At 42.4% G+C, this 144179-nt stretch overlaps 3 protein-coding genes across 3 annotated transcripts; all 3 read left to right on the forward strand.

The window, feature by feature from the left end:
* The first annotated feature begins 13498 nt into the window (after positions 1-13498).
* Positions 13499-20832, forward strand: LOC124123087 (60S ribosomal protein L27). The gene is made up of 4 exons (XM_046486347.2): positions 13499-13648; positions 14507-14676; positions 17461-17571; positions 20748-20832. Exons 1-4 carry the CDS (start codon positions 13568-13570, stop codon positions 20794-20796), a joined length of 411 nt encoding a protein of 136 aa, XP_046342303.1. The 5' UTR covers positions 13499-13567; the 3' UTR covers positions 20797-20832.
* A 17804-nt stretch (positions 20833-38636) lies between these two features.
* LOC124123093 lies at positions 38637-99659 on the forward strand. Its single transcript, XM_046486360.2, has 11 exons — positions 38637-38827; positions 73028-73077; positions 78071-78160; positions 79888-79935; positions 82324-82386; positions 83650-83727; positions 84171-84236; positions 84595-84896; positions 87679-87783; positions 91331-91581; positions 98811-99659. Exons 1-11 carry the CDS (start codon positions 38787-38789, stop codon positions 99094-99096), a joined length of 1380 nt encoding a protein of 459 aa, XP_046342316.2. The 5' UTR covers positions 38637-38786; the 3' UTR covers positions 99097-99659.
* LOC125376828 lies at positions 78622-79850 on the forward strand. Its single transcript, XM_048388929.1, has 2 exons — positions 78622-79259; positions 79350-79850. Exons 1-2 carry the CDS (start codon positions 78931-78933, stop codon positions 79840-79842), a joined length of 822 nt encoding a protein of 273 aa, XP_048244886.1. The 5' UTR covers positions 78622-78930; the 3' UTR covers positions 79843-79850.
* Positions 99660-144179: the final 44520 nt, after the last annotated feature.

Consider the following 144179-nt stretch of genomic DNA (forward strand, 5'->3'; position numbering starts at 1 on the left):
ATAAGAAACAATTAACTTCTCGTTGTCGTGTTTTATCGTACAATAAAACACTAGAGGGAGGATAAACTACTTGCGGCTGCCCTTATTGTTTATCATTGTACGATAAAAAACACCTACTCACCTCGCATATTTTTTAAACAATGCCCAGGTCGGTGTTGCAAAACCAATACGTTGGCGTTTACCATTATCAATCTCAACCATGACTGAAACATGAATTCAAAGTTTATATATTCCTAAGTATACCTAGTCCACCTGTTGATATAAGGTTACATGCATTGAATATACATTGCCATGTTACTGTAGTGCCCCACTTGCGGAAGGCGACACAATTCGCCGTCGTCTTATCCGAGTCTCGTACCCATATTCCTGTTCATTTATGACCCCACAATATATACCTATGCTCCTCTTACCTCCCAAACCTGCAAAAAACATTTTACAAAAAAGAAAAAGTGTATTATGCAGCTACTAGTCAGCTTCTGTTTTTATTTTACATGCTAAATATGCGAATACATTTTAGAAGAGTCTCTCTTAACCCCGTAAGTTGCCAATACATATACTTTATTATGTAACAGTGTTGTAATGAATTAGGGTGAGACTGTAATAAAACGATGTCTGTCTACATTATAGACTCCGGGGTAGAATAGGTCTTCAGCAACCGTTGCTTACCGTAAAACACGACTATGCTTGTCGTAAGAGGAGACTAACGGGATCGCGTGGTCAAGCTCGCTGACTTGGTTGATGCATGTCATCGTGTCCCAATTGCGTGAATCGATGCTCATGATGTCAATCACTGGATTGTCTAGACCAGACTCGATTATTAACAGACCGCCGCCATAGAGCTTGAATATTGCTGAGTGCGACGTTAAACAACTAACCAACAAAACAAAACATTAGAGACATCTCTTTTCCTCCCGCAGCTGACAAGTCGCTTACGATATAACGTTTTTGTTTATCTTGTTAGTATCTTGAAATTTCTAGAAATAAAAATGGCCCGAAAGGTTTCCGTAGTTTGCAAAAGCACATATGTATACATAATTATATTCTTCATGCATGTGTTACACCGTTCCCAATATATAACTAATCTATATACACATTGAACAGTGTGCCAATTCGCCAGCACATTCATGATAATAGGTGCTGAATATTGGTATGATAATCGCCCACTACAGACACGTATAGAGCCCTATATACACTCGACACACAAACACCACCTCGTCGCTCATAGTAAATTGACAACGTCCGTTTTAATAATGTTTGGATGCAGCATACACGTGTAGTCATATCTCCACAGCTGCTGTAGGCTGCTATTCCCGACACTCAATATTTGTTCAGATGTTGACTTGATATTCCGACCTGTTTCATATTGAAGAAGTCTACAGGTATCATTTTCACAGTGCATAAATATGTTTAATTGGAGAGAACACTCGAACTGAAAAAGCCTGGACTTAATTAAGGAAAGAACAGTGCGTTGTTAAAAAAAATAGGTTATGGACAGAGTTGTCGGTTTTCCTTTCCCTCTAAAATGTTGAATATCCCAGTTTTTTTAAGTCTAACTTACAAAGGTTAAACTTGATTAAGATTCCAAACAAAATACCTTTCTTCTGTCTGTCTGTGTTTGACTCACGCTTGACACCTAGTTGGTTTGTTTGTTTGTTGTTTAACGCCCCACTCAGCAATATTCCATCTCTTTGACGGCGATCTGTAAATAATCGAATCTGGACCAGACAATCCAGTGATTAATATGATGAGCATCGATCCACGCAATTGAGGACCGATGACATGTATTAACCAAGTCAGCGAGCTTGACCACCCGATCCCGTTAGTCGCCTTTTACGACAAGTATAGTCGCCTTTTACAGCAAGCATGGGTTGCTGGAGACCTATTCTACCTCGGATCTTCACGGGTCTGACACTTAGTAGTTGGGTTGGGTTTAACGCCGCTTTTAACAGTATTCCAGTTATATCGTGGCGTGTCAGCTTAATGTGGGAGGGAAGCCCGAAGTGATGCAGGTCTCAGACGTTTACCACTTCGGTGAAACCCACGAGCACGGGTATGGTGCTGACAAACCTAGAAACATAATCGGGGCGAACCGGGATTCGAACCCACAATCATAGGTTCCTGGCGTGCCCAAGGGACGCAACTCTGCACAGCGGCGCCTTAGACGACTGGGACACCCGTGCCCCCCTGACACTTAGTACAACGTATTGATGTAGTAATGGAAACACGTGATAGAGGGATTTTACATTGCTTTTATCAGTTGAGAACGCGAAACGAACTGAACACGACTGCCTGTCGCTGGATGTTGGTGCAAAGTCATATAGTATGAGAGATACGTAGGCAACAGATTTAAGGCAACTTAAGTTCAGGCGTAGGGTTGCTGAAGACCTATTCTACCCCGGATCTTCACGGGTCTGCTCCGACACTATCGACAGTTACGCATCATTAAATCAATCAAATTAATCACTTTATTAACCCGTACACCGAATATGGCCCCTGGCATGACCAACCAATAATTAATACAGTTCGTTTGTCAAATAAACTGAAGATATTATCAATAGAATATCTTTACTAAAATGTGAGTTATTAAACCAGTATATTGCCAGTTATTTTTAAACGATCCTCAAGCAGTTGAATGCATGGTGTTTCTTTCCCTACCAATAATTGAACAGTATAATAACATGATCCACAAGTAGCATCGATCAACAAACAGCCTCATCTTTGGTTGTCCAGGGTGTAATATATCTATTTATCATATACTTCAGTGTGAAAGACTGAGTTTTCTGAAGTTGAGAAAAGTGAAATTTTCATTGCTGTGAACAATACACTTGATATTTCACTGTAGTGATGATAACACTTTGATGGAACTATTGTCATACAAGAGTTACTTCCCCGCAAAGTGTCTCCATTTATCGTAAGTGTCTGGCCCGGAAACATACTGTTGACTTCCTTTTCACGTTAGTTCCACATTGAAAAGGCAAAATAATGACAGATGGTCTTTTATTGAGTTTATATCGTTTCTTGCCGTTTATAATCCTGTTGAAAATGTTTCGTCATAAGCTGTAAATTTCTCATTTTACTCGTCAATCGAGACTGGTCGTTTCGCAAAACGCCATTTTTGTTACTTGAACAGCTTCCAAAGGCGGTCTCGTTGCTTTCAAGAATGTTTTTTTTTTAAAGTTGATTTTGTATATCATCATATAATCCAAACATATGATAAAGAATTTTCGGTGACCTTTAATATTTTCTTTCACATTTGTCTTTATTTTTTAAGATTTTGCAAATTCGGAACTACTTTTTAAGTCGCAAATACAAGGAGTGGTGAAACGTCCCTGCATGTCAGGTAGGGAGAAGTTACGTATTAAGGTTTAACATTTGTTATGAAAAAAAATAAATTTCAGGTAAACAACTACTCAAAAAATATATATTAAATAGGATATTCTATGTGTTTCGTGAAATATCCTGTTTCTCTCATCTGGTGACGTGAAAATGTCGCCTTTCCACCCGTCACTCGATGAGAGAAACAGGATATTTCACTGGACACATGAAATAGCCTCTATTTATTACTTGCCCGTGAAGAGATCAACCGTTTAATAACAATAACCGGTGAAGATTCCGGGGTAGAATAGGTCTTCAGCAACCCATACTTGCCGTAAAAAGGCGACTATGCTTGTCGTAAGAGACGACTAACGGGATCGGGTGGTCAGGCTCGCTAACTTCGTTGATACAGTTGCCCCTCTAGATTTTTCAAAGAAAACAGTTTTATTTGAATCAAGTTGGGGACAAGTGATACTTGATACAAAAAAGTTAACTACGGCCTTGGATCCCCATTGCGTGGATCGATGCTCATGGTATCAATCACTGGGTTGTCTGGTCCACACTCAATTATTTACAGACACACACACACACACACATATCCCTGAATCCCACGCAGCAGGTAGGAATTCAAGATCAAACATAGTTCTGCTTCATAAATTATAAAGATTATGTAACACAGTAAACCCTACATTAAGGTACATACGTATATATTGTGGGCGAACTCTATCAAACAATACTCTTCAGTTAGAAAATTTATGGGTCGAAATTTGTGGATACGGTAGAATATTGCTATCGATAAATTTTCTCTGGAATAGCCCGCAGCCGGCATGGAATCATAACCGCTTGCTGTATTTTCCATTACTTGAATTGGACCATGGTTAGAATCTGAACAGAGATGCTTCGATTGTGGCGAACACCTGTCGACTTAGCGACAAATTGTCTTTACGCTCTATTAAGTGACACGCGATCACGTGATACACAGCCAACAAATGGTCGAACGGTCGAAATATTGAACGTGGATATATATTAATTTAGATGGTTGTGATTCTGGTGGTAACATGTGCCAAGTGGCGGCGTGTTGCAGTACAACATAAACAGGGTCACTCAGTGGAAACAGCATTGCGTAGAAAGAACGGGAGGGGACATCGATTTATCGACTAATATTAACGGCCGCGAGATTGCGATATTTCAGAGATGACACACGACGAGAAAGCGATAACACGATACGAGGAAGCGATAACACGATACGAGAAGGCGATATTGTTTCGCGATGAACTGTCCCTTTCTCGTCTCGTGGTATCGATTTATCGCTTAGATGTCGCAGTCCCTCGGCTGAAATAGAAGTCCTCAAAAGAATGTCCTCTCTCGTCCACCACACTAAAGCGGGAAGGTAGTTTGTTTGTTTGTTAGTTGATTAACGCCGCACTCAACAATATTCCAGCTTTATGACGGCGGTCTGTGAATAATCGAGTCTTGACCAGACAATCCAGTGATTGACAACATGAGCATCGATCCACGCAATTGGGATCGATGACATGCATCAACCAAGTCAGCGAGCCTGACCACCCGATCCCGTTAGTCGCCTTTTACGACAAGCATAGTCGCCTTTTACGGCAAGCATGGGTTGCTGAAGACCTATTCTACCCCGGATCTTCGGGAAGGTAAATTGTCCGATTTTCTTAATTCAGATTGTTTTTTTTCATATCGTAAGTTTACCGAGAGCATTTACGTTGTCCATTTTACATACCATTTGATCTTATGAAAATAGACATGAATTTTCTTGAGTAACCAACAAAATTGTTGATTTAAGTTTAAATTTGGATTATTTTGTTTGAGGTCTTCGAAACCAAATGGGACTTTTCGTTTGAGACTACATGTTTTGCAATCTCGCGACAACGCATTTTATTAAATGTTGGTTCTGATTGAACACAATCACCTGTCAATTGAGGCGACTTCGGTCAAATGGCATAGGCAGATTCCAACATTAAAACGAACCAAGGAAACTGGAGATAACCAAGAAAAATCATATTTGATTTTAAACATGACCGCTTCACCAGCCATGTTGAAAGTTCACGTTATAGATAGTTTGTAATTTGTAAATTATGCTAAAGGCATACACGAGAAAGAGACTTTTTACGATAGTTTCGGAATGATTAATCCTGGTCCTTATAAAAAAAGGGAAAATAACAAATGTAACTGATGCATATTGCTCTCATGTGCCTGGGTGTGATTCTTGACTCTTGTTTCATCGTGGAAGAACATGCCAATTATCTCTTTGAGACATGCTATTCCCATCTCAGAAACATTTACTCAATTCGTCATCCAACCAAACACGCTGCCGCTCCTCAAGCACGATCTCTGATATTGTGGGTGGTGGGGTAGCCTAGTGGTTAAAGCGTTGGCTCGTCACGCCGAAGACCCGGGTTCGATTCCCGACATGGGTACAATGTGTGAAGCCCATTTCTGGTGTCCCCCGCCGTGATATTGCTGGAATATTGCTAAAAGCGGCGTAAAACCATACTCACTCACTCACTCTGATATTGTGGATGCTGGACTACTGCAACAATCTAATTACAGGGATTTCATGTCAACATCTGCAAAGGCTGCAAAAGATCCAAAACACTGAGCAAGAATCATTTCTCGGACTAATTTAAGATCACATGTTAAACCAGTTTTGAAGTCCCTGCATTGGTTACACGTGCGAGAGGCCATACCCCAAAGATCTCACTCTGCACGATATCCCATCAAGAACGCTTCGGTCAAATCCATAATTGATACTGCAGGTTCCGAATTCAAAGTTATAGACCTTCCGCTCCTGATCTTTCAGTGTTTCTGGTGCTACTCTCTCTCTCCCTCTCACACTGTAATCAGCGCCAACTCTTCAGCCCTTCAAGTCTGGGCTTAAAGATGAGTGAGTGAGTGAGTGAGTTGGATTTAATGCCGCTTTTAACAAACCTAGAAACATAATCGGGGCGAACCGGGATTCGAACCCACAATCATCGGTTTCTGGCGTGCCCAAGGGACGCAACTCTGCACAGCGAATCGCGTCGCCTTAGACGACTGGGCCCCCCTTAAAGATGAAGTAAAACCAACATAACAACTTTGCAGACTTGAATACTTTAGGGCATACATAATCACAAATGCTCCACCAAAATTAGTTTTGAAAAACGAAATATAGCGTACAACAGAAGACAAAGAACGACTGGCGAAATCGTCTCCAAAGCGGAAAATTCCGCCACTGATGGGATTCCCCTAACTGGGGTTAAAACGGGTTCCCGGTGTTTGACACGCTGCGCAATTACAACGATCGGGTCGGCACCCAGTCTGTAGAGTGGTTTATTGTGGGTCTTCCAACTTGTCCAGCACCTATTATTAGGGGTACAAAACAGTTGGTAAGACAACATGAGGGGATCTCACATAACGACACAACTAATTGGTGAACTATATTCACAATACTGCACTAAGTGAAAAGTTAATATATGTCAAAGAAGAAGTTTCGACTTCTCCCAGGAAGCGCTACCTAGTCAAACCCACCCAGAACATTTCGGAGAATGTGAAGACTCCCCAACACTGAAGCCTTCTGCATTACCCAGATTGTCAGAAGGGCTGTATTCCGGGTAGCAAACCCGGTTACTCTCCCGATGTCAGTCAACAGGTAACTTATAAGCATTATTGTAGCAATGACAATAAATTATATCAGACAATCGAAGAAACAGGCTGTGCCACGTGTTTTTAGTCGATACATTGTATTTCATTTGTGCAGTCGACACTTTCAATCAAATTCATTGTGTTTTTATTATACAACTGGAGTGAGTGAGTGAGTGAGTATGGTTTTACGCCGCTTTTAGCAATATTCCAGCCATATCACGGCGGGGGACACCAGAAATGGGCTTCACACATTGTACCCATGTCGGGAATCGAACCCGGGTCTTCGGCGTGACGAGCGAACGCTTTAACCACTAGGCTACCCGACCGCCCCTATACAACTGGAAAATGCATGTTCGATTTCATTCAGGTGAACAGCAGTTAATGCATTCTTTTACGAACGCTTCAGACGTTTCCATTCATGCCACGGTTACAAACTCTATGCTTCCAGCTAAGAAGTGCTTCATCACTCGACAGTTACACAAAGGTTGCACCACGTGAAGCTGACCTCTTACGTATTGGGGAAAGATTGTGCTTCATCGTGGCTAGCACTGGGTTGATCCTTGACCCTATACCCCCATACCCACTCCACCAACGTCTCATACCAATAGATAAAACCCACTCCACCAACGTCTCATACCAATAGATAAAACCCACTCTACCAACGTCTCATACCAATAGATAAAACCCACCCTACCAACGTCTCATACCAATAGATAACACCCACCTTTCCAACGTCTCATACCAATACATAAAACCCACCTTACCAACGTCTCATACCAATAGATACAATATACTCTACCAACGTCTCGTAACAATAGATAAAACCCACCCTACCAACGTCTCATACCAATAGATACAACCCACTCTACCAACGTCTCATACCAATACATAAAACCCACCTTACCAACGTCTCATACCAATACATAAAACCCACCTTTCCAACGTCTCATACCAATACATAAAACCCACCTTACCAACGTCTCATACCAATAGATACAATATACTCTACAAACGTCTCGTAACAATAGATACAACTCACCCTATCAACGTCTCATACCAATAGATACAACTCACCCTACCAACGTCCCATACCAACAGATAAAACTTACCCTACCAACGTCTCATACCAATAGATACAACTTACCCTACCAACGTCTCATACCAATAGATACAAGTCACCCTACCAACGCCCCATACCAATAGATACGACTCACCCTACCAACGTCCCATACCAATAGATAAAACTCACCCTACCAACGTCTCATACCAAAAGATTTTACTCACCCTACTAACGTCCCATACCAATAGATACAACTAACCCGACCAACGTCTCATGCCAATAGATACAACCAACCTTACCAACGTCTCATACCAATAGATACAACTCACCCTACCAACGTCTCATACCAATAGATACGACTCGCTCTACCAACGTCCCATACCAATAAATACAACTTACCCTATCAACGTCTCATACCAATAGATACAACTCACCCTACCAACGTCCCATACCAATAGATACGTCTCACCCTACCAACGTCCCATACCAATAGATACAACTCACCTTACCACCATCTCATACCAATAGATACAACTCATCATACCAACGTCCCATACCAATAGATACAACTAACCCTACCAACGTCCCATACCAATAGATACAACTTACCCTACGATCATCTCATACCAATAGATACAACTCACCCTGCCAACGTCCCATACCAATAGATACTACTCACCCTACCAACGTCCCCGACCAATAGATACAACCCACCTTGCCAACGTCTCATACCAATAGATACAACTTACCCTACCAACGTCTCATACCAATAGATACAACTTACCCTACCAACGTCTCATACCAATAGATACGACTCACCCTACCAACGTCCCATACCAATAGGTACAACCCACTCTACCAACGTTTCATACCAATAGATACAACTCACCCTGCCAACGTCCCATACCAATAGATACAACCCACCTTACCAACGGCTCATACCAATAGATAACACCCACCTTTCCAACGTCTCATACCAATACATAAAACCCACCTTACCAAAGTCTCATACCAATAGATACAATATACTCTACCAACGTCTCATACCAATAGATACAACTCACCCTACCAACGTCCAATACCAATAGATACAACTCATCCTGCCAACGTCCCATACCAATAGATAAAACTCACCTTACCAACGTCCCATACCAATAGATACAACCCACTCTACCAACGTTTCATACCAATAGATACAACTCACCCTGCCAACGTCCCATACCAATAGATACAACTCGACCTACCAACGTCTCATACCAATAGATACAACTCACCTTACCAACGTCCCATACCAATAGGTACGACTCACCCTACCAACTTCTCATACCAATAGATAAAACTTACCCTACCAACGTCTCATACCAATAGATACAACTCACCCTATCAACGTCCCATACCAATAGATACAACCCAACCCACCAACGTCTCATACCAATAGATACAACTTACCCTACCAACGTCTCATACCAATAGATACAACTTACCCTAACAATGTCTCATACCAAGAGATACAACTCACCCTACCAACGCCCCATACCAATATTTACGACTCACCCTACCAACGCCTCATACCAATAGATACAACTCACCCTACCAACGTCTCATACCAATAGATACAATTCACCCTACCAACGTCCCATACCAATAGATAAAACTCACCCTACCAACGTCTCATACCAATAGATACTACTCACCCTACCAACGTCCTATACAAATAGATACAACTAACCCGAACAACGTCCCATACCAATAGATACAACTCACCTTACTACCATCTCATACCAATAGATACAACTCACCCTACCAACGTCCCATACCAATAGATACAACTCACCCTACCACCATATCATACCAATAGATACAACTCACCCTACCAACTTCCATACCAATAGATACAACTTACCCTACCACCATCTCATACCAATAGATACAACTCACCCTACCAACGTCCCATACCAATAGATACAACTCACCCTACCACCATATCATACCAATAGATACAACTCACCCTACCAACTTCCATACCAATAGATACAACTTACCCTACCACCATCCCATACCAATAGATACAACTCACCCTACCAACTTCCATACCAATAGATACAACTTACCCTACCACCATCTCATACCAATAGATACTACTCACCCTACCAACGTCCCATACCAATAGATACAACTTACCCTACCAACGTCTCATACCAATAGCTACAACTAACCCGAGGAACGTCCCATACCAATAGATACAACTCACCTTACTACCATCTCATACCAATAGATACAACTCACCCTACCAACGTCCCATACCAATAGATACAACTCACCCTACCAACGTCCCATACCAATAGATACAACTCACCCTACCACCATATCATACCAATAGATACAACTCACCCTACCAACTTCCATACCAATAGATACAACTTACCCTACCACCATCTCATACCAATAGATACTACTCATCCTACCAACGTCCCATACCAATAGATACAACCCACCTTGCCAACGTCTCATACCAATAGATACAACTTACCCTACCAACGTCTCATACCAATAGATACGACTCGCCCTACCAACGTCCCATACCAATAAATACGACTCACCTTACCACCATCTCATACATGTGGATTACCCGGTGCTACTCATGACCCACCCGACCCGAGTACCCGAGTTACCCATCCCAGCCCTATTTGCATAACTTTGATTCGAAATGCTTAATAAACGTATATTAGCGTTAGAAACGAACAGTCCACTAGTCCTTACAATGATAACATATAGCAAAAACCTTAAAAAGCGTAAATGTCTACTTGTCCTTATGATACTTTAACTATTGGGCAGTTAGGCAAGGACTATAGGACTACTGCCAATTACTAACGCTGCGTATTGTTTGAAACAACATAACGTGTATTTCGGGAACATATTCACATAACCTTTCTTATACTATATATACTTCAAGTAGTACACACGGTTTGCTTCTCTTTATTAAGAAGTGGGTCTAAAATATAGTGATGACAAGATAATTGTGATACTTTTTGGAAATCTGTATATCATTAACCGTCGTCTTGGTTATTCATCCGCTGTAAGTCTGGTATATAACAAACTAAATGTCAACCAGTTGTGTGGAAAGCAATATTCCCTAATTCCGACTTCCGCTTAGCCTCTTTTCCGTTTACGTCCCATCGCAGGCAAGTTTTCTGCAAATGCCGAGCACAAATCGGTTTCAATCTGCAATACAATTCATTGATAAATGACTTTTAATGAATGACATCTTTTTCTGAGACACCTATGTTTAGTTTATGTCCAATATTTTACACTCCCATAAGCGTTTAAATGCAACATAGTGAAATGAAATAGACTCTATAGACATAAGTCAACGTGACAGGATTTCTACATGTTGTAGATCTTAGTATCTATTGTATATGTTTTGACTTTTAGTTGTGGATTCGCCACATCGCGTTAAAAAGTATAAATATTTGGGAGTTTGTGGAAACAGTTATGACGAGTATGTCTGTATGAAACAGTTTGTATGAATGAACTATTGGGTCTGTGATAATGTCCGTCCCATGTTGATCATTTGGTGTTGATGTGGTAACATTTACTTGGAAACTCAAGTTGAAGAGATTTCGTTGATTCCTTGAGAATATGCAACGGTAAATAATGCTTGTTTTAATTTGTGGAGATCTATGCTGCTTTTTCAACTTCAGCGTAAAATGTAGGTTCCTGCTTCGTCAGATTAACATATTTGGTAATTTTCTATAATCAAGGGAACGAAGTAAGATATTTGGTAATCAAAAGACAAGATGACAATGAGTATTACTGTCTGTTCATTTTAATATTTGTTCTTTCCACGAAGTGGGTATATAAATTATCAGCTGCAGTACAGTTCTGTCTTCCATTTTGATCTTTGTCAGTAATATTGTTGAATTAGAACAGTTGGTTTATTGTTAAACGCCGCACCAAGCAATATTCCAGCTATATGCTGGCACTCTGGACAAGACAATCCAGTGAATGACATCAAGAGCGTCGATCTACGCAATTGTGGGATTAGAACCAGACACGAAATCCTCGTCCTATACTGGCTTGTGACAAGTTATCACCGAGAACCAATTATTGCCCCACCCCCTGTTGTAGCTAGCATGAGATGGCATCTTGTTTTACTTTTTCTCATTTTCATTAGAAGAGAGAAATGTTTATCCGGAAACGATAAACACCACTGACACCAGTCAGGAAATATTAAAAAGAAAACACTATGTAGGCACATTACTCAAATACAACTTTAGAAAAGACACATCGGCAGTGTCACCTGAATTCCTCGTGAAATCAAAAATCCAACAACACAAAGATGCAAATTAAATAATTATTTACAAGTGATTGCAATAATTTAAAAACCCGACAAACAGTCTGGGAGGTGATCCATAAATTACCTGCCCACTTTCAGACATTATAAATATTAAAAAATTGCAAAAGGTAAGAGACAGATTGTGTCTTGATTCAGTTAAAATAATGTAAACAATCACTTGAGAATCTTGGATGAGTTATCATAAAACTGAATACATAAATACCGTATTGGACGTAATAAGCGCCCCGCTCTAATAAGCGACCATGGCGATATTTGCTAATATATTGGCTAGTGAACAATCCCAATAAGCATGATAAGCACCCCTACCGATTGATCAATGTACACAAGACTTAATTATTCGTGTATAATACGTGTGTTATATGCATATTTAATTGTGGAAAATTAGATTCTGGAAAAATATATCTGTCGTATATAAACATTTCAGGCTGTCAGCATTAACCACAAAATTTACGATCTTTTAACCCTGTTTTTCACCAAAATGATATTCTAATAAGAGCCCCCTATTTCTGATTTTGAAAGTGCCCTGGGCGCTTATGTAGAATACAGTAGTTTTAATATTATCTGCCAGACAGGTGGAGGAAACATTAATGCAGCCCGACAGAATAGTTACCACCCCTGGCAAGCAGTTATTTCAGGCACTGTTGCTTACCATCTGTCAAAAACACATTCTTTAAACCTTATTTGGGTATTTTTTCAAAATTGCATAACCTGTAATTTTTTTATCGCAAAATCCATAGTATTAAATGTTGGGAATATTGGTTTACTGTTAGCAGATGACATTGTGATAAGAACATTTGTCATTAATTTTAATGAATGAAATATTTGAGTGCCATACCAGAGATAATAAAAAATGTGATTTGTATGAGTGAAGCGGTGCACATGATCACATGGCACATGCTGTTTAAACCATGGTGATAACTGGTACAGTAAGTCAAAAGGAAAGTTCCATTTCTCACTGTTTGAAAGAAAGAAATGTGCTCAAACTTTTTTCACGGACAGAAATATGCATATTTGCTCATAGCTTCACAGAATTCAAAGTTATTGGTACATTTAACTTTATTCCTGGAATATTTCAGAAAATCTGCTTTGACACTGTGTGAAAAACTGTTCCTTTGCCCTGTTTTGAATGTTTGTTTCGTCCATTTGGTAGATGATCGTATATTTATGATATATTTGTCCTTGCAGCCATGGGCAAGTTCATGAAATCAGGCAAAGTTGTCCTTATTCTTGGGGGCAGATTTGCTGGACGTAAAGCAGTCATAGTAAAGGTAAGTACTGAAATCATTGGAAGTTTTTAGTGTAGATTAACAATAAAATTCCCATCCCAGCAGGCAACATCGACAGTATTTGTCAAAGATCAAGCATTTTTTCCCCACTGTGTTTTGAGTGGGGCACGGTCAAATAAAAGGCCAAAATGTTGCAAAATTTTGGAATGTAAGGTGGACTGAAAATATGATTGTTTTATTCATAGACTCTTTTTTGCATCATGCACTATTTTTTATAAGTGGTTTAGGAAAACTCTCGTCACCTATGAACCAAATAATCACTCTACCTTGAGGACGGTATAAGAATCTACTTCGAAATGTTGCATTGCAATAAAACAGAAGTTTTCCATGAAGTTCATTTTCTTATTGACTCATCAACATCAGGGATTTATCTTACGAACTAAGTGCCCTTGGCAGGCAAATCGTGAAAAATCGTGACATTGTTTTTATGTTCTTATTTTCGTAAATTCTGAGGAATTCAGAAATTATTCATGCAGATTGGGAGCTTTTTTCTGTTTTTTGAACTTCTACTAAATCTAAACAGAAACAATGTAATACAGTTACAATCATTGTTTGTAGAATAGATCTTCAGCAACCCATGCATGCCGTGACAGGCGACTATGCTTGGCGTAAGAGGCGACGAACGGGGTCAGGTGGCCAGGCTCGCTGACTTGGTTGTTGCATGTCATCGATCCTAATTGCGTGGATCGATGCTCATGATATCAATCACTCGATTATTTACAGACCACTGTCATATAGCTGTAATATTGCTGAGTGTGGCGTTAAACAACAAACCAACAATCATTGTTTAACACTAAATTACACTGCCCTAGTTTGAAGGAAACATGTTTGTCTGCTCAGAACTATGATGAAGGAACACAGGACAAGCCCTACAGCCACGCCCTGGTGGCCGGTGTAGACCGTTACCCTCGCAAAGTCACCAAGTCTATGGGCAAGAAGAAACTAAAGCAGAGGTCCAAGATAAAGTCCTTCATCAAGGTCTACAACTATAATCACCTTATGCCAACCAGGTGAACAGCCTTAGAAAACCTTGGTTCCAGAGTTGCCAGTCCTGCTTGATCGAGAGAGAAATGTTTGCTGTGTTTATATTTTCTGTCAGTTCTTTGGGTTAGAAGTGATAGAACTGAATTATTTAGGACTGGTTCAGAATTATGAAATACTGCTTGTCAATGAGGACTACCATCATTGGGTTTTTACTTGTCCTCAGTGACACGTGAAGATCCGGGGTACAATAGATCTTCAGCAACCCACACTTGCCGTAAAAGGTGACTATGCTTGTCGTAGAAGGCGACTATGCTTGTTGTAGAAGGCGACTAACGGGATCGGGTTGTCAGGCTCGCTGACTTGGTTGAATCACGTCATTGATCCTAATTGCATGGATCGATGCTCATGACATCAATCACTGGATTGTCTGGTCCAGACTCGATTATTTACAGACCGCAGTCATTTTAGCGTTGTACTTGTCCTCAGTACAGTTAAGTAGTCTTTCGCTTTCAAAAGCTGGGTAATTTAGCTACAGAATTCACTTACTGGTTGTGTCCATGATATTCTTTCTTCCAATATCGGTACCTGTGGCATTACTTTGAGAACTGCCTGTGTGGTGTAGTCGATAGAGCGTCTATTTGGAGAGTTGATGGTCCCTGGTTCGAACCCCAGGTCGTCATACCACTAGACGAGAATAGATGGAAGCAGTTGTTGCCCTATTTCACCTCACCTGAGTCATGATACGATAGGGAGCACGGGTGGCCCAGTCGTCTAAGGCACCGAGATTCGCTCTGCAGAGTTTGTCCCTTGGCCACACCAGAAACCTATGATTGTGGGTTCGAATCCCAGGTTCGCCCGATTATTTTTCTAGGTTTGTCAGCACCATGCCTGTGCTCGTAGGTTTCACCGAAGTGGTAAACGTCGGAGACCTGCATCACTTCGGGCTTTCCTCCCACATTAAGCTGACACGCCGTGATATAACTGGAATATTGTTAAAAGGGGCGTTAAACCCAACTCACTCACTCACTCATGATACGATAGCCCATTTCTGGTGTCCCCCCACCTCGATACCGCTGTCATATAGCTGGAATATTGCTGAGTGTGGCGTTAAACAACAAACCAACCAACTAAAAGCGGCATTAAACCATACTCGCTCATGATACGATATGTATCATGGTCGACCTGTGGGAATTCTGGGTAAGAGTATAGGTTGTAAAAAGTAACTAAACAGATCGGTTGGTCAGGCATGATGACTTGGCTGATTGTGAGTTATCGTATCCTAAAGGCGTAAATTGATGCTCATGTCAATCACAAGATTTTATGGTCCAGACTGGATTATTTACAGACCACTCCCATAGAGCGGTAATATTGACCTGTAAACAAATGTACAAACATAAGGTACTTAATTTGTGCCGTTTTTGCGTGAATTGGCATTGTGAGGCTACATTGCTATGCAATATCAGTGATAGACAACTGGCCACATGTCTGTTAGTTCAGAGGGACTAGCCTTCTCAAATCTAGTTATGTTAAATAAACCACTAGTCTGAAATGAGATGCGGGCTAGTTAGACATCAATATTAAATCACAGTTGTACGTACAATTTGTTCAGTATTAGGGTCACCTTCCCAAATTACATAGTCGGGGACAAGATATATTCAAGGAAAGACAGCTTCAGGTTTCAGGTGTGACACAAATATATGTCCTGGTTTTTATTCCACATTTCTGAAGTAGCTGCTTCATGTGTAATACACATTTTTCTTCTGTCATACAATTTACAAACAAATCACAGTTGTACACAGATCACAGTTGTACACAGATCACAGTTGTACATTGCTGACATTAGTAGATCTTGCTTCCATATGCAATCTCTTTAGAATCAGGTCAGGTCTGTATTAGGACATCCCAATACAGGTCACGCCACAATGACCTTTTGTGAACTTTGACCAACCAACAAAATGACGAAGAAATGAAATGAAAAACAAAAGTCGACATCAGCCAATCCGAAATTGTCTTTCTCAAGCTTGGGGCGGTTGGATAGCCTAGTGGTTAAAGCGTTCGCTCGTCACGCGGAAGACCCGGGTTCGATCCCCGACATGGGTACAATGTGTGAAGCCCATTTCTGGTGTCCCCCCATCATGATATTGCTGGAATATTGCTAAAAGCGGCGTAAAATCATACTCACTCACTCACTCACTCACTTTCTCAAGCTTTGTCATTAATTTTAAACTGGGGACTTCCATTCCATGACTTGGCTTTGCAAAATTCTCTTCCTTTCAAACAGTTCGCCCACGATTATGTTTCTAGGTTTGTCAGCACCATACCCGTGCTTGTGGGTTTCACCGAAGTGGTAAACGTCTAAGACCTGCATCACTTTGGGCTTTCCTCCCACATTAAACTGACAAGCCGTGATATAACTGTAATACTGTTAAAAGCGGCATTAAACCCAACTCACTCACTCTTCAGTTCAAATGTTTATCCCATTGAAGCGAGAAACCGACGATAATTTCCACAGAATCGGTCGTAAATCCCTAAACTGTTTGGAAAAACTCTGTGTTAATGTTTTAGAGGTTGCATGATCCAAAACAAATATCCAACTGTCACTCTCCTGATATACAGCGCTCTGATTGGTCATTGTGAGGTGGTTCTGCCTTGACTCATAATGGGATGTCCTCCGATCTTTGATTAGCGCAAGCGAGAACTACTGAGATCTGAATTATGGCGATACTGCTTCTATATGTTTGCATGACACCATTATTCAAAGAGATGTGTGTATCGTTAACTTGATTAAAATTTACTCCATTATATTTCAGGTATTCCGTTGATGTGAACCTGGAAAAGTCACTTGTAAATAAGGATGCTTTCAGGGACCCAGGACTCAAAAGGAAAGCAAGACGAGAGGTGAAAGCAAAATTTGAAGAAAGGTGAGACCAGTAAATGTTTAAGACATATAAACTTCCAAACATCAATACCGATCTTCACACTTCTGCTCATCTTCCCGATGGGGGCACGGGTGGCCCAGTCGTCTAAGGTGCTGTGATTTGCTGTGCAGAGTTGCGACCCTTGGGCACGTCGGAAACCTATGATTGTGGGTTCAAATCCTGGTTCGCCCCATTATGTTTTTAGGTTTGTCAGCACCATACCCGTGCTCGTGGGTTTCACCTAAGTGGTTAATGTCCGAGACCTGCATCACTTCGGGCTTTACTCCCTCATTAAGCTGACACCCCGCAATATCACTGGAATACTGTTAAAAGCAGAGTTAAACCCAACTCACTCACTCATCTTCCCGAGGCAAGAGCGTCCACTAGCTTTTTTATCAGGCTTGTTTCCACCCTTGCCACATCAAGCCTATTTTCCTTTGCTAAATATGATTGGACTATCATACATATAGATGGTCCAATCAGAGAACGTTTCACAAAATCAACATCCACGACTGGTACACATTTGTAAGAAAGTGATTTACCGCTGCCTGTCTTTGTTGGCACATCTTTTTCATTGAAAAACAATTGCCTGTGTTTTTGTGTCAGTTATGAAATCACAAATGATTTTGTTATCTGATCGACTAGGTCGTGGCCTATGGCAGTCGCCGTATTTGTGAAGCCATACGAGATAACAGCTATCTGATAGGATATCGCATTTTCATTACAAGGGGCACAACTTGTAATCTACGCGAGGTGGCACCTTGGTCGAGTTAAGAAAAGTGGCCTTGGTTCCGCAAGAGTAGAAACTAGGCTTTGATATAGGCTAGTAGACATGCTTGCCTCGGGAAGATGACTTCCATTTGAGCCTAATATGAACCTGAACATAGTCATGTGGCATCAAGTTTTTAATTACCCGAGATTCTGGGCAGAAAGAAGGCCAAGGAGTTGAGAAGGGAAGTAACTCTAGCTAGCTTTAAAGCCCTCTGCTTATCAGCTCACCTGTTTGAAACAACTGGACCAATGAAGTTGAAACTTCACAGGGTTGGTCCTACAGGTTTTGACACCTGAATATGTTCAAATTTGTGGCCATTGTGCTGTCATTTTTGTTTGAAAATAACAGATATGTTGTGCATTTGTAGTTAAGTTGGTAGGGCTCAACATTATGTTCAGTATTTTTGCAATATTTCAAACATTGATCATGATTTGAGTTTTGCTCAAGGCTGAAACTTCTTATGGCAGTAACTCATTTGTGTACAAAAATACAGTGAGGTTCAGGTCCTCGTTTGGTTTTATACAGGCTTTAACACATATGTACATTTTCTTGACATTGGTTTTAAGTTCTCTCAAAATGCATATTTGGCTTTGTTAACTTTGTCCCTGATGTTCAGACTGAGGGACTCAAAATTTTTGGACAAAGTTAGATGTTAGTTTGTAGCCCTCACTGTTAATACTGAAGCTATTTGAATATCAGTACTGACCGCGCCTTTTGTTATGTGGCTATAGTTGTTGACATTTTATCCAGGTGAGCTACAATGCCTTGGCTCTGTGTTTTCATCTTTCATGCTCTGACATCTGATAATGCATATGTAGATTGGCAGTGGGCACAGGTAGCGGGGCAGCGAAAGGTGCCGTGGTTCATTGTGCCCGTTGTGCATGCTGAAACATGCCGTGGTTCATTGTGCCCGTTGGGCATGCTGAAACATGCCGTGGTTCATTGTGCCCGTTGGGCATGCTGAAACATGCCGTGGTTCATTGTGCCCGTTGGGCATGCTGAAACATGCCGCGATTCATCACTTCGGGCTTTCATAAAACATCAAGCTGACATGCCATGATGTAATTGAGCCACTTTTCAAAGCGGCATTCTACCCGATTCACTCTAATATGGCACAGTCAACTGTGATTTGGTTTTGCACCTATCTTAGACCAGAAAACTTCTGCCCACCAGCTCCTGCTGAAATTGAGTATGGCTATGAGAACCACTTTAACAAATTTGGGACCAGTGAAGATCTGGGGTAGAATAGGTCTTCAGCATCCCATTCTTGCCGTAGAAAGCGATTATGCTTGTAAGAGGCGACTAACGGGATCGGGTGGTCAGGCTCGCTGACTTGGTTGATGCATGTCATCATATCCCAATTGTGTGGATCGATGCTCATGATATCAATCACTGGATTGTCTGGTCCAGACTATATTATTGACAGACTGCCATCACATAGCTGTAATATTGCTGAGTGCCTTGTTAAACAACAAACAAATAAATAAATAAATTTGGATGTCGACAGCATAGACAAAAAATAGGTATTCTCTGGATCTGCTGAAACAAACTGCCCTGACCTTTGGACATGTACATACATTGCTTTAATGGTTGACATGAGTTTGTTCCCTGTTACAACTGATAAGGATCTTTATATTCCAAGAAAACAACTTTCTTAACCATGTTAATATTGGCCCACGTTCCAAGGTGTACTGATTAGTTGTGTTTTTTATCGTTTTGTGTATGGATGCATTATGTAGGACTTGTGGTTAAGGTAACACAAACAGATGATTGGAGGATATCTAACTTTGAGAGCAGAAGGTCGGTGGTTCAATCCCTGGCCCTGTCATTTTAAAAGATGGTACCCAGTTCTTACTGGGATTCTGCCTGGCGCTGGCAGTAAGGGGATAAATCAAGGACTGGTCGGCTTGGGGTCGGTATAGTCTTCCTGTGGGAAGCTGTGCACCTGATACTGCTTAGTCTGAACACTGTCTGGCTTATTTGCACATTTTGACTGTTCATGACTGACTCATGATCAAAATACTACCAAATGAAGTAAAAAATGACTTGACAACCAAAACCAAAATATGGGACCACTCACCACTGTTAACCAATATTTTGTTTTTTAGCCTGCTATAAGTAATATCAAGCAGGCAGCTTTCCACAAAGTGTTGCTGTGAGTGGGGTTCCATGTTAAACTGCAGCATTGTATCTCTGGGCGAGCACTGTGAAGTGGAGTTAGTACGGACTAGTACAAGCAGCCATGCACATGTGCATGCATGTCACAATATGATATAAGTGCAATAATCTAGAATGCAAAGTTAAACTCCATTTAACCTCAGCTTGCGCCACACTTGTCAGTAGCTGATATTCTAGAAGAGTAAGCAATGTTTTGACTATTTGTTTTATTGTTCTCTCTGTGTTTCAGATACAAGACAGGCAAGAACAGATGGTTTTTCCAAAAGCTGAGGTTCTAATTGTACACTGGGGGAAAATAAAGTAAAAAAAATACATCATATGTGTTCTTGTTTTGTAGTTGTCCCCCGCCGCGCGAAATATAGTATTCACGACCGTCCGTACGTCCCACCTGTTTGTTGCCGCGATATCTCAAGAACTAAACACTGGATTGTCTTCATATTTGGAACTATGGTGTATATACAGACTCCGCAGACACCAGTCGGTTTTGGTGACCTTGACCCCATTTTCAAGGTCACAGCAGGTAAATCTGCTTTTGGAGTTTGAAAACAGAGTTGCCGCGATATCTCAAGAACTAAACACTGGATTGTTTTCATATTTGGAACTATGGTGTATATACAGACTCCGCAGACACCAGTCGGTTTTGGTGACCTTGACCCCATTTTCAAGGTCACAGCAGGTAAATCTGCTTTTGGAGTTGGAAAACGGTGTTGCCGCGATATCTCAAGAGCTAATTGCAGGATTGTCCTAATATTTGGAACTATGGTGTATATACAGACACCGCAGACACCAGTCGGTTTTGGTGACCTTGACCCTATTTTCAAGGTCACAGCAGGCAAATCTGCTTTTGGAGTTGGAAAATGGTGTTGCCACGATATCTCAAGAACTAATCATATCTCAAGAACTAATCGCTGGATTGTCTTCATATTTGGTATTTTGGTGTATATACAGGCGGGGGACATTTCGTCACTTCTGTGACAAATACTTGTTTCATTTGCATTACAATACCTATGCAGCCCTCATTATTTGTACCAAGATTATTCACAATGGCTGACTTGGTTGATGCATGTCATCGATCCAAATGGCGTGGATCGATGCTCATGATAACAATCAAAGGATTGTCTGATCCAGATTCGATTATTTACAGACTGCCATCATATAGCATGAATATTGCTGAGTGAGGCGTAAAACAACAAACCAACCAACCAAACCAACACATCAACCAGCATGGGTATTCCAGGCTAGAGCTGGTCCTCAGCAATGTATCCTGGTCGTATGAGGTGAACTACTTGACATGGTGGTCAGGCTCTTGGACTCATTCATCAAGGAGTACTTGAGATGTTGATCCATACATATCTCCTCAAAAGAAGTTCACGAACACCCAATCGGTCATTGGATTAAAGTACTCATGGAAATGAAAAAAACTGTTTCTCAATTTAAAAATCGACACAAAGTGTTACGTAGCTGTAAATACGAAATAACAAAACAACACGAAAAGTACTAGTCTGGATTTGCTAGTTTGATCTCGGTGAACAATACACAATGTACTTTACAGGAGGTAATTTGTGGGCACTTCCAACATTCAAAAATAAAACCAAGTCCAAATTGACATAGCAGAAACAGACAAGGCATTATGCACCTGTTCTCACCTGTTGTCAAGGTGTCATAGGTCACCTTGATCTTCTTACACCTGGTTATGCCCTGTTTCACAATAGTCTGTTTTATTCACATTTATACACACTTTTACGTGTAAAAAGGCATAAAAACATTTGATACGCTGTATTTGTGCCAAGGCCCAATTAGTACTAATTTAGTTTGAATACTTACATATTTTATATATTAAGTGCATTTATTTAAGATCTGAGGTCGAAAAAACAGGTTTTTTTCATTTCCGTGAGTACTTTAGTATATCAATCACTGGCTTGTGTGTTCGGATTAGTTGCAGGCCACAGTCCACCCGTGAAGATCCGGGGTAGAATAGGTGCTTGCTGTAAAAGGCAACGATGCTTCGAAGAGGCGACTAAGGCTGGTGTTCAGGCTCGCTGACTTGGTTGATGCATGTCATCGATACCAGTTGCGTGGAACGATGCTGATGATATCAATCACTTGGTTGTCTGGTCCAGACTGGATTATTTACAGACCGCTCTTACCGCTGGAATATTGCTGGGTGCTGCGTAAAACAACAAACAAAGGAACCAAAGAGGCCGCTCTCATACAGCTGTTATGTAGGTGAGGGCAGGATTAACCAGCACTTGGGTCTGGCTCTGAGGCTGTCCAGCTATCTCTGCTGCTTACAGCCCACCAGTCTGTCGGCAGCGTTAGAAATTGGCACTAGTCCTGTAGTCCTTACCAAACTGCCCAATAGTAAATGTATCCTTAGGACTAGTAGAAATTGGCCCATTTTAAGGGTTTTGCTATATGTTATCATGATAAGGACTAGTGGACAAAAACTGTTAGTTTCTAACCCTGGTCTGGATGAAGGTATCCAAGGAAGAAGAATACAATTAGTTTATTACCCCCCCCCCCCCCCCCCCCCCGGCCATTAGTCATAGCAGACATTTAACATGCTTTAAGACAGTCATAAAACTGAGACATGATTATCCGATAATACAAGGATGAGGTTTAAATATACAGCGTTGAGTCATACCACGCAAAAAAAAGTTAAAGAACAGCTATTTTTTTTCATATGACTACAGTTAATCTGTTTTGTTGGTAGTCATGCTGAAGACCATTCTCCACATGGGCATGATGTGTGAAGCCCATTTCCTCCCTCAGTAGAAATGCTTGAATATTGCTAAAAGCGGTGTGAAACCATACTCACTCCAATTAGGGTGTTCTTCTACTTGTATTGAGTAGTATAATAATATAGGCACTTTCCGACACTCCCAGTTGCTCTCCCATAAATACCTATACTCTCAACACCTTAACAGTGTTATATTTGGCACTACTACTGTAGTCCTTGCCAAAGTGCCCAATAGTTAAGGTATCATAAGGACTAGTAGAAAATTGCCATTTTTAAGGGTTTTGCTATAATATGTTCTCATTTTCAGGACAAGTGGACTGAAATGTTAGTTTCTACCGCTGTTTGGGATGACACTTTCTCAGTAAAGTACAGCTGGTTGAGTCCCGACCGTGATTCGAACCCACACTGCCAGTGTGAGGCACCTAATCACCTGCACACAGTCAGCGATCTATCCCACTCAGCCACCGAAGCTTCCACAAAATGAAAATCCGACAACTTAGTCCAGATCACGTACTTTGTGTACCCCTCTGACAAGTGTAAAGTGGCATGGCTCCCATGGCCGAAATCTATGAACACACAAGGTCATTTAGAAAGTGGTCAAATGTCACAGATGTTATATTTGGGATAACACTTTCTCGGTAAAGTACAGACCACTTTCATTTGACCACTTTCTAAATGGCATTGTACCAGTGAAGATCCGGGGAAGAATAGGTCTTCAGCAACCTATGCTTACCGTAAAAGACGACTATGCTTGTAAGAGGCGACTGAAGGGATCGGTTGGTCAGGCTCGCTGGCTTGGTTGATGCATGTCATCGATCCCAATTGCGTCGATCGATGCTCATGATGTCAATCGCTGGATTGCCTGATCCAGACTCGAATATTTACAGACGATCGTCATATAGCTGGAATATTGTTGAGTGCGGCGTTAAACAAAAAAACAACAACTTCCAACTGGGAATGAGATGTAGTTATACTCCAGTTCCTAAATATGTGGCCATAGGCGGTAGATGACACAATGTAGTTTCTATCAAATGCAGAATTACATGTCAGAGCATCTTTGACTTGTGTTCGTACTGTATTGCATGTTATCTGGGCCTGAAGACCTTACATAATAAAGAAGCTGACATCCATAAATTCTCTTCATTATGTAAATTACAGTAAACTACGTTTATAACAAACACTCTTATAACGAACTGATGGCCACTGGTGGCCCAATCGTTTAACGCACCGCGATTCGATGTGCAGAGTTGCGTGCCTTGGGTATGCCAGAAACCTATGATTGCGGGTTCGAATCCCGGTTCGCCCCGATTATGTTTCTAGGTTTGTCAGCACCATACCCGTGCTCGTGGGTTTGACCACATTGGTAAACGTCGAGACCTGCATCACTTCGGGCTTTCCTCCCAAATTAAGCTGACACGCCGTGATATAACTGGAACACTGTTAAAAGCGGCGTTAAACACAACTCACTCACTCACTCACTCACTATAACGAACTGTTTTTTTAGTCCCAGCCATTTGCTGTATATATGCTGCATATATATAATACTCAACAACAAAAGTTCCTGTGACACCAATATTTTAGTGTCAAGTCACAAAAACGCAACTGCTACAGAAAAGCATGCATTCCATGCAAAAGTTGACTTTTATGCAAGCCCCATGCATTTCACTACTCAAGAATGGGTAAAAAATGTGTGTTAACGGGATTCCATATGCATTGTTTAGCATCGTGCTGACAACAACCACTCAGAAAAACAACAAAATTACGCAATTATTCAACATTGCGAATGCCACGCCTGTTCGAAAATGAGCGTCTGCGAGCCATTGGAATGCTTGAAGCAGGATCGAGTCAACGTGATGTTGCAAGACAATTTGACGTCTACAGAAACACCATTTGGTGTTTATGGCAACGTTGGCAACAGACGAATGCAGTCAGAGACCATCCTCGGAGTGGCAGGTCACGCGTAACCAATAATCGACAAGACAACTGCATTCGAACAACACACCTACGAAATTGATTCCAGCCAGCAACAGTGACTGCAAGAAGCATCCCTGGCCTTCGACGAATATCTTAAGTTTACAAACCGTACGTCGCCGCCTCAGCTGTGCAGGGATTGTCGCCAGAAGACCCACAAGACGTCCCATTTTGACAGGAAACCACCGTCAAGCACGTCTACAGTGGTGCAGACAGCGTCTACGCTGGACGGCCGTGCAGTGGGGACAAGTTCTATTCACTGACGAGTCTCGTTTTCACCTCAGCCACAGCGATGGACGGATTCGAGTGTACCGGCGTCGAGGTTAACGTTACGTCAATCATTGTGTCATGGAAGAAGATTGGTTCGGGGGCGGCGGCGTTATGGTATGGGGTGGGATTACAACAAGACAGAGGACCAGTTTGATAGTGGTAGAGGGAAATCTCAATGGACAGCGCTACCGCGACGAGATCATCGGCCCTGTTGTTCTACCGTTTTTGCGTCGTCATGGCCCAGGCATTACCTTTCAACATGACAACGCCCGGCCTCATATTGCTCGACTTGTTCAGGGTTCTCTTTAACAAAACAACGTGAATGTCGCTTCCCCGATCTCTCACCAATCGAGCACATGTGGGATGAGATGGATCGGCGCCTTCGACGTCAGCCACGTGTTCCACAGACACTCCAGGAACTTCGAAACATGCTCCTTCAGATATAGACATATATCCCGCAGGACTTTGTGCGACGCCTGGTCCATTCCATGAGACGAAGATGTGTTGCTTGCATCGCAACCAGAGGTGGACACACACGCTATTGATTTGTAAATTGACATTTTGGCATGTTCATGTTTTTTTAAATTATGAAATCACGCATTTTCTGAAGTCAGTATGGCAAATTAAACCATTTGAAGACTTTGAGTCTTTTATCTGTTGCAAACCGAAACTGTTTCAGATTTGGTAAAAAAACATAACTTTGCATTAAATCTTATTCAATGTCACGGGCGGTCGGGTAGCCTAGTGGTTAAAGCGTTCGCTCGTCACGCCGAATACCCGGGTTCGATTCCCGACATGGGTACAATGTGTGAAGCCCATTTCTGGTGTCCCCCGCCGTGATATTGCTGGAATATTGCTAAAAGCGGCGTAAAACCATACTCACTCACTATTCAAAGTCACAGGAAATTTTGTTGTTCAGTATATGTTTATAACGAATTACGGTTGTAACGAACTAAAATTAGTGGCCCCTTTGAGTAGTTTACTGTACATTGTATACCATTGATTTATATTGTATACACTTACTTATATGAATACAAGCTTCAAAAAGAAAGAAAGAAACAAGTTAACAGTGCAGTGAGCCAACATGTCCAATGCACCAGAAGGCCAGCAGTTGTTTTGCTAACTTCAGGTATGGTTGTTAATGTTAAACCCGTGAAGATCCGGGGTAGAATAGGTCTCCAGCAACCCATGCTTGCCGTAAAAGGCGACTATGCTTGTCGTAAGAGGCGACTAACTGGATCGGGTGGCCAGGATCGCTGTCTTGGTTGATGCATGTCATCGATCCCAATAGCGTGGATCGATGCTCATGATATCAATCACTGGATTGTCAGGTCCCAACTCAATTATGTACAGATCGCCGTCATATAGCTGGAATATTGCTGAGTGCGGCGTTAAACAACAAACTAACTAACCAATGTAATGTTACACCAAATCTCCATTCCGTCCAGCAAGAAGAAGTTGTGCTCGTTGTGATACCAGAATTATTTCTATCCGTTTTAATCTCCGTCAACAAACGTGTGTTTTGAAAAATGATTTTAATATTTGTCAAGCTAACAGAAATGCAAAAACAACATGACTATCATGTCTGGCAGAGCCCAAGACACAAATGTACTGAAGACAATCTATTTTAACAATTTATTCTGGTCTGCTGATAATGACATTTACTTGCGTTTCAAGTAAATACAACACTACTAGTGGCTATGCTCAAGATAATGTTTCTTTTAGTGTGTGAACGCGACATTTCACATGACGATGATTTATGATGTTTTAATAGTTTCTCATAAGTTTCAAACACTCGGCATTGTACACAACCAACTGGTAAATATTGTTGTTTGTTGCTGTACCTGTAATGTGGTGAGGTGAAATGGGGTTTAACGTCGCGTCCAAGATTTTTGCACTTATATAGCGACGTGCATGCACGTGTGTGTGTGTGTGTGTGTGGCTGCTTGTACTAGTCAGGACTGATGCCGATTTATAGTGCTAGAACACTGAAATACCATGCGCAGTTTAACATGAATACCCCACTCTGACACCGTATACTGACTCCGAGCCGACCCGTCCTTGTATTAGCCCCTAAATGCCGAGCGCCAGACAGGGTTACAACAAGTACCATCTTTAAACGTTTTTGGTATGACGCGGCCGGGGATCGAACCCCGGATCTTCCGCTCTAAGGGCGGACGCTCTACCACTAGACCACGGAGGCGGTTATCTGTAATATGTATCACTTTAATACTATATATCTAACCATTAGTTAGATGAGAACAGAGGCATCGTTACAGCACAGGTTCCGCCCCGACATACGCACGCACACACACACGCACGCACGCACGCACGCACGCACGCACGGGACTGCAGTGATATTTCATGTCAGAAAGTACTTTGCGGAAGAAAGAAAGAAATAATGGCCCTATTTCAACAATAGCTTAGCATTAGCCGTGGCAGTGGCATGACCTAGCAGCTCCAACAGGAGCCCATAACTCGAGCTTTTTGAGGCAAGAAAACCATACCGTATTTACTTTCCTTTGACAAGAAATTGTATCTCGGTGTATACGTTCTGGCTTACTGAGGTAGGACGATGTCGTGACAGATAGTGGGTCAATTGTACACTTTGCATTGGCATAGTTGTAGGTAATGACATGTATTTTCAGATATGGGAGACCTGTGAAGATCCGTGGTAGAATAGGTCTTCAACAACCCATGCTTGCCGCAAAAGGCGACTATGCTTGTCGTAAGAGGCGACTAACGGAATCGGGTGGCCAGGATCGCTGACTTGGTTGATGCATTTCATCGATCCCAATTGCGTGGATCGTTGCTGATGAGGTCAATCACTGGATTGTCCGGTCCCGATTCGATTATGTACAGACCGCTGTCATTTTGCTGGAATATTGCTGAGTGCGGCGTTAAACAACAAACAAACAAAACAGGACAATGATTTTAAACATTTTGAATCAAAGTCCCATCGCCATGTCTGGCAGCATTTGAGTCTTGTGCCACTTTCTTCATCTGATCATGGATGTAGGTAATGGCAACTTCTGACCCTTTGCTACATAGAACATGTTTGCCGCAAGTACTTATAATTTGTTGATCCCCACATTCTAATGAAACAACTAGTCTTGTTCCGCTTGTTCTCGTCAGTTCCCAGAAATGCTTCCTATGTGTGAAGAAATTTGCTGTTTGGTTGAGGGGGGCACGGGTGGCCCAGTCGTCTAAGGCGCCGCGATTCGCTTTGCAAAGTTGCGTCCCTTGGGCACGCCAGAAACCTATGATTGTGGGTTCGAATCCCGCTTCGCCCCAATTATGTTTCTAGGTTTGTCAGCACCATACCCGTGCTCGTGGGTTTCACCGAACTGATAAACGGCTGAGACCAGCATCACTTCGGGCTTTCTTCCCTCATTAAGCTGACACACCGTGATATAACTGGAATACTGTTAAAAGCGGCGTAAAACCCAACTCACTCACTCACTGTTTGGTTGAACTCTGACTCTGACTTCCTCGTTTACTTCATGCTGTTGTTTTGAGGCTGTACTCACTCCAACCAATCGATACACCCTGAAGATGTTTTTTGTGCAAGGTGAGGTGAGGGGTTTAACGTCGCGTCCAAGAATATTGCACTTATATATGGTGTGGCTGCTTGTACTTGTCCGGACTGATGTCGATTTATAGTGCTAGCCCACTCAGATACCATGCCGCTGTTTAACATGAATACCCCACTCAGACATAGAGCCGACCAGTCCTCGTTTTAGCCGCTTAATGCCGAGGGCCAGACAGGGTAACAACAAGTACCATCTTTTAACGTCTTTTGGTATGACGCGGCCGGGGATCGAACCCCGGACCTTCCGCTCTCCGGGCGGACGCTCTACCACTAGACCACGGAGGCGGTCTACTTTTTACAGTAATTTGTTATCTCAAAGCCTGCAAATTCAACTGTATCCTGAGCCAAGCTTCTCAGGGTTCTCAGAAAAAGTAAAACCTCATGCCAGGTCTTACTAGGAAAAAATAAAACCTCATACCAGGTATACTTTGAAAAAGTAAAACCTCATGCCAGGTCTTGCTAGGAAAAAGTAAAACCTCATACCAGGTATACTTTGAAAAAGTAAAACCTTAGGCCAGGTCTTACTAGGAAAAAGTAAATAGAGGTTATCACGCGAGTGTGTTTGGGGGTGGTAAATATCCTGCATTAGGAATAAACATTGTATTTAGCGAGCCTTGGCGAGCTAAATACATAGTGTTTATTCCTAATACAGGATATTTACCATCCCCAAACACACAAGCGTGATAACCTCTTTATCATATAATGTCATTCTTTAATTCTGTGCTTCAAAATCGCTTTCCCTCTCTCACATACATAACCGAAACATTGCGAGTTTTTTCTGGAATGCGCGCATTAATATTTATTACGTCACAGGGTAAGTGATGTGTTAGTCGGACAGTGACAGTAGCCAATATAGTCCCAACTGGAATCTGTTTCTTATACAGTGGCGAAGCAACATATACGCAAAACAACAATTGTTTTTAATTGCCTTTCGCGGCAATCCATCTGTCTGTCTGCTAGAGTAACTGCCCTTTGTCAAAGGGAAGCTACTCTAACCCTAGTCTATGAGACGTCACGGCCACGTTGACAGTCGGTCTGTCCTGTCATAACGTTAAGAAGTGTAGTCAGCTGTACACACAGCGACAAAACGAAACAAGGTAACAATTCAAACATATTTCGGACAAATCCAACTATTTTAATTTGTGGAGAAGGTTTCAAGCCGCAGAGGTCTACAAGCACAGATATGGCTACTGATCCCGCTTGGCTAGGCCTAGTGCCCTCGCAAAATTGTTTCGAAATTTATATCTCTTAAGTTGCCCAAACTCATAAAATGCCTTAGCTACGTCACAGTTAGAGACTGATTTTCAGTATATTAGACTGTTCTTTTGATAATGATAGCAATTATCCCTGTAGTTTATCCACATTCCTGATGGTTAGTTCGATCGCCGAATGACGAGGGCGACGCCATGTTTGTTTATAAACAGTGAAAGTAGTCCCTACTTGACCTTTGATATTTGCATCTCTATCCGCATATGACCCCAACGGATATCGTTTTTATCCGTTGGCTTTATCCTGCTGAGAAACCTACCCATTATATGATAAAACTTCATACCAAGTATACTTTGAAAAAGTAAAACCTCATGCCAGGTCTTGCTAGGAAAAAGTAAAACCTCATACCAGGTATACTTTGAAAAAGTAAAACCTCAGGCCAGGTCTTACTAGGAAAAAGTAAAACCTCATACCAGGTATACTTTGAAAAAGTAAAACCTCCCAAGAGGTTTTTTCGTAATGGAGAAAACACGACTAACATTCCCTACCAAAACCGAGGAGGAGTGTTTTATCCGGCTTAGAAACCGTTAAACATTTAGAATTACTGTAAATTTAGTTGTCTCCCATTTGGGGCACTATAACGGGGATTTACTACCTCGCTATTGCCAGGATAAGCGTATAGAAGGAACCCGAACCGTGCACGTGCGATACATGCGGTAAGAACACGTGGTTGTCTTTCTCAGTTGAGTTCGAGATGTCGAGCGGGGAGGAGTGAGTGAGTGAGTGAGTTAGGTTTAACGCCGCTTTTAACAGTATTCCCGTCATATCGCGGCGTGTCAGCTTAATGTGGGAGGAAAGCCCGAAGTGATGCAGGTCTCAGACGTTTACCACTTCGGTGAAACCCACGAGCACGGGTATGGTGCTGACAAACCTAGATGTGGGAGGAAAGCCCGAAGTGATGCAGGTCTCAGACGTTTACCACTTCGGTGAAACCCACGAGCACGGGTATGGTGCTGACAAACCTAGAAACATAATCGGGGCGAACCGGGATTCGAACCCACAATCATAGGTTTCTGGCGTGTCCAAGGGACGCAACTCTGCACAGCGAATCGCGGCGCCTTAGACGCCTGGGCCACCCGTGACCCCCGAGCGGGGAGGAAGGCGGAGACCTATTTCTGGAAGAAACGAGAAGCAGATTTGCGAACAAACTGGTAAGTTTAGTTCAATGTATAGGACAGTCCTTTACCAATATTTTATGATTATCACTGTTTCGAATATTATCTGTGAATAAAATGAAACGCCCTTAATAAGCGTATAGAAATGGTTAATTTTTACCATAAAAATGTATTTTGATGTAGCCATATTTTCTAAAGTGACTTTATGCTTTATAGATGTTTAGAACATACGGTTGTGTACTTTGTTGTAATTAACTATAACAAATATTTTTGGGGCACCGGATTAGTGCTGTCCGCATCTACAAACGCACCAGCGACGATCTCAAGTCCAAGGCTTCAGACATTATTGGAAGGAAATTCCTAAAAAGACGGAGACAGTGTCTTGTGCGCCACCAACTTCAGTGACTGAGACAACCACCTCCGCAACTGAGACGGCTGCTTCTGCGGGTACTTCGGCAGGTACCTCTGTAGACTCAACGACTGAGGCAAGTCTGGAAGGTCTATCCCAAAAAGGGTCTCTCTACTTTACATTTAACTTTCATTAAAGGATGTTACTGGCTGTTGTTTTCTGTTGTCTTTGTGTAGAAGTCCGGGTATGTGCCTTTAATGAGACCCTGTGATGAAAAATCAGTGTGTATCGGGAATGTATTTTTTTCAGAGGCGAGACCTGGTTGGGAGGTCTTACCTTTTTACAAAGACCCTGGGATGAGGTTTTACTGAATTTACCAAAACCTCATCCCAGGGTTTTGGTGAAAATGTAAAACCTCTTCCCACGTTTTAGCATTGGCAGAAAACACATCTTTTCATAATGGCGATACCCACATAGGTTTCTAAGAGATAGGAAGATACGTACAGCACAACACGCAAAAGTGGCAGAAGGTTCATGACCTCGAAGAAGCTATTGTTTTGTAGAACAATTAAGACCATCGCGTGTGCATGAACATCGCGGGTAAGACGACAGATAAGGCTTTGCCCAACAATAGCATGGCTGAGAGCAAACACTCAATAAAACACCCATAAAAGTGTCTGCTATCCACATCAGGCAAGCCCGACGAAAGCACATTCATTATCAAGAGGTTTTGTTTGTTTATTTGTTATTCAACGACGCACTCGGCAATATTCCAGCTGTATGACGGCGGTCTGATAATAATCGAGTCTGGACCAGATTTTCCAGCGTTTGACATCATGAGCATCGATCCACGCAATTGGGACACGATGCCATGCATCAATAAAGTCATCGAGCCTGATCACCAAATCCCGTTAGTCGCCTCTTACGACAAGCACGGGTTTTAACGGTCATGTTAGTTCAGTGACAGTGTGGATGAAACGGATGGAAGTTCTGTGGTATGGTTGTGCTCGTGTTGGGGAGGTGTCACAACCAATGAATTGGTGGTGGTGTGGTTGTGATGGTGTAGTGGTGGTGGTGGTGGTGTGGTTGTGATTTTGTAGTGGTGATGGTGTAGTGGTGATGGTGGTGGTGTGGTTGTGATGGTGTAGTGGTGATGGTAGTGTGGTTGTGGTGGTGTAGTGGTGATGGTGTGGTTGTGATGGTGGTGTGGTTGTGGTGTGGTGGTGGTGGTGTGGTTGTGATGGTGTAGTGGTGATGGTAGTGTGGTTGTGGTGTGGTGGTGGTGGTGTGGTTGTGATGGTGTAGTGGTGATGGTGGTGGTATGGTTGTGGTGTAGTGGTGATGGTGGTGGTATGGTTGTGGTGTAGTGAAGGTGGTGGTGTGGTTGTGATGGTGTAGTGGTGGTGTTGGTGTGGTGGTGAAGGTGGTTGTGGCGTGTTTGTGATGGTGGTGTGGTGATGGTGGTGGTATGGTTGTCGTGTGGTGGTGGTGGAGGTGTGGTTGTGATGGTGTAGTGGTGATGGTGGTGGTATGGTTGTGGTGTAGTGGTGGTGGTGTGGTTGTGGTGGTGTAGTGGTGATGGTGGTGGTGTGGTGGTGGTGTGGTTGTGATGGTGTAGTGGTGGTGGTGGTGTGGTGGTGATGGTGGTTGTGGCGTGTTTGTGATGGTGGTGTGGTGATGGTGGTGGTATGGTTGTCGTGTGGTGGTGGTGGTGGTGTGGTTGTGATGGTGTAGTGGTGATGGTGGTGGTATGGTTGTGGTGTAGTGGTGGTGGTGTGGTTGTGGTGGTGTAGTGGTGATGGTGGTGGCGTGGTTGTGATTCTGTAGTGGTGATGGTGTAGTGGTGTGGTTGTGGTGGTGTAGTGGTGGCGGCGTGGTTGTGATGGTGTAGTGGTGATGGTGGTGGTATGGTTGTGGAGTAGTGGTGGTTGTGTAGTTGTGGTGGTGTAGTGGTGATGGTGGTGGTGTGGTTGTGATGGTGTAGTGGTGATGGTGGTGGTATGGTTGTGGTGTAGTGGTGGTGGTGTGGTTGTGGTGGTGTAGTGGTGATGGTGGTGGTGTGGTTGTGATTCTGTAGTGGTGATGGTGTAGTGGTGTGGTTGTGGTGGTGTAGTGGTGGCGGCGTGGTTGTGATGGTGTAGTGGTGATTGTGGTGGTGTGGTTGTGATGGTGTAGTTGTGATGGTGGTGGTGTGGTGGTGTAGTGGTGTGGTTGTGGTGGTGTAGTGGTGGTGGTGTGGTTGTGGTGGTGTAGTTGTGATGGTGGTGGTATGGTTGTGGTGTAGTGGTGGTTGTGGTGTGGTTGTGATGGTGTAGTGGTGATGGTGGTGGTGTGGTTGTGATGGTGTAGTGGTGATGGTGGTGGTGTGGTGGTGTAGTGGTGGTGGTGTGGTTGTGATGGTGTAGTGGTGGTGAGGGTGTGGTGGTGGTGTGGTGTTGTGGTGGTGTGGTTGTGATGGTGTAGTGGTGGTGGTGGTGTGGCGGTGGTGTGGTTGTGATGGTGGTGGTGGTGTGGTTGTGATGGTGTAGTGGTGTTGGTGGTGTGGTTGTGATGGTGTAGTGGTGTTGTTGGTGTGGTGGTGATGGTGGTTGTGGTGTGGTCGTGATGGTGGTGTGGTGATGGTGGTAGTATGGTTGTGGTGTAGTGGTGGTGGTGTGGTTGTGGTGGTGTAGTGGTGATGGTGGTGGTATGGTTGTGATGGTGTAGTGGTGATGGTGGTGGTGTGGTTGTGATGGTGTAGTGGTGGTGGTGGTGGTGTGGTTGTGGTTGTGATGGTGGTGTGGTTGTGGTTGTGGTGGTGGTGTGGTTGTGGTGGTGATGGTGGTGGTGTGGTTGTGGTGGTGTAGTGGTGGTATGGTTTTGGTGTAGTGGTGGTGTAGTGGTGTTGGTGGTGTGGTGATGGTGGTGTGGTGATGGTGGTAGTATGGTTGTGGTGTAGTGGTGGTGGTGTGGTTGTGGTGGTGTAGTGGTGATGGTGGTGGTATGGTTGTGATGGTGTAGTGGTGATGGTGGTGGTGTGGTTGTGATGGTGTAGTGGTGGTATGGTTTTGGTGTAGTGGTGGTGGTGGTGTGGTTGTGGTTGTGGTGGTGGTGTGGTTGTGGTTGTGGTGGTGGTATGGTTGTGATGGTGGTGTGGTGATGGTGGTGGTATGGGTGTGATGGTGTAGTGGTGATGGTGGTGTGGTTGTGATGGTGGTGGTGTGGTTGTGGTGTAGTGGTGGTGGTGGTGTGGTTGTGATGGTGTAGTGGTGATGGTGGTGGTATGGTTGTGGCGTAGTGGTGGTGGTGGTGTGGTTGTGATGGTGTAGTGGTGATGGTGGTGGTGTGGTTTTGATGGTGTAGTGGTGATGGTGGTGGTGTGGTTGTAGTGGTGTAGTGGTGGTGGTGTGGTTGTGATGGTGTAGTGGTGTTGGTGGTGGTGTGGTTGTGATGGTGGTTGTGGTGTGGTTGTGATGGTGTAGTGGTGGTGAGGGTGTGGTGGTGGTGTGGTGTGGTGGTGGTGTGGTTGTGATGGTGTAGTGGTGGTGGTGGTGTGGCGGTGGTGTGGTTGTGATGGTGTAGTGGTGGTGGTGGTGTGGTTGTGATGGTGTAGTGGTGTTGGTGGTGTGGTTGTGATGGTGTAGTGGTGTTGTTGGTGTGGTGGTGATGGTGGTTGTGGTGTGGTCGTGATGGTGGTGTGGTGATGGTGGTAGTATGGTTGTGGTGTAGTGGTGGTGGTGTGGTTGTGGTGGTGTAGTGGTGATGGTGGTGGTATGGTTGTGATGGTGTAGTGGTGATGGTGGTGGTGTGGTTGTGATGGTGTAGTGGTGGTGGTGGTGGTGTGGTTGTGGTTGTGATGGTGGTGTGGTTGTGGTTGTGGTGGTGGTGTGGTTGTGGTGGTGATGGTGGTGGTGTGGTTGTGGTGGTGTAGTGGTGGTATGGTTTTGGTGTAGTGGTGGTGTAGTGGTGTTGGTGGTGTGGTGATGGTGGTGTGGTGATGGTGGTAGTATGGTTGTGGTGTAGTGGTGGTGGTGTGGTTGTGGTGGTGTAGTGGTGATGGTGGTGGTATGGTTGTGATGGTGTAGTGGTGATGGTGGTGGTGTGGTTGTGATGGTGTAGTGGTGGTGGTGGTGTGGTTGTGGTTGTGATGGTGGTGTGGTTGTGGTTGTGGTGGTGATGGTGGTGGTGTGGTTGTGGTGGTGTAGTGGTGGTATGGTTTTGGTGTAGTGGTGGTGGTGGTGTGGTTGTGGTTGTGGTGGTGGTGTGGTTGTGGTTGTGGTGGTGGTATGGTTGTGATGGTGGTGTGGTGATGGTGGTGGTATGGTTGTGATGGTGTAGTGGTGATGGTGGTGTGGTTGTGATGGTGGTGGTGTGGTTGTGGTGTAGTGGTGGTGGTGGTGTGGTTGTGATGGTGTAGTGGTGATGGTGGTGGTATGGTTGTGGCGTAGTGGTGGTGGTGGTGTGGTTGTGATGGTGTAGTGGTGATGGTGGTGGTGTGGTTTTGATGGTGTAGTGGTGATGGTGGTGGTGTGGTTGTAGTGGTGTAGTGGTGGTGGTGTGGTTGTGATGGTGTAGTGGTGTTGGTGGTGGTGTGGTTGTGATGGTGGTTGTGGTGTGGTTGTGATGGTGTAGTGGTGGTGAGGGTGTGGTGGTGGTGTGGTGTGGTGGTGGTGTGGTTGTGATGGTGTAGTGGTGGTGGTGGTGTGGCGGTGGTGTGGTTGTGATGGTGTAGTGGTGGTGGTGGTGTGGTTGTGATGGTGTAGTGGTGTTGGTGGTGTGGTTGTGATGGTGTAGTGGTGTTGTTGGTGTGGTGGTGATGGTGGTTGTGGTGTGGTCGTGATGGTGGTGTGGTGATGGTGGTAGTATGGTTGTGGTGTAGTGGTGGTGGTGTGGTTGTGGTGGTGTAGTGGTGATGGTGGTGGTATGGTTGTGATGGTGTAGTGGTGATGGTGGTGGTGTGGTTGTGATGGTGTAGTGGTGGTGGTGGTGGTGTGGTTGTGGTTGTGATGGTGGTGTGGTTGTGGTTGTGGTGGTGGTGTGGTTGTGGTGGTGATGGTGGTGGTGTGGTTGTGGTGGTGTAGTGGTGGTATGGTTTTGGTGTAGTGGTGGTGTAGTGGTGTTGGTGGTGTGGTGATGGTGGTGTGGTGATGGTGGTAGTATGGTTGTGGTGTAGTGGTGGTGGTGTGGTTGTGGTGGTGTAGTGGTGATGGTGGTGGTATGGTTGTGATGGTGTAGTGGTGATGGTGGTGGTGTGGTTGTGATGGTGTAGTGGTGGTGGTGGTGTGGTTGTGGTTGTGATGGTGGTGTGGTTGTGGTTGTGGTGGTGATGGTGGTGGTGTGGTTGTGGTGGTGTAGTGGTGGTATGGTTTTGGTGTAGTGGTGGTGGTGGTGTGGTTGTGGTTGTGGTGGTGGTGTGGTTGTGGTTGTGGTGGTGGTATGGTTGTGATGGTGGTGTGGTGATGGTGGTGGTATGGTTGTGATGGTGTAGTGGTGATGGTGGTGTGGTTGTGATGGTGGTGGTGTGGTTGTGGTGTAGTGGTGGTGGTGGTGTGGTTGTGATGGTGTAGTGGTGATGGTGGTGGTATGGTTGTGGCGTAGTGGTGGTGGTGGTGTGGTTGTGATGGTGTAGTGGTGATGGTGGTGGTGTGGTTTTGATGGTGTAGTGGTGATGGTGGTGGTGTGGTTGTAGTGGTGTAGTGGTGGTGGTGTGGTTGTGATGGTGTAGTGGTGTTGGTGGTGGTGTGGTTGTGATGGTGGTTGTGGTGTGGTTGTGATGGTGTGGTGGTGATGGTGGTGGTGTGGTTATGATGGTGTAGTGGTTGTTGTGTGGTGGTGTAGTGGTGATGGTGGTGGTATGGTTGTGGTGTAGTGGTGGTGGTGGTGTGGTTGTGATGGTGTAGTGGTGATGGTGGTGGTGTGGTTGTGATGGTGTAGTGGTGATGGTGGTGGTGTGGTTGTGGTGGTGTAGTGGTGGTGGTGGTGGTGGTGTGGTTGTGATGGTGGTCGTGGTGTGGTTGTGATGATGGTGTGGTGATGATTGTGACGTGGTTGTGATGGTATAGTGGTGGTGGTGTGGTTGTGGTGGTGTAGTGGTGGTGGTGTGGTTGTGATAGTGGTGTTGTGATGGTGTAGTGGTGGTGGTGTGGTTGTGATGGTGGTGTGGTTGTGGTGGTGTAGTGGTGGTGGTGGTGGTGTGGTTGTGATGGTGGTGTTGTGATGATGTAGTGGTGGTGGTGTGGTTGTGATGGTGTATTGGTGGTGGTGGTGGTGTGGTTGTGATGGTGGTGTTGTGGTGGTGTAGTGGCGGTGGTGTGGTTGTGATGGTGGTGTTGTGATGGTGTAGTGGTGGTGGTGTGGTTGTGATGGTGTAGTGGTGGTTGTGTGGTTGTGGTGGTGTAGTGGTGGTGGTGTGGTTGTGATGGTGTAGTGGTGGTGATGTGGTTGTGATTGTGTAGTAGTAGTGGTGTGGTTGTGATGTTGGTGTTGTGATGGTGTAGCGGTGGTGGTGTGGTTGTGGTGGTTAGTGGTGGTGGTGTGGTTGTGATGGTGTAGTGGTGGTGGCATTGGCGTGGTTGTGATGGTGTAGTGGTGGTGGTGTGGTTGTGATGTAGTGGTATTGGAGTGGTTGTGATGGTGTAGTGGTGGTGGTGTGGTTGTGATGGTGTAGTGGTGTAGTGGCTGCTTGGTGGTGAATTAATGATGATTGATTTGTCCTTATAAGAAGTATTTATTTCTATGTAGTGACTACACCGAGTCTGAAACTGACTCGCCTGTCGTACGGTTTAGAACTACACAAACATGTTTTGTCACACTGTCGTCTGCAGCAAATCATCACGTGACGTCTCCGGCCATGCACCCGGACGTTGTAACACTAGTAGAGCGAGCAGATCTCGAGACAGAGACATAGCGACAAAGGCGTTTCAACAATTGGGACAGTTTTGTGGAGGGCCTTGTTTCAAGATCCTCATATCACTGAACTGGTTATGGACAAATCCCAGGCGTACCCCCACAAGATAACACCCAGGTAGGTAGATGTACAAGTCTCGTGCAACACGTTTTTTTAAATATACCCAGGAAGGTTGTTATTTGAGTTCACAAGGTCTCGACTATCACATTACCATGGTGGTTGATTTGAAGAGAAGCAGGATTCATCTGACACCGACTGATGTAATATATTAACACCCATTCGCTCATTCAATAACTCTTTGGGTGTGACGACAAACAACTTTCTGTTGTGTACATTTAAAAAAAATAAATTATCATAATGATTTGCTTAAATTCAAACACATATTTGATGAAGCCGATATATTTCATAGAACAAGATTGCGTTTTCAAAGTATGTCGCTGTATATGGGCATTTCAGAAAAAAGTATCAATGTAAATATTAAGAGTGAGTGAGTGAGTGAGGTTTTACGCCGCTTTTAGCAATATTCCAGCAATATCACGGCGGGGGACACCAGAAATGGGCTTCACACATTGTACCGCCCCGTAAATATTAAGAAGAGTGAATGAGTGGGTTGAGTGAGTGGGTGGGCGAGCGAGTGATTGAATTTCACGTCGCAAATATTCCAGCTATATGAAGACAGACTAATCGAATCTTGACCGGGAAGACCGTTGACAGTAAACAGGATACACGTTGGTTGGTTGGACTTAGTTAACTATGCCCTCATTACGATGGCGCAGGGTGAAAACCAGAGCATGCTGGAACATTTTGTTCAGTTTTTAAATTATATTTTTTTGAATATTATAATAATTGCTTTCCAAAGTAACGTGGGTAATTTTTATGTCATAAATGACAGTAAATGTTGATTCAAATTATTGAGCTACTGTCGAAATTTTAGTAAGAACTTTTAAAATTTATTTTGAATTATAAGATATGTTAAATAAATTAAGTAAAATAAAAATAAAATAAAATAAAATAAGTGATTAATATTTGGTATATTTTCTGGATTATCAGAGTTTGGCAGGATTCGGACAATTCGACTCTTAATCATTTACATGATTATTTTCACCAACACCCACTTGCAAAATGTACGGATCTTGCAAATTTTGTTGTTGTTGTGTATATTTACCTGTTCAAAGAACAACAGTAAAAGCTGCCGAGATGATGTCACTGGACACTCTAGATGATATTGGCGATGCAATCTGTGTATTAGGCGGTGATTTAATTGCCAGGACAGGTAGAAATGTAATTGTGTAGATGTTATTTTCGAGTACCTTGAGGGTCATGCAATGGATTTCTGGATTTCCTTCTGGTCAAGTTTGATTTACTGTGTTATTCTGCATTTGTTACGGTTGACAACTTTGGTTTGATCAATGAAAGTTCATGTTTACATGGACACACACACACACACACACACACACACACACACACACACACACACACATTCTGAATACCCTTGTGGACCTTCTAGTATAAGAAATATATCTTTTTGTAGACCTTTCAATGTCAAGTGTTTTTATGCTACTAACGTTTAAATGTATCTAATTTTACCGTTTCAAAAGGTGTTGAAACATGTTACTGTGTCCAACGTATTTTAATCTCCACACGCTGCGCTTGTTACAATAACATTCATATATTATCATCATCAATTATAGCTTTTACGTCGACTTAACAGTCTTGTATTTCGTCCACCCACACACACACACACACACACACACACACACACACACGTTCATGCATGCGCGTCGCTTTATAAGTGCATTAATCTTGGACGCGACGTTAAACTCCATTTCACTTCACCTCATGTTAAAATCTTCATGTTATGAATGGGAGTGTACAGGGGATTTTACTTTGATCAGTAGTACATGAGCAAGAGTAATTGATTATGTGATTAGTACTAAAGTACTCACGGAAATTGAAAAAAACTGTTTTTTCGACCTCAGATCTTATATTAATGCAGTTAATATACAAAATATGTAAATATTCAAACAACTAAATTAGTACTAATTGGGCCGTGGCACAAATACAGCGTATCAAATGTTTTTATGCCTTTTTACACGTAAAAGTGTGTAAAAATGTGAGTAAAACAGACTATTGTGAAACAGGGCATAACCAGGTGTAAGTAGATCAAGGTGACCTATGACACCTTGACGACAGGTGAGAACAGGTGCATAATGCCAAGAGTCTGTTTCTGCTATGTCAATTTGGACTTGGTTTTATTTTTGAATGTTGAAAGTGCCGACAAATTACCTCCTGTAAAGTACATTTTGTATTGTTCACTGAGACCAAACTAGCAAATCCAGACTAGTACTTTTCGAGTTGTTTTGTTATTTCGTATTTACAGCTACGTAACACTTTGTGTCGATTTTTAAATTGCGAAAAACAGTTTTTTTTCATTTCCATGAGTACTTTAGTGATGTTTGAACAATGCAAATGACGAAATTTGAGGAAAATTACACCAGGTAAAGAAAACAAGTACTGCTTTGACTTGAAAAGTGAGTTGTTAAAAATAGCTCGGTGTGCAGGTCAACATAACTTCAGGCGATAGAAAGATACAAACTCGCTAGCATGCTGTATTACAACCATAAATAAAGACAAATCAATGTGTAGTAAAAAAGCAACTATTTCTTGAAAAAATAAAGGAATTTAAGAAAATACTATTCACCAAGAAGTTTTGAAAAACATGAATAAATACAGAAATGTAACTGATATAGATAGTTTCAATATTTGAAAAAAATGTTTTCAGTTGTACTGAATCAAGAGAAAGTTTTGAGTTGATTTAAACAGAAGATGAGTGCACTCTTGCCGCAGATATGCTTGATTTACCAATATAAAGAGAAGATATATCGCCAGCTATCCGTGACCTGAAAACAATAACGTTCAGAACACAGCCTTGTCGCACGCCAGAATTGCAAAGAGAAATCACTGAGTATATACCATTATTCCTAACACAAGATTTTAATCTTGATAGACATTACATAATTTTTTTCCATTTTGTTATTCACCCAGTGGGAACGAAATAAAAGATATAATTTACATGCATACTCAATCAAATGTTTTGGGGATTTTCCATGTTTTCCTCAAGCTAAAAGGTAGTTATGCCTGTGTAATTATTCACATAATTTGTGATGGCGTGGTGTATAGGAATAATTAAACCAAAATCTTTTGGAAAATATGACGTTTCGAGAAATGAATCGAATAAAGCCTCCAACTAAGGATGTAGAACGTGCTTCTGATTTTGGTATGCATTTGTTGGCTATTTCATGTATTGTGTTGAATGTGTCGTTGTTTGTGTTTTGGATGATTGTTATATCTATGTTATTGTAGAGTTTTGTAAACAGATGCCAGGCTGGTTTTTTAAAGTTCTAATTTGGTTGGGAGCATTTTTTCTTGGTGGTTTGTTCAACATCAGTCCGGGAGGTATTGATGGGGCTGGTTAGATTGATTAGACACTGATTTGTTGCCGCCGCTCGAGGATAATCGATGATGTGATGTCAATGATCAGGAACATGAATTAATATAGTAGCGCCATACCTTTATATGTAGACCTTCAGAATCAGACAGACTGACAGACAGATTTATTCAGTATAAAGGCCAGAGGCCCATCATACAGTCATTTCGTATAATTTGGGGTCGCATGCTTATTTTTGTTTACATTTTGTGGATACTTAAGAACACAGTTGTTCAAGTTATGTGACAGGTTCAACTTTTCTTCATTGATGTACGTTATAAAGATACAGGCTAACATTATACAATACTTCATTCTTTGTAGATGTCAATAGATTTACAAGATGATAGGTAGGTTGATAATTATCATTTACATGTGGCAGATGGTTGCTAGTCTCTTAATTCCTTCTGCAAGTAAACATACCATGAAATTCATCTTCAATATATAACTGACTATGATTATGTTTACACAATTGTCAAAGTCACTGTGCATATTCAATATGTGTGTATTTACCAGTTTCTACAGCTAAGCCAAAGTTACTACATCTACATCTACATGGTGATGGTGGTGGTGGTGGTGTGGTTGTGGTGGTGTAGTGGTTTTACTACAAGTTTTGCCAAAGCAGACCTTAAAGCTCTGCTCGCTAACGTCGAACCCATTCGACAGAGGTGTCCATCCCCGTGCATCTGATGTCGAACCCATTCGACAGGCGAATAGCATAACAACACCCCAAAATAAAACTCGCCATATCTATTTACCAAGAAGGCTTTGCGTAACATTTGAATTACGTATGACATGCATAAATGCTCAGCTTGCTCAATATCAAAACGTTCAGTCATTTATTTACCTTAAAAAGAAAATATCGCGAGTTAAAAATGTTTCGGCCAAACTTCTCGGCACACAACTACCAGAAACGGCCATTGTTGACTTTTGGCACTTCACGTTGAGCGGCATGCAGTCCGATATTTTCTTTATAATTTCATCATTTTTCCTATTCGATCATAATTTTTTGTTTGCTGACGAAAGGAAAACACTCATGTTCCTTTATTTCTAAAAAATAGCAACTTTCGGTGTAACTAATTGTAAACAAAAACAATCTGAATCGTAACATCATCGATTGGATGGAACTTGTACGATCATGGCAACGGCGGTAGACAAACAACTCCACATGCATAGTTATCCCGTTAGACTATTACAATCATTTTGTTACATCTAACTTAATTTTCTAGAATTATTGACACGTATGTATAAATCTTTGTAAAAAGAATTTCATTTTTAAAGAGTTTGCAAATGATTTCGTTTGATAAACTTTCCGACACATTGACAACCAAACAAACGTTAGAGATACGTTTGGGCGTGGCCTAACTCGCGATTTGTTGAGTTGAACAAGTTGAAGTCAACAAACACTGCGAAAAATGACAAATATTGGATGATACGCAAAATCTGAACTGATATACATTCTAGGTAAACCATTCAATAGCAAAATAATGCATTTTATGAGAAATAATCAAAATACTTGCAATTTTAGCTATCATTTCTGAAACCGGAAGCACGTACCGCATGTGACATATGGAAGCAAAATATGCAAAAGTTGGTAAGCTATCATAAAGAAATTCCGAAATAGATTCAAATTCAAAAGAAAATACATAATTTACTATTTTTCGTTAACTATTTACTATTTATTGATCTGGAGAGCAGTCTTCACTCCTATTTGTTTCATATTTCTTCGTGATTGTCGCCATCAAATGTGCAAGTCTAAATCCGAAACCGTAATGGATTTCACGCTCGATGATTTTAATTTTAAAAATATTTTCTAAAAACGAAAGCAACGGAGAGCGATACAACGTATTGATATGCCATAATAATAACATAATATTGTTATTGGTCTAACATTACAAAAAGAACAATTTAAATATTAAAGATGTTGTTGAAAACTTTCTGAGAACCTCCCGTCCTCTGAACCGATAAAATTTTGGTACACGAGGTAGGCTAGTGTAAATATATATAGATTCTAGGCTCCTATATATGTGATTTTGTACCCAAAACAAATTAAATTGTACCCAAAATACTTTGTGAATTTGTACCTAAGAAAATAAGACAATAGATCTATAATTATATTTATGTTTTCATGTAGATGAACAGAACACATGATAAAATATTTCATCAAGTTCCAAATATGATTATGACTGTGATCCTTGAAATTGATTGTTTAGTGTTGAGAGAAAATTGACGTCTTGTCACTGAAGGAGAGGCCAGTTAAGTTGGTTAAACCTAAGTTAGAATGAATTGTTTTGATAGGAAAGTGATATTATGTTAAGTTTAAGACACCAAATTAATGTATATCTTTGAAATAATTCTAGGTAGATCTACAAAATCACATACCCATTTGGGTAACAAATTACTAGAAATTTTGGGTACAAAAGTCACCACTGTACATTTCAACTGATTTTCGTGAATCAATGGGATAAAATATTTCGTCTGAATGATTCCTTTTCTCATTTTTTAAGACAAGAATTTTTTTTACATAACAAAACAGGCAGATCTACATGGATCACGTTTAGTCCTAAAAATGTGAAAAATATGGACACCTCAGAAATGAGGGCTTATAAGTATAATTCTACCTAACTAGTCACATGGTTTGACTTAGATCTAGGTCTATCTAAGAAAAATCTTATTTTAATTTTTTTTATGACACTGACATTTCTGGCACTTAGACAAAGAGTATTCAAGGAAAGACAGATATGTTTTTGAATGAAAATATGACTTTCCTTTATAATTCTTTTTTCATGATGACAGGGGAACTTTTATACACAACAGCTGAGGAAGTTGTGATACTGTGATTGCATACAAAACAGGTTGGAAGCAGTACCTGTATGTATAAAATAGACCACATAAGGTGAACAAAAGTAATGGATTGGCTGACTGGAAAAAATACATCTGGCAAGGGTAAACATGTACACAGGCATGTTTCTTTTCATTCCAACCAGAAGACTGAGATAGTATTTTCTAAGACACTTATGGCAAACTTACCAGCTCATGTGCCACCATGGTTCTTGTGATTAAACAAACAAAATGTCATGTACTGTTACAAGTACTGTTAATGTAATTAAATTAAATTAATTCCTATTAAATTATATTTCAGAATTGTTTCATTTGGAAACAAACCACATAATGCACAAGATTAATGTCCATATGAGTTAAGTATGTATATGTTAAGGATCGGATTTATTCATTATTCATGGAATACTAAAATTAAAATGATTACATCAGAGAGTTACTTATTCACATAGTTGATTTTCAGAGTGCAAGATAATAATTGATGAATAAATATGTTTAAACTAAAGATAATAATTGAAGTTTGATCAGTTACACTGTGCTGATGCAAAGACTAATATTTACTGTCCCCACACACCATCATTGTGGGAAAAATAACTATTTAATATAACTTAAAATTTTAAAACCTGTAAACAGCTGTAAATAATTAAACAATTACAAATCTATCATCAATACGCAATCATGGTGGTCTTCATATTTTTGGAATAAATTTAGAAATCCTTCGTGTAACTGTTCTAGAATCATGCTAGAATCTATGAATGTATTCCCGAAAGGAAAACTATCCTAAATGTAATGTGGAACTAACACCGAAAATATGTACGTAGCATATTATTGCTTATATATACCCTATCATATTCAGCAACGCGGGGTTGTTATTTTGAAACACGTTTTGTCAAGCCCATTTTCGCGCACCTGTTGTTGAGGGTGATCTTGCTGATCGACGAAATCCATAGACGTATTACGTGGGTTACACTTGTTGTAGTTAAACTTATCAGCGTGTACATCGCAGAAATATGAATCATGTCCCATTTATATTCACAACATTGAATGGTGATTCTTAAATATCAACAGAAGTTCAAATAAAAGATACCGAAACTTGCATGTGGCATGTTGATTTATCGTCTACCGTTTCCGGGTCACGGGAGCATGCAAGGTCAAACGGATGAACTAATACGCGAATTATATCGTCAAAGTCACATTTTTATTTCATGTTAGTGGTGATTACTGATACTGTGTATCGACTTATATTTTTGCTGTATGTGATAGGCGAAATATTTCAAAAATTACTGTAATCGTTTTGTTTCGAAAGCTTATCAGCAGACTACCCCTGTCTGTGACATCACATCCGGTGACCTTTGCACTTATTGAAATAGTGCTGTCAGAATTCACGATATTTATTTTCATTTTTCTCTCGTCATATTTATTGGAATATGACGAATAAAACATTCTTCGATAGAGAAGATCGTCAACTTTCGCCAAGTTATATTTATAAAGGCAATGTAAACTTTGTTGATATTAAAATAGCAATAAGTAATGCGGAGTTCGGGCGAAGCGCGCCATGTTTGATTTTAGGACGTCTGCTAGCATCATGACACGGGTTGTTTATTTTTGTATATCGTAAATATTCAACCAAAACGCTTGAAATTAGTATTAGTGAATATTTATAAGTCATTAATTGTTTCCTGCAAATTTAATAACATGACACGTCAGTTTAACCCGAATATTCGTATTTCTGCAACCGACATGATGACCTCGAAAATTAAGTTATTTTTCTGTTTAACGTTTAGATAATAAATTCACTGGGGTGTCCCACTTCTGTTGCATTAGATCTCTGATGTAACATCTATTTACAAGTTTATAATCACTGTATGGTATTAGAAGTGGTGTCAACGATTTGGTGAGTGATGCTTTAGCAGCAGCAGCAGCAGCAGCAGCGGCAGCAGCAACATAACATGGCTTGGTAGTCAAGATAGGACAATGTCGTATTGGCTGGATGCAAGATCATTACACTATTATGTTTCCTGTAAACAAAAGGCTGATGGCTATCAAATCGTGTGTCCATAGCTGCAAATAAATAAAATGTTCTTTAGGCTTCTGCAATTCAACTGTGTTATAGGGTTTAAACTGTTTATGGTGGTTCTCCTGGGGCTTGACAGGGAGACAGATCTTCTCCCATGGTCTGTTTGTGATGGAGTGACCTCCATCGCCAAAGGTTCAAATTGGTTTTGAACCTTTACAGGTGCGGACTGAGAAGAAGGCATCTCGAAGTGTTGGAGGGCCCTGGCCGTGTTTTTTCCTTTTCCTTTTTTCTTTCTTCGTTAAATGGAAGTTTCTTTGAAGGGTTGATGATTCTGGTTCTAATGTTTCATTTGAAGGCTGTGGTGATTGTAGAGCCTCCGTCTGTGAGGCTGGTGTTGTTTTTATTATATCAACTGGAGATGTTTGAGCTGATATATCTACTAGCATCTGCTGATCACTAACTCAAGAGATGGTTGTTTGGCATCCTGTAGATGTTGTGGCAACTTTGACAATAGGAGTGGAAGTTACTGCTGCTGAGTAGGATTGAGTAGAAGCATTTTGGGATTGAGACTGAACTATTGTTTCAGCATCATGAAAAGAGACATTGTTAGAGTGTTTTATTTAGAGTATTTTTGACCGAAGGACAAAGTCTTGACAAAGTTTGGATGAGGCCAAGTGGTCCCCATCGCAATTTGCACAATTAATTGCATCTGTGCACGCGGTACTCTCATGTGAGCCACTGCAGCGGACACAAACTGTACTGAGGGTGCAAGTTTTGGCACCGTGTCAAAATTTGACATTTGTAACATCGGAGTGGGTTTGGTACATAAACCTCCACTTGATACCTGATATTAAAATACCCAGCTATGACAGATTGAATTTGAATTTTTGAAAGTGAAAACGTAAAGCGATATATGTTTGTCTTCATACTATTATGAATTTGCTTTCCTGTGAAACGTTTGACAGCTGTAGCACCTTGTGTTTTCAATTCTGTAACAATCTCATCTTCACTCATGTCAGACAGACAACGGGCTCTGTCTCTTACGATGCCTCGACATGAGTTCGGCGTTCACTGTGCTGAGACAGAAACCTCCACATTTGCAAATTGATGAGCTGGCATCAAAGTGTTTTCGTTTTTGGGAAGCAGAGTGTTTTATAGTCATAATGAAAGGAAGTTGTTCTGCACTTCTGCTCCCCACCATCGAGTGTCAACAAGTACGGTGTTTATCTGCATTTGATGTCCAGGTGTGTTCGACTTCATCAAATATAACATGAATAGATAGGTTTGTCTTCCAAATTTACTCCCGGGCTGGTTCGGCCAATAAAAATCATTTAGAGACATTACCAGATTGACCCATAAGCCACCGGCTCGAGGCAATATATTACATCAATATTAAGTGTTTTCAAAAACCAAGACCAAGCATACATCGTGCTCTGTCTCTTTAAAAGAAAAGCGCTCTTCAGTTAGATGACAGTGAACAATAACTTCTATTGTATACAGTGCACTTTACCTGCAGTGTCATGAAAACAACTTAATGGGTAATGCATACGACATAAGTTTCATTGCTATATCTTTGGATTTAACAGCTATGTTTTGTCATTCTATGATTGTGGGTCTTAACAACTGTTGCTTGACTAACCGACCTGAACAAATCCTGTATAAGCTGTCTGACATCTGGGACGTCTGGCAAAAATAATGTTCAGTATTTTAGCATAAGTCAAGGCTATTTGAATTTATCAATATATTCGTGACAAACTCGTGTTATTCCGGGACTCGTGCAATAGTGACCCGTGCCTCTCTCGTGGCCATTTTTGCGACTGTGTTCCGTCTAAGCGCAAACGGGCATCGCTAAATGAATTCCCGTATATTTTCCACAGATATCAAATATATTCCAAGATGCAATTGAAAAATTATTCCTGGTTGATTCTTTGACTGAAGTACTTGAAGTCATACACGTATTCTGATTGACTTGTCGTATTTTCGCACATGACAGTTATCGATAGGGTTGACGAGTCTTCTTGCAGGTTACGGAAAGGGGCGAGTGGTGACGAATGTATATCAACAGTCTTTCAAATGAATTTAGCTTCCAAATAATGTATAAGCTGAACAAAGCATTCTAGTGATAATTGACATAACAGGGACTTCCTGTCCCGCAATGGTGCGTGTGAAATGGTGCGTGTGCAATGGTGCGTGTGCAATGGAGCGTGTGCAATGGAGCGTGTGCAATGGAGCGTGTTCAATGGTGCGTGTGCAATGGAGCGTGTTCAATGGTGCGTGTGCAATGGAGCGTGTGCAATGGAGCGTGTGCAATGGAGCGTGTGCAATGGTGCGTGTGCAATGGTGCGTGTGCAATGGAGCGTGTTCAATAGTGCGTGTGCAATGGAGCGTGTGCAATGGAGCGTGTGCAATGGAGCGTGTTCAATGAGCGTGTTCAATGGTGCGTGTGCAATGGTGCGTGTGCAATGAGCGTGTGCAATGGTGCGTGTGCAATGAGCGTGTGCAATGGTGCGTGTGCAATGGAGCGTGTTCAATGGAGCGTGTTCAATGGAGCGTGTGCAATGGAGCGTGTGGAATGGTGCGTGTGCAAAAGAGCGTGTGCGATGGAGCGTGTGCAATGGAGCGTGTGCAATGGAGCGTGTGCAATGGGGCGTGTGGATGTATGCTGGGACATCCCCAAAATCGAGCCCGTACACAAAACATGTGAAAAAGAGGGAGTTAATACCGTTGAGTTTGGGCATGTTGCAAGGTATATGCACATAACGTACTATAGGAAGTTAGGAGAAGTATTCTGAAGTTTCAAGAAATAAATTTCGATCACAAGGACAAGCAAACAAACAAGACAAAGCAACCCCTAGTGCGCGTGCACCCAGTTTCATGTTAATGGCGTTACACACCTTTTTAGGCTTACAAAATGACGACCAGTTCCATACAATTGTATCCAGCCCCTTACTGATCTTTGACGCTTCCAAAGCCTGCCACAGCATTTAAACTTCAAGACGGGAAGTTAAAAAAGAGGGAGTTAATATTTTATATAAATAATGTATATACCTATAACTTAAGTGAACTTATATTGTTTTAGTGTCTCCCATAAATCGCTAAGCGATTGGTTGTAAATTTTTGTTACTAGTGTGACGTTAATACATATGTCTGTCTGTCTGTCACGGCGACATAGTTGATATCATACTATCGTAGCTCTACGAGAGCACGTGCTGGTCTGTGACGTTGATCACGTGACAAAAGGACTGGCATACTGTAACATCTCACCAAGAAACAGTCCAATTGGGTAAGAGTGAGTGAGTGAGCGAGTATGGTTTTACGCCGCTTTTAGCAATATTCCAGCAATATCACGGCGGGGGACACCAGAAATGGGCTTCACACATTGTACCCACAATAGGGTAAGAATGGTCGTAAAACATCATTTTTTACAAAATCATGAAGATTCTTAGTTCTTGCATAAATAAAATGTTTCGCCCTCGCGATCTAACGCGATCTAAAAATCGACTTTATTACTCTTCGAATGTTACGTCTAGTACATACAAACAGGACCGTTTATCCTATACATGTATAAGTAATGTAACATTCAGTGGATCTTCCAGATTGCTGACTTACTGTTGGTAATATCTTATCAAATAAGAGGATAGTTAGTAACAAAAATATACGATATACAACGAATATTTGCACAACAATCACAAAATCGTTCAACACTGACACGCTTCAAACCCCGCGCACCCCCTTTTTATTTCGAAAAAAATCTTTATTTCTGTATAAATTACCACCAAAGACAATAAATAGATCTTAGTTGTGATAGTCTAGCTATTCCCCTAGCCGCAGTTGTTACTGCTATGTATAAAAGAAGAAAATTTCAACTCGCATTGTAAATAGTGCACTTCTGATCCACAAGTAATTGTTATTCTTCCTTATAGGATTTAACCACATGTTTATACAAATCTAAATATATTTAGTTTGTATGGTATTCTTCCTTAAAGGATTCCTCAACAGTTACAAAGATATTAATAATGGGCCATTTTCAAATAAGTACTTAAAATAAAATAGTTCTGTTACCACACGTTCGTATATATTTTGCATTTGTATCTCACTAAACGATACTAGTATAATCTCTTTACATAGAACTGAGATATTTTTTATCTCTCGTCCCCATGCAAATAAAATATTATCTTATCTTTATTAACTTGTCCCTTTCTGGTAGAGTTGTTCAGGTTGTTTATTGACCTGTCCGTCACTTGAGGTTTTACCAACAGATTTATTAACCCGACCCATGGCGCAAACCAGGCGCGGGGTAGCGGACAAGTTCTTTAAAATAAATCAACACACACGTTACAATATTTATTCTGAGATGCCATAAACCATGCCATTTACAGTTCAGCTGAAGTTGAATGTGACACAAATGTTCCGCGAAGCGTCTTCTTTGGTTTTCTCTCGTAAGTCGTGATCAGAGACAATTTCACTGGAAACGGCTGGTGGCGGTGCTGCAGATGACGGAATAGCAGTAGCAGTAGCAACTGACGGCGGCGCAGTAGCATCATCTGGAGATGGTCTCGTGGCAGTGGCATCATCTGGAGATGGTGTTGCGTCGTTCATGGGTACGTTTAATAACAGTTGAAACAAGTCGGGTCTGGTACACAAAGTCAATTCACAAGGCTCAAAAATCTGGTTCACTCGGATCAGGATCAACACATGTGCTCCACATGGTGGCTGACACCTTGGATCTAACAAAAGTGGAATTTCAGAAGAATTGGATATAGACTGGGTTAATACTAAAACAATGAACAGTATTAATTAATTGAAGCCCAGGTAAAAGATCTCCAAACACATAAACAGCTATCACTGTATAACAGCCGCCCCAAATTTGGGAACTAAATTTTAAACTAAATAAAGATCATGTCAATGTTTCACAATAAATCAAAGTTCATGATTTCTTCAACCTGAAAGAAACACATTTGAAACAAAACATGGAATCAATGGCTATCAAAATGTCATTAATTGTCAACTGGTTCAGGCACATTGTCTTATTCAGTCATATTTTGGCAATTTGATCAATTTTGACACTGGTCGGAGAATCTCATTGTCACTGGTCTTCACTTTTGCTGATCGTACTCTACCGTCGGACCCTGCATAGGTCTCTATTACTTGTCCAATCTTCCACTCACTGCGAGTGTGAAGAGGGTCAATGATTAGCACAACATCGTCAGTTTGTAAATTGCGCCGTTCGTCCGTCCATTTCACACGTGGCTGGAGATTTGGCAAGTACTCCTTGATGAATTTCCTCCAGAAGTGATCAGCTAGTACTTGACTTTGACGAAATCGTTTCTTTGTTAATCTGTCTTCATTCAGGTAGACAACCTGAGGAAGTGCTGGGTCTGATCTCCCAATCAGCAAGGTGTATGGAGTTACAGGATCGGTATCGGAGATGTCAGATGAGGTGTAACCCAGAGGTTTGGAGTTCAGAATAGATTCTACCTCTGTCATGACAGTTCTCAGGACAGATTCACTGACGGATTCAGTTCCAAGTATACTGCGTAGGCCATACTTGATTGATCTAATTTCACGTTCCCACAATCCACCAAAGTGAGGGGCAAATGGCGGATTGAATTGGAATCGGATATGGTTCTTGGCGAGTTTTTCTTTCAGTTCAGAGTTCATAGCTTCAAAAGCTTTGCACAATTCATTTTCACCACCTTTGAAGTTTGTGCCACAGTCTGACAACAGTTCAAAGGGACAACCCCTCCTGGAGATGAATCTGCGAAGGGCCATTAGGAATGCGTCTGTGTCCAGACTGTCAAGTATATCAGTGTGGACGGCTCGGGTTGTCATGCATTTAAAGATGATTCCATACCTTTTCTCTCTGCGTCTGCCAATCTTTATATACATAGGCCCAAAGCAATCTATTCCTGTCGAATAGAAGGGTGGTTTAAACAGTCTTAGCCCAGCCTCTGGTAGGTCGGCCATCAAAGGAATCTCTGGATTTGCTCTCCATTTCTGACAATCATGGCATTGTCTCTGATGTTTTTTAACAGCTTCACGTCCTCGAAGAATCCAGAATTTTCTTCTGATTTCACCGTGTAGTCTTTCAGCACCATAGTGGTGGAGGTCAGAGTCATATTTCTTTATGAGGAGCTTTGTAACATTATGATTTGGATCTAGAACAATGGGATGTTTTACATCGATTGACAGTTCATCACATCTTCTCAGTCTACCACCAACACGTATGACGTGATGGTCTTTATCATACTCTGGACTGAGTTGCGAGAGCCTGCTGTTAGATGCTATTCTCAGACCTTTGGATAATGCTTTCATTTCATCTGGAAAGCATTCTTCCTGAGCTTGGCGATACAATTGTAGTTCAGCTTTCTCAACATCAGTAACATTGATGGAGGCCGCCCCATCGTGATCCTCGATAGTATTGATTGTGGCATCAAGGAGTTTTTCCCATGATCGATGTAGAGATGTATCAGCTTTGGGTTGAACTGTGATGTGACTGCAGAAGGCTTTCTTTAGTTCAACACTACAGGGATCAGTTTCAGGTTTTGGTTTTGCATCACTGAGAGGCCATTCAGTATCTGAAAGGTTTAGAAATGCTGGGCCATTTCTCCATCTTGTCTCTGCACACAAGTCCTGCAGTGTCTTTCCTCTGGTGATATCATCAGCCGGGTTTTCCTCTGACGGGATATATCTCCAGTCATGATATTCAGTAAGTGTTTGAATTTCTGCTACTCGAGTTCCCACAAACACTTTGTAGCGACATGATTGGGATGTCAACCATGCTAGGACAGTTGTTGAGTCACTCCACATGATCACTTTGTGAATGTCAATGGTCATTTCACTGGTGAGTGTGCTGGCAAGCTGGGCTCCTGTTAGAGCAGCTAACAGTTCAAGGCGGGGCATTGAGAGGGCTTTCTTAGGAGCTACTCTGCTTCGTGCCGCAACAAAGGAGACATGAGATGATCCATCATTGGTCTCTGACTTGAGGTATGCGACAGAACCATATACTTTTTCTGATGCATCACAGAAAATATGTAACTGTCTCTGATTGACTGGTTCAGGTGGATCAATGCATCTTGGAAGTGAGACTTGGTTCATAAGTTTCAGTTCAGTTGAAGGCCAAGAGTTCCTTCGTGTGGTTCAGTGTTGCCTTGCATGAGCCACAATTCACAAGTTTCAGATCTGGCTTCACTGGGCAAGTCCTTAACAACGTCAGGATCATTGCTTATCCACTGTCGGATATTGAATCCACCAGACTTCATAACATGACGTAGTCTACTGATGAATTCCCTGGCCTTATCAACTGTAGGGAATCCAGACAAGCAGTTGTCAACATAGAAGGAATCTTGAACTGCTTGTTGCACATCAGGATATTCCTCTTTGTTTTCTGTGCCCAGTCTCTGAATTGCATATGTAGCACAACATGGTGAACAAGTTGTACCGAATGGTAATACTTGCCATTCATATATTGAGACATCCCTCTCTGTATCCATTTCCCTCCAAATGAATCGAAGCAGGTTTCTGTCTTCAGGCAACAGTCGGATCTGATGAAACATAGCTTTGATGTCTCCTGACACAGCTATGACATGTTGGCGAAATCTCAAAAACACCCCGAGTAAGGAGGCACCTAGTATCGGTCCTGGAAGTAACTGCTTATTCAGTGAAAGTTTCTGATATTCGTATGAGCAATTGAATACCAGTCTGTGTTTACCATGTTGTGCGATAATGTGATGTGGGATAAACCAGGACTCTGGTGTTGAAGATGCTTCTTCTTCACTTATCACTTTGACATATCCCTTGACAACAAGTTCTTGGATTTTCTCATTGTGTATGGATGCTATGTCAGGATGCTTGCTGAGTCTTCTCTCAGTTCTTCTCATGTTCTCTAAACACAGACTCTTTACCTGTTTTGAGTACAGTCTTGTCAGGTATTCTGAGAAGAGGAGTTGCGAAGTGGATTTCACTATCTACTGTCACTTTGACGGTTTTGTCCTCAAGGGTTTTGAAGGCAAAATGGTCTAGCTTGGATCGAGTCACCTGTTTTGTGGTGTATGGCAAGATGTCGATCTTCCATAGCCTCTCAACATCATCAGTGATCTGGAGTTGAGGTTCGTGTAAAGTTCGAGTCAGGAAGCAGTGTTGCTTTCTGTTAGGTTCAAAGGCACATGGTCCCTGCAGTGACCACCCTAGTCGTGTGTAGATGGCCACTGGAGTTCCTTGAGGTCCAGCTCTGACTGGTTGCAAGGGCAATATCAAGTCAGCATTATCTGATCCTATCAAGATTAGAGGCTTGGCATCACTGATGGCTGGTAGAGGCAGGTTCTTTAGGTGAGGATACATTTCCTGAATGTCTTTGACAGGATATGTATAGTTGGACAGGTTCATTTGTTCAGAGGTGAACACATTTTTGATTTCATGCTTTGTATCTGGATCAAAGGGGGATGAAATAGAGAGGTTCACTCTATGACCATCACAAGGAAAAGGTTCAGATTGGATCGTTGTCAACAATATGGAGTCAGGTTTTATTGACAGTTCAAGGTCATTCACCGCAGATGACAAGATCATGCTTCGCATTGACCCATCATCCAGCAAGGCAAAAGTTTCAATGTCACATTTGCCATGTAATGTTACAGGAACAATTTTCAACATCACATTGTTGGGATTGTCTAGATAGAATGAAGTTGTCTTCTTCACAGTAATATTGTTCAGTTCATTGATAGCATGAAGTATGGTTAGATGTTGACCTTTGCACTCTCGGCATGGTTTCTTAAGGTTGCAGTCTTGCTCTTTATGATTTCTGCCACAACGGATGCACCTGTTTTTGTCCTTTATCCATTGAAGTACATCCCTTGTTTCCAGCTTGTGGAAACTTTCACATGCATTCACGTGATGGTCCTTGCTGTTACAATAGGCACAGTAAGATTGGTAAGACGTACTCGGAGTTTTGGACCCGGTAGGTGTGTTGAGCATAGCTGTAGCTTGTTTTGTTTTTGAATCTGACTTAGTGGTGTTTGTCTTGTCGGCAACTGCATGAGCTGCAATCCTTCTTGCCCTTGACTTGACATTCAACCACTGTGAAAAGGATACAAGATCATAGTTTTTGGTATTACTGATCACTCCTTTATTCAAACAGTACTCGACAAAGTTGTCACGTAAGGAGCCTGGCAACTTCTTAAGAAGTGTGTCAACATGTGAGGCAGTTTTCAGCTCATAGCAGTCATTACCATCTACAGATGTCAACAATCCGACAAGGGACTGAATTGATAAGGCGAAGTTGTCAAAAGCTTCGTAATCACCAGGTTTGATAGTGGGGAGAGTCAATATGCGATTGATCTCGCCTCTAGCTAGGTTATGATCTTGCCCATAATTCTCCTTCAATGCTTCAACAGCCTTGGTGTAAGGTGTGGGATGACGGAGAAAACTTGTAGCGAGGGTGAGTGGTTTACCTCCTAAACGGTCTAGGAGCACTCCATATTTATACCTTTCACTGAGCTGTGGGTGAATATCAAGGAGACTTTCAAGTGCCATCTGCAAAACAGCAAAGTCTTTCTCTTTACCACTGATAAACATGGGTAATCTTGGTTTTGGCACCCCATATGCTGATAGAAGAAGTTCATAATTTGGTGCATTAGCAATTGGCTGTTGTTGGGGATAGTAACTACAGGCTTGTGGCATGACATTTGGTTGAGGTATTATTTGTGGAATCCTTGGCATTGGATTAATACCACTGGTGTATGTTGGATATGTATGAAATGTAGACATCCCTGTCTGATATGGAGGCACAACTGGGTCATATTGTGAAAACACTGGCTTGTAGGGTGAGACATTTGGAAAGTCTAGACTAGACATGTGACCAGGATATGTGACATTTGACACATGTTGGGGTTTTACTGGTTTATGTTCATATTTCTGTTTCATGATAACCTGAGGTTTCTTTGGAATGGCACCACTTGAATTGTGAGTTGATATTACCTCCGACTTTACAGAGATTGGCTCTGCAAATGTGAACACAGATGTGGTTGGCTCAGTTGTCTTGGTACTAGGACAGGAGGCTGTCCCTGAGGTTTCAGATGTTGAGACTCTTGTCATGGTAACAGGCATAGTTGACACTTTGGAAGCTGTAACATTTGAGTTCAAGTTCAATGAAGTAATGTCAGGTAATGAAAATTCAACATTCTGAGAAGAAATTGGCACACCAAATTGTAAGTTGAATTCCTTCGCATTGGCATCGAGACTTGATACCACACCAGCTGGAACACTGGCACTGATACTGTCAGTGATATTTGTAGCACCAGTGACCTTTGACACTTCAGACACAAATGCATCAACATTTAATTTATCATCAATGTCAGTTTCAGTTTCAGTCTTAATTGGTAAAACAATGTCTTTATCATTTTCAGAAACCATACCATGAATAACAGATGCCATTTCTAATTCAGCTTCTACTTGCCTCATTTGACGATGTCTCTGCAGTGATGATTGAATTCTCTGCTTTTCTCTCAAGCATTCATCAAGCTTATCTTTCATTTTATCATGAAGAATTTCTTCTTCGTGTTGTTTTTTCAGTTCACGTAATTTCTGTGCTGCTTTAATTTTCTGTAACTCAGCTTGTTATTTTTCTGACAAATTTGAGGAAGCGGTAGATGAAAAATCAGAAAAACATGAGCGGGAAGGAATTACAGAAGTCACTGACCTGACATCATCCTGAATATGTTCACTTGGATCAGGTACACTATGCAGATAGTCCTGCAAATGTTGAGGAATTCGACGCTGTCTCTTACTTCGTCGAGTGTCACTCATTTTCAACTATTATCCGGCTCGCGGGACCATTTGTTGCGTGGTTCATGGGTACGTTTAATAACAGTTGAAACAAGTCGGGTCTGGTACACAAAGTCAATTCACAAGGCTCAAAAATCTGGTTCACTCGGATCAGGATCAACACATGTGCTCCACATGGTGGCTGACACCTTGGATCTAACAAAAGTGGAATTTCAGAAGAATTGGATATAGACTGGGTTAATACTAAAACAATGAACAGTATTAATTAATTGAAGCCCAGGTAAAATATCTCCAAACACATAAACAGCTATCACTGTATAACAGATGGTCTTGTGGCAGTAGCATCATCTGGAGATGGTCTTGTGGCAGTAGCATCATCTGGAGATGGTCTCGTGGCTGTGGCAGTGGCAGTAACAGACTTTTTCTGCTTTCCCCCCACCTTGGATGATGTCCGACACCATCAGTTTCTGATCTTCCGAGTCCGTTTATAAGTGCGCACAGTTTCGCTTCCTGAAGCACAGCTCTTAGATACGTCCTGCTTGTACAGTAGGTATCTGCGTCCGAGGGTATCGTCGGACCACGGCCCAGTGATCTGTGGATTGTTGAACAGTCTGAGGTCCCTGTGTTCCTTCCCACCTCTTAGTGAGTGAGTGAGTTTGGTTTTACGCCGCTTTTAGCAATATTCCAGCAATATGACGGCGGGGGACACCAGAAATGGGCTTCACACATTGTACCCATGTCGGGATTCGACCCCTGGTCTTCGGCGTGACGAGCGAACGTTTTAACCCTTAGGCTACCCGACCGCCCCCCACCTCTTAGGGAAAAAGTGTAAACCTGTATAAAAGAATGTTCAAAGAATAATATGTGCGATTCACTGACTATACTTTCCATTTTTTGTATATGTTTATGACGAAAGAACGTCGCTGGTGTTGCAGAAAATGCTTTCTTCAGCGAACACCCGAGTGCGTGGGCCGAACGTCGCACTCAATAGTAGTTCAGTCATATGGCGACGGCCCGATTTATTTCGAAGAGGTGAGGTGAAATTGGGTTTAACGTCGCGTCCAAGATTATTGCACTTATATAGCGACGTGCATGCACGTGTATGTGTGTGTGTGGCTGCTTGTACTAGTCCGGACTGATGCCGATTTATAGTGCTAGCTCACTGAGATACCATGCCGCAGTTTAACATGAATACCCCACTCAGACACAGCATACTGACTCCGAGCCGACCAGTCCTTGTTTTAGCCCCTTAATGCCGAGCGCCAGACAGGGTAACAACATGTATCATCTTTTAACGTCTTTTTGTATGACGCGGCCCGGGATCGAACCCTGGACCTTCCGCTCTCCGGGCGGACGCTCTACCACAAGACCACGGAGGCGGTTTATTTCGAAAACCTACATCACTGAATATATAAACGATGTAGGAAGACCTGGCTGGCGAATGAGTTTGCATGCAACAAGGAGCTTAGCGCTCTAATTTTAAATTTTAAATTCATTAAAACATTAGCATAATAGTATAATTTTAGTAGTACTCTTTATGTTGCATATTGCTAGGGAAACAAAGAATTTGTTTTTAGATTACCTGTGAGATACCTCATGGTATCAAGAAGTTTTCGTGGGGAATCGTCCCCAAGAAATCCGCCCTCCCAGAGTAGAGCTTCCTCTTCTTCGGTAATGATTTCAGCTGACTGTCTCGACGAAGCTCCGAGTACTGCTGCCGATCGCTCTTTCATTACGGCATCCAAGGCATTCCTGGAGTCACTGAGCGCTGGATCATTAAAGATGTTGACAAAGAATCCGTTAGACTTTAACACAGACTGGAAAGCAGCGAATAATCCACATATGGTATTGGACGGATAATCTGTGCCATCTTGCTTTCTTGTTTCGAAAGCAAAATACTTAAGCGCAATGTTCAAATTTTTGGGACTCATTTCTAAAATATTTTCTTCAAAACATTCTTTCGGAACCAACAGATTTTCGGCAAAGGGTCTTTCAACACCCGCATGCAAAGCAAACAGAAAAACCACAGACACACAACGACCCTCAGCCAAACACTCTACAGCCCCCAAGGCAACAACACTTCCCCACAAACAAGCACAACAAAAAACTCAAACACTGAGGAAACCACAGCTACACCCAACACGCAATCACAAACTCAACCCCCCACACCACAAACACCTCCACAAGCCTCCCCAATGGAAACTCAAACAATAAAAACCAACCTAAACGACGAAGACGAGTATTCTTTCTCAGCCCCTATAACAAACAAAAACTTCAGGCGTAAAAATCCTCAATTAACTAAAGTACTCACGGAAATGAAAAAAAACCTGTTTTTCTCAATTTAAAAATCGACACAAAGTGTTACGTAGCTGTAAATACGAAATAACAAAACAACTCGAAAAGTACTAGTCTGGATTTGCTAGTTTGATCTCAGTGTACAATACAAAATGTACTTTACAGGAGGTAATTTGTCGGCACTTTCAACATTCAAAAATATAACTAAGTCCAAATTGACATAGCAGAAACAGAATAGGCATTATGCACCTGTTCTCACCTGTCGTCAAGGTGTCATAGGTCACTTTGATCTACTTACACCTGGTTATGCCCTGTTTCACAATAGTCTGTTTTATTCACATTTTTACACACTTTTACGTGTAAAAAGGCATAAAAACATTTGATACGCTGTATTTGTGCCACGGCCAAATTAATACTAATTTAGTTGTTTGAATATTTACATATTTTGTATATTAACTGCATTTATTTAAGATCTGAGGTCGAAAAAACAGTTTTTTTTCATTTCCGTGAGTACTTTAGCACTAAAACTCTTAATAACCTCACACTACTCCTAGCCTACATGCATAAGCAAAACTCACCAAATGCTAGCACTAAAGCTTTTCACTCAGTAGCGCAAAAACTAAAACTCACAACTCTCTCCTTTGAGTTATTTCTCTCCCAACTTAGGGAAGCTACCAATTAAACACAACCTTAGACTCAAAACAAACTAATAACCTCTTATCCCCCCAAAATGGAAGGACTAAATATATTTCAGTGGAACGCCAACGGATTAGCCTCCCACGGCCAGGAATTAAAAGCTAAATTCAAACGAGACAAAGGTCCACACATAGTCTGTATACAGGAAACTAAATTCTCTGCTAGATCTAAATTCACCCTACCAAACTATAACTCAATAAGAACTGACCGAGCCAAAACAAACCCAGGTAGAGCCGGAGGCGGCCTAATCATATACGTCAGGGAAGACTTAAGCCCCAAAGAACTAAAAATAAACACACCAAACCTAGAAGCAAACGGTATCCAAATAACAAATAATAACCAAAAAATTAATATCATAAATATATACCACTGGGTAGAAAAACAAGTCAAACCTGAGGATTTAAACACCCTCCTCCAAATAGGCAATAAATCTATAATCTTCCTAGGAGACTTGAATGCCACCCACCCTACCTGGGGTATAGAAGATAAAATAGATAAACACCGAAAACTCATCTCAGAATGGACAGAACAAAATGACCTAATACTACTAAATAACAACCAACCTACTAGATACGACAAAATACACCACAAAATGTCGGCTATCGACTTAACAATATGCACCCCAGATTTAGCATTCAATGGGAAGTACACGGGGTACCGCTAGGTAGTGACCACTTCCCCATAAATATAACTATAGGAGACGTAAACATCCCAACACCAACCAAAACCAGGAACCTAAATTCCACTACAACAAAGCAGGAAATTTGCAACCAGGCTAACCTAGCTGACCTAGAAAGTAACGACCCCGAAATCTACTGTAAAAACCTCACTGACTATATAATAAACGCAACTAAAAACTCCATTCCTTTCAAAACAACCAACATAGGCAAACCCTCGGTTCCTTGGTGGAACGAGGAGATAGAACAAACTAGACGTAAACGCAAATCCGCATTCAATAAAGCCAAACGTGACTTCAAACACCTAAAGATAGCACATGAACTAAATCACAAAGTACAAAGCTTAGTTAAAACAGCTAAAACTAGAGACTGGAAAAAAGTTTGCGAAGAAATTAACCATCATATAGACGCCAGAACAGTTTGGCGCAAAATCCTTGCCATTAGGGGCATTAAACGTCATAAAAAAACCTCCAAACATAAACAATTCAACAAACCCCACTGGAAAAAGCTAATAACCTAGCAAATCACTTCTCGGCCGTCAGTAGCAATAGCAACTTCAACCAAAAATTCCAGGAACAACTAAAATCAGAAACCAAATTTACCAAAGAGCCAAAAGATAACAACCTAGAAATTAATCTCCATTTCACAATGGAAGAACTACTCCACGTCCTACAAAATAGGAAAAAGGGCACAGCCCCAGGCTTAAATCTTACTTCATACCAGATAATTAAACAACTACCACCCAAACTACTCCAAACTCTTCTAAAACTCTATAACCTCATATATCTAAACGGACAGGTCCCATCACCTTGGAAACAAGCCCTGGTCATACCAATCCCAAAACCCAATAAACCAGCTGACCAGGCTAATTCATACAGACCAATCTCCCTAACTTCTAACTTATGCAAAGTAATGGAATCAATGGCAAAAAACAGGTTACAACACTACTTAGAACAAAACAACATAATAAATCCAGACCAAAGCGGTTTCACTCCTGGACGCTCAACCTTAGATAACCTCGCCCGACTAGAGCAGGACATTAAAACAGGCCAACTTAACAAACAATATACTACAGGCATCTTTCTAGACTTCTCCAAAGCATTCGACATGGTTTGGCATAACGGGCTAATACAAAAACTACAAAAATTAGGTCTTAAAGGTCAAATAATTAACTACATCCAAAGTTTCCTAACAAACCGCAAAATCACCGTGTGCATAGACCAAACGCTATCGGACCAATGTCCCCTAGAAAATGGCACTCCCCAGGGCAGCATCCTAAGCCCAACGCTCTTCAATATTATGATTAACGATCTATTCGAGGGACTATCCCCCAAAGTAAACACATCAAAATTCGCGATTGATGGAGCCCTCTGGATCCGCACTAAAAGCATTAAAATGGCCCAAAACCTACTACAAAAATCTCTAAATAAAATACAAAAATGGGCTGACAAATGGGGCTTCTCCCTCAACTCAGAAAAAACCACAGGAATAGTATTTAAACACAAAAATATGCAACCCGCCTCCCTAAACCTCCAACTAAACAACAAACCAATCAAATTCCAAAAACAAACAAAATTCTTAGGATTAATCTTCGATGAACATCTCACCTGGGATGCTCACATTAAAAACCTAGTAACCAGATGCAGCAAAGACCTAAACACGTTAAGATGCCTAACCGGCTCCAACTGGGGGGCCTCTAAAAACACCCTCCTCTCACTCTATATATCACTAATTAGATCCAAACTAGACTATGGCAGTGCCATTTACGACACCTTAAACAACTCTCTCATTAAAAAACTAGACTCAATCCAGTATCAGGCCCTAAAACTAATCACACGAACTCAACATGGCACCTCCTCCACCTCACTCCAGGCCTTAACAGGAGAAATGCCACTTAAACTATGTAGGGAACAACTTACCCTAAACTTCTGGGCCGCGTCCCAATCAAACCCTCTTATCGAAAACTTAATAAAAAACAATATTAGCCCTAGAAACCAAGCCCTAGCCCGGAAACATCCACTACTTACTCCAATTTCTCAAAGAATAACCAATTACCAAAATGAACACAAAATAAATAATCTTAAACAAAACAATAAATCATCCAATATCTTCACTCCAAAACTTAAAATACCAAAAATAGACACAACACTAGCCGATACACTAAATAAACAGACCTATCCTAACATCGCTAAACCACCACACTAGCATACATACATGAAAATTGGCCAAATTGGTGTCACATATACACAGACGGATCCTCAGATCCGATCTCAAAACACACAGGTTTCGGAGTCCACATCGCACAACCAACCAAAAAACACAATCTTACCGACTCCCAAACAACCAATCCATATTCACGGCCGAACTAATGGGCATTGCCTCATCACTACACAATCAGCAATCTAAAAAACACCAAAAAATCCTCATTCTAACCGACTCCCTCGGGGGACTACAAGCCCTCAAAAATAAAAACACTAAAAACCACCCCAAACTAATAAATCAAATACTCAATAGCTCAAACAACTTAACTAAGGCAGGTAAACAAATAGAGTTCATTTGGATCCCCGCCCACGTAGGAATCTTTGGACATGAAAAGGCAGATAAAGCAGCAAAATTATCCCTTAAAGCTCTGCACGCTAACGTCGAACCCATTCGACAGAGGTGTCCATCCCCGTGCATCTGATGTCGAACCCATTCGACAGGCGAATAGCATAACAACACCCAAAATAAAACTCGCCATATCTATTTACCAAGAAGGCTTTGCGTAACATTTAAATTACGTATGACATGCATAAATCCTCAGCTTGCTCAATATCAAAACGTTCAGTCATTTATTTACCTCAAAAAGAAAATATCGCGAGTTAAAAATGTTTCGGCCAAACTTCTCGGCACACAACTACCAGAAACGGCCATTGTTGACTTTTGGCACTTCACGTTGAGCGGCATGCAGTCCGATATTTTCTTTATAATTTCATCATTTTTCCTATTCGATCATAATTTTTTGTTTGCTGACGAAAGGAAAACACTCATGTTCCTTAATTTCTAAAAATTAGCAACTTTCGGTGTAACTAATTGTAAACAAAAACAATCTGAATCGTAACATCATCGATTGGATGAAACTTGTACTATCATGGCAACGGCGGTAAACAAACAACTCCACATGCATAGTTATCCCGTTAGACTATTACAATCATTTTGTTACATCTAACTTAATTTTCTAGAATTATTGACACGTATGTATAAATCTTTGTAAAAAGAATTTCATTTTTAAAGAGTTTGGAAATGATTTCGTTTGATAAACTTTCCGACACATTGACAAGCCGACAAACAGCTGACAAACGTCAGTGATACGTTTGGGCGTGGCCTAACTCGCGATTTGTTGAGTTGAACAAAGTCAACAAACACTGCGAAGAATGACAAATATTGGATGATACGCAAAATCTGAACTGATATACATTCTAGGTAAACCATTCAATAGCAAAATAATGCATTTTATGAGAAATAATCAAAATACTTGCAATTTTAGCTATCATTTCTGAAACCGGAAGCACGTACCGCATGTGACACATGGAAGCAAAATATGCAAAAGTTGGTAAGGTATCATAAAGAAATTCCGAAATAGATTCAAATTCAAAAGAAAATACATAATTTACTATTTTTCGTCAACTCTTTACTATTTATTGATCTGGAGAGCAGTCTTTACTCCTATTTGTTTCATATTTCTTCGTGATTGTCGCCATCAAATGTGCAAGTCTAAATCCGAAACCGTAATGGATTTCACGCTCGATGATTTTAATTTTAAAATATTTTCTAAAAACGAACGCAACGGAGAGCGATACAACGTATTGATATGCCATAATAATAACATAATATTGTTATAGGTCTAACATTACAAAAAGAAAAATTAAATATTAAAGATGTTGTTGAAAACTTTCTGAGAACCTCCCGTCCTCTGAACCGATAAAATTTTGGTACACAACGAGGTAGGCTAGTGTAAATATATATAGATTCTAGGCTCCTATATATGTGATTTTGTACCCAAAACAAATTAAATTGTACCCAAAATACTTTGTGAATTTGTACCTAAGAAAATAAGAAAATAGATCTATAATTATATTTATGTTTTCATGTAGATGAACAGAACACACAATAAAATATTTCATCAAGTTCCAAATATGATTATGACTGTGATCCTTGAAATTGATTGTTTAGTGTTGAGAGAAAATTGACGTCTTGTCACTGAAGGAGAGGCCAGTTAAGTTGGTTAAACCTAAGTTAGAATGAATTGTTTTGATAGGAAAGTGATATGTTAAGTTTAAGACACCAAATTAATGTATATCTTTGAAATAATTCTAGGTAGATCTACAAAATCACATACCCATTTGGGTAACAAATTACTAGAAATTTTGGGTACAAAAGTCACCACTGTACATTTCAACTGATTTTCGTGAATCAATGGGATAAAAAAAATTCTTCTGAATGATTCCTTTTCTCATTTTTTAAGACAAGAATTTGTTTTACATAACAAAACAGGCAGATCTACACGGATCACGTTTAGTCCTAAAAATGTTTAAAATATGGACACCTCAGAAATGAGGGCTCATAAGGTTATAATTCTACCTAACTTGTCACATGGTTTGACTTAGATATAGGTCTACCTAAGAAAAGTCCTTATGAAAATCTGTTTTTAATTTTTTTTATGACACTGACATTTCTGGCACTTAGACAAAGAGTATTCAAGGAAAGACAGATATGTTTTTGAATGAAAATATGACTTTCCTTTATAATTCTTTTTGATTGCATACAAAGAAAAAACAGGTTGGAAGCAGTACCTGTATGTATAAAATAGACCACATAAGGTGAACAAAAGTAATGGATTGGCTGACTGGAAAAAATACATCTGGCAAGGGTAAACATGTACACAGGCATGTTTCTTTTCATTCCAACCAGAAGACTGAGATAGCATTTTCTAAGAAACCTGTGGCAAACTTACCAGCTCATGTGCCACCATGGTTTTTGTGATTAAACAAACAAAAATGTCATGTACTGTTACAAGTACTGTTACTGTAATTAAATTAAATTAATTCCTATCAAATTTTATTTCAGAATTGTTTTATTTGGAAACAAACCACATAATGCACAAGATTAATGTCCATATGAGTTTAGTATGTATATGTTAAGGATCTGATTTATTCATTATTCATGGAATACTAAAATTAAAATGATGACATCAGAGAGTTACTTATTCACATAGTTGATTTTCAGAGTGCAAGATAATAATTGTTGAATAAATATGTTTAAACTAAAGATAATAATTGAAGTTTGATCAGTTACACTGTGCTGATGCAAAGACTAATATTTACTGTCCCCACACACCATCATTGTGGGAAAAATAACTATTAAATATAACTTAAAATTTTAAAACCTGTAAACAGCTGTAAATAATTAAACAATTACAAATCTATCATCAATACGCCATCATGGTGGTCTTCATATTTTTGGAATAAATTTAGAAATCCTTCGTGTAACTGTTCTAAAATCATGCTATAATCTATGAATGTATTCCCGAAAGGAAAGCTATCCTAAATGTAATATGGAACTAACACCGACAATATGTACGTAGCATTTTATTGCTTATATATACCCTATCATATTCAGCAACGCGGGGATGTTATTTTGAAACACGTTTTGTCAAGCCCATTTTCGCGCACCTGTTGAAGAGGGTGATCTTGCTGATCGACGATATCCATAGACGTATACCGTAGGGTACACTTGTTGTAGTGAAACTTATCAGCGTGTACATCGCAGAAATATGAATTATGTCCCATTTATATTCACAACATTGAATGGTGATTCTTAAATATCAACAGAAGTTCAAATAAAAGATACCGAGAAACTTGCATGTGGCATGTTGATTTATCGTCTACCGTTTCCGGGTCACGGGAGCATGCAAGGTCAAACGGATTAACTAATACGCGAATTATATCGTCAAAGTCACATTTTTATTTCATGTTAGTGGCGATTACTGATACTGTGTATCGACTTATATTTTTGCTGTATGTGATAGGCGAACTATTTCAAAATTTACTGTAATTGTTTTGTTTCGAAAGCTTATCAGCAGACTACCCCTGTCTGTGACATCACATCCGGTGACCTATGCACTTATTGAAATAGTGCTGTCAGAATTCACGATCTTTATTTTCATTTTTCTCTCGTCATATTTATTGGAATATGACGAATAAAACATTCTTCGATTGAGAAGATCGTCAACTTTCGCCAAGTTATATTTTTAAAGGCAATGTAAACTTTGTTGATATTAAAATAGCAATAAGTTATGCGGAGGTCGAGCGAAGCGCGCCATGTTTGATTTTAGGACGTCTGCTAGCATCATGACACGGGTTGTTTATTTTTGTATATCGTAAATATTCAACCAAAACGCTTGAAATTAGGATTAGTGAATATTTATAAGTCATTAATTGTTTCCTGCAATTTTTATAACATGACACGTCAGATTAACCCGAATATTCGTATTTCTGCAACCGACATGATGACCTCGAAAATTAAGTTATTTTTATGTTTAACGTTTAGATAATAAATTCACTGAAATGGTTCCTAATTTACCATCGCGCTGTTATTTGCTGATAAAAAAACCCCGAATTTTTACTCAATTAAAATTAAGATATCGGAGATATGATTATTGAAATCAATTTGCACAAATGTTACGATATTAAAAGGTTCCTAGCATGAAATGCAAACCACCTTCAATAACGCAATTCAGGTAAGTTCAAGAAAATTTACAAATTTTGTGTTCGCTTTGGTCTTAACATTGGTATGATTGAAAACATCGGGATATGTTTTTATAGTACTGTGTAGTTTTCTATCAGGAATAAATGTGCCAAATATTTCTTCAATTGGCCCTTGTTTAATGAGGCACCGACTGTTTGAAATCACCCACCCTCTTTAGAGCGCCTTATGCTAAAATTAATCCAGCAGGCAGGGGTAAGAAGTGTGAAAATAATTCAGCAGGCTAAAGGTTAAACTCCCAGAAATAAGCTTAAACTTACCCAGCTCAAAATCAGAAATCAAAAGTGTCACTAAACAAAAAATCAACAAAAAATGGCAAAATATATACCAAAACTCAAATAGCCAAATCAGGAAAATACTCAAAATTAAAAACCCCTAAATAAACCAAAAATACTACACCCATCCAAAAAAATCGACAGAATAAACACTAAACTACAAACAGGCCACACCAAACTAAATAATCACCGTAAAATAGCTAATCTACACACAACAGGAAACTGCCCACATTGCAAACAACAAGAAACACCAGAACACGTACTCATTCACTGCTAACACTACCTAACACACCGAACAACACTACAGACCACACTAAATCTTAAAACGGGACTTACACTAGAATCAATCCTAAATCCACAAAATAAATTAGAAAAATTCAAAGCCTTAGGCATATACCTAATTAAAACAGGACTAATTAGTCGCATTTAAACCCAAAATAAAATATTAAAACCAAAACTACCTTATCTAACAACCACCAAACACACACAGCTCCCTTAGTTCGTCCCCCACCCACTCTTGGCATTCTTTCCAAATCTCAAAATTTCAAAATTACTATATAAGCAACCCCTAAAAGCCCCCTCTTGGGTTGCACACACCACTTTCACCCTTTTCGGAATACACTAAATGGTCCGGCCAGTCCCGTGTGCGAAATACGCTACAGTCGGAAAGCGCACGTTAAATCTCCTACATCAGTCAGTCAGTATCTCCCTGCTTTTTAACTTGATTATGTTCAAAAATGAGTTATTATATACTCTCAACAGTCTTAATATTGGTGTAACTGTAGACAATTTTAATATTGCAGCATTAGCATATGCGGATGATTTAGCGTTGCTAGCTGAGCATGTAGCTGATCCCAGTTTACTGTTAGATGTTTTACATACTTGGTGTTGCTCAAATAAGATAGAGATCAATTATGAAAAGTCTAAAATTGTCCATTTTAGAAACCCGTCTGTCATACAGACGAAGCATGTTTTTAATGTCGGAAATATGATTTTAGATATGGCTGCTAAGTATAATTATCTTGGTGTACTGTTTACAGATCACTTAGATTTTACTGCAATGGCACGTGCAGCAGCGAAGTCTGCTAATAGGGCTTTGGGCCTGATGATTTCCAAAGTTAAGACAATAGGCGGTATGCATTTCCAAACCTATTCCAAATTGTATGATAGTATGGTGTGATCAGTTCTTGACTACAGGGTGGCTATCTGGGGTAATTATGACGTGTCAGCAACAAATGCTGTACACCATAGAGCCAGTAAATTTTATTTGAAACTCGGCAAATACGCCTCTAACGTCGCTATAAATGGGGACATGGGATGGATACCGCCTGTTGTCAGACAGTGGAAAGGTATAGCCATACAATAGTGTCGCCTTAAGAATATGCTTAGGAGGTTGTACAAACATGTGTTTAAGTGGGCTGACAGATACGCTGTAAATGGTTGTAAAAACTGGATGGTAGAGTAAGAAAGATGTTTAGTCATATGGATTTAGGACACCTGTTAAACCCAACAGGTTGTATAGATACATTTTCTGTTTGTACACAGGTGGAACAATGGTGTATGAATGAATATGTTACCCGTTGGAGTGATATGTTAAGAAAGGAAGAGGGGCGAAATGGGCTTAATAAATTGAGAATGTACCGATGTTACAAGCAAGTACATGGGACAGAATACTATGTTTCAAATAAGAAACTATAGATCGGCACTAGCCAAGTTTAGGTGTGGCGTGGCTCTTATTCGAGTGGAAACCGGTCGGTACGAAGGTGTACCTGTCCATAAATGAAAATGTTTTCACTGTTATGACAGCGTAGAAGACGAGGTCCATGTTTTGTTTCACTGCGTATTATATGACGACATCAGGGCAACTCTTTTTAATGAATGTATTGCTAAATCTTATGTTTATTTTAGATATACCTGATATCGACAGATTTTGTTTAATTTTCAGTGATGCCAGTGTGTATTTTTAACTTGCCAAAGTCTGCTTTTTAATTCTTAATCGTAGAAAGCATCTTTCATATGGATAACGGTTTACTATATCATCTTTATAGCATTTATGTATGAATTTTATGATAATTTGTCTCTCATAATTCTATTGAATGGTTCTGTGCATTCTATCAATGTCTATTTGTACAAATCTGTTTTATGTATGTACAGAAGTGAGACACTAATAAACTATTGTCTGTCTGTCTGTTATACGCCGGGTACACGCGTGTACACCAAGTGACCCACGCGTGCTCAATGGGTGCTCAACCCGTTGAGCACCCGTGTCACATGCGTGTTACACGCGTTCTCAAGGCGTGTTAGGGGAATGAACTTCTGGGCAGTAGTGTATGCTCCGCGTCTTCCTAGCTTCCGGGATCGGGTGGTCAAGCTCGCTGACTTGGTTGATGCATGTAATCGATCCCAATTGGATGGATCGATGATCATGATGTCAATCACTGGATTGTCTGGTTCAGACTCGATTATTTACAAACCACCGTCATATAGCTGGGATATTGCTGAGTGCGGCGTCAAACAACAAACAAATAAGATGCTGGTGTTATTGGCTTGTAACTGGTAATTGTATTCTACGTGGTTATTATTATTATTTATAGAATGAAGCAGAAACAAACAATGTTTATAATTGGGCGATTCTCAGGTTATAATATATTGACAACTCTAGGTTTTGTTCAAGACATGAAAACAATCATATATAAATGGTTAAAACCTCGAACACTGGAAACGCCCTCGGCCTTTTCTTTTTACATTTTGAACTTACCCGTGAAGATCCGGGGTAGAATAGGTCTTCAGCAACCCATGCTTGCCGAAAAGGCGACTATGCTTGTCGTAAGAGACGGGTGGTCGGGCTCACTAACTTGGTTGATGCATGTCATTGTATCCCAATTGCGTAGATCGATGTTCATGATATCAATCTCTGGATTGTCTGGTCCATACTCGATCATTCACAGACCGCCGTCTTATAGATGAAATATTGCAGAGTGCGGCGTTAAAAAACAAACAAACAAAGCATTTTCAACCCAAACCTAGGAGTTTTATCCATATCCTTTATCTACCAGGTCAGGTGAGGTGAAATGGGGTTTAACGTGTAACAGCGGTACCACGTCAATGACAACGAATACGTGTGTGCGTGCGTGCGTGCGTGCGTGCGTGCGTGCGTGCGTGCGTGCGTGCGTGCGTGCGTGCGTGCGTGTGTGTGTGTGTGTGTGTGTGTGTGAGAGAGAGAGAGAGAGAGAGAGAGAGAGAGAGAGAGAGAGAGAGAGAGAGAGAGAGAGAGAGAGAGAGAGAGAGAGAGAGAATTTATTCAGGCTTTACCATCGGAGATATAGAGATCCCAAATGAATATGGCTTAACCGTTGATAAGGATGAAAGGTTGATAATACCCTGAATCATAATATGGCCGGTTTTATAGTGCTGGTCCACTGAGTTTAACATGTGTACTGACTCCAAGCCGACCTGTCCTTGTTTTATCCCCTTAATGCCTTTCTGCTCTTCTGTAGTCCTTTTGAAGACCCTGACAGTTTCTGAGGCCTGGAATGTACACGATTTAATCGTAGACATTTATACGGTTTGAATAATAGCCCGAGCACTAAAATATGAAAAAATATATATAGATAAGTGATATCTCACGACATTTTTGCTTTCATGGTATTTTAATGGCAAAATTTATGTACTTGCAGTTACATAACGCACTTTTCATTTCAATTTCTAGTCGGGCGGTCGGGTAGCCTAGTGGTTAAAGCGTTCGCTCGTCACGCCGAAGACCCGGGTTCGATTCCCGACATGGGTACAATGTGTGAAACCCATTTATGGTGTCCCCCGCCGTGATATTGCTGGAATATTGCTAAAAGCGGCGTAAAACCATACTAACTAACTCACTCACTCACTCACTCACTCACTCACTCAAACCATGCGCTTTTACCCGCGTTTCACGACAATCGGCTGAACCGGTTACAGATTGGAGACAATCGGTTGAACCGGTTACAGATTGGAGACAATAGGCTGAACTGGTTACATGCTGAAGTCATATTTCTTCAAAAAAACTTAACGCTTCGAATTTGTCAGCGGTGATTTGTAATAGGGAGAAAAAACTTCTTGGTTTTAGTTGAGTTAATTTTAACAATCAGAAATCCGAATTACTATCGTGAAGCCGAAAACAGATCGGCCCCGTGTGTGCTATAAATGCTTTTCGTATTACGTCATCTCGTTGTTATGCGACTCTGCGGTTCGTGATAGTGATGTTTATGTACACAAATTGTACATGTGTATCCAATAGAGGCACATAATGTATGATTTTCATAGTGTTATAATGCACATTGATATCAAACTCAGTTGAGCGTAAATCGTAAGACCAATTAGAGTTGGTCGTGATATATAATGATCTGCTTTTTATCTGAAGATGGCAGAATGTTGTCGACGAAATGTTAGCTCATGTGATTTAAATCTCACCTGCAGGAAACTCCCAATGGGGCCGCGAGGTACACGCTTGAAACGACTTGGCAGAGGTAAGTATGCAGAACCACCTTCCACGGAGCCTCACGGGCTGTCGGGTAGCCTATGGGTTCAAGCGTTCGCTCGTCACGCAAAAGACCCGGGTTCGATTCCCGACATGGGTACAATGTGTGAAGCCCATTTCTGGTGTCCCCCGCCGTGGTATTGCTGGAATATTGCTAAAAGCGGCGTAAAACCATACTCACTCACTCACGCACTCCACGGACCCTCCACCTTTGCAGAATGTTATGTAACTAGTTATAGCTGATCGCCATTCATATTTAGTTAAAACAGTCATACATATCCCACCGTTCATCACACACTAATCTGAAACGCCAAGACCAAACCATCCACATCCAACAGACACAAACCACCCTCCTCCCACAGACACACACGCTAAGACCACACCAACCACCTCCCACAGACACACATGACAAGACCAAACCATCCACATCCCACAGACACGCACCATCCACCTCCAAAAGACACATACGCCAAGACCGCACCAACCACCTCCCGCGGACAGACACGTCAAGACCACCCACCCACCTCCAACAGACACACACCCCAAGACCACACCACCCACCTCCCACAAACACACACGCAAAGACCACACCATCCACCTCCCGCAGACACATACGCCGAGACCACACCACCCACCTCCCACAGACACACATGTCAAGACCACCCACCCACCTCCAACAGACACACATCAAGACCACACCACCCACCTCCCACAAACACACGCCAAGACCACACCATCCACCATACACAGACACACACGCTAAGACCCCAACACCAACCTCCCACAAACACACACGTAAAGACCACACCATCCACATCCCACAGAACCGCACCATCCACCTCCCGCAGACACATACGCCGAGACCACATCACCCACCTCCTACAGACACACACGCAAAGAGCACTAAAACCCAACCCCCCACAGACACACACAACCCACCTTGCACATTACACACGCCAAGACCACACCATCCACCTTCCACAGACACACATGCCAAGACCATACCACCCCCCCCCCCCCCACAAACACATTCTAAAGACCACACAACCCACCTCCCTCAAACATCCCCCGAGACCACCCACCTCCCACATACACACACAACCCAACTTCCACAGACACACACACAAAGACCACTACATCCACCTCCCACAAACATACGCCGAGACCACACCACCCACCTCCCACAGACAAACACAACCCAACTTCCACAGACACACATGCCAAGACCACACCACCCACCTCCCACAGACAAACACAACCCAACTTCCACAGACACACACGCCAAGACCACACCATCCATCTCCCACAGACACACATAACCCACCTTCCACAGACACACACAAAGACCACACCACCCACCTCCCACAAACATACGCCGAGACCACACCACCCACCTCACAAGGACAAGACAACACCAGATACCTCCCATAGACGCACATGTTAAGACCACATCACCCACCTCCCACAAACACACGCCGAGACCACACCACCCACCCCACAAGGACAAAAAGACAATACCAGATACCTCCAACATACGCACATGTTAAGACCACATCACCCAACTCCCACAGACACACACGCAAAGACCACATCACCACCCCCCCACAGCCACACACAAGACGCCAAGACCACACCACCAACCTCCCACAAACACACGCCGAGACCACACCACCCACCTCCCACAAACACATGCCAAGACCACACCATCCAACTCCCACAAACACATGCCAAGACCACACCATCCACCTCCAACAGACACACATAACCCACCTTCCACAGACACACATGCCAAGACCACACCACCCACCTCCCACAAACACATGCCGAGACCACACCACCCACCTCCCATAAACACACACCACCCACCTCCAACAAACACATGCCAAGACCACACCACCCACCTCCCACAAACACACGCCAAGACCACACCACCCACCTCCCACAAACACATGCCAAGACCACACCACCCACCTCCCACAAACACATGCCGAGACCACACCACCCACCTCCCACAAACACACGCCGAGACCACACCACCCACCTCCCACAAACACATGCCAAGACCACACCACCCACCTCCCACAAACACATGCCGAGACAACACCACCCACCTCCCACAAACACACGCCGAGACCACACCACCCACCTCCCACAAACACATGCCAAGACCACACCACCCACCTCCCACAAACACATGCCAAGACCACACCACCCACCTCCCACAAACACATGCCAAGACCACTTCATCCACCTCCCATAGAAACACACGCCAAGACAACACCACCTACCTCCCACAAACACACGCCGAGACCACACCATCCACCTCCCACAAACACACGTCGAGACCACACCACCCACCCCACAAGGACAAAAAGACAACACCACATTCCTCCCACAGACGCACATGTTAAGACCACATCACCAACCTCCCACAGCCACACACAACACGCCAAGACCACACCACCGACCTCCCACAAACACACGCCGAGACCACACCACCCACCTTCCACAGACACACATGCCAAGACCACACCACCCACCTCCCACAAACACATGCCGAGACAACACCACCCACCTCCCACAAACACACGCCGAGACCACACCACCCACCTCCCACAAACACATGCCAAGACCACACCACCCACCTCCCACAAACACATGCCAAGACCACACCACCCACCTCCCACAAACACACGCAAGGACCACACCACCCACCTTACAAGGACAACAAGACAACACCAGATACCTCCCACAGACGCACATGTTAAGACCACTTCATCCACCTCCCATAGAAACACACGCCAAGACAACACCACCTACCTCCCACAAACACACGCCGAGACCACACCATCCACCTCCCACAAACACACGTCGAGACCACACCACCCACCCCACAAGGACAAAAAGACAACACCACATTCCTCCCACAGACGCACATGTTAAGACCACATCACCAACCTCCCACAGCCACACACAACACGCCAAGACCACACCACCGACCTCCCACAAACACACGCCGAGACCACACCACCCACCTTCCACAGACACACATGCCAAGACCACACCATCCAACTCCCACAAACACATGCCAAGACCACACCATCCACCTCCAACAGACACACATAACCCACCTTCCACAGACACACATGCCAAGACCACACCACCCACCTCCCACAAACACACGCCGAGACCACACCACCCACCTCCCACACACAACACGCCAAGACCACACCACCCACCTCCCACAAACACATGCCGAGACCACACCATCCACCTCCCACAAACATATGCCAAGACCACACCATCTACCTCCCACAGACACACACAACCCACATTCCACAGACACACACAAAGACTACACTACCCACCTCCCACAAACAAACGCCGAGACCACACCATCCACCTCCCACAAACACACGTCGAGACCACACCACCCACCCCACAAGGACAAAAAGACAACACCACATTCCTCCCACAGATGCACATGTTAAGATCACATCACCAAACTCCCACAGACACACACGCAAAGACCACATCACCAACCTCCCACAGCCACACACAACACGCCAAGACCACACCACCGACCTCCCACAAACACATGCCGAGACCACACCACCCACCTTCAACAGACACACATGCCTAGACCACACCACCTACCTCCCAGAAACACACGCCGAGACCACACCACCAACCTCCCACAAACACACATAACCCAACTTCCACATCACACACGCCGAGACCACAACACCACCTTCCACAGACACACATGCCAAGACAACACCACCTTCCTCCCAGAAACACACGCCGAGACCACACCACCCACCTCCCACAAACACACGCCGAGACCACACCAACCACCCCACAAGGACAAAAAGACAACACCACATTCCTCCCACAGACGCACATGTTAAGACCACATCACCAACCTCCCACAGCCACACACAACACGCCAAGACCACACCACCCATCTCCCACAAACACATGCCAAGACCACACCACCCGCCTCCCACGGAAACACACGCTAAGATCACACCACCCACGTCCCACAAACACACACATCAAGACCACACCACCCACCTCCAACAAACACACAGGCAAAGACCACACCACCCACCTCAGACACATACAGTCAGGCCAATGCCACTTCACGTCACATCAAAACACCATAGCTGAGATGATAGTAGAACATAGTAGATATAAACAATCCAGTAACACTTGAAACACGGGGTACGTGAAGGTCAAAGGCCATTGCTTCCTCAAAAATAAAAATATGTAAAAAAAATATATTATATGTTGAACCGCATACAACATACTTGTCAACATTGCATGCCAAATTTCATACAAATACATGCCTGTGATAAAGTAATGAGCAAATGTGACACCTTTTAAATATGGCCAAGTTAAAAGCCGGATCGGAATTGTGAGCCAGTTTTAGCGACACCATACCTGGGATCATTAATGCTTAGGTGAGCTAAATGGTAAAACAAAAATGGCCCGATTTATACATTTGGGTGAAAAGCTAATAATTATAGTTAATTGTGACAGTAACGTATTTGCCGTACCCTTAAAACCCAGCAGATGTCGCAGAGTTTCACAGGATATTCTATATTCAGGACACAACAAAATCCGAAATCATATATTACATATATAATGTCAGCATGAAGTCCTCGCCCTTTGTTTCAGATATATATATAGGTATGTTTAACAATCTAAAGTAACTTTTAAATTTAGCAATTGTAATAATATCTTGAAAATCGACAAAACATTTCATGCAATTATTCCGTAGTGTATTTCTGGGCCTCGCTCACACAGTAATATACCGCCTATCGTGTTAATGGTAATGTTTCGGCGTTTCGACGTTTGCAGCACTTTGTGAAGTTGGTACCAGGGATGCTTATTTTTTACATCGCACTTCAAATCGACAACAGATACATGTATGTGGAAAACATGTCTTAATATTTTGTTAACGTTGTATTTTTAAGGTTTAAATCCAGCGATAACGCTTTTCCTGTTGTTCGCATTCCTTCTGACATTATGGAACTCGAGGCCATGTCCGTGGTGGGGCAACCAAGGTAAGATGTCTATGTTAAAGTATGACAGCTACGATCGTCTTAGTGCTAAGATGTCTATGTTAAAGTATGACAGCTACGATCGTCTTAGTGCTAAGATGTCTATGTTAAAGTATGACAGATACGATGGCCTTAGTGCTAAGATGTCTATGTTAAAGTATGACAGATACGATCGTCTTAGTGCTAAGATGTCTATGTTCAGGTATGACAGATACGATCGCCTTAGTGCTAAGGTGTCTATGTTAATGTATGACAGATACGATCGTCTTACTGCTAAGCTGTCTATGTTAAAGTATGACAGATGCGATCGTCTTAGTGCTAAGATGTCTATGTTCAGGTATGACAGTTACGATCGTCTTAGTGCTAAGATGTCTATGTTAAAGTATGACAGATACGATCGTCTTAGTGCTAAGATGTCTATGTTCAGGTATGACAGTTACGATCGTCTTAGTGCTAAGATGTCTATGTTTAAGTTTGACAGTTACGATCGTCTTAGTGCTAAGATGTCTATGTTCAGGTATGACAGTTACGATCGTCTTAGTGCTAAGATGTCTATGTTCAGGTATGACAGTTACGATCGTCTTAGTGCTGAGATGTCTATGTTCAGGTATGACAGCTACGATCGTCTTAGTGCTAGAATGTCTATGTTCAGGTATGACAGTTACGATCGTCTTAGTGCTGAGATGTCTATGTTCAGGTATGACAGTTACGATCGACTTAGTACTGAGATGTGTATGTTCGGGTATGACAGTTATGGTCGTCTTAGTGCATAGATGTCTATGTTGAGGTATGACAGTTACGATCGTCTTAGTGCTGAGATGTCTATGTTCAGGTATGACAGCTACGATCGTCTTAGTGCTAAGTTGTCTATGGTCAGGTATGACAGTTACGATCGTCTTAGTGCTGAGATGTCTATGTTCAGGTATGACAGTTACGATCGTCTTAGTGCTGACATGTCTATGGTCAGGTATGACAGTTACGATCGTCTTAGTGCTAAGATGTCTATGTTCAGGTATGACAGTTACGATCGTCTTAGTGCTAAGATGTCTATGTTCAGGTATGACAGCTACGATCGTCTTAGTGCTGAGATGTCTATGTTCAGGTATGACAGCTACGATCGTCTTAGTGCTAAGATGTCTATGTTGAGGTATGACAGATACGATCGTCTTAGTGCTGAGATGTCTATGTTCAGGTATGACAGTTGCCATCGTCTTAGTGCTAAGATGTCTATGTTCAGGTATGACAGTTACGATCGTCTTAGTGCTGAGATGTCTATGTTCAGGTATGACAGTTACGATCGTCTTAGTGCTGAGATGTCTATGTTCAGGTATGACAGCTACGATCGTCTTAGTGCTAAGTTGTCTATGGTCAGGTATGACAGTTACGATCGTCTTAGTGCTGAGATGTCTATGTTCAGGTATGACAGTTACGATCGTCTTAGTGCTGAGATGTCTATGTTCAGGTATGACAGTTACGATCGTCTTAGTGCTAAGATGTCTATGTTTAGGTATGACAGTTACTGTCGTCTTAGTGCTGAGATGTCTATGTTAAAGTTTGACAGTTACTGTCATCTTAGTGCTGAGATGTCTATGTTCAGGTATGACAGATACGATCGTCTTAGTGCTGATCCGAAGGACTTATCGTTTCCCAACATTTTCCGGAACAGATTGCTATTTTTTTTTTAATCGGGCTCTGATAAGATATTTATTTCTTTTCGTTTCAACGTTCAGGGTTTTCTGGCCAACCTCAAGGCGTCAGTGTTCGGGTGAACTTAAATGGTGAGTAGTTTCACCAATTAGTTTCTCAAACAAGATACGTGTCATCCCAGCCACTTGTGCTGTGGCTTATAATCGCCTTGTCGTCAGTGTCATTACGTTTCTGTGTGTAAGATTGCATCGAATACACAGGTAGTTGTCGCGCTGCTGTAGGCAAAGAACTTTCTGTGACTGATAACGGGATTCCATATGCATTGTTTAGCATCGTGCTGACAACCACTCAGAAAAACAACAAAATTACGCAATTATTCAACATTACGAAATGCCATGCCTGTCCGAAAATGAGCGTCAGCGAGCCATTGGTATGCTTGAAGCAGGATCGAGTCAACGTGATGTTGCAAGACAATTTAACGTCTACAGAATCACCATTTGGTGTTTATGGCAACGTTGGCAACAGATGAATGAAGTCAGAGACCATCCTCTGAGTGGCAGGCCACGCGTAACCAATAATCGACAAGACAACTGGATTCGAACAACACACCTACGAAATCGATTCCAGCCAGCAACAGTGACTGCAAGAAGCAGCCTTGCCTTCGACGAATAACTTCACAAACCGTGCGTCGTCGCCTCAGATGTGCAGGGATTGTCGCCAGAAGACCCGCCAGACGTCCCATTTTGACAGGAAACCACCCTCAAGCACGTCTACAGTGGTGCAGACAGCGTCTACGCTGGACGGCTATGCAGTGGGGACAAGTTCTATTCACTGACGAGGCGTTTTCACCTCAGCCACAGCGATGGACGGATTCGAGTGTACCGACGTCGAGGTGAACGTTACGTCAATCATTGTATCATGGAAGAAGATCGGTTCGGGGGCGGCAGCGTTATGGTATGGGGTTGGATTACAGCAAGACAGAGGACCCGTTTGATAGTGGTAGAGGGAAATCTCAATGGACAGCGGTACCTGGTCCTGGTCCATTCCATGAGACGAAGATGTGTTGCTTGCATCGCAACCAGAGGTTGACACACGCTTTTGATTTGTAAATTGACATTTTGGCATGTTCATGGTTTTTTAATGAAATCACGCATTTTCTTAAGTCAGTATGGCAAATTAAACCATTTGAACACCTACAGGAGTCTTTTATCTGTTGCAAACCGAAATTGTTTCAGATTTGGTAAAAAACATAACTTTGCATTAAATCTTATTCAATGTCACAGCAACTTTTGTTGTTCAGTATATTTGCATAAAGCTAAAAAATTAATACTTTTAATGGTTTGTTAACCCCATACGTCGCATCCACAAAGGAGTATTTGTGTATCAGATATTTTGAAATTGGTGTAAGTAGCATTATACCTGAGTATGCTTACATGAGTTTATAACACTCAAGAGAGACCTCCGTTAACAGCTAAATATGAATCTGATTTATGTAGGCTTAAAATTACGTCATCAATAGACCGATATCATCACGTGATACTACATCATGGCGGTGGGGTAGCCTTGTGGTTAAATCGTTCGTCGTCACGCCAAAGACCCGGGTTCTATTTCCCACATGGGTACAATGTGTGAAGCCCTGTCGTGATATTGCTGGAATATTGCGTAAATTCATACTCACTCATTACATCTTACCAAACCGCCTGTGCGAAATACAATAATTTATGTTAGATGGGACAACCACTAGAGAATCACATGGGTGTCCGATTTGCCCCGATTATGTTTCTAGGTTTGTCAGCACCATACCCGTGCTTGTGGGTTTCACCGAAGTGGTAAACGTCTGAGACCTGCATCACTTCGGGCTTTCCTCCCACATTAAGCTGACACGCCGTGATATAACTGGAATACTGTTAAAAGCGGCGTTAAAGCCAACTCACTCACACAGGTGCCACAGCCTGAGAAACTTGATTTTGGCTTGGGATATTTTGGGCCAGTCGTTTGTCAAAAAGATCTGAAGAGAAGGGTTGTATATATTTTGTTTTGGCCTACATCTTAACTTACAATTGAGAGTGAAAATAAGGTATATGCCCGATGCAACTCGTATATGTCACCATCGTTGAGGCTGAGAGCGAGAAGTACATCACTTCCCGCCACTCATGTCAGACAGGGCACGAATCAGTCAATAATGAATGTGTTATTCCGTTGGCATGGTAATTAAATTAGGTGTTTCACTCTCCATCGTACTGTGACAGAAATGTTGGATAGACCTACACGTGTTAGGCAGCAAATTAACATAAATCAAACTCTCAAAAGAATATTCCAAAACAGAAATAAATTTTAACATCAGATATGTCTTTGTTCATAATCATGTGCTTGGTTCTCCTGATTTCGCCCCAGAATTACACAATGAAAGACGCGAAAAACGCTCCTTTTGTATTGAATTATCAGGATAATCGTATAAACTGTCACATTGTTTATCTTATGATTTGTGTATAAGATGAACGCCCTGGATTTATTCCCAGGCCTGCCGGTAGCTCCAGAGCAAGTGAAAAGCAGCCATTACGCAGTGGAAGATCACATTTCAGGTCAGTCAAGTAGAACACTCTCCGAATACACCTGTTATCTCGTATGTAGCTCCATCTTGTAATAGTTGCCATGTTTGGGGTTACACATGTTTGGTAACGTATTCCTAAATCTTGGTACGATTCGCCTGCAACGATATGTTCCCCTAGTAACAACGGCCCTGTCGGAATCCGTAGCGGTTCTATGCACATTTGTTTGTTGTTTATCGCCTCACTCAGCAATATCCCAGCTCTATGACGGCGGTCTGTAAATAATCGAGGCTGGACAGACATTCCAGTGATCATGACATCACGAGCATCGATGTACGCAATTGGGATACGAAACATTTGACACCACCACCACCACCACCACCACCACCAAAGGCTGCATCTTTGAGGCAATTACGAGATGAAAGACTACGAGACGTGGGTCGAGAGGGAAAAGGGTTCTCTTCCATCAGGAAAATGCGCCAGTGCACGAATCAGCAATTGCCATGAGTGAGTGAGTGAGTGAGTGAGTGAGTGAGTGAGTGAGTTGGGTTTAACGCCGCTTTTAACAGTATTCCAGTTATATCGCGGCGTGTCAGCTTAATGTGGGAGGAAAGCCCGAATTGATGCATGATGCAGGTCTCAGACGTTTACCACTTCGGTGAAACCCACAAGCAGGGGTATGGTGCTGACAAACCTAGAAACATAATCGGGGCGAACCGGGATTCGAACCCACAATCATAGATTTCTAGCGTGCCCAAGGGATGCAACTCTGCACAGCGAATCGCGGCGCCTTAGACGACCGGGCCACCCGTGCCCCCAGTAAAAGCCATGGCTACAAGCAACTGGTGTTGCTGTGAAGTCTGTCAGCACTCACCTCAGTCTCCTGATGTGGCTCCGTCAGGTCTCCAGCTGTTCCTGAGGATGGAGAGAGCACTCCGGATAGCAGCTTGGGACAATCTCAAGGACATCGAAGTGCAGGAGGTTCCACCAACATCCTTGGCTAAAGTGTATCAATGTGGATAATGTTGATAAATAAGTCATTTGAATGTCTTTTGGCAAATTCCTTCTGTGTGAGGCTCAGAACTCATAAAAAACCCTGGTATATTGTACTCGTCTATGATACGGCGGATTGGGTTGGGTACTCCCCAGGGAGCTGAGAAGGAAATTTGAGTGCGCACCGGGGTCATAATAATTTAACACGTTGAGCATTCACTTGATGAATGGAGTCTGCGATATAGAATCAAATGAATGTAAGTGGCTGAACATGTTTTGTTATTTTGACGCTTATGTTCACAGAATCGGATATCGTGTCAAAGAAACCATCAACCGTCCACCTTGAAGAATACAGACAATTGCTTAAATGGAAGATATCCGGTAATCCCACCACTTTCCACTCCAATAGATTGACGGTCGCCTCTGGTGGAGCACGGGAATGATTCATTTTCGAAAACGAAAAAATGGCTCTAAAAGAGACCTTTCAAAATTCCAATCGGCCAAAAACTTGAGAAACAAAACTAAAAAAATTATTAGAGCAGCTAAAAAGATACACTGGGAAACCCTAAAAATTCGAAAACTGAATCCTGTGAATATTTCCTAGCCATAGAGGGAATATCTAAATCAACTATTTCACTAAATATGTTGAATCCTACCACAAATATAGAAAAAGCCAACGCTATAGCTGACCATTTTTCGACTACCAGTGGCTTAGTATATTTTAAGAATCACATTATATGACACATTTAGACGGCATACATGTAGGATACTAGATTGCGTTTGACAGAGCGAACCTATCTTGATGATGGTTTATATGTTTTCAGATCTTAAACGGAACGGCGTCCTTTTGCATCTTCCACCCAGAAACTCCTGTGCATCGGACCAACCAGGTAAGGATGGCAACAGAACCATATCAAATACAGTAAACTACGGTTATAACGAACACGCTTATAGCGAACTGACGGATATAACGAACTTACTTATTTGGTCCCGACCATTTGCTGTAGTTATTCTGTATATATGCTTATAACGAACTACGGTTATAACGAACTAAAATTAGTAGTCCCCATGAGTTCGTTATAACCGTAGTTTACTGTAGATCGAAACATACACACAAACACACGTGTATGCACACGTCGCTATATAAGTTCAATAATCTGGCGTGGATGTACTTTGCTGACATCGACAATTCGTTCACAAGGTGTTGAGTTGATGAAAGACATTGTTCAATATGTGATTGTATTTCAGATAAAGTTTGTATTGATCAAAATTGTGGAGCCCCACTCCCTGATGCAGATAGCGACGAGAATCTCAAGAGTGTCCTTAAACCACTAACACGACTGAAAGAGACGGCTATTCATGAAGCCGTAAAGATCCTTGGAGACATTCCCAGGGGGTATCGGATCACATTCATCACCGCTGGCTCGTCTGACCACTACATGGAGTCACAGGCCCTCATCAAGAACCTCCATCTGACCGTGTTCCCGAGGCTACAAAACTACACCTTCTTCTACTACGACATCGGACTTGACCCGGTCGAGAGGGAGCAGGTTAGTAGCCACGCCCTGTAACTGCGGGCCTTATAAAGAGTTACAGAGACACCGTGTTACAAATGGTCATGTGTTTGTAAATCAATTACAGGGACACCGTGTTACAGATGGTCTTGTGTTTGTTAATCAGTTACAGAGACGGTGTTACACAATGGACATGTGTTTGTTACAGGGACACCGTCATGTAATGGTCATGTCTTTGTTAATTAGATACAGGGATACCGTGTTACAGATGGTCATGTGTTTGTTAATCAGTTACGGGGACTGAGTGTTACACAATGGTCATGTGTTTGTTAATCAGTTACGGGGACTGAGTGTTACACAATGGTCATGTGTTTGTTAATCAGTTACGGGGACTGAGTGTTACACAATGGACATGTGTTTGTCCATCAGTTACAGAAGCTGTGCATGTGTGATGTTACTTAACGATTGTGTGTTTGTCCATCAGTTACAGAGGCTGTGCATGTGTGATGTTATACAATGACCGTGTGTTTGTCCTTCAGTTACAGAGGCTGTGCATGTGTGATGTTACTTAATGATTGTGTGTTTGTCCATCAGTTACAGAGGCTGTGCATGTGTGATGTTATACAATGACCGTGTGTTTGTCCTTCAGTTACAGAGGCTGTGCTTGTGTGATGTTACTTAATGATTGTGTGTTTGTCCATCAGTTACAGAGGCTGTGCATGTGTGATGTTATACAATGAACGTGTGTTTGTCCATCAGTTACAGAGGCTGTGTATGTGTGATGTTATACAATAACCGTGTGTTTGTTCATTGGTTACAGAGGCTGTGCATGTGTGATGTTATACAATGACTGTGTTCTTGTCCATCAGTTACAGAGGCTGTGCATGTGTGATGTTAATAATGACTGTGTTCTTGTCCATCAGTTACAGAGGCTGTGCATGTGTGATGTTAATAATGACTGCGTGTTTGTCCATCAGTTACAGAGGCTGTGCATGTGTGATGTTAATAATGACCGTGTGTTTGTCCTTCAGTTACAGAGGCTGTGCATGTGTGATGTTATACAATGACCGTGTTCTTGTTCATCAGTTACAGAGGCTGTGTATGTGTGATGTTACTTAATGATTGTGTGTTTGTCCATCAGTTACAGAGGCTGTGCATGTGTGATGTTATACAATGACTGTGTTCTTTTCCATCAGTTACAGAGGCTGTGCTTGTGTGATGTTAATGATGACTGTGTTCTTGTCCATCAGTTACAGAGGCTGTGCATGTGTGATGTTAATAATGACTGTGTTCTTGTCCATCAGTTACAGAGGCTGTGCATGTATGATGTTAATAATGACTGTGTTCTTGTCCATCAGTTACAGAGGCTGTGCATGTGTGATGTTAATAATGACTGTGTGTTTGTCCATCAGTTACAGAGGCTCTGCTTGTGTGATGTTAATAATGACTGTGTTCTTGTCCATCAGTTACAGAGGCTGTGCATGTGTGATGTTAATAATGACTGTGTTCTTGTCCATCAGTTACAGAGGCTGTGCATGTGTGATGTTAATAATGACTGTGTTCTTGTCCATCAGTTACAGAGGCTGTGCATGTGTGATGTTAATAATGACTGTGTGTTTGTCCATCAGTTACAGAGGCTGTGCTTGTGTGATGTTAATAATGACTGTGTTCTTGTCCATCAGTTACAGAGGCTGTGCATGTGTGATGTTAATGATGACTGTGTTCTTGTCCATCAGTTACAGAGGCTGTGCATGTGTGATGTTAATAATGACTGTGTTCTTGTCCATTAGTTACAGAGGCTGTGCATGTGTGATGTTAATGATGACTGTGTTCTTGTCCATCGGTTACAGAGGCTGTGCTTGTGTGATGATAATAATGACTGTGTTCTTGTCCATCAGTTACAGAGGCTGTGCATGTGTGATGTTAATAATGACTGTGTGTTTGTCCATCAGTTACAGAGGCTGTGCTTGTGTGATGTTAATAATGACTGTGTTCTTGTCCATCAGTTACAGATGCTGTGCATGTGTGATGTTACTTAATGATTGTGTGTTTGTTCATTAGTTACAGAGGCTGTGCATGTGTGATGTTAATAATGACTGTGTTCTTGTCCATCAGTTACAGAGGCTGTGCATGTGTGATGTTAATGATGACTGTGTTCTTGTCCATCAGTTACAGAGGCTGTGCATGTGTGATGTTAATAATGACTGTGTTCTTGTCCATCAGTTACAGAGGCTGTGCATGTGTGATGTTAATAATGACTGTGTTCTTGTCCATCAGTTACAGAGGCTGTGCTTGTGTGATGTTAATGATGACTGTGTTCTTGTCCATCAGTTACAGAGGCTGTGCATGTGTGATGTTAATAATGACTGTGTGTTTGTCCATCAGTTACAGAGGCTGTGCATGTGTGATGTTAATGATGACTGTGTTCTTGTCCATCAGTTACAGAGGCTGTGCATGTGTGATGTTAATAATGACTGTGTGTTTGTCCATCAGTTACAGAGGCTGTGCATGTGTGATGTTACTTAATGATTGTGTGTTTGTTCATTAGTTACAGAGGCTGTGCTTGTGTGATGTTAATAATGACTGTGTTCTTGTCCATCAGTTACAGAGGCAGTGCATGTGTGATGTTAATAATGACTGTGTGTTTGTTTATTAGTTACAGAGGCTGTGCATGTATGATGTTAATAATGACTGTGTTCTTGTCCATCAGTTACAGAGGCTGTGCATGTGTGATGTTAATAATGACTGTGTTCTTGTCCATCAGTTACAGAGGCTGTGCATGTGTGATGTTAATAATGACTGTGTTCTTGTCCATCAGTTACAGAGGCTGTGCTTGTGTGAGGTGAAGCAATACCCGCTGGAGAAACTACCAGAGAGATTAAGCTTCATCCGGGGATTTACCTGGAAGCCAATCATCATCAATGTAGGTCTACGATTGACTTGAAGTACAGGGACATAAGTGAGTGAGTGAGTGAATATGGTTTTACGCCGGTTTTAGCAATATTCAAGCAATATCAAGGCTTCACACATTGTAGCCATGACGGGAATCGAACCCGGGTCTTCGGCGTGACGAGCGAACGCCTTAACCACTAGGCTACCCAACCGCCCCCAGGGACATAAAACAGTAGATTGTGCTTCGATATAAGACCTTCCCAGTAGTTCTTTTGGTTACAGGACATTAGACACATCTGACACATGCCTCCATTTTTCATACAGGGAGATAATTTGATACGTTGTTTCCGAAAAGACATGGAGTTGCTGGACGGACAGCCCGCAATACCCCTTTCAAGTGGTGGAGTAGAAAAGAGCATGCTCGATTGACCTCAAAAGTTGTGAAATGCACCAAGAGCTGGGGCTGCAGAAATAATGCTCGACATAGAGGGAAAGTTGACTATTTGCATCTGAATGTGAAGGCTTGAGCTGTTGGGATATTGAAAACAAAAATGAAATTCGAGGTGTTAGTTAAACGCTCAAAACATTTCCAATGTCAGTTCAACCGTTCAATCTCCATTTTTGTCTTGTCAAGGACTATCATTGTCAATGTTATGTCATACAGACATAATAGCTGTTTTTATAACAGCTCTGTTGGAACAGGCTCTGTTGGGATATTGAAAACAAAAATGAAATTCGAGGTGTTAGTTAAACGCTCAAAACATTTCCAATGTCAGTTTAACCTTTCAATCTCCTTTTCTGTCTTGTCAAGGACTATCATTGTCAATGTTATGTCAAACAGTCATAATAGCTGTTTCTATAACAGCTCGGTTGGAACAGGCCATTAGAGCAGAACATATCAAGCTATTCATCTAAACCCTCTCTGCATTGCATTGTAACTGTAAACAAAGATAAATCGAAGATAGTTGTTTTTAAAAATGAAGGGAAAAATGGTTTTACAAAGGGGAACGCCTAGAAACTACCTCTTTCTACAAGTATTTAGGTGTATATTTTAAAAATCATCTTACTTGATCTGTGCATGCAAAGCAAGCATCGATGCAAGCTCAAAAGATATTAATTGGTGTGTTAAAACAAATCTATACTCTTGGAAATATTACTTACAAGTCGTTCTTCAAGATTTTATTTAAAGATAAGTCCGATATTACTATATGGAACAGAGACACGGGGACTCAGTAAGCTTGAATATATAGAAAAAGTACATTTATATGCCTGCAAGAAATTTCTTGGTGTTAAGGTTAATACACTAAGTGTTATGGTATATGGTGATTGTGGCAGATTTCCAATGTATATATATATTCATATATAAGGTTATTAAATATTGGTTAAGATTATTGAACATGCTATCTCATAGGTTCTCGAAAAATGTTATAATATGATGGTACTCTTTGATAAAAATGGAAAACGAAATTGCGCAACAGACGTAAAAGACTTGTTGTGTACCTTTGGTTATGGCTATGTATGGTGTGAACAAAATATACAATGTAGTGTATTCTTATTTCATTGACCGCCTCCGTGGTCTAGTGGTAGAGCGGAAGGTCCGGGGTTTGATCCCCGGCCGCGTCATACCAAAAGACGTTAAAAGATGGTACTTGTTGTTACCCTGTCTGGCGCTCGGCATTAAGGGGCTAAAACAAGGACTGGTCGGCTCGGAGTCAGTATACTGTGTCTGAGTGGGGTATTCATGTTAAACTGCGGCATGGTATCTCAGTGAGCTAGCACTATAAATCGGCATCAGTCCTGACTAGTACAAGCAGCCACACACACACACACGTGCATGCACGTCGCTATATGAGTGCAATAATCTTGGACGCGACGTTAAAACCAATCTCACCTCACCTCTTATTTCATTAGACTAAAAGATATATATTTACAAAACTGGTCTCAATCTGTATCTGAATCAAACAAATGTATTTATTACAAAACGGTAAAACATGATTAATATCCCGAACAGTATTTATCCTGTCTTTATGTAAGTCCGGGTTTCCTAAGCAAGATTTCGATGTTGTTCCCATGATCTATTTTTGAACCAAGGCGTAACACCGGTATTAGAGAAGAACGCCTACGTCAATGGTGCGCCCTGTATGACATTGAAGATGAATACCACTTCCTTTTTATATGCCTATTTAATGCACAATGAGAGGGCTAAGAGTTAACTTGAATATTCACATGCCAATCCCAATTTCTTTAAATAACATCTCTGTTAAACAACTCTAAGTGCTTACTTTTACAAAAATTATCTATGTACTTTTATCATGCAATGCTCTGATTTTACAAATTATAAATGTTCTTTAGGCCTGTGGCCTCCTCAGTACAGAAATAATGAAATCGTTGTATGTAAATGTCATATAGCTGGACTATTGCTGAGTGCAGCGTTAAACAAACAAACAAACAAACAAACAAACAAGTTCGAGGGAAGTGGTGGGGGTTGTGTATGTATGTGTGTGCGTGCGTGTGTGCGTGTGTGAGTGTGTGTGTGCGTGTGTGCGTGCGTGTGTGCGTGCGTGCGTGCGTGCGTGCGTGCGTGCGTGTGCGTTCGTGTTTGTGTGCACAGGTAGCAAGTCGTCTTAGTCGCTATGCGCTGTTGGATTCCTACAATCATGGTTTCGAATCCCTGATCCGCCCTGCACAAGTTTCTAGGTTTGTCAGCACAAGTGGTAAATGTTTAAAACCTCGTCATTCGTGATCAGGTTGTCTTCCCGCATCAACTGACACGTCGTGATACACCACTGTTCAGAGAGGTCTTAAATTATGATATTATTATATTATACATTTATATAGGTATCCAGGTACTAGTATCTGCTAAAATGCGGCTTTATACGTTCCCCGACAAGTTGATCCGTTTGCATTCCAGTTATCAACCCAACTCCCTGGGGAGTATACAACCCAAGCTGCCAAGGGGCGCTAGAAGTTTTTTTTACATCCACCTCACCTATCGGGTACCCATTTCCTGCTGGGTGAAGAGAAACATTTGAACTAAGTCACTTGCCCAGGGTGACACCACAAGTTTTAACACTTGTGTTTCGGGTGTATGCACGTATTGGTGTTACCTCCATCTGGTCATCTACCATCGGACGAGTGGGTTCTTTTGAGTGCGGGGGCACGGGTGGCCCGGTCGTCTAAGGCGCCGCGATTCGCTGTGCAGAGTTGCGGCCCTTTTGCACGCCAGAAACCTATGATTGTGGGTTCGAATCCCGGTTGGCCCCGATTATGTTTCTAGGTTTGTCTGCACCATACCCGTGCTCGTGGGTTTCACCGAAGTGATAAACGTCTGAGACCTGCATCACTTCGGGCTTTCCTCCCACATTAAGCTGACACGCCGCGATATAACTTGAATACTGTTAAAAGCGGCGTTCAACCAAACTCACTCACTCACTCCACCATCTGGTCATCTACCACCGGACGAGTGGGTACTTTTGAGTGCACAGGGTGCATGTTCTGTACGCTAGGGGTAGTGACAACACTGTAAAGACATGTAAACATTGTAGGTCCCGAGGCTGAATAACTCTCTTTATATTCAGGCGCACCTGTCGTCCACGGACTACATCGTCTGGGTGGATTCCTCTGTGAGGTTTCGGACTGGTCAACTCAACCCCATGTTTGCCGCTGCCCGGGCCCGGGGCCTTGCCTTCTCCCCCGTGAACAAGTACGCCCTGGCAGAACACACGTCCCGCGACATGTTCCACTACTTCGGCGACTCCGCATGTCAGTTCTCCCGGTATAACGAGGCCGAAGCGGGCTTCCAGGTTCTACATAACGACCCCTTTATAAGGTATGGGTGTACCAGTACAGCATATGATTTTGGTTGGTTTGTTTGTTTTTACCCCGCACTCAGCAATATTCCAGCTATATGACGGCGGTCTGTAAATAATCGAGTCTAGACCAGACAATCAAGTGATTAATATCATGAGCATGTATCCACGCAACTGGGATCGGTGGTACGATATATGAGGTGAGGTTAGGAGCATGCACGTGTGTGTGTGTGTGTGTGTGTGTGTGTGTGTGTGTGTGTGTGTGTGTGTGTGTGCGTGCGTGTGTGTGTCTGCTTGTACTAGTCCGGACTAATGCCAATTTAAATGGCTAGCTCACTGAGATAATATGTCGCAGTTTAACATGAATACCAAACTCAGACACAGTATACTGACTCCGAGCTGATCAGTCCTTGTTTCAGCCCCTTGCTAGACAGGGTAACAACAAGTACCATCTTTTAATGTCTATTTGGTATGACGCGGCCAGGAACCGACCCCGGACCTTCCGCTTTCCGGGCGGATGCTCTACCACTAGACCACGGAGGCGGTCTTACGAAATAAGAATTTTCCACAAGTATTACTTATTTATAAAGTAGGGGCGGTCGGGTAGCCTAGTGGGTAAAGCGTTCGCTCGTCACGCCGAAAACCGGGTTCGATTCCCGACATGGGTACAATGTGTGAAGCCCAATTTTGGTGTCCACAAAATAATCGAGCCTGGACCAGACAATCCAGTGATTGACATCATGAGCATCGATCCACGCCATTGGGATACGATGACTATCTTCCCGAGGCAAGAGAGTTAACTGACTTTAAAAGTCAAGTTTCCACCCTTGCCGAACTAGGCTGGAATTCCCGGGCTCGATCGTAGCACCACCAGTGGCTATTACGAGTTATGTCCCTTCTAAACCTCTCCTATGGACCAAACGAAATGGCGGCGCTATCTGATCGATAATGAAGACCTATATTGTGATAAAACGGGCTTTACATCGCGAGTACCTTGATTATAAACATGAAATGATTTGAAAAAGATCTGTTGACAACGAGTTGGCGGGGCACATGTTTTGCAAATCCTGCAATCGACCAAATCTGCACGACTGTTTACGAACCGGTTTTCGATTTCGTTGCGCGATTTTGACTGGACTATGCATAGACTCGTTAGTACAGCCAAAATGTAACTCCATAATACCAGCCTAGTTCGGCAAGGGTGGAAACTGGACTTTCATAGTAAGTTAACTCTCTTGCCTCGGGAAGATGTACGATGACATGCATCAACCAAGTCAGCGAGCCTGACCACCCGATCCAGTTAGTCGCCTCTTACGACAAGCATAGTCGCCTTTAACGGCAAGCATGGATTGCTGAGGACCTATGCAATCCAGTATCTTCACAGGTCGCAAATAGGAATGACGCAAAACAATGTTGCCAGACATTTTGGCTGTTTTTAATCATCTGGTGTCTTCAGTGTGTCGCCTCTGTCTGTTACCAGATGTGGTCTTTGTCGATGAATTTGTTATGCTGAAATATTGATCAGACGAATGACCAAATGTTATTAATAACATTACACCACTTTATGATAAGCACAGTTACTTTTTCCCCGTTATTATTAAATCTCAGTTGATATTATCATAATTATGAGGGGGGCAGGGCAAGCTCCTCACAGCGATAGCCCGTTCGCGGAGCTCTCTATACTATCGCTGCCACCAGTCAAAACTCCCCACTGTGATGGGTGACCACAACCATGGTTGGAGTTGAACTCGCAATCGAATGACCGTTATGTTTTACAAACAAGTGACGACTGTCGTGACGCCAAATACACTTACCCCTGCTAAATTACATGTCTTTGCTTGTCAATTTGAATTTCTATTTCATTAAAACTATCATGTAATTGATATAGTAAGAATGTAAGGGAGAAGTTGGTTGATTTTCCGTTTGTCTGCAATCTCGAACCAATCTGATTATACAAACAACAAAGTAAATTCATCTGGAAAACATGGTCAGTCGTAAACTTTTTCAAAATGAAATATGATGGCATTCCCATAGACATAAAGAAAAGTATAAACGTTACTATATTTGGGGTTAGAGGGCAAATTTCAACATTCCTGTAATGGCCGCGCCCACATTGGTGGCAGCGATGCTACCCAATCTCATTAAAATCAGATCTTAGTTTTCGCTACCGCTAAACAAAGATCTGAGGAGATCCTATTTCGGGTCACGTCAGAACGACCTTTCGCGAATTTTGACCGACCAATGAAATGACAAGAAATCGACATTAGCCAATCAGAAGGCAACTTTCTCGAGCTCTACGATGCTAGTTTCACACTGGGGGCGACTACGCATCGAAAATATAGTTTGACGAATTCTCGAATTTATAAAACTAAAACTGATAAGAACATTCTGGAATGGCTTATAGATGGCCTAGATTGTATGGATATAATCATAAAACCCGTAACTGTCGTTCGGAATACCCCGTGTGAAATATTTCGTGGTTGCATGTTTAGAAAACACATTCCGACTGTCACTTTCATGATCTGGTAAGCGACGCTCTGATTTGCTGGATGAAAGGTCGGTCTGAGGTGACCCGTAATAGGATGTCCTCAGATCTTTGTTTAGCGATAGCGAGAACTGAGATCTGATTTTTATGAGATTGCGATGTTACCGAGAGTGTAACAAAGGTGTCACGCGCTGGGAAGGAGCTTGGGGGCACGGGTGGCCTAGTCATCAAAGGCCCCGCGATTCGCTGTGCAGAGTGGCGTCCCTTGGGCACGCCCGAAACCTATGATTGTGGGTTCGAATTCCCGGTTCGCCCCGATTATGTTTCTAGGTTTGTCAGCACCATACCGTGCTCGTGGTTTCACCGAAGTGGTTAACGTCTAAGACCTGCATCACTTCGGGCTTTCCTCCCACATTAAGCTGACACGCCGGGATATAACTGGAATACTGTTAAAAGCGGCGTTAAACCCAACTCACTCACTCACTCATAATTATGTTTGATTTTCAAAATTGCGATATTATGTCCAAACAATGAACTTAGTCAGTTCTCAAAGAGTACTGCTATATGATTTCATTTTTAAAAATATAATTTGATGTAAAACTTTTAATGAATCGATACATGATATTTTCGGCACAAAATTACATCATTTCAAACATATTAGGCGTCATGCAGTTACAATATAGTTTCTCATTCATGTCGTCACAGAACCACTATTTTTATACAAAATAAAGATCGTTCATACCAGTGAAGGCGCTGGTAATCCTTGTTGCCAAAGGCCTTACTTGTCACAGGGGACATTTTAGTCCCCTTAGCTTCATCAACGACTCTAAACAGGATCGGCCATTTCCGCTGCGGTTACGGAAAGGGGAGGAAAGGGGCGAGGTTGGCCGAAGCATCTGTACCGCTTGATTGACACTTAGTGTTGTAAGCAAACGTAAAATCTCACGTAATAATTGATCGGGTAAGGGTTCTGTGAAAAATTAACATGATTATAAGATAACTGTATTCGCTATCAATGTTAAATTGAAATAAAGGAATCTACATCCGTATATCGGTATACATTCCTGGTGAACGTACTTTTCTATTAGCTTCGACGAGTGTAATATTTGAACATGGGCTCAAGGTTGGCTTAGCCAGAAATGCCGATGTCGAGTTACCTCCCTTTGACCATCTTCGAAGTCACGAATCAAATGTTTTGTTTTCCTGACCATAACAAATTGAAAGCAGCAACATAAAAAATACTTATGTTCTTTTCAGCAAAATTATGAAAGATTTTAAAATATTTTTTTCTCCAGTACAAGTAGCCATACCACACGTGCATGCACGTCGCTATATAAGTGCAATAATCTTAGACGCGACGTTAAACCCCATATCACTTAACCTCTACAGACAGCATGCCCCGCGCCGCAAAGTAGGCTAAATTGGAGATAAGCCTACTGTGTTGTTAAATTTGAGGAAATGACATCTCCAGTTATACTGCTCCCAATTTCCCAGTATACGTATCTCCATATAGTACACCTTTAAATCGATATTCTTTTGTGAGGCGTAATTACACATGATAAATAGGTCAGCCATCCTAGAACATTCCTTAAAGGGAAAATATTATGAAATATGACTAAGGTTTGATATCTATCAACAACATTGTTGACTTTATAGAAATAATGGTTATAAAAGACACAGTATATTGACAAAGAAGTCATCAAATAACAGTCCATATATAAATTAATAAATTTAGTTACATTTATCGCAACCCTTTTGAACGTATTGTTTTGCTCGTACTCATCACGGTATCTCCCGTTGTAGGGGTGGTAGGTTTTGTGACAGAAAATGCTGATCTAATATATTCCTAAAAAAACATAATACCAGTCTTTTAGTTATTTTTAAATTGTACGTCAATTTCGAACGTATATACTTGCTAAGAACTAAACTGAAAGGCTTTACTAGCCCAGGTAAAGTTAAATTGTCCTTGTAATGTTAAAACAATGGGGAAATTAGGAAATTTGTTCTCGCCCGCAGGAATTTGTACTAGCCCAGGGCTGGTGGGCTAGTGTTAATTTCTAACCCTGTATTTAGCTCTTATTCGTTTTTGGCAACCATTATAATATGCCTCAATATGTAGCTATCGAGAAATGTGCATTTTTATGTGTGAAAATAGTTAATTAATTCTGTCTAATGGAATTAGATATCTGATTTTATTATTTAATTGACCAATCAGAATTAAGCATTCTTCAGTGTCATGGTAGAATGAAATATATTTTCCCCAAATGTGAGATTAACGTGCTATGGCTAACATTGGGCGCTAATATAGCAGCCATAAACTGTCCGAGTCACGTGATGGGATTCCACCCACTGACACTCTGATCCGACGACGGACGTCTTGACCACGTGGTCAAGGGATTCCACCCACTGACACTCTGATCCGAGGACGGACGGTTTTACCACATGGTCACGGGATTCCATCCACTGACACTCTGATCCGAGGACGGACGGCTTGACCACATGGTCAAGGGATTCCACCCACTAGTACTGACACTCTGATCCGAGGACGGACGTCTTGACCACATGGTCAAGGGATTCCACCCACTGACACTCTGATCCGAGGACGGACGTCTTGACCAAATGGTCACGGGATTCCACCCACTGACACTCTGATCCGAGGACGGACGTCTTGACCAAATGGTCACGGGATTCCACCCACTGACACTCTGATCCGAGGACGGACGTCTTGACCAAATGGTCACGGGATTCCACCCACTGACACTCTGATCCGAGGACGGACGTCTTGACCACGTGGTCAAGGGATTCCACCCACTGACACTCTGATCCGAGGACGGACGTCTTGACCAAATGGTCACGGGATTCCACCCACTGACACTCTGATGCGAGGACGGACGTCTTGACCACATGGTCACGGGATTCCACCCACTGACACTCTGATCCGAGGACGGACGTCTTGACCAAATGGTCAAGGGATTCCACCCACTCACACTCTGATCCGAGGACGGACGTCTTGACCACATGGTCACGGGATTCCACCCACTGACACTCTGATCCGAGGACCGACGTCTTGACCACATGGTCACGGGATTCCACCCACTGACACTCTGTTCCGAGGACGGACGTCTTGACCACATGGTCACGGGATTCCACCCACTGACACTCTGATCCGAGGACGGACGGCTTGACCACGTGGTCAAGAGATTCCACCCACTGACACTCTGATCCGAGGACGGACGTCTTGACCACATGGTCACGGGATTCCACCCACTGACACTCTGATCCGAGGACGGACGGCTTGACCACATGGTCACGGGATTCCACCCACTGACACTCTGATCCGAGGACGGACGGCTTGACCACATGGTCACGGGATTCCACCCACTGACACTCTGATCCGAGGACGGACGTCTTGACCACATGGTCACGGGATTTCACCCACTGACACTCTGATCCGAGGACGGACGGCTTGACCACATGGTCAAGGGATTCCACCCACTGACACTCTGATGCGAGGACGGACGTCTTGACCACATGGTCAAGGGATTCCACCCACTGACGCTCTGATCCGAGGACGGACGTCTTGACCACATGGTCACGGGATTCCACCCACTGACACTCTGATGCGAGGACGGACGTCTTGACCACATGGTCAAGGGATTCCACCCACTGACACTCTGATCCGAGGACGGACGTCTTGACCACATGGTCAAGGGATTCCACCCACTGACCCTCTGATCCGAGGACGGACGTCTTGACCACGTGGTCACGGGATTCCACCCACTGACACTCTGATGCGAGGTCAAGCGTGTTTCATTTTAGTTATTTAGAGCCATTGTTTGTCTGTTAACGATGTCCGCCGTGGCAGCGGCGTGATTGGGAAAGGGTGCTGTTCACAGAAAAAAGTCCCTTGCTCCGAAATGATGGTGAGTCCGTGTTTATCGACGTAGGAGAGAGCGACAGGCATCTAAGTGCATTCAAGATGTGCACCCTTATGATGGAGGCGGCGTCGTGGTATGGGGCGGTATTTGCGGTCAGTGGACAACAAGGCTTGTCATCATCCGTGGGAATATGACTGACCAAAGATACAGAGATGAAGTGTTGCGACCTGTTGTAATGCCATTCTTACGTGGACAGCCAAGGGGTATCCTTTTGCAGCAGGATAATTCACGACCTCATACCGCCAGACTTGTTCAGCAATTCGCAATTCGCTGTGCAGAGAAACCTTTGATCGTTGGTTCGAATCCCGGTTCGCCTCGATTATGTTTCAAGGTTTGTCAGCACCTTAACCGTGCTCGTGGGTTTTTACCAAATTGGTAAACGTATGAGACCTACATCGCTTCGGGCTTCCTCCCACATCAAGCTGCCACGCCGTGGTATAACTCGAGTACTGTTCAAAGCGGCGTCAAACTCATCTTACTCACTTACGAATTAAAGTGTATTGTATTCCAAATAGCGTTGTCGTCCCTAGTATGGTGATCTCCCTTCAGTGACTGACGATTTCTAGCCCATTTTTATATTGTGTTGTTCATTAATACTTACTGCCTTTTAATATTCTCAACTAGTTTTTTAAACAAATCTGTGATATTCTAGTTATTGTACTGTTGTCCATCGTTGACAGGTTTTTATTTAGTCTAAATATATGTATCATTAATGTATAACTTCTCGTCACGATATGGCTGAAATACTGCCGATGTGACGTTAAGTATTAACTCACCCACTCACTCAAATAGCGTTGTCATCTATAACTTGAGATTGTGTTTCCAGGAAGTTCTTGCTGAAAGTGTGGACGGCCTGTGCCCTTGACCCCCTCTGCATGTGTACTGACCAGTCCGAAGCACAGTTCCACTGTGACAGCAAGATACGAAGATACAGCAAGTGTCACCGCTTCGACCAGTCCGCATATTCGCTCATTCTTGCCAAGCTCTTCCGGGAGAATATCATGAGTTTCTACATACCAAAAGGGAAATACCACATACTGAGGAGACATCACACTGAGAACTATTTTGAGAAACTTGAGTCTGAAGTAGTCGGCAATTTGCAACTCAATTAACAAATTCTATAGTATTTTAGAAGTAAGACAAACCTATATGTACATTCTGATAGTGTATGAGGAATTGTGCATTATATCTGCTTTGATACATAATAATTTTGCCAATAGGTGTGTAATGTGTGTGTATTATCGCAATGGCAAGTCAGGATACACTGGGAAGAGTTGGAATGAAAGGTTTGCGGTTGTATAATGCGGCCTTGTTGACATTTCTTAAGTAGAATAGGTCTTCAGCAACCCATGCTAGCCTTAAAATCGCGTGGGAAGCCACCCGTTTTCCCGCTGTCCATTGCCTATTACCAATAAGTGACAATTTGAGTCATGACTTCCAGTTGTCCATCGCTATCCCAGGCAACTCTGCTTGTTCGTATTCAGAGTGTTAGTCTCTTGTCCTACCACGACACAAGGTATTGATATCATTAGTCCGCTGCCCCGTGGACCCATCTTCAGCAACCCAAAGGCCGTAAAAGGCGACTATGCTTGTCGTAAGAGGCGACTAACGGTTCGGATGGTCAGGCTCGCTGACTTGGTTGATGCATGTCATCGTATCCCAACTGCGTGGATCGATGATCATGATGTCAATCACTGTATTGTCTGGTCCAGACTCGTTTCTTTACAGACCGCCGTCATATAGCTGGAATATTGCTGAGTGCGGCGTTAAACAAGTGATAAGTTGTTGTCTGAATATGGGTTTACGGCGCTTTTAGCAATAGTCGAAACCCGGCAGTCGGTGCGACGAGCAAAGGGATTCACCTACGGGGCAAAATTATCGGTTCTCGTGTGTATGAAATAAGAGAGACAACGTCAGATAGCCACCACATCGAAACTGATATTGCTCTAATTATTATGTTGTGGTATATTCAAACAATTAACCTTCGACCTTATGCTACCATCACACCAAAGTAGTTCTATCCCGTTCTACCCCGTTCTAAACAAAATACTAGAACGGGCTGTGATCACGGTAGAACGCGTAGTTTGGCATAAAATACGATGCTAGTTCGTTCATAAGCAGTCCTCAATACGTCTATCTCGTTCTTAGCCAGTCTACAGTCCGTTTGTATCCAGTTCAGATCGTGTAAAAGTGCCCGTTCACCTCATCCCGACAACGTTTCGAAGCAGTTCGAGCAGGTCCGCAGCCGTTCTGAACCCGTTCTTAGCCAGTTCAACCTCGTTCTACCCCGTTCACAATATATACGTCCAAGCCAGTTCTAACTAATTCTTAACCCTACCAACTCGTTCGCAGTACGTCCTCATCTCGTCCCAAGTGCGTGTGTATTCGCGTCCTGGCCCGTCCTGGCCCGACTCCTATGGATACCGAGCGCGTTGTAGCCATTCTTCATTCAAGTTCAGGGCTCCGAGCTGTACACATCATGCCTCCAAAGAGAAGTCGACCCGGTCAGTGTGCACACGTACTGAAATTTATGTCCGACTGCACCACGTCGTAACACGTCCCTAGTAGGTTCGAAGTACGGCAATTCCGTTCGAATTCGAGTACGGCAATTCCGTTCTTAATAAGTCTTTCTCGTTGTAAGTACGTTGTCAATACGACTAAATGCAGAACGGGATGGACGGGATAAAATTTTGAGCAGACTCAAAGTTCTAGGGCACCCTCCCCGTCCGAGCCCGTCCATGAAGTTCGTAACGACTGTCAATAGTTGTTACTACGTCCACTACGTTCATACACAGTTTGAACCCATTCGACAACATTTTTACGAACGTATTGAGAACTAGTCTGGTGTGATAGGGGTATAAGGTATATCCGCAGCGCATCGTTATATTCTGTTCACGTTCCACGCTCTCTGGAGTTGTCTGTGTCTACGCATCTTCCCTAGACAAGGGGCCTAGTTGACTGTAAAAATCCACCCTTGCCGGACCAGGCTGGAATTTCGTGGCTCGATCGTAGCGCTACCAGTGTTATGGCACTACGAGTTACGGCACTTCCTTGTCCCTCCTATCGACCAATCAGATTCCACCTTTCATATCACACGCATTTGCTTCAAACAAAATGGAGGCGCCCAATCAAGATGATCTGATTGATAATCAAGTTCTTTATCGTAATAAAAGTGGATTTACCTTCCGGAATGCCTCAAATCACTTGATCACCTTCACTAAAAACATAAAAAGATTTGGAAAATATCTGTGGACGCGGTCGGGTAGCCTAGTGGTTAAAGCGTTCGCTCGTCACGCCGACGACCCGGGTTCGATTCCCGACATGGGTACAATGTGTGAAGCCCATTTCTGGTGTCCCCCGCCGTGATATTGCTGGAATATTGCAAAAAGCGGCGTAAAACCATACTCACTCACTCACCCATTTGACCGAAATCTACACGGCAGTCGCCATGTTGTTTATGAACCTGATGTCGATTTCTCGACTCGATTTTGATTGGACAATGCTTAGACTGCTTAGTCCACCTAAAATATAACTCCATTATTCCAGCCTAGTTCGGCAAGGGTGGAAACTGGACTTTTAGAGTCAGTAAAGTCCCTTGCCTCGCGAGGATGGCATCTGCGGGAAATAATAATACCTATGTCCATGTTACCAACTCTTGTCACAATAAAATGTTCCACTTTTAACAATTTGCTGAATTAATATTTTTGTGTGTGTGTGGATATCGTATTCCAATGACTGCCCGATGCAAGATGTCCAGATTCTAGTTTCAGACATTGTTACAACTGCTTGCACAAGAGTCATACGTGGAAGGTCAAGGAAATCCCCTATAAAAATTGTTGCCGCTCGTAAGTCGTTTTTACCGTTATTACATTTTATCAAACACCTTCCTGAATACGCCGGCCAATCAAAATCGCGGAAACAGAACACATTTGTAATTATAGCACAATACATGTACCTCCATGGATACAACATCGTTAAGGCATGAGGCCCGACGATGGCCACACACATTAAATGACCAACAAGTATTGATGGTTATGTTTTCAACGTAATGCCAATGTTAGCCCACCCCACATGCTGGCCTGATCTGATCACAATGTTACCTGTTGAATCGTAGCTATGATTTGGCGACCAGTAGGTAACGGATAGTAAAAAACGAAGCCTAGATACGATTTTGCAGCACTATGTTATTCGCGATGTTAATATCTGCTTGTTAAAAAAAGCTGCATTCAGTGCCTCAAAACATATTACATTGTAATTGACCAGCAATGAAGTGAGGAAGACGATTGCCTCAATATAAGATGTAAACTATTTACGATATATTGTGAAGCTTCAGAAAGAGGTAAACGTCAAAGACCTGCATCACTTCGAGCTTCCCTGCCAATTCAATCTGCCACGCGACCCGTGAAGATCCGGGGTAGAATAGATCTTCAGCAACCCATGCTTGCCTTAATAAGCGAGGATGCTTGTCGTAAGAGGCGACTAACGGGATTGGGTGGTCAGGCTTGCTGACTTGGTTTGATGCATGCCATCGTATCCCAAATGCGTAGATTGATGCTCATGATGTCAATCACTGAATTGTCTTGTCCAGACTCGATTATTTTTCAAACAGCCGTCATATAGCTGGAATATTCCTGAGTGCGGCAAATCCAACTCAATCACTCACTCACTTTATGGATGCGAAAAATCTCAAAGCCCTCTCGCCTTCAAATCGTTTGATTAGTGAGTCAGTGATAAAGGTCTTAGACGATTCCCGCTTTGGTGAAACCCGACGAGCACATGTACAGCTGACAAATCTGGGAGCACACGGTTATCAGATCCTAGGTCAACTAAGGGCCGCAACTTTACACAGCGCAATGCTGCCCCAAAGACGACCCGTGCCTCTAGTTAAGTTATGATATTCTATACAACAAGTGCAGTCAACTGCATTAGAAATGGGAAGCAGTGTGTCGAAAAGACAGGCTAGACCCATTAAACTACTTATTTAAATACCCGTGAAGATCCGGAGTAGAATAGGTTATCAACAACCCATGCTTGCCGTAAAAGGCGACTATGCTTGTCGTAAGAGGCGACTAACGGGATTGGGTAGTCAGACTCGCTGACTTGGTTGATGCATGTAATCGTATCCCGTGCGTGGATCGATGCTCATGATATCAATCACTGGATTGTCTGGTCCAGATACGATTATTTACAGACCGCCGTGATATAGTTGGAATATTGCTTAGTGCGGCGTTAAACAACATCCAAACAAACTAATTTAAAAAAATGAGACAACAGTTAAACAAACGTTATGATCCGATCACAAGTGTGTGTGTGTGTGTTTTGTATATATAAACACAAAATGCTGAGTTCAGGTTGTATTTGAATGAATACAACCTGAACTCAGCATTTTGTGTTTATATATACAAAACACACACCCTCGTGATCGGATGTACCCGTGAATATTCCGGGGTAGAATAGGTCTTCAGCAACCCATTCTTGTCGTAAAAGGAGACTAACGGGATCGGGTGGTCAGGCTCGCTGACTTGGTTGATTCATGTCAACGATCCCAATTGCGTGGATTGATGATCATGATAATAATCACTGTATTGTCTGGTCCAGACTCGATTATTTACAGACCGCCGTCATATAGCTGGAATATTGCTGAGTGCGGCATTAAACAACCAACCAACAAACCAACAAACCAACCAATTGAATTTAAATGTGTCCGCTAAAATGAGTTTTGAGGTTTTGATGAAAATTGCCACGAAGAGTCTCTAATGAGCTGATTTGCTTAGGACATGTAGTAGACTAAGTACAGGCGCATGATGATTAATTCATCTTGAGTCACGGAGCTCTCGCAGCTCAAAGAAGGTTGTTCATTCTCGTAAGGTAAAGGGGCGGTCGGGTAGCCCAGTGATTAAAGCGTTCGCTCGTCACGCTGAAGACCTGGTTCGATTCCCAACAGGGGTACAATATATGAAACCCATTTCTGGTGTCCCCTAATTGCTGAAATGTTGCTAGAAGCGGCGTAAACCAACTCACTCATTCATTGTAAGGCAAACTTTTGTACCTGACTGTGTTATGAGTCTAAAAATTGCAAATGACAGAAAGAAAGAAAAGGAAGTTTTCAGTCATAAGAACCTGTGCGGTAACTTTCAGGACAATGTTTGAAAGTCTTCCGTATTTGCATCGCTGCGAGCTTACCTGCCACTTTACCGCCGTGATATAACTGAAATATAGATGAGTGAGTGAGTGAGTGAGTTGGATTCAACGGTATTCCAGTTATATCACGGCGTGTCATCTCCATGTGGGAGGAAAGCCCGAAGTGATACAGGTCTCAGACGTTTACCACTTCGGTGAAACCCTCGAGCACGGGTATGGTGCTGTCAAACCTAGAAACATAATCGGGGCGAACCGGGATTCGAACCCACAATCATAGGTTTCTGGCATGCCCAAGGGAAGCAACTCTGCACCGCGAATTGCGGGCCACCCAAATCCAACTCACTTACTCACTCAAACACTTGGCCCGATCAGTTCCACACAACACTTTACCCGTCTCAGGCCTCCGTTCAAGTGGAATTGACAGGCTAAACTAATCAGGGACCTGAAACAGGAGACGGCATAGACCGAGACAAGGACACCTTGGGCGGACCTGTCTGTAATACACCAGATCAAGAAAGACCAGACTAGTACCATCTTCAATAAGTGGCCAGGATGGATTAGATTTCAATATAGCAGCTTCACTGTATGGACGGGACCTTGAGCCGAACCAGCCTCAAATACACAGATGATAGAGTTGGTCCAGGCCAACATCGCCTGTCACCTGTTCGCCGAGGCTGTCTCTGGTTCGGCGTGCCATACGGTCATATTGGTCAATACCGTCTAGGCCAGGGCAGGCTACGTAACAAGGTGAAGAATTGCGACATGAACAAGATGCAAAGTAAATCAAGAATCGATGATTCTTCCAGACGTTTACCATTGTATGTCAGATTAAAAGGTTCCACCATGTCCATAGTGAGTGAGTTGGGCTGAACGACGCTTTTAACATTATTCCAGTTATATCACGGCGTGTCAGCTTAATGTGGGAGGAAAGCCCGAAGTGATGCAGGTCTCAGACGTTTACCACTTCGGTGAAACGCACGAGCACGGGTATGGTGCTGACAAACCTAGAAACATAATCGGGGTGAACCGGGATTCGAACCCACAATCATAGGTTTCTGGCGTGTCCAGGGGACGCAACTCTGCACAGCGAACCGCGGCGCCTTAGACGACTGGGCCATCCGTGCCCCCCCCCCCCCCCCATGTCCGTAAGTCACCGGTATGTCAGTCATCGACCACCGTCAAATTGGTTGTCATGTGCATGAAGAGTGAGTGAGTTATAATTTAACGTCGCATCGACATTATTTCAGCCATATAGCGACAAGACCAAGTTTATATTTTTACAATTTAGTTATTAATGCAATTTTTTATTTAAAAACAAGTTGTGAAACATATTTGAGAATAATAAACTGGGCGGCAAAAGAAAGTATAGCTCGAGTTCCATGATCGATAAAAAAATAACAAGAAGAGGTTTTGTTGTGAATTATAATATAATCTAGGGAGGGGTAACAAATGATTGACCAACCACAGTTTGAATGAAATTGTGCAATCACAGGTAATGTAAGCTCAAGGTAAACAATGGTGGAGTAAGAAATGTCATTTTCAAAAGCTGTCTGAAATGTCACCAAAAAAATGTCAGGCACACTACAAGTTGATTGTCGACACAGTTGCCTTCAATAGCCTGTAAGAACTCCAGCTGCCTCAATGTATGCTGTGATACGCCGCCTCATCGATGACGTCAGTCTTCTGATGACGTGGACTGGAATCCGTTGCCACTCGTCTCTCCACCTCTGGTTGCGATGCAAGCAACACATCTTCGTCTCATGGAATTGACCAGGCGTCGCACAAAGTCCTGTGGGATATCTGTCCATATCTGCTGGAGCATGTTTCGAAGTTCCTGGATTGATCGGTGAGAGATCGGGGGAGCGAGTCGGCAAGGGGATGACATTCACGTTGTTTTGTTGAAGAGAATCCTGAACAAATCGAGCAATATGAGGCCGGGCGTTGTCATGTTGAAAGGTAATGCCTGGGCCATGACGATGCAAAAACGGTAGAACAGGGCGATGATCTCGTCGCGGTAGCGCTGTCCATTGAGATTTCCCTCTACCAATATCAAACGGGTCCTCTGTCTTGCTGTAATCCCACCATAACGCTGCCGCCCCCGAACCGATCTTCTTCCATGACACAATGATTGACGTAACGTTCACCTCGACGTCGGTACACTCGAATCCATCCATCGCTGTGGATGAGGTGAAAACGCCTCGTCAGTGAATAGAACTGCATAGCCGTCCAGCGTAGACGCTGTCTGCACCACTGTAGACGTGCTTGACGGTGGTGTCCTGTCAAAATGGGACGTCTGGCGGGTCTTCTGGCGACAATCCCTGCACATCTGAGGCGGCGACGTACGGTTTGTGAAGATATTCGTCGAAGGCCAGGGATGCTTCTTGCAGTCACTGTTGCTGACTGGAATCGATTTCGTAGGTGTGTTGTTCGAATTCAGTTGTCTTGTCGATTATTGGTTACGCGTGGCCTGCCACTCCAAGGAGTGCGCCATTTAGCTATCTGTAACCGCATCTCTGTGCTGCTCCTACGAAACGATTTTGCCAGAGCTGCAGGCTGTCCCATTATGTTTTCGTAATAGAACCCCGATTCGGAACATACGGCACTAGCAAACCTGCCATAACTCTACATGTATCGTACTCCAATGAAAACTGCAACACGATTCGCTTCCTAAAACACTTGCTTTCAAATATTTGTACTTATATTTTCGATCATGCACTTGCTATGTACTTTTCGGCTTGGAGTCTTCGAGAGGGTATGAGTTTTGGCCACCATCACAGAGTGCAATGGCGCATGAAACATCTTTACTGGTCCAACTCGATAAGTAAACATATTGTTTCACGATTTCAAATGTAAGTACTCGTATTTGACGTGTCTTATGAAGTGAATCTCATTCGGCGTGCAATTGGATGAAGCATATACATCGCGATGCACATTTGGATCTATTAGGAAAACACAATAAGGACAGTCCTTAGCTCTGTGTAGCGGCCAGTCAATATCAAAATCGTTTCTTAGGAGCAGTATGGAGATACCGTTACCGCAGCTATCCCAGCTGAGATACAGGGAAAGAATAAGTTTCCAATACCGAGTAAAGAATACGTCGCCAGCAACCAATATTTGACGCCTCATGTTGATTCTTGGATAAATAGGACTACACTAACGCTCGGATTACGTGGAAGAGTTGGTGCCAAATGACGAGACAGAGTGGGACCTAAGTGGCCACTGTGTCTGTCCCAGCTGGTAAGATCAGGTCTCCAATACCAGGACAGAGTGGGTCGCCAGTACCCCATGTGTCTGTCCCAGGTAGGAAGACTAGGTCTCCAATACCAGGACAGAGTGGGTCCTCAGTACCCTATGCGTCTGTCCCAGCTGGGAAGACCAGGTCTCCAATACCAGGACAGAGTGGGTCGCCAGTACCCCATGCGTCTGTCCCAGCTGGGAAGACCAGGTCTCCAATACCAGGACAGAGTGGGTCACCAGTACCCCATGCGTCTGTCCCAGCTGGTAAGACCAGGTCTCCAATACCAGGACAGAGTGGGTCGCCAGTACCCCATGCGTCTGTCCCAGCTGGTAAGACCAGGTCTCCAATACCAGGACAGAGTGGGTCGCCAGTACCCCATGCGTCTGTCCCAGCTGGTAAGACCAGGTCTCCAATACCAGGACAGAGTGGGTCCTCAGTACCCCATGTGTCTGTCCCAGCTGGGCTACCTAGTCTCCAGTACCAGGACAGAGTGGGTCCTCAGTACCCCATGTGTCTGTCCCAGCTGGGCTGTCAAGTCTCCAATACCAGGACAGACTGGGCCCTCAGTACCACATGTGTCTGTCTAGCTAGGAAGACCAGGTCTCCAACACCAAAACAGAGTGGGTCCTCAGTACCCCATGTGTCTGTCCCAGCTGGGCTGACTAGTCTCCAGTACCAGGACAGAGTGGGTCCTCAGTACCCCATGTGTCTGTCCCAGCTGGGCTGACAAATCTCCAATACCAGGACAGAGTGGGTCGCCAGTACCCCATGTGTCTGTCCCAGCTGGGCTGACAAATCTCCAATACCAGGACAGAGTGGGTTGCCAGTACCCCATGTGTCTGTCCCAGCTGGGCTGACAAGTCTCCAATACCAGGACAGAGTGGGTCCTCAGCATCCCATGTGTCTGTTTCAGCTGGTAAGACCAGGTCTCCAATACCAGGACAGAGTGGGTCCTCAGTACCCCATGTGTCTGTCTCAGCTGGTAAGACCAGGTCTCCAATACCAGGACAGAGTGGGTCCTCAGCATCCCATGTGTCTGTCCCAGATGGGCTGACAAGTCTCCAATACCAGGACAGAGTGGGTCCTCAGCATCCCATGTGTCTGTCTCAGCTGGTAAGACCAGGTCTCCAATACCAGGACAGAGTGGGTCCTCAGTACCCCATGTGTCTGTCTCAGCTGGTAAGATCAGGTCTCCAATTCCAGGACAGAGTGGGTCCTCAGTACCACATGTGTCTGTCTAGCTAGGAAGACCAGGTCTTCAACACCAAAACAGAGTGGGTCCTCAGTACCCCATGTGTCTGTCCCAGCTGGGCTGACAAGTCTCCAATACCAGGACAGAGTGGGTCCTCAGCATCCCATGTGTCTGTCTCAGCTGGTAAGATCAGGTCTCCAATTCCAGGACAGAGTGGGTCCTCAGTACCCCATGCGTCTGTCCCAGCTGGGCTGTCAAGTCTCCAATACCAGGACAGACTGGGCCCTCAGTACCACATGTGTCTGTCTAGCTAGGAAGACCAGGTCTCCAACACCAAAACAGAGTGGGTCCTCAGTACCCCATGTGTCTGTCCCAGCTGGGCTGACAAGTCTCCAATACCAGGACAGAGTGGGTCCTCAGCATCCCATGTGTCTGTCTCAGCTGGTAAGATCAGGTCTCCAATTCCAGGACAGAGTGGGTCCTCAGTACCCCATGCGTCTGTCCCAGCTGGGCTGACAAGTCTCCAATACCAGGACAGAGTGGGTCCTCAGCATCCCATGTGTCTGTCTCAGCTGGTAAGACCAGGTCTCCAGTACCAGGACAGAGTGGGTCCTCAGTACCCAATGTGTCTGTCTAGCTAGGAAGACCAGGTCTCCAATACCAGGACAGAGTTGGTCGCAAGTATCCTCTGCTTGTCTCCTCGTGTTAATCCTGGGCAGAATAGGTTTCAGGTACCCAGTGTTTGTTAGGGGCGGAGCGGACTACTTAGGTTTATATAGCATTCTTTCCATTCCATCTGTATTCATGTTTGTAGATCTCTAACACGACAGTAGTTTAACTCTTCATAAATGTATGCAGACCAACTGTCACAGGTTCGTAAAACCAGTCTAGTCACGGACTATTGATGGCACCGCTTCCCTCTCTCTTAATTGTTTAGCTTCCGTCACCAGTCCGGTGGTCGTATTGAGATACGCCGCAGGTCAAGTACCTTGTATCTTTGGGAAGTTTACAATTTCCTTGGTCAGTCCAAGTGACCGAGACTCTAGTATATAAGACAAGTTTTATTGTCAGAGACTTATTTAAGGGATAGGTCCTCTGTGATTATTTTCCCTTATTTAACCAAGCTGAGGTTATTCACTCATTAGTGTGTTGAGTTAGTTATCTCTCAGGTGTTAATTGGTCGCAGCGGACTTAATTGACTGTCAATGCATCTTGTCAATTACCTTGTCAAAGTGTTGATTTAGCTACCCAGCTGTTATACAGTTGCTTAGCTAATCAACTTGTATATTTGTTCTGGTTTAATTAATCAGCGATCGTTGTCAGTGTCGATTGGGCTTTCCTTTTTTTATTGTCATTGTTATTGTCATTATGATGATGATGATGATGATGATGGAGATGATGATGATGCTGATGATGCTGATGCTGATGATGATGATGATGATGATGATGTTGATGATGATTATTCGACGACAGAATTTTTAAATATATTATCAGTCTCAAATTTTGTCTCGTCACGATATGGCTGAAATATTGTCGATGTGACGTTAAACTTTAACTCACTCACTCACTCTATACTTACAACTAGCTGATTATGATAAACCTGTGAACCTATTACCACGTTTTCATTATTACTTTATTCGTGTTTAACGACACCCTGGTCTGACACATCCAGGTATTCAAGACACACAGTACTTGCTCAGACGCCATGACTTCCACACAATTAGGAACGTGACGGAGGACGTTCTATTTCCCGTCCAAAATGTTTCCTGGACAAATATTTGTCTGAAGCTACATCACCTAGGTAAAAATATCATTTAATTTTCATGATGGAACTGTGCATTCCGATTTGTTATGATGACAAAACAGCATTACCATCGTTGACCTAGTCATCATCGAACAGATCATTTACGAATTACTGAATTGTATTTTCCTGTGTGAGTTGAAATATGCGAGTTCGCAAGCCAGTAGTCCTGAAGAACATGTTCATTGTCCTTGAATATTTTTTTTCAAATCGGAGAGAGCTGTCTGGATGTTTCACAAAAGATGCAATCATTGGGTCTTGTGAATTCCAATTGGGTGGTCTCTCGTGTGGACTCTAGCTCAATCGATGCAGCTAAAGAGCTCGTCCATCACACACAAACATGTCCCATCCCTGTTAAACATGGAGGCACGCTGTGTACGGTAGGATTTACCCGCTCTTCCCTAAGAATACCATTTACTATTGTGCGTGCGTGCGTGCGTGCGTGCGTGCGTGCGTGCGTGCGTGCGTGTACCGTCAGGTTGGTTGGTTGGTTTGTTTTTACCCCGCACTCAGCAATATTCCAGCTATATGACGGCGGTCTGTAAATAATCGAGTCCGGACCAGACAATCCAGTGATTGATATCATGAGCATCGATAGACGCAATTGGGATCGATGACATGCATCAACCAAGTCAGCGAGCCTGACCACCCGATCCCGTTAGTCTCCTTTTGCGGCAAGCATAGTCGCCTTTTACGGCAAGTATGGGTTGTTGAAGAACTATTCTACCCCTGACACGGGAAAAGAGATCTTTCCGATTTACGCTATGATAATGTGAATCCCTTGCGATTGCAAAGTCCACACAGTCAAGCAATATATGCTTGACGGTGAACCTTTCATCACAAGGGATACACTTGGGAGGTTCGTCCTCATCTGTCTTAAGCAGATATTCATGTGTAAACCGACTGTGGCCAATACGACATCGTCGAGGAGGAATATTAAACACTGTATCTAAAGATCAAGAACCGTTAATAATGTGAGAAAGATAACGCTTACCTTACGTTTATATGCTTGATGGTATCGCAGGGTAAGCTGTTCTCTTCTGTCTTTGGTAAATTAATAACAGGAGTGAGTTGGGCTTAACGCCGCTTTTAACAGTATTCCAGTTATATCGCGGCATGTCACCTGGGAGGAAAGCCCGTAGTGATGCAGGTCTCAGACGTTTACCACTTCAGTGAAACCCACGAGCACGGGTATGGTGCTGACAAACCTAGAAACATAATCGGGGCGAACCGGGATTCGAACCCACAATCATAGGTTTCTGGCGTGCCCAAGGGACGCAACTCTGCACCGCGAATCGCGGCGCCTTAGACGACTGGGCCACCCGTGCCCCCTTAATAGCAGGAGGACGTTTTACCTTTAGTCAGGTACGTATCAGAGCATATTATCAGAGTGTCAACACGGACAATGTCGTACGGCGTCAGGCAATATACACTTACTTTCTTATGCGCAATGTGTGAGTTGCGGGTGATATCGGTAGGAGAGGCGGACATGCTAACCCTTTTCGCGAACACCTGGAGTCACCATTGCTTTTCAGTGATACATTCCTATAAGTTTGACCGCTATTTTTCCTATTATGCCCTTTGGAATCTGTTTCGGCGGATAATAGAGACTGGTTATTCTCTGGCGTTGTTTAATATTTACATAACATTTATATCAAAATCAAAATCAAAATCATTAATACATCTGATGCGTAATAGGTTCTTAAGAGTTGAACCCGTGAAGATCCGGGTTAGAATAGGTCTTGAGCAAACTGTGCTTGTCGTAAGAGGCGACTAACGGGATAGGATGGTCAGGCTCGCTGACTTGGTTGATGCATGTCATCGTATCCCGATTGCGTCGATCGATTCTCACGGTGTCATTCACTGGATTGTCTGGTCCAGAATCGATTATTTACAGACGGCCGTCATATAGCTGGAATATTGCTGAGTGCGGCGTTAAACAACAAACAAACAAATCGTTGCAACGTGACAAACAATAAACCAATATCTCTCGTTCTCATTGTATAAATTGGGTGACCACGTTCAGCAGCTTGACTCCTGAGAGTTTCTAGGGCTTCGGTCCTGCCCCACACTGAAGCACATGTACCACATGTGGTATCTCCTTAGGCAAGTGACTTTGTTCGAAACGTGCCTCTGTTCACCCAGCAGTGAGTGGGTACCCGGTAGGATGAGATGGTAATGTGGCTGTTAACCTTCTAGCGCCACACAGGCAGATTGGGTTGCATACTCCCCAGGGAGCTGAGATGGAAAATCGAGTGTTCACTGATCCATTGACTGGGGTAATAATGTAAGCGCCATGAACACACGAGCTAGTATGGAGTTTTGCGCCATACAAATGGACTCATTATTATTATTATTATTTTTATTATTATTATAAATCATATATGTTTAAAACTGACGCATCAGGGCAGTAATATTGCAGAATAGGAATTAGTAGCTAGAATAAATTGTACAAGACATGGAAATCGCTGACGGAGGCATACACACTCATGGAAGCATAGCATCTACGCACACTGATGTCAGTGTACAGATCTTGGCGATGGGTAGAGTGTGATAATGGATCGCTGCCAAGGTGAAATGACACAACGTACTGGCATTTATTTCTAAATAGTTTTAATTTTAGCTTTTGAACAGTAAACACTCCCTAGACAGCCATATTTTCGTGGATGTGGAAAAATAAAATCCTTAATGTAATAACAATATCAGAAATAATAGAATTTGTGCCATTTGTTTCTGTGATCATTTCGTGTGATTCAAAGAATCAAAGTGATTCTGTGCGCTTGTGAACTTATCAAAGGCTTGTGATATGATTTCAATATCTCAGACCTTTTTGAAAGCATATCTCGACTACACATGGTCTTTTGGGTTCACACGCGTTTTCTCACAAAAAGTCATAATTACAGATCTAAAATATAATTATTGGATGGTTATCCGCACAGTCAAATATATAATCAACAATCCTCTGAAACAGTATTGATTATAATAGGCTTATCGAGACCCCGAGGAACAATATATTGAACACATCGTGGAATTTAATCAATTATAAAAAACGGAGTCAGAAAAATGACCACAAATGGTAAAGAAATATATTAAACAACCTCTAGTATTCACTGTCTTTCTTTTACACGTCAAAACTACGCACTGCACGTAGCGTTTCTATTACATGATTGCTACTGTGAACAGCCAAGCTTCAAGGAAAAGACAACTATGTAATGTACAACTACTGGTGCCAACACTCCCGCACGACCATGTACAGCCTGAACTGGTCAGACGTGATGTTTCATCACCACCACAAACACCGCCACCATCAACACCACCATCACATCAACAGCCACAACCACCACGATTAACACAACAGCCACCACAAACACCGCCACCATCACCACCACCATCATATCAACAGCCACAACCACCACAACAGCCATCACACTAACACCACCACCATCACATCAACAGTCACAACCACCACGATTAACACAACAGCCACGACGACTGACACCACCACCATCAACACAACTGCGCACCATCAACACAACAGCTACCACCACAATCACCACAACAGCCACCACCACAATCAACACAACAGCCACCACAATCAACACAACAGCCACCACACTAATACCACCACCATCAACACAACTGCGCACCATCAACACAACAGCCACCACCACAATCAACACAACAGCCACCACAATCACCACAACAGCCACCACAATCAACACAACAGCCACCACACTAACACCACCACAATCACCACAACAGCCACCACAATCAACATAACAGCCATTACCACTAACACCCCAATCAACACAACAGCCACAACCACTGACACCACCACAATCAACACAACAGCCACGACACTTACACAACCACAATCAACACAACAGCCACCACCACTGACACCACCACAATCAACATAACAGCCATTACCACTAACACCCCAATCAACACAACAGCCACAACCACTGGCACCACCACAATCAACACAACAGCCACCACACTTACACAACCACAATCAACACAACAGCCACCACCACTGACACCACCACAATCAACACAACAGCCACCACACTTACACCACCACAACAGCCACCACAATCAACATAACAGCCACTACCACTAACAACCCCATCAACACAACACCCACCACCACTAACACCACCACAATCAACATAACAGCCACTACCATCAACAAAACAGCCACCACCATTAAACCACCACTTTCAACACAACACCCACCACCACTAACACCACCACAATCAACACAACAGCCACAACCATCAACACAACAGCCACCACCACTAACACCACCACAATCAACACAACAGCCACCACACTAACACCACCACAATCAACACAACAGCCACCACCACAATCAATACAACAGCCACTACCATTAAACCAACACCATCAACACAACAGCCACCACACTAACACCACCATAATCAACACAACAGCCACCACCATAAACACCACCCAAATCAACACAACAGCCACCACCATCAACACAACAGCCACCACACTTACACAACCACAATCAACACAACAGCCACCACCACTAAACCAACACAATCAACACACCAGCCACTATACTAACACCACCACAATCAATGCAACAGCCACCACCACTTAACCTCCACCATCAACACGACAGCCACCACACTAACACCACCACAATCAACACAACAGCCACCACCACAAACACCACCACAGTCAACACAACAACCACCACCCTTAAACCACCACAATCAACACAACAGCCACCACACTAACACAACCACAATCAACACAACAGCCACCACCACTAAACCACCACAATCAACACAACAGCCACTACACTAACACCACCACAATCAATACAACAGCCACCACCACTAAACCACCACCATCAACACGACAGCCACCACCACTAAACCACCACCATCAACACAACAGTCACCACACTAACACCACCACAATCAACACAACAGGCACTACACTAACACCACCACCATCAACACAACAGCCACCACCACTAACACCACCACAATCAACACAACAGCCACTACCATGAACACAACAGCCACCACCACAAACACCAGCACAATCAACACAACAGCCACCACCACTAAACCACCACAATCAACACAACAGCCACCACCACTAAACCACCACAATCAACACAACAGCCACCACATAAACACAACCACTATCAACACAACAGCCACCACAACAGCCACCACCACAATCAACACAACAGCCACCACAATCAACACAACAGCCACTACCACTAACAACCCCATCAACACAACAGCCACCACCAATCACACCACCACAATCAACACAACAGCCACCACACTAACACCACCATAATCAACACAACAATCAACACAACAGCCACAACAATCAATACAACAGCCACTACCACTAACAACCCCATCAACACAACAGCCACCACCAATCACACCACCACAATCATCACAACAGCCACCACCACTAAACCACCACAATCAACACAACAGCCACCACAACTAAACCACCAAAATCAACACAACAGCCACCACACAAACACAACCACAATCAACACAACAGCCACCACCACCGCCACAATCAACACAACAGCCACCACAATCAACACAACAGCCACTACCACTACAACCCCATCAACACAACAGCCACCACCAATCACACCACCACAATCAACACAACAGCCACCACACTAACACCACCACCATCAACATAGCAGCCACTACCATCAACACAACAGCCACCGCCACTAAACCACCACAATCAACACAACAGCCACCACCACCACAATCAACACAACAGCCACCACCACCACAATCAACACAACAGCCACCACCACAATCAACATAACAGCCACCACACTAACACTACCACTGCCAACACAACAACGATCACCACCGCCCATGAGCACAACACAACCCACCTTCCAGCGAGCGAGGAGATCCAATGAGAGCTCAGATCACATCGCACTAACGGCCATGTTTCTCCTACAACACTTGGGTCAGTGGGGTAGCCTGGTGGTTGAAGCGTTCGCTCGTCACGCCGTAGACCCAGGTTCGATTTCCGACATGGGTACAATGTGTGAAACCTATTTCTGTTGTCCCCCGCCGTGATATTACTGGACTATTGTTCAAAGCGGCGTAAAACCATACTCACTCACTCCAACAACACGTGGTACATCCTTGCAGCCATCTATTTTACTCATGGCTTCAGAATCAGGAAACGTTACTCTTCCCACATTATTCGTACACCTAACAGGGCATGTTAGATTTCATTACTATGGTGAGGTGAGGTGAAATGGGGTTTGACGTCGCGTCCAAGATTATTGCACTTATATAGCGATGTGCATGTACGTGTGTGTGTTTGTGTGGCTGCTTGTACTAGTCCGGACCGATGCCAATTTAGAGTGCTAGCTCACTGAAATACCATGCCGCAGTTTAACATGAATACCCCACTCAGACACAAAATACAGACTCCGAGCCGACCAGTCCTTGCTTTAGCCCCTTAATGCCGAGCGCCAGACAGGGTAACACCATCTTTTAACGTCTTTTGGTATGACGCGGCCGGGGATCGAACCCCGGACCTTCCGCTCTCCGGGCCAGACCACGGAGGCAGTCCCCAAGGGGGATTAAGGAATGAAGTGTATACAAACCCTTGCAGTATTGACGATGGCCTGTCACATTTGATTTGATTTCGACGAGATGTCACATACATATTTCTCGAGATAGACTGGGCTGGATACTGAAGTGGGTTCCTCTTTGTGTTATTTCTTCGTAAAAAGCGACAGAACCCTTCCCAGTACCATAAATATAAAACGTTAAAGCCAGAGAATATTCAGTCTTGATTATCCACCGAAACAGTTTCCATTGAACATTAAAGGGCAAAGTAGTGGTGACAAATATATGAATCGATTATTGAAGATCAGTGAGTGAGTGAGTATGGTTTTACGCCGCTTTTAGCAATATTCCAGCAATATCACGGCGGGGGATACCAGAAATGGGCTTCACACATTGTACCAATGTCGGGAATCGAACCCGGGTCTTCAGCGTGACGAGCGAACGCTTCAACCACTGGGCTACCCGACCGCCCCTGAAGATCAGTGAAGACCACAGGTGTTCGCAAAAAGAGAGAGCATGTCACGGCTCAAACTTTATACGTTGTAGTTGACTGGGGAAATATCTTCCAAACGTCTATCATAAACCCTTTTGTAAGCTTTACTGGGACCCGTAAAGATTCGGGGTAGAATAGATCTTCAGCAACCCATGCTTGCCGTAAAAAGCGACAATGCTTGTCGTAACTGAGGCCATGAATGCTGTAATCCTGATAAGACAACTTTAAAGCAGGAGTCGTATGACGTACTTTGAAATAATGTTTGAAATGATGGTTTTACGCCGCATTTAGCAATATTCCAGCAATATCACGGCTGGGACACCAGAAATGGGCTTCACACATTGTACCCATGTCGGGAATCGAACCCGGGTCTTCGGAGTGAAGAGCGAACGCTTTCACCACAAGGCTACCCACCGGCTCCCTTAGCAGAAAGAGCATCCTCGATTTAAGTCTAAAACATCAATTCCCAGGTATATTTTACGCCAGTAAACATTTAGGAGTTCATCATGATTCCATGGATGACCATGGAGTCGGCAGGGGCGGTCGGGTAGCCCAGTGGTTAAAGCGTTCGCTCGTCACGCCGAAGACCCGGGTTCGATTCCCGACATGGGTACAATGTGTGAAGCCCATTTCTGGTGTCCCCCGCCGTGATATTGCTGGAATATTGCTAAAAGCGGCGTAAAACCATACTTACTCACTCACTCACTCATGGAGTCGGCGCGTGGTTGATATTTTACATGTTTGACTTCACCCGTTCTTACGTCAGGAAACGTGACTTGAATGATATCAAGTATTTTTATTTTCAATTCTCCCACTTTAACAACAACTGACCTATTTCTACACTGATGGCCATTCTAATCTGTGCCTCAGAATGTCACAGACGACAGGATCAATCTAAGCGACGCATCTAGCTAAATTAATCTCAAAATGCCACACTATCATATAACCGAAAAGTACCTTGGGGTTATTTACATTATAAATTTGATGGCAATATCTATCTGGGCTTAGACAACAAATATGGACCACAAGAACAGTGTCAAATGATGGCTTAAGATCTATTTGAGATGCCAATGTATAAACACGTTCAGGATTTGGTGTTGTCTACCGGTATATCACGTGGGGTCGTGATGGTTCAAAGAAGACATGTTTAATAACGAGTCTGAAAAACAAAATTCGACAAAAATCAGGGGTTGTCATTTTACGGAATTAGTAAAACCCAAGTTGATTTTCTTGAGAGTTGTTGATAAAATCAATAGGAACATATGAAACAAAGGTTTCAGCAACCTCTGCTTGCCGTAAAAGGCGACTATGCTTGTCGTAAATAGCGACTAACGGGATCGGCTGGTCAGGCTCGCTGGTTGATGCGTGTCATCATATTCCAATTGCGTAGGACCCGTGAAGATTCCGGGGTAGAATAGGTCTTCAGCAACCCATGCTTGCCGTAAAAGGTGACTATGCTTGTCGTAAAAAGCAACTAAAGGGATCGGCTGGTCAGGCTCGCTGACTTGGTTGATGCACGTCATCGATCCCAATTGCGTGGATCGATGCTCATGTTGTCAATCACTGGATTGTCTGGACCAGACTCGATTATTTACAGACCGCCGTTATATAACTGGAATATTGCTGAGTGCGGCGTTAAACAACAAACCAAAACAAAAAAAATCAAGTTGCCCCACATGTAACGTTAAGAATCAACGATAATGCAACGTGTGATTTGCAAAGAACCTATTCTCTTATTTTGCAGGGTTTAATATTACTGTTAACAGTTAATTGGAAAATGACCTCTTCATAAAAATAATGTGTCAGCAAGTTGTCACATCAAATACCACAATTCGGTTAAAATACATCAAACAAGATTTTTGATATCCCCGTTTAATAATTGAATAAGTATCTTTCCCAAACTACAAAAACAAGTGCTAATGGATATTCTACCATGACATTGATGAATGCTTGATTCTGACAGGTTAAAAAGAGGTTTCGTTTTAGCTACGGAAACCCCTTTCAAACATATTAAGCCTTTTCACACACAAAAAACGTACGTATGAATACATCGATAGCCTACATATCGATTCATGAAAAATGGCTGCCTATCGATCATCCCCATATGAACTGTAAAACGTATCTATATTTCCTCTATTACACGCTGGGTCTCAAATACAAGGCAGGTCACTTATACATGTCGAGTCAAGAGCTCTCGCGAAATTAATAGACGGCCTAGCATCTAATAGAGGAAAATACAGTAGTTTGATATCGGATGTTTTTGGCGTTCTAGGCCGCAACCCTTACTGCTACGTTGATGACATTACAAGATTTAACGAAGGCATATCTTTTTCATACGAATGAAATGATTATGAAACTGTTAGAGACATTCTATGGCTACCAGAATCGGAACAGGCTATTTCCTCATTGAAACAACCGACAATGACAGTAAAATAAAACATAATAAAACATGTTTGAAGAAAGTTTATTCATGACTACATGTTGTTTACAAACCTCTTTGTGATATTCATTGCCATCTCCGTCTACCACCACCGTAAGGATTTGGCAGGAGAGGATTTAAAAGTCCATCAGAAAACACTCCAAGATTCTCTAGCTCCCTTCGAAAGGCGAAAACAATGTCCCGACATCATTGAAGTCAAAGCACACTTGATCATAGCAACTGATCAAACTTGATGAGATTCATTTCAGAACACGCACAATTAAGAAAATCATACACGAACCACTGTTTCTACGCCACAAGAGTCACAATAATTTTCTTTCACACGCTTGTGTGAATCCGTGAAAACTTAAAACTGACAGGTCAAATCGTGCAGATTCCTCGTGTCAAAATTGCCGGCTTGTCTGCAGTCGTTAAAGCGTCTTGTCTGCAGCCTAAAAAGCGGCTGTTCAGTCATACTCCAGTACCATTGGTAATCACATTGTACCAGCAGGCTCATTCCCAGTGAATCTACAGGTTAATGTTGAACCACATCATAGATCGGCGTTGTCATCTTGCTTCCTAACCTGTCTGCTGAGGCACGGAAAATGTAAACATCGGCAGGCATATTGACAGCTTTGAAGTGTGAGTAACTGTGATGTAGGTCAAGTTCTGCCACATCCAAATTCTGGATGGCGAGGCGTTTATTTGGATTTTTTTTATTATTTACTGGGGGTAATTGCTAACTGACCAATAAGATTTACACATGCAAAATAAACATAATGTTAATTCATAAAGTTTGTTGTAGAAATATATTCATTTAGCATTTTAAGAACTATTTCTACAAGCTGTCAACCCTGCCATGGAAATGGCATGTTCGATTTCCAAGAAATGACCTCTCGCGCGGATTTCCAAGAACTGACTTGGGGTCAGTCCAAACAGTGCAAAGCAGGTTGGTAGAACATCTGTCTTTGGACAAAGTTAGGAGGGTTGTCAACTTCTTTTTGAAAAACTGTGTGTTTTGAACTCTCATTTTGAACTACTCAAGACTATGGTGTTTTTAATCTTGAACTTTAGAAATATTGGTTACATATATAACAACCTGTGACCACTTTCCGGAATGGTCTAAGATTGCGGACCTTTGTACCCTGCGGTTCCAAATAAAATTAAGAGGAATCTACTCTACAGTGGGACTTCAAAACACAGTAGGTTTAACTCCTAAATGAATTCAACTCAAAGATGTTCCCACACTGTGTATAGAATGCAAATCAGTCATGCCTGCTTAACTGGCACTGTGGAAACGGTGTCATAATCCCGAGAGAGAGGGAGAGAGAGAGAGAGAGAGAGAGAGAGAGAGAGAGAGAGAGAGAGAGAGAAAAAATGTTATGAACATAACTATACCTTGTATATATATATAGTCATACAACTACGTATACTATTACGTGTGTACAGATATAAACTTATACAACAATCTATAGATGTGTTACTAGTGTATAACTTGTATATCACTAGTATAATACAAGTGTATCAGAGGTATATTCCAACACTACCCATTTCATAGAATAAAAACATTTTTGGTTTCTGGTCATAGATTAATACCTTCAGTTAAATTTGTATTTCCATAAAAAACCTGTTTTAACTGAATCATATCCATTTTTGTGTAGAAGTAACAGTTACATCTAATAACTGTAAACTGATGGCGAATGAAAAGATAATGCGAAGCATCTTCATTATAATGTCCGTATTAACAATATTCTATCGCCTTTCCAGTATATATCATGACAACTGGCAACAATATGTGCCGTGAAAGTTGGCATGTATTGTCGCTGGGTATGAACAATATTCTATCACCTTTCCAGTATAGTTCATGACGACTGGCAACAATATGTGCTGTGAAAGTTGGCATGTATTGTGGCTGGGTATTAACAATATTCTATCGCCTTTCCAGTATAGTTCATGACGACTGGCAACAATATGTGCTGTGAAAGTTGGCATGTATTGTCGCTGGGTATGAACAATATTCTATCGCCTTTCCAGTATAGTTCATGACGACTGGCAACAATATGTGCCGTGAAAGTTGGCATGTATTGTCGCTGGGTATGAACAATATTCTATCGCCTTTCCAGTATAGTTCATGACGACTGGCAACAATATGTGCCGTGAAAGTTGGCATGTATTGTCGCTGGGTATGAACAATATTCTATCGCCTTTTCAGTATAGTTCATGACGACTGGCAACAATATGTGCCGTGAAAGTTGGCATGTATTGTCGCTGGGTATTAACAATATTCTATCGCCTTTTCAGTATAGTTCATGACGACTGGCAACAATATGTGCCATGAAAGTTGGCATGTATTGTCGCCAGCGACAATATCTGCTCGGCGACAATACATGCCGTACCAGGAAGACATTTAGATTAATTCATAACATTTTCGATGATGTAAAGTCTTGTATCTCACTGGAAGATGGTTGTATGGTTTTATTTTCTTTCTTTCTTTATGCTACAGTCCAGTTTCTCATTGAAGACGAGATGGTAGACTGAAAAGATATGAGAAATGTATGGTGGATGGAACAGTTTTGTAAATTGTTTCTAGCCATAACTGCTTGGGTGTATGTCTTTCGAGCTCTGGTTCCTGGCATATGACTCAGAAGATACTATGGCAAGATGCTTGAAAGGTTGTGATGATGTTACAATCTAGAATTAGAAACTTTTATACCTTACCAGTTAAAGTTTTGCTCCGTGTATTTGATTAAAAGAGTTTGCCCATATTATTGTATGGGACAGAAATTTCGGCATTTCATCCTTCACCCAATGTATTGAAGTCAGATGACAAATTCATTAAGCATAACTTCATCTTAGAAGAACCACTCCAAATATTATGAATAGTGGTGAAATAGGACGTGTTTCCTTGACGATTAATCAATATAAGGGGATAATAAAGTACTGGATGAGATAGTGTTCTCAGAAGGAGATATTATTCTTAAGCACATGAATGCTCATCAATATGCTGAAAAGGGATTGGAATTATTAGGCACTTGAAATTTCAAAGTTATTATTTCAGCTGTGGATTTGGAGAATACTGGACGTTTCCTCTGTACAACAATTTACGTTAAAGTTTGAAGAGAGATGTATTGATATTGGTTATAAGGTGTATGCAGAAAATCTACATACACACGCTCGTAAATCTATACAGAATCATAAAAGTTAATATTATGGCGATTGTACATCAGTTATTATTAAACCAATTAGAATTTGCCCTTTCGCAATTCAGATATTCGGCTCATGATCTCATGACTTCCAAAGGCAGAGGGGCGGTCGGGTAGCCTAGTGGTTTAAGCGTTCGCTCGTCATGCTGAAGACCCGGGTCTGATTCCCGACATGGGTACAATGTGTAAAGCCCATTTCTGGGGAGGGTGGTGGTGTCACGGGTGGCCCAGTCGTCTAAGGCGCCGCGATTCGCTGTACAGAGTTGCGTCCCTTGGGCACGCCAGAAACCTGTGATTGTGGGCTCGAATCCCGGTTCGCCCCGATTATGTTTCTAGGTTTGTCAGCTCCATACCCGTGCTCGTGGGTTTTACCGAAGTGGTAAACGTCTGAGACCTGCAACAATTTGGGCTTTCCTCCCACATTAAGCTGACAGGCCGCGATATAACGGTAATACTGTTAAAAGCGGCGTAAACCCAACTCACTCACTCACTCATTTACCGAACCTAATTGGGTTCAGGGTCTGAGGGTAAGAGTATGAGGATTCGTTGCTAAAACGCTAAATCTAAAACACACAATGACACATTCCCTATGCAAACTTGCCAAACGATTCTACCCCGGATCTTCACGGGTCTATTGATGCATGTCAACGATCCCAATTGCGTGGGACCCGTGAAGATCCGGGGTAGAATAGGTCTTCAGCAACCCATGCTTGCCGTAAAAGGCGACTAACGGGATCGGGTGGTCAGGCTCGCTGACTTGGTTGAAGCATGTCATCGATACCAATTGCGTGGATCGATGCTCATGATATCAATCACCGGATTGTCTGGTCCAGACTCGATTATTTACAGACCGCCGTCATATAGCTTGAATATTGCTGAGTGCGGCGTAAAAACAAACAATCAAACCAAACAAAACTTGCCAAACCCTTCTACATGGTAATTTATCCATGAACTTGTCTGAGGTGAGCCTGCACGGCACACATCAGCTGGCGATCAGTGACTATGTATCTCGATTATCTACCAAAACAGTTTCCGTTGGTCTTAAGACGCAAAATAACGGTGAAAGTTACGTATAAATAAATCTTTTCCATAATCTTAAAAAATGCTGCCAGAGCCCATTGTACGATTCCGATTTCCCCACGAGCATGTTCGCGAACAGGGCCAGCATGTCCTTCTGCCTTTCCGGAAAAAAACACAGACATCAATGGTATAATAAAAGTTGGTTTGTTTGTTTTTTTGTTTTACGCCGCACTTAGCAATATTCCAGCTGTATGACGACGGTCTGTTAATAATCGAATCTGGACCAATCCAGTGATTGATATATTTAACATTGATCCACGCAATTGGGATCGATGACATGCATCAACCAAGTCAGCGAGCCTGACCACCCGATCCCGTTAGTCGCCTTTTACGACAAGCATAGTCGCCTTTTACGGCTGACGTGGGTTGATGAAGACCTATAAAAAGTGTTTGAATTAATAACTTCTTTACCATGATGCATATTTAAATACATAGGCTATCTAACTCTGGTTTTAAATAGGATCTCTATTTCTTCAGAAGATAAACTACTTTCAAATGTCAGTTTGGACCTGTCACGAATCTGACCTGACCATTAATATCTCAATTTGACCTGATATGTAGTATCCATAAACACCATTATAGCCTATCAACTTTGCTATCAGCAATTACAACTGTAGAATAAATGGTTGTTTATGGTTGAGACATATTGAATTTCTGCTCGAAACTGTTTGTTCTCTATCATAACCTAAAATGGCTTGAAACAGCAAACTCAATTGGCATTTTCAGATAAGAATATTCGAAAAAAAATATTGATTGACCTCTGTATATGCCATTTTCTGTTGAATCAATGGAGAAACGGTACACGGAGTGGAATACAGAGTGTGTTCGGGTACCCAATATCTGCTCAGATACATGTACATCTCAACGGAAAATGGTAAACGGATCTGTTTTCTAACAACACGGTGGATGAACGTTCCCATTCGTGTTATTCCGGGACAAGCCGAATAGCGACTCGTGCCCCTCTCGTGGCCATTTTTGTGACCGGGTTCCGTCTTAGCGCAAACGGGCATACCTAAAACAATTGTCTACTCGTTGCTAATGGTTCACATATATATATATATATATATATATATATATATATATATATATATATATATTTCACATGCAATTTAAAGAACATCGGGACATGCGTAATTATACAGTGTGATTGAACACATTTAACTGTGTCTTGGGTATATTTTTAGATGCAAGACATATGTAAAATCAAAAATTATTTCTGTGGGATTCTTTGACGAAGAACTTGATATCATAAGCTCATTCTGATTGGTTTGTTTTAATTTGGAACATAACAATCATCAATAGGGGGACGAGTCTTCTTGCAGGTTACGGAAAGGGGCGAGTGGTGACGAACGGAAGGTTCCACATATCGGCTTGTTACTACAAGAAATGTTAATAAAAGCGACAAAACCCCCTCCTCACCCAAATGCAGAGTCGTCCGCACTAGGAGCATGCGTCCATCAATCACCAGCTATATGAAGGCGGTCAGTACATAATCGAGTCGGGACCAGACAATCCAGGGATTGGCATCACGAGCATCGATCCACGCAATTGGGATACGATGACATGCATCAACCAAGTCAGCGAGCCTGACCACCCGATCCCGTTAGTCGCCTTTTAAGACAAGCATAGTCACCTTTAACGGCAAGCATGGGTTGCTGAAGACCTATTCTACCCCGGATCTTAACGGGTCCAAATTGACACCATGAAACTGCAACACTCTGTATGAGTGTTTGGGGGGTTTTCACATCCATGTAGCCATCAGCAATCTCCCGTTACACAAGGGCAGAAATGTTAATGTTGGTTGGTTGGTTGGTTTGTTGTTTAACGCCGCACTCAGCAATATTCCAGCTATAAGACGGCGGTCTGTAAAAAAATAATCGAGTCTGGACCAGACAATCAAGTGATTAATATCATGAACATCGATCCACGCAATTGGGATCGATGACATGTATCAACCAAGTCAGCGGGCCTGACCACCCGATCCCGTTAGTCGCCTTTTAAGACAAGCATAGTCACCTTTAACGGCAAGTATGGGTTGCTGAAGACCTATTCTACCCCGGAATCTTCACGGGTAATGTATGCAAGGCATGAATCGCAATGAATTGAAGCTTCAATGAAGCATGGGCTTTAATAATTTTGACATAATGTGACATGCATTTTCAAACCGACATAAAACGACGCACAACGCTACAGTTACTTGGCTGCGTTTCAATTTCAATAACCTGTGTGCATTATTGATTTAGCATCAAACTGATGAAACAAAACAAGTGGAACTTTAAGGGTGTGGACTTCATCCTTTCTGCGCGACATTACGTGAGCTCTTTTTTCATTTTCCTTGCTTGCAGATTTCATGCCTTCCTGCTCTACCGTCTTCAAAGTGTCCTCACGGACAAGAACAGTATCATTGTTGACAGCGTATATGAAATGCGGTGTTACATGTCAAATTGGAGTTTCAAATAAATCATTCCTTTGCAGTGATTTAAAATACTTTGTTCCTGAAATAATTTTGTATCACATCATTTAGTACAAGCAACGTTAACATTAAGTCCATACTGATGATTGTTTGTTTGCACACAGCAATATTCCAGACATATGACGACGGTTTTGTAAATAACCGAATCCAGACCAGACAATCCAGTGATTAGAGTCAAGAACATTAACGCAATTGGGCGTTCTGGAAAAAAAGATCGGGCTACGCTGACGTCAATTTATAAAGAAGCACGAAAGGCATATTTAGAGACGAGGTAAACAAGTAATAACAACTAAATTTCAACATTCTAATTTCAACATTCGTAAACTTGCACACGCATTCATGACAGGACATAGTCTGTCAAATGCAATCTCCTATGTGGCGGTTGTTGACATCAGTAAATGATTGGCTGATGAACAGTTGTTCTATCATGGAAAATGCGTTCGCTGCCGCATTCACTGGATTAATCGGGGCCTCAGTTTTGTGCGAGTGAGTGAGTGGGTTATGATTTAACGTCACATTGGCAATATTTCAGCCATATTGGTTGGTTTGTTGTTTAACGCCGCACTCAGCAATATTCCAGCTATATGACGGCGGTCTGTAAATAATCGAGTCTGGACCAGACAATCCAGTGATTGATATCATGAGGATCGATCCACGCAATTGGGATCGATGACATGCATCAACCAAGTCAGCGAGCCTGACCACTCGATCCCGTTATTTTGACGAGAACTGACATATAATAGATTTGAATGGAATAAATATCCATCAGGGAAGGAAGTAAAATAACTAGAGTATCACAGTTTCGATTTTAAAACTAGTTGAGAACATTTAAAAGAACACATTTTCAATCAACAATACAAATATAAAAATGGGCTATAGATCACCAACAACCAAAGTTAGACCACCTTACTGGGGACCGTGTAATATCTTCCAATATTTACAGCTTTTCTGAAACATTAAGTCATTCCAGAATGACAAATGATGGTTTTACCATTTTGTATAAACAGCAAAGATACTCCCAACATATTTCCGATACCGATAATAAAAATTAAACTTTGGAAACCTTGTTATTTTGCTGATGTGTGTACTGTCAGGCGTTGCAATGATATTTCCCTTGGGACAAACGTGTTTAATAATCACCAAAACCAGGCGTAGAAACGTCCTCTGGATCTTAGACTAAGCAACAAACTTCATTAACCTTCCAGGAATTTCTTATAGGCTTACAGGACAATCATAAAGTCATGTTACCCTCTTATCCGGGCTAGTTTTTGCACAAGGTTATTTAAACCTACTTGAGCAAACTAATACATATTTCCAAAATGACTTCGTGAAAAAGTCTTTTGGAACGATGTTCTCGCTGTTCTGTTCGTGAAAACCTGTTGATATTGTGGAGGAAGAGGAAGAGGCCAGTCACTCTTATCTCAAAGCATTGGGAGAATGCATATTATAGGAACTATTCATTTGGTCTGTAGTTATTATGTTGTTGCCATGGAAACGTTAAAAATAATTTTTTCTAAAATTTCTAAATAGCAAAAGGCACCAGTTCAGCATGTACCTGACAGACCTGCAAAGTTTGATGAAAAAATATTGAACGGTTTATGAGTTATGCTCCGGAAACGAACCCTACCCTCACAGAACCTAAGTACATTTTGTTGCCATGGAAACGTTAAAAATATAAATTTCAATTTTTTTCTAAATAGCAAAAGGCACCAGTTCAGCATGTACTTGACAGACCTGCAAAGTTTGATGAAAACATATTGAACGGTTTCTGAGTTATGCTCCGGAAACGAAACGTGACGGACAGACGGAGCCCGTTTCTATATCCCCCGCCAACTTTGTTGGATATTTATGTAAGTGGCGGGTGCTACCGACGGCACAGAGAGTGATTACTCTTTTCGTGAACATATGGTGTGATCACTGATCAGAGATCCATCCATATTATTTTCACCTCTTGTTTACATGTCACGCCGAATGGAATCTGTTTCGACGGATAATCGCGATTGGTTATTCTCTGGCATTGACCTTTTATGGGTTTCCGCCCTACATCCATTGAAGTACATTTCTTGATCCGTGATCCTGGTAAGAAGGACTTCAACAACCCATGCTTGTCTTAAAAGGCGACTAAGGGGATTAAGTGGTCAGGCTCGTTGACATGGATAATGCAGGTAATTGAATCCCAATTGCGTAGATTGATACTCGTTATGTCAATCACTGGATTGTTTGGTCCAGGCTCGATTATTCACCGCCGTCATATGGCTAGAGAACATAGCTTAGTGCGGCGTTAAGCGCCAAACAAATTAAACGAAACATGAATTGTCGGATTTGTACAATGGAGTTTTACCAAATATTTGTTATGGTTATGATTTTGTAAAAGGTTTACTCATCCAAAACTGGCTCCCTCAGGAGATATCGCTTGGATGAGATCAAGCGATATGTACATTGTAGATATCGCTGCAATGGAATTGCAGACAAACCTCGGAGTTTTTCCACTTTTATCAACACGTGTTGATATATTTGATATCAAAAGACACGAGGTTGAGATTCTCTACGTGTCACTATTTGCTCAATTGTGCTGATGACATTGCAATCAATTTGACATTCTCAGCTGAGATCTTACAGTCTCAATAATTTTATTTCGATGGATAAACGATAAAAACGTTTGACTTAAAATGACTGAATCAATCCGATAATTTTCCTGAAGTTTTTAAGGTGCATATTTTTTCAAATTGTTGATGGGCTCTAGAGGGATCAATTATTCTTCCAAAACACAATATTCTCTCTTCTCAGTGTCCAGTGTCACGATGTAACAGAAATCATGTTCACAGGTATAATTTGTTCAAAGCACAATTCATCAAGTATAATGACTCAATTGTGGCCTGTGAACATGAGCTGGACATGAGCTGAACTCGTCAGAAGAAATGAGAATTAGTATTCAGAAGGTGCCATTGCTCATCCATCTGTTGCTAAAACTACACAGATGCCTATTATTTGACACCGGACAAGCCATCTAATGTCTCCGACAGATAATGGAATCATCAATCATTCAGAGATATAACTTTGATAAAAAAATATTGTTCAACATTTTCACGTCTGTTTATTGCAGTAGAAAATGAATTTTCGATGTTTCATTTCATTCGTTTGTAACAGGAAAACGTAAAACATTTTAAAATGTATACGCTGTCTGAAACCTGAATGATTCTTTAATGACGTAGCTCAAAATCCAGCGTCTTCTGGTGCTCATTAAGTTGCACGTTAACGACACAATTAAAACCCTTCCAGTCCCCGAGCAAAAAAGGGAAACAAGATCGATTGTGTGACGCACGCAGTAGTTCATTTTTTGTGTTCCCCATGTACAGCCTGAGATTGGGAAACTGAATTGTTGAAAGGTAGTCAATTGTTTGTTTACATAAATGTAAAACTTCAACGCCAGAGAATATTAACAAGTCAGGATTATCCGAAGAAACAGCTTCAATTGGACGTAAAAGGCAAAATCATGGTGACATTTATATTGATGGATAACTGAAAATCAGTGATGACACCAGATATTCGCGAAATGGGTCAACATGTCCTGCCCTACCAGTAGCATACACTACGACCTTGTTGCCAGACACCACGCAGCAGTACCCCTGGCAGGCGTCGAAATCCAATCTCACGATAGCGCATTTACTGATGATAGCGCATGGTTAATTTTGAATTACGTGTTCTGTGCACAGCTTCTACTGCTTATAAGTAAAGAAAAAGCGTTTTTGAAACGTTCGTTTTACAACACAGTTTTGTAGTTGACAGAAATTAAACTTTGGAAGCCTTGTTATTTTGCTGATGTGTGTACTGCCAGGCGTTGCTTTGATATGTCCCTTGGGACAAACGTGTATAATAATCACCAAAACCAGGCGTAGAAACGTCCGCTGGATCTTAGACTGAGCAACAAACTTCATTAACCTTCCAGGAATTTCTTATAGGCTTACATGACAATCATTATGTCATGTTACCCTCTTATCCAGGCTAGTTTTTGCACCGGGTTTTTATTTCATCGTACTTGAGCAAACTATTACTAATGTGTCGAATTCATACCTACACGAGTGGACCCGTGAAGATCCGGGGTAGAATAGGTCTTCGGCAACCTGTGCTTGCCGTAGAAGACGACTATGCTTGTCGTAAAAGGCGACTAACGGGATCAGGTGGTCAGGCTCGCTGACTTGGTTGATGCATGTCATCGATTCCCATTGCGTGGATCGATGCTCATGATATCAATCACTGTAATGTCCGGTCTAGACTCGATTATTTACAGACCGCAGTCATATAGCTGGAATATTGCTGAGTGCGGCGTTAAACAACAAACCAACAACACCACTATTTTGCCCTTTACGCCCAATGGAATATTTCCTTTCGGCAGATAGGGCACGATTGATTAATCTCTTAATTAACGTTTGGAATTTGTAGACGACAAAACTAAAGTGTCTGGTTGGAGTCCCTGAGTTACATCTTAAAACTAAGTCACGCATCATTTACACTATAATTAATGTGGCGACCTCCTCCAAAATATCAAGTAGTGTCACTTAAATGTGGATTAAAAGATCGCCAAGGAAGATAAAAGCCACAAAAACTATTTCCATAATTATTAGAAATCTCTACTAAAACGGAATCCATTGCATGATTCCGACTACATCATGAGAATGTATTTCTGAAGCACTTTTTATCAAATAAAAAGAGTTGAGCGTATCCTGCTCACGGCGCCACAAACACATGCAAGACAAGTCAATTATTCACCCGATCCCCATTGTTTTATGCAGGCTATGGATTGAGATCAATATGATCCCTTGCAGGCTGACCTACATGTACGTGCTGTATGCTATGGAACGTGCCGTCACAATGAATTCAATATCGTGTTTGAATTTCGTTTAGCTTCCTTAACGTACAAAGCATTGATAGACATACCTTGTAGGGCTTAGTATTATGGTGTTAATAACTAATGGAAACTGGCCTATTTGAAATGATTGAAAATTATTATTCAGAACGTGTCGACACTCGTCGAACTGACAAATCAAATACAACAAAAAACCATTTATTCTAAATCAAACATAACATTTGATATCCCCGGATGATGAAAGAATCATATCCTTCCACAATTGTGTGAATACGGCATTACTGATCATGCCTATTTAACTAACTTGGTGGAAACAGTGTCCTGGGTTAGCAGATAAATTTTTATTTGGCTCTTTTTTCGTTTGTAATCAGAGTCAATAAAATAGAGAAATCAAGCATACGGCTATTAGGGGAGCCTTACACATTCAGATTTTGATAGGATAAGATTTTAATACTTAAGGTTCAGTGGCCAACTCCAGTGGGAAGACTTTCCCGACGTCATTCTGCTTCTTATTAACTCATGTGAACTTCTGAATGATTTGTTGCATGGATGCAAGTACTTCATGTTCATCAAGTACCTTTATTGTGATCCCTGACTTCACGGTTTCCAGTGAAAACTTTTATTCACACTCATCTTACTTATAGAATAAAAAAAGTTTGAGGCATGAATATCATATTAAAAAAAATATGGTTCTTAAGTTCGATATTCACATCGACAGTAACTGTCAATTCTCAGGAAGCAGATTGCAGTTTGTTTGAAGTAGAGTCATTATTTTAATTTTATCGTGATTCGCCTGTGTGTTTTTTTTATGTATATGCCATTTCCATTTTGGTGGTTCCTTTCATGTGACAAAGATACGAGCAAGTGTACACCGAATACTTTATGTTTCAATTATGTTTAGCGTCATTAAGAAAAGGTAACTGTTAACTGACTTGGGGGCAGTTCCTTAAGGTCGACTGTGTGTTATATTGAATATGGCTATCAATTTTTGTTTCTCTTTTTATAAGGTTGTTCGTTTGTTGTTGAACGCCGCCTTATTCCAGCCATACGAGGGCAGCCTGACTTGGTTGATGCATGTCGTCTATCCAAATTGCGTGGATCGATGCTCATGATATTAATCACTGAATTGTCTTGTCCAGACTCGATTATTTTCATACCGCCGTCACATAGCTGGAATATTGCTGAGTGCGGCGTTAAACAACAAACAAACAAAACAAATGTAAATAATCGAGTCTCGACCAGACAATACAGTATATCGGCATAGGTTGCTTGGAACCAATTGTAACCTGGAGTCCCCCCAGAGTTTACTTGCTTTATCTACACGATAACATTGTTGATGAAGTTCATTGTAATAACGTAAGATGTCATCACAACATAAACCAGCTTCTAAGTGAACGGTACAAAACGAAGAAATTCACAAGTTTGAATGACAATAAAAACGGAAACAGTTCTGTTCCACGATAGATGACTCCCAAACCAAGAGACCCGTGAAGATTCCGGGGTAGAAGAGGTCTTCAGCAACCCATGCTTGTCGTAAAAGGCGACTAACGGGATCGGGTGGTCAGGCTCGCTGAGGGCGGTCGGGTAGCCTAGTGGTTAAAGCTTTCGCTCGTCATGCTGAAGACCCGGGTTCGATTCCCGACATGGGTACAATGTGTGAAGCCCATTTCCGGTGCCCCCCGCCGTGATATTGCTGGAATATTGCTAAAAGCGGCGTAAAACCATACTCACTCACTCACTCACTCACTCAGGCTCGCTGACTTGGTTGATGCATGTCATCGTATCCCAATGGCTTGGATCAATGCTCATGATATCAATCACTGGATTGTCTTGTCCAGATTCGATTATTTACAGACCATCGTCTTATAGATTGAATATTGTTGATTGGCGCGTTATACAACAAACAAATAAAAAATATCAAGCCTCGCCAGCGATTTCCGCAGGATCATGTGCTCTTTGGAAAGATTATGTTTGAAATCCACTGGGGGAAATTTTAGAAGGTGACCCTTTCTTGGGAGGAAATGCCAGCTTGAAGCTGCTCGGAAATCTCACATTTACCGGTCAGAACCATTTAACATTAAGGCTTTCGGGGCTTACGATACCTACATGAACCGCTTCACATATGGAGAACCAGCCCTCAACGCTCAGACTCTGTGGCAACCCTTGCGCTTTCTAAACAAAGCCTAAGCAAGATTTGATGTCGACACGCGTTGACTGTTAGTGACATGAACATGGTGATAGGTGGACTATTAATGCGCTTGTGACATACATTGATTTTTTTTCAAACAACAACATTGTGTTACATCGTCAATCTAGATTGTTGACGCCAACTATCTTTTGAATCATAGTTTGGAATTTTTGATATTTAGTTTGTCATGGCATACGTGATGAAATCATCTTTTAACATCAGAAGGATATATAGCGAACACCACTGGACGCAAAACAAACTGACATTATTCAAACCTTTTCGTTGAGGAAAGTGAGCGGTGTATGCCATCAAATTGGTATCTTTCAAAGATCGCCTCCAAGCTGAAAAGTGTTTGATGAGGTGAGGCGTTTAGGGTTTAACGTCGCGTCCAAGATTGTTGTTCTGTAGTGACGTGCATGCACGTGTCTTTGTGTGTGTGGCTGCTTGTACTAGTCCCGACTAATGCCGAGTTTATAGAGTTAACCACCTGAGACACCATGCCGCAGTTTAACATGAATACCCCACTCGGACACAGTATACTGACTCCGAGCCGGCTACATCAGGCAGACTACCATCTATTAACGTCTTTTGGTATGACGCAGCTGGGGATCGAACCCCCGACCTTCCGCTCTCCGGGCGGACGCTCTTTCACTAGACCAGGGCCCCGTTCCTCAAAGCGATCTTAGCACTACGATGATCGTAAGCCGGCTACATCAGGCAGGCTACCATCTATTAACGTCTTTTGGTATGACGCAGCTGGGGATCGAACCCCCGACCTTCCGCTCTCCGGGCGGACGCTCTTTCACTAGACCAGGGCCCCGTTCCTCAAAGCGATCTTAGCACTACGATGATCGTAAGCCGGCTACATCAGGCAGGCTACCATCTATTAACGTCTTTTGGTATGACGCAGCTGGGGATCGAACCCCGACCTTCCGCTCTCCGGGCGGACGCTCTTTCACTAGACCAGGGCCCCGTTCCTCAAAGCGATCTTAGCACTACGATGATCGTAAGCCGGCTACATCAGGCAGGCTACCATCTATTAACGTCTTTTGGTATGACGCAGCTGGGGATCGAACCCCCGACCTTCCGCTCTCCGGGCGGACGCTCTTTCACTAGACCAGGGCCCCGTTCCTCAAAGCGATCTTAGCACTACGATGATCGTAAGCCTATGTTTAAGTATGGGACCTACAATCAGCGTAGTGCTAAGCTCGCTTTGAGGAACGGGGCCCAGGGACGCGGTCTCAAAAAACGATTGATATTGGGTGAACGAATTTGAAAATTGAAAATGAAATCAGTAGCATTTCAGCTATCGAAAGGGAAAAATGTAGTCATCAACTATTTTTTTGAAATTGTAATTAGTTTTCATTAAAAAAATAAAAAGTAATATAAATGCTTTTCATCAGCATATGCGCGTATTTTATATTGTGGGTATAGGCATATTTAATGAGGGTTTATAATATTCTATTTGAGGGCTTAAGCCACATGTTTAGAGTGGGCTGTCGATCTGAATTTAGGAAAAACAGACAATAACATTGTGTATGATACAGAAGTTTGGCGCTGTATGTTCTCAAACTTGATATCTTTTTACATCGTAGTTCTCTGCGCACATAGGGGGGCACGGGTGGCCCAGTCGTCCACGGCGCCGCGATTCGCTGTGCAGAGTTGCGTCCCTTGGGCACGCCAGAAACCTATGATTGTGGGTTCGAATCCCGGTTCGCCCCGATTATGTTTCTAGGTTTGTCAGCACCATACCCGTGCTCGTGGGTTTCACCGAAGTGGTAAACGTCCGAGACCTGCATCACTTCGGGCTTTCCTTCCACATTAAGCTGACACGACGTGATATAACTGGAATACTGTTAAAAGCGGCGTTAAACCCAACTCACTCACTCACTCTGCGCACATAGATGACAGGCACTGATTGTGTGTGGCACAGCTACATCGAAAGACAACGTGATGTGGGCACCCGTAAAGAAAATTAAGCAAGATATACAAGGTTTAGTTCTCGACCGTGAGTCACTATTTCGATTGAACCCATGACGAAAAGTTTATGACGTAAGAGTTGGATATAGAATATCGCCAACTTTCGTCTTCTCTGCCCCTAATGCACTCTCTTGTTTGTTTGTTTGTTTGTTGTTTAACGCCGCACTCAGCAATATTCCAGCTATATGACGGCGGTTTGTAAATAATCGAGTCTGGACCAGACAATCCAGTGATTGACATCATGAGCATCGATCCACGTAATTGGGATCGATGACATGCATCAACCAAGTCAGCGAGCCTGACCACCCGATCCCTTTAGTCGCCAAGCATAGTCACCTCTTACGGCAAACATGGGTTGGTGAAGACCTATTCTACCCCGGAATCTTCACGGGTAATGCACTCTCTAAGTCGATTGATATCCCATAAGATATCGTAAGTCCATATCACTCAAAGAATATTTACATTTACGCCGCTTTTAAACGTAGAATTTTTGTCCTTTTAATTGCGGCTAAAATTACGTACAATTGCGAGCGACAGGAGGGATGGTGTAAATCCTGCTGGGGTCCATGCAGGTAGCAAAGGTACTGTAAGTCCCCATGGTCCCTAGTATGGTGATCTACCTTCAGGGGCTGGCGATCTACAGTTCGTTTTTATACAGTCTAAATATAATTACTGTGAATGTAGTACTTTCTCTCGTCATGATATGTCTGGAATATTGCCGATGTGACGTTAAATGTTAACTCACTCACTCCTAGTCGATTGCCATTGTGTTTTCTGCCTGAAATGTTGAATATTGTATCCGAAACTCAGGATCGTGTTACCTACTATTACTGATTAGAGTACATGTAAGTAATATATACTACCGGAAAAAAACTATGGATTTGTACTCAGACGGACGGATTCGGGATTTTGAAAAAAGGGGAGAGGGAGGCACCAAGAAGCCTACCCTAAAATCACAAGCATTATATGTAAACCATTAGTGAACATGTTATCTTGTTAGGTGGTGCGCGTACACAAATGTCATCAGGATCCACTTGCACAAGTAAGCCTATGTTAAAGTATGGGAGTTACAATCACCTTAACGCTAAGATCGCTTCGTTCTAGTGGACCCTGGCGTGTAAAGGGGTAGTGCCTGTGTGTGGCCATCCCCCGCCTCTGGTACTGGGGGGCGTAACTCAGGTCGCTATGAAACAGGCTTTGGTTTGATTGGTTTGTTGTTTAACGCCGCACTCAACATTATTCCAGCTATATGACGGCGGTCTGTAAATAATCGAGTCTGGACAAGACAATCCAGTGATTTATATCATGAGCATCGATCCACGCAATTGGGATCGATGACATGCATCAACCAAGTACAGGCGTTCTTACATGTACATATAAATGTTCTCTCCCTCATAGCATTTATTCACCTGATGAAGGACTTAGCATAAACTCCCGAACGTTGTGTTCCTCATTAAAAAAAGTTGACATCCATAAATTCTCATCCTTATGAGTATCACTTCCAAATGCCTTTCAACGACCAACTGTGTCATGTTCTCATTCCCGATTCTTAAGTGAGTGAGTGAGTATGGTTTTACGCCGCTTTTAGCAATATTCCAGCAATATCACGGCGGGGGACACCCGAAATGGGCTTCACACATTGTACCCATGTCGGGAATCGAACCCGGGTCTTCGGCGTGACGTGCAAACGCTTTAACCATTAGGCTACCCGACCGCCCCCCGATTCTTAAGTTATCAAATACAAATTAGAATGTGTTCTACCTCCCGGGTTACGTATGAACGCTTTATGACAAGATAGGTACAATTACTTGGGTCAATAGGTAGATATGCTACAAAATGTCGTGTTGATCCTCTTGATCAAAGTTATCTTGTTTTAATAATGTTTCAAGCAACACTTGACGCGATAAATAAAGTTAAAATAAATATTTGAATATTTGATCACTTTGTAGTCCACATGGATCCCTTTAAGACGTTCTTTCAAACCTTGACTTTTTGAACTCTTGACATGGCAATAATGAATAATTCAATTACACTCCAAAAGATTTAAGTGCCACTTTGATCTCAAAGACGTGACATTTTTCATGTTATGGTCTTTAGATTATTCAGCGAGAGCTGGTACATATGGCTTCAGCACGAACGGAACATACATGGTCTCATGTTAAAACATTCCTGCAATAACGAGAATTGAAATTCAATTACCAAAACAGAAAGTAAGAAAATATGCATTAAACCCATTTAAAAATGAAATTTGGCGTCACTGTTCTGTTTCAATGAGATCTGTTTGCTTGAAGGAACAAAATCAATATTTTTGGTAACAAAAATTCATATCAAATATAAAGTTCTTACAACGCAAGCTCAGTACAGAGAACTTCACATCTCTGCAGATAATGTAGTCTTAACGTACAAGAATGCTGGTGTCCTCACATCTTCTAATGTCAAGGTAGACACATTCCTCTAAAGTCGCGTTTGTGTGTGTGTGTGAGTCCAAACCAATGCCGCATTTCTAGTACAACGCAAACCAGATATAATATAAAAAGCATTGCTTTACCGACATGGCTGATATTATTCAAAGTTGGTTGGTTTGTTGTTTTACGCCGCACTAAGCAATATTCCAGCTGTATGACGGCGGTCTGTAGATAATCGAGTCTGGGCCAGACGATCCAGTGATTGACATTATGAACATAAATCCACACAATTGGGATCGATGACATGCATAAACCAAGTCAGTGAGCCTAACCACCCGATCTCGTTAGTCGCCTTTTACGACAAGCATAGCCGCCTTTTAACGACAAGCAGGGGTTGCTGAAGACCTATTCTATCCCGGATCTTCACGGGTTTGTTATTCAAAGAATTGTTTTATCTTCTACTGCTCATTATCGTGGTCTGTATGTTCATTTTTATTTGTGTCAGGAGCTAGAGGGGTGGTGTAAATCGCACGGGGGTTACCATGCAGGTAGCAGAGGTACTGTAAATCCCCAGGGTCCTTTGTATAGTGATCTGCCTTCAGTTGCTGGCGATCTATAGCCCGAGGTTATATTGTAATGTCAATTTCTTGTTATTACATTTTAAAGCTCCAATGCTGGTTTTATGTACAAATTTGTGATATTCTAGTTGTAATACTGCCCATCGTCGACACCAGTTTAAGTATTATTATTATTATTACTATAGGACCTTTGCTAGTCACGATATGGCTGAAATATTGCCGATGTGACTTAAACGTTTAACTCACTCACAGCAGTCAATGAAGAAATCTTACAGTGTTGTAAATAAAAGCGACAAACCCTATCCATATCCATACGAAATCTCTGCCAAAAACAGTGTACGACTCCAACTATATCATGAGCATGTATTTGTGAATCACTATCACAAAGTAATGATATCAGGTGTTCGCGAAAAGGTGAGAGTATCCTGCCTCACCCGTGGTACCTATCACAAGCACACGCAAAGGCAAGTCAATTGAGCATCTGCAAACACAAAGGAACATTTGGTACAAGTCAAATGGGGAATTGCATCGGACATCATTCTTGTCACTGATGTGTCAAATTTGTCAGAGGTCTTGAATGTTGTAACCTTGATCAAACAACTTGTAGCGTTTTAAGTACAAGTCCATGAAATCAAACCTTCAAGGGGGAAGGGAGAGTCTTACTCGTACCTATGAAATGTAATGAAACAAGATATCTCAGATGCACCTGTTCTTTTATGGTAAATATAAAAAGTCAACGCCAGAGGATAACCAGTCTCAATTATCTGCCAAAACAGATTTCCTTGGGCGTACAAGTCAAAACAGCGGTGAGAATTATATAACTGGGTCACTGAAAATCAATGTCATCAGGTGTTTGTGTGAAATTTCAAGCGTAAGGAACACTTTCGGTATTACATGTATTTCCAACAAGTTTTTGTCAAAGGATGTCCAAACAATTCATATGTGGTAAATGTCTTGAAATCAAGACGTTGCAAAACTGGCTCTGCATAGAGAATGGGTGCCTCATTATTGCCCCAATTCAATCTGATTGGTGAACTAGTTCTGTTTCGAAGTGAAGAGAAAGTGTCTGAAAAATGTGGCAAAGATACCATAATTGGACATTTTCTATTCCATAGATATAACAGCACCCAAAACATTTCCATAATCATAATATAATTACACAATGTCTCAATTATCCGCCGAAAAAGATTCCGTCGTTTGTAAAAGTAAAGGGGAAAATTAGATGAATGGATCACTGAAAGTCTTAAACAATCTCTGTCAAAGATATGGTAACTATAGAAAACCAATGGCACCTTCTCCATCACCAATATGCCATTTCTGTGATGGCTAATGGCACCACCAGACAAAACCAATATTTTAAAGATATTTTTCTAATCCAGGTCGACTTTGCAAACTTTGTTTCAGGTACATAAATCATGGTGTCACTACTCGTTACCAGATTTGACTGAAAAGTATGAAATAATTTTGAAAAAAGTTTTAATTTGTCGTATCCGTTTTCTGACAACAACCACTCAGAAAAAACAACAAAATTACGCAATTATTCAATATTACGAAATGCCACGCCTGTCCGAAAATGAGCGTCTGCGAGCCATTGGTATGCTTGAAGCAGGATCGAGTCAACGTGATGCTGCAAGACAATGTAACGTCCACAGAAACACCATTTGGTGTACATGGCAACGTTGGCAACAGACGAATGCAGTCAGAGATCATCCTCGGAGTGGCAGGCCACGCGTAACCAATAATCGACAAGACAACTGGATGCGAACAATACACCTACGAAATCGATTCCAGCCAGCAACAGTGACTGCAAGAAGCATCCCTGGCCTTCGACGAATATCTTCACAAACCGTACGTCGTCGCCTCAGATGTGCATGGATTGTCGCCAGAAGACCCGCCAGACGTCCCATTTTCACAGGAAACCACCGTCAAGCACGTCTACAGTGGTGCAGACAGCGTCCAGCCATGCAGTGGGGACAAGTTCTATTCACTGATGAGTCTCATTTTCACCTCAGCCACAGCGATGGACGGATTCGAAAGTACCGTACGGGGGCAGCAGCGTTATGGTATGGGGTGGAATTACAGCAAGACAGAGGACCCTTTTTTTAGTGGTAGAGGGAAATCTCAATGGACAGCTCTACCGCGACGAGATGATGGGCCCTGTTGTTCTACCGTTTTTGCGTCGTCATGGCCCAGGCATTACCTTTCAACATGACAAGCCCGGCCTCTTATTGCTCGACTTGTTCAGGATTCTCTTCAACAAAACAACGTGAATGTCATCCTATGGCCGGCTCGCTCCCCTGATCTCTCACCAATCGAGAACATGTTGGATGAGATGAATCGGCGCCTTCGACGTCAACCACGTGTTCCACAGACACTCAAGGAACTTCGAAACATGCTCCAGCAGATATGGACAGCTATCCCACAGGACATTGTGCGACGCCTGGTCCAATCCATGAGTGGAAGATGTGTTGCTTGCATCGCAACCAGAGGTGGACACACACGCTATTGATTTGGAAATTGACATTTTGGCATGTTCATGTTTTTTTTAATATGAAATCACGCATTTTCTGAAGTCAGTATGGCAAATTAAACCATTTGAAAACTTACAGAATTTTTATCTGTTGCAAACCGAAATTGTTTCAGATTTGGTAAAAAACATAACTTTGCATTAAATCCTATTCAATGTCACAGGAACTATTGTTGTTCAGTATATCTTCAGAGGTTCAGGTTAATTTGTCAAAAATGAAAGGAAATGCCATCTGAAGTTTACTGCGAAAACAGTATGTGAAATGCTGGACTCCTTAGCATGTTTATAAAATTTGGGGCTTACACATATAGGTAAGAAGTTGACATCCCCATGGGCACCAATTGCGCTCTTGCCGATCAATTTCTTTGATCATATGAATCGGAATTTCTGCTCGGATTGGCAAAGTAGTTGATTTGTTGTTTAACGCCGCACTCAGCAACATTCCAGCTATATGACAGCGGTCTGTAAATAATCGAGTCTGGACCAGACAATCCAGTGATTGACATCATGAGCATCGATCCACGCAATTGGGATCGATGACATGCATCAACCAAGTCAGCGAGCCTGACCTCCCGATCCCGTTAGTCGCCTTTTACGACAACCATAGTCACCTTTTTCGGCAAGTATGGGTTGCTGAAGACCTATTCTACCCCGGAATCGATTGGCAAAGTCAAAACAAGGTGCTTTGGCCAAGAAGTGTAACTTCAGGTATTTCGATGATCTGATATCGTTCAATAACCATCAAATAGAGACCAGTGAGGCCGCTTTATTTGTTTCATATTTAGATCTATGCATAAAGATTCTGAGTGATTAAACACTCCACAAAACAGTATGACAAGAGGGATGATTTCAACTTTCCCTTTATATCGAGCTCAAGCCTTGGTCTGTACATTTCATTTAGGCAGGGAGTAGGCATCCCCATGGGCAACAAGTGTGCTCCCCTTCTTGCGGATCTGTTTCATTATGCATATGAATCAGAATTTCTGCTCGGATTGGCAAAGTCAAAACATGGGAATTTCACCAAGAGGTTTCACTTAAACTTCAGTATATCGAAGATCTGATATCGTTCAATAACCATCAAACAGCCTTCCACTGATTTACCCACGTGCAACTAGAAATAAAGGAGACCAGTGAGACCGCCTCATCTGTTTCATTTTTAGATCTATGCATACAGATTATGCATCAAACACTCTCCACAAGACTGTATTAAGGGTGACTTCAACTTTCCCTTGGACAACTTTCCCTTTATGTCGAGCAATATTCATGCAGCTCGGGCCCTTGGTATCTACATTGCACAGCTTTTGAGGTATAATCGAAAATGCTCATTTTACCAGGATTTCAAAGAGCGTCATCCAACTCTTGCTCAGGAAATGACGCATCAGTGACAAAAATGACGACCGATGCAATTACCTATTTTGACTTCTACCATATGTTCCCGTGTTTTTCTTGTTAACAATTGACTTGCCCATGCATGTGTTTGTGATGGGTGCCACCGATGGGGCAGGATTAGCTTACCTGGAATTATCACTATTTGATAGTGATTCATAAACACATGCTCATGAAGTAGTCGGTAACGCACAATCAACAATTGGCAGAGATTTGTTATGAATATGGAAAGGGTTTTGTCGCTTTTATTTTTATATTCCTATTCTGCATGAATTTATACGTAATTATACCGTGGAAAATTACATGTTGGGGTCTGACGTGTTGTTTTGTAACTTACATTATTCCTTGACATAACACAGCGTCTCATTTCTCCAATCCCTAACTGATTTATCAAGCTCACAAGGTTGTTGGTTGGTTTGTTGTTTTACGCCGCACTCAGCAATATTCAAGATATATGACGGCGGTCTGCAAATAATCGAATCTGCACCAGACAATCTAGTGATTAAATATCATGAGCATCGATCCACGCAATTGGGATCGATGACATGCATCAACCAAGTCAGCGAGCCTGACCACCCGATCCCGTTAGTCGCCTCTTACGGCAAGCATAGTCGCCTTTTACGGCAAGCATTGGTTGTCGGGTTTTTTTACAAATAAAGATACGGCCTCTGATTATGCATATGTGCAGTTATTTGTCCGTTATTCTCAATTCCTGCGGGCTTTTTACACAAGACAAGATGTAGTGCTTTTCCACGGATGTGAGAAAAAACACTGTGAAAGATAATACGAACCTATTCATCTCACATAGACGTGTTATCGTTCTGACATTTTTAGCATGAATAATTCATCTCAGTAACTGTGCTCAAAGAACGGATTTGATGTTCTGCTTCGATACCATTGTATCTCGGGCATAAGGGAAATTGAATATCAACAAACCATCCGGTCGAACCTGTTGCTTGAAAGAATCTGACGCACTGAGAAAGAGGTAATGTACGTGCAACAGCGCAATTCAGGGATAAGTATGGGGAAACTACATGAGGTCTGACAGAAAGGAGATTGTCATGTCAAATATTTCATACAGCAAGGAATTCAGCGTTGTTCAATCAACCTCGTGATATATGCGCAGACAATACGTTTATTTACTTTGGTTATTATCATACATTCCGGGGTAGAATAGGTCTTCGCAAACCCATGCTCGCCGTAAAAGGTGACTATGCTGGTCGTAAAAGGCGACTAACGGGATCGGGTGGTCAGGCTCGCTGATTTGGTTGATGCATCTTATCGTATCCCAATTGCGTAGATCGATGCTCGTGATGTCAATCACTAGATTGTCTGGTCTAGACTCGATAATTTACAGACTGCCGTCACATAGCTGGAATATTGCTGAGTGCAGCGTTAAACAACAAACAAACAAACAGCCCCCAAAAGATTTGAGCTATGTGTCTGCTTAGATGTGACACATATCCGCTTTGCTTCGACCATTGTCTCAAATCATCTTATAATTTTAGGGCGGTCGGGTAGACGGTAGTGATTAAAGCGTTTGCTCGTCACGCCGAAGACCCGGGTTCGATTCCCGACATGGGTACAGTGTGTGAAGCCCATTT

Source organism: Haliotis rufescens, unplaced genomic scaffold (assembly GCF_023055435.1).
Source record: "Haliotis rufescens isolate VD_foot unplaced genomic scaffold, xgHalRufe1.0.p SCAF_10, whole genome shotgun sequence".
Taxonomy (NCBI): domain Eukaryota; kingdom Metazoa; phylum Mollusca; class Gastropoda; order Lepetellida; family Haliotidae; genus Haliotis; species Haliotis rufescens.

What these genes read in the sequence shown, in the direction of transcription:
- LOC124123087 (XM_046486347.2), top strand. Translation starts at nt 13,568, where the DNA reads ATGGGCAAGTTCATGAAATCAGGCAAAGTTGTCCTTATTCTTGGGGGC. An exon ending in AATCACCTTATGCCAACCAG is followed by an intron (nt 14,677 to 17,460) that starts GTGAACAGCCTT and finishes ATTATATTTCAG; the next exon opens with GTATTCCGTTGATGTGAACC. An exon ending in AAAGCAAAATTTGAAGAAAG is followed by an intron (nt 17,572 to 20,747) that starts GTGAGACCAGTA and finishes TCTGTGTTTCAG; the next exon opens with ATACAAGACAGGCAAGAACA.
- LOC125376828 (XM_048388929.1), top strand. Translation starts at nt 78,931, where the DNA reads ATGTCTATGTTGAGGTATGACAGTTACGATCGTCTTAGTGCTGAGATG. An exon ending in GCTGAGATGTCTATGTTCAG is followed by an intron (nt 79,260 to 79,349) that starts GTATGACAGCTA and finishes GTCTATGTTCAG; the next exon opens with GTATGACAGTTGCCATCGTC.
- LOC124123093 (XM_046486360.2), top strand. Translation starts at nt 38,787, where the DNA reads ATGGACAAATCCCAGGCGTACCCCCACAAGATAACACCCAG. An exon ending in TGTTCGGGTGAACTTAAATG is followed by an intron (nt 79,936 to 82,323) that starts GTGAGTAGTTTC and finishes ATTTATTCCCAG; the next exon opens with GCCTGCCGGTAGCTCCAGAG. An exon ending in AGTGGAAGATCACATTTCAG is followed by an intron (nt 82,387 to 83,649) that starts GTCAGTCAAGTA and finishes TTATGTTCACAG; the next exon opens with AATCGGATATCGTGTCAAAG.